Genomic DNA, 125,339 nt, shown 5'->3' on the forward strand with positions numbered 1-125,339 from the left:
GTGCTCTAGTTCAACCCCTGCTGAAGAAACCTGAACTCAGTTCAAATGACTTCAACAATTTTAGACCTATCTCTAAACTTCCATTTTTAGCCAAAGTCCTGGAGAAGATTGTTGCAAATCAATTTACATCCTTTATGAATAACATGTCGATGTTTGAATATTGCCAATCAGGTTTTAGAGCTATCATAGTACAGAAACAGCTCTTTTTAAGATATGAATGACTTGGTTTTAGCTGCTGATGCTGGACGTCCCTCCATTTCAGCACACGTAGATCTTAGTGCAGTGTTTGACACAGCTGATCGCACCATCCTCTTGTCCCGTTTAGAGCAATGGGTGGGAATCAGTGGCACAGCCCTTGAACGGTTTAAGTCATACCTCACAGGTTGGACTTTCTGTGTTATTGCTGAGTCCAGGTCTTCCAACCCAAGGCTGCATTGTTCGGTGCCACTGGGACGTCTCATAAGATCACACATCAGTTTTCATTTTTATGCAGACGATACCCAGGTTTACCTCAGCTGTGACCCCAATTCCAGTGCCACTGTCCTTTCTCCATCGGCAGCAAAAAGTCTCTCTCCTCACTACAATTAGTCCAAAATGCCGCTGCCAGGATTCCAGGTTCCAGAAAATGAGATCACATTACAAATATCCTTTCACCAATCATGCCTGTTAGATTTAGAGTTGATTTAAAAATGTTACTTTTAAAGCCCAGATCGGTTTCTGACCTTTTAGCCCTCCCCATGTGCTGTCAAGGGCCCTGAGATCCTAAAATGCTGCTGGTAGTCCCCTGGTGGTTCCTAAATTCAGATTAAAAAACAAAGATGACAGGGCATTTGCTATCAGGGCCAAAGTCTCTTGTTGAAACACACTTTTTTAGTGTAGCCTTTTATCTTACCTTCCACACCATTCGCTTTACTGTTTCACTGTTTTGTTGTTATGTTATATTTTTATAATTTAATCATGTTCACTGTTTTATTTATGGCACTATCGTTGTCATTGTCTTTATGATTCATTTCATGATTCCTATTGTTTGTTGTTTTTGCCCTGTAAAACACCTTGTAAACCTTGTTTCAGAAAGGTGCTATATAAATAAAGTTTATTATCAATATTATTAGTAGTAGCAGTAGTGATAGTAATAGTAGTTGTAGTAGCTGTAGTGGTAGTAGTAAAAAGAACATTTTCATTTGCCAATGTTTACCACGTATAACAGCCCGTTATGTCACTGTCAAGGGAGAGCAAGCGTCCATACAGATTACCAGTTCAGACGGCAAGAGAATGATGCTCTAACACACACATGGTTACTGAGGAGATCATAAATCTACACAACCTTTAGACAAGGTGAACAATTCAGGGCTCATTCACAGGGTTTATCAGTGTCATCTAACGTCATACCTCACTGTGAATCTCCTCTGCAAGCCAGCGCTTGTGCCACTTTTACAGCCAGATCTTGTCTATGTTCCAGTAAAGCCTCCTGGACCTCAGAGACTCTACGCCTCACAATGTGAACACTTTCCAGCCGGCTCCTCCATCTTGTATCCCTCCACGGCTTCACAGTTTGCTTCAGGGGGTTGCTCAAAACACCCCAATCTTTGTGTGCCAGCTGGAAAGAAGGCAAAGAGCTTTTGCACATGCCTGGAAAAACACAGCAGTGTACTTTGAAGATCTGGCAGCATCTGCAGCGAGATTTAGAGAGCACACCCCAGAAAGGATAAACAGGACTGTGGGATGTTTCAGTGGCAGCTTGTGCCCCTTGGTGCTCACCTGTCATGTTGTAGGTTTGCCCTCTGCTACCTTCAGGATCATGGTTGGAGCTCAGTATCCAAAATGACACTGGTCAGATTCAAGTTGATTGTATGTTCAAACACCCACAAAGCCAAGGAAGTGTCCCTTGATGTAAGGCTTTCCCTGTAAAGCCACACTTGTCAGGGAAATGGACATGGCTGGTGATGTATATTAATCATCATGGGTCACCCAAGTATTTGGTTTATAAGTAATTCATTAACAGTTCCTAATTGTGTCAAAAGATTTTAGAACAGCACTTAACAGAAAAAGTAACAGAAAGCCCAGTGTGTGTCTCTAATTTGTTTGGCTGAAAGGTCTGTGAGATGATCTCAGTTTTTTCTCCATGTAATTTCAGTTCAGTAATCACAATGGACAATATATTTAGACAACTCAAAATGTAAGGATGTTGGCAAGTTAAATAGTTACTAGTTTCCCCTCCTGTGCAGCCTTGACCATAAACAACTAAAGTAAAGCGCAATTGATGGTTGTCATGGAAATGTCACAGTTGCTCAGCTGAAGAGTTAAAAATTATTATAGAATAGGTTCTGAGATTCTATTCATACCTTTTGACCTATATCAATTGAGCAGACTATCACCAACCCTCTAGAGAGTGAATGAAAATAGAGAAAAAAGGAAGCAAGCTTGAAAGGCAGAGTATGGAAATGGCAGCAACACTGAGAAAAAGAGATAAGAGAAGTTTGTTTCTTGCATAAAATCCTTGATGGCTTTAATCTGAATGCCCACGCATTCAGTAGAACCGGGGGGCAAGACGGAGCAAGAAGAGAGAAGACAGTGAAGATGGACATGAACTGGTACCTTGTCACTGAGAAGAAAATGACAACATTGTTGTGTCTCTTAGAAAGAACATAGAGCTATTACAGGGGGAAAAACTGACCTTATCAACAAACAAATAATTAGACAGGGAGAAACAGAGAAGGAAGCTGCATGAGTGTGGTTTGAAAAAATGCAAAAACAACAGAAATGCAAAGTGAAACTCTCCAAAAAGCAATAATGCTACAAAAAAGAGCTGTAGGAATCATCTGAAGGAAAGAATGGATGAAGGAAAAAGAGGAGATAGAGAGGATGACTCACAAGGCAGCAGAGGAGGTGAAGGCCAAATCAAGGAAACAGCCCAAACAGGTTCCCCAGCTGTCTTCCCAGAGGAAGCTGCACGTCTCACACATACAGAAACAGATGAAGTGAGGGGGTGAGAAGCACGTATGCAAAGTTGATGAGGATGTGGATGATGCTCCTGAGCAGCAGGATGAGATGCTCAAGTCAGTTCAGTCAGCCAGTCAACTTGCAGTACTGTAGGTGACATTTACTCAGTGGATTTTCAGAAGCACAATCAGTTTTTTAATTCATTTTTTTCTTTTTTCTTTTTAATGGTCATTCGATTCTTCTCTAGAAATTCAATATGAAATTGATAGACGGGAAAGGGAGTGTAAGTTCATGTTGTGTAACATGGTGGAGCAACCATGTTACTGTTATGAAATATTATTACTGAAAATGACTAACACATAACTGGTTTTGTTGGCTTTTATCAGGCATGATGAGTCTGGTTTAATGTGTGACCATGTTGTGTTTGCTGCAGATTAAAAAAAAATGTTAAGGATTTAGGAGCCTGTTGTTGTTGACTCTTTTGTAAGAAATACATTTTGTGTATCCCACATTATAACCTTTTTTTTTGGGGGGGCGGGGGGGGGGGGGGGGGGGGGGGGGGGTTCGGAAGCACAAAAATTAAGTTGATCTTTACAAATTCAACAGCAATTCTCAGTATCAGTACCATCTCACAATATAACTGAATGAATTGGAAATCTCATTCCCTCACACTGAAAATCAAAGTGTGTGTAGCACACCAACACTGAGATAACACTTTAAAGATACTGTGACATATTTTCATTTGGCAGCCCTTTGTAACTTTGTGGAAAATTGTTATTAAATATATATTTTTGTTATTAGGAATTACAGTCACAGCCACTCTTTCACTTGGTCAGCAATAAAACACAGTCACAAAAATCTGTTTAATATAACCTTTATTTTATTTAACAAAATTTCAGTAAAAACTCTTAAGTAGAAAGACAAATTCCCTGTCAGTAGTTTGCTCTAGTTGTAGGGCTGTCCCCAACTAAATATTTTTTTGACAACTCAAAGTGTTAAGGATGTTGACTAATTACATAGTCAAGTCTGATACACAACTCTGAAAAATTGCTTTACGGTCATTTTAGTTCCCCTGCACACTCATAATCACATAAAATATTTCCTTTAGTTTTAATTTTTGACCCAAAGACCAAGAAATCTTTGTTAATATTCCTGCAATGCCATATATGCAAACCTTTTCCAGTAAATAACTTATAAAATGAGAAACAATTTGTAAGAAATTACTGATCAACTAATAGTCAACTGTACTCTTACAATAACTCATGAGTCAACTGATTACCTAAGAGGGGGCAGCCCTACACAGTTCTTCCAAAGGTCTCTCAAAGACCTCCCATTTCCTTATTTGTTCTCTCTCCTACTGAATTAGCGTCAATAGCCACAAAAGAAATGCGTCTGCATCAACTCATGACCCGACTCCCACTCGCTCACATGGGTCAGAGTGGAAGAGGGCTGACGGCATAGTGTTAAAAGTACAGCGTAGACAGCAGTGTCTGTTACAAAGGCGTTAAGAAAAGACAGAGTGGTGAGCAGGTGCACTGTGCACATTGAGCCACCTCTGGCAGTGTTTTCAACTATTATTCCGTTTTTATTTTGTTTTTATAAAAAAAAGGAAGCTACATGATTATCATCACAAAATAAAATCTCTTTGGCATAGATTACCCACCCAAAAGCATATACACACACACACAAACACGCACACACTCACAAATCCTTTGAATGCTCTCTAACAAAAAAACCTACATGCATCATCACTGTCATCATTACCAGTATCATCAGCATTATTATACTATAAAACAATAATCAGCCCTGTTAAGATTATGAGTCCCATAGTCAGTGATAATTGCATATTTTACATTAGGCTGAGGGGAGAGGGATTCTCTATTGGTGACTATATGATTCTTCTCTTCTTTTTCCCATCTTGTCCCGTTTCAGCTCCTCTGCCTCTTTTTCCATTGTTTTTGCTCTTTTGCATCTGTAATAAAAAAATATTAAGTGTGATAAGATGAGGGGAAAACATCCACATACTGATTTCACAACACTCAAACACTCACTTCAAGCACAGCTTCACTTCAGACTGTGTCATTTATATGTTTTCATGCGTAATCATCAAAAGTATCAACCCAAAAGTATTACAGGCGTATCTTGATTAGCCGCTGGGCTCCAAGATGTCTGCTAATGATAGAGGGTAAAGTAAGCGTTTGAGTGTACTGACCTTTAATAACGATCGGCGAACTCTCGCCTTTCATAGGCCATGCCACCTGGGTACTCATCAGGCATCATATCTCCCTCCATGCCGTCCATGGGCATGGGCATATCTACTGCATATCCGTAACCTAAACCGGCATCCAGCTCTGCAACACACAAACACATGGAAGTGTAGATTAGCATTTCAGTTTGATTCAAGTAACATAAATCCTTGACTTTTGAGTGTTTGGCTCCTGCCTACTAGCTGATAAAATAGTTCAACTGCAGTTTAAAAATATGGCTGGGCTTTGATGCATTGAGGTGGAAGGAAAAACATAAAGAGAGATTCATCCAACAATCAGAATCACCACAGAGATAGATTAGGCAGCAACTTTGAGCAATGCCACATTAAAAAACACTCAACATTTTTCACATTCCAGGAACACCATAAACAAAGAGACGAAAAGCTGCTGTTAGGATTTTCTCCTAGAGAGGCCCACTGTTCCCTGTAGAGACAGAAGCTGCCAAGGCCATAAAAGGAGAAAAGACAGGGGGAGGAAGGAAATTAGGACAAAGACGCAAAACACAGATGAAGAAACTGCAGGAATGAGATCAATAGAGAAAAAAACTTGAGACTGTGCAACACAATCTGAACTCGGGCATAAAGTTGGGGTGACAAAGAGAAGCAAGTGGAGATTAATAATAATAAAGTGACTGAGAAAAACTTTGAAGAGTTTAAAGAGCTGGCAAAGGCCAAAGTGAATATCAAAGATTTGGATTAAGCTTCTACATCTTTACTTGGCCAAATGTGAGGTTTGGAAGGTTATTTGTTTTTAAGGAGTAGAGGATCATTAACGAGAATAATATGACATGCACAATTTAAAACATCCATGTGTGCAGCCTGTGCAAGTGCTGCTTGAGGCTGCATTTTATCTCTATATATTTAGTAAGTGAACATGTTACATTTTTGTTTAAGATAAAACAAGATAAAAATGAGCCCTGTCTCCTGAAGATTATGTTCCCATGCAACTAAATGATGTTTCAAGGGGAATGTATTTTTTTCATGGATTACATTTGTTTGTTAAGGTTAAGTAGTATCAATAGACCATTTGTAATCTCTTCATTTCATGGTTGCGCTTTGGTGGGTGGGGTGCCAGGCTTCGACCAAAGCGACCCAAGTCTGAGTCCAACATGAAGCAACCTTGCCCTTACCTTGCCCTAACCAAGTAGATTTGGTGGCTAAAGGTGGCTAAATGGCTAAAATGATAGCAAACATGATAGGTTGATTAAAGCGTTTTCCGTGACAAAATATGTTTACCCCTAAATGTAATTAAGAATGCAGTGTCGTTATAGGGGAATGTTGTTTTGAATTTTGAGAAGACACGGTTGGGAAAAACACATATCCTATCGCTTCCATAGTCATCCTTTATCTTTGTCCAAAATTATGTTATTCTCTTCTACCTCCAAGCCCATAGATGTGCACAATACTGAAATAATACTGCGACAAATCCATGCAAGCTAACTGCTAACGTTGCCAAAGGCTGGCAAATGGAATTTGCAGGCGACAGGGGAGCAGGCAGGCAACCGGGTTAGCACAATACAGCTCTGCTAGGACTGTGGTTGGATCCTATGGTGGAGTGACCCGGTGTTAGGGTGACAGGAATGTGCTGTATGGGCACATCCCAGCCACAGTTACTCACCATCTGGATAGGGTGCATCCATGGGGACACTGTTGTGGGCCTGCAGAGATGTCACGACAGGGCAAAGGACAAAATAAGGTCAGAACTTCTATAGAGAAAATATGTCAGTGTTGACACTGCCAATTAAAGACAGTCTTACAACAAATTCTTTCACACGATGCATTTTATCACCAAACATTACTAATATTATCAGCAGTGTTATGAGGCACTAACACTGAAATGAGCTGGAAGTAAACAGAAAGAGGTCAAAGTAAAAAATCTCTCCTTTTTTTTTTTTTTTTTTTTTTTTATAATAATGTAATTTAAGGTTATGCTCTGCAGTTGCTGCATTCCTGCAGTGGAGGGTGCCAGACACTCACCATCTCCCAGGCAGCGGGGTCGTGTTTGAAGAGGGAGTGTGTGAGCTCCACAGACACACGCTTCTTGTAATCTGAGTTCTTATCCTCAGAAATGCGGAAGAGGACAGCTGCAGCATAGGTGGCTGGGGGGGAAAAAACAGGAAAAAAACAGTCAGAGCTGCACAAAAATCCTCTGCTTCCATTAAAGAAAATGTTTTACAATGTGGATGTGTGTGTTGGAGGAGAAACAGATTTAGTACAAATTTTGCACTACACTGTACTGACAGCTTTTTTCCCTTCTTGATAATTACAACCTCAACTAATTAGAACTGTTGTTGCCAATTACAACTTCAATGTGTTTATTTTCCCTTCTACAGCTGCGCCCTAGACATGATGAATAGGTGACAGCTACAGAGCCAACGCCAAAGGAAATATGTGAACATAGTGCTGCCATGTGTAACTGTTATATAAGCCACAGAAATTTAGCTGGCTATGCTCAACGACTTTAGCAACGAAAACTAAAAATGTGGACAGGTCATTTTGTAGAGACGTTCCCCTAAATGTGACTGGTGAACGCTCTGGTGAGATAGAGCGAGTTACAGTAAGGTGAGGTAGCAGGACGTTATCTTGGTGCCCTACCGATGCCCTCGTTGTTGGAGTGCAGCAGCTCCATCAGCGGGGCCGAGGCTCCCTCGCTGTCGATTTGCTCGGCTGACTGTTTGTCCAGGGCCAGCTCACACAGGGCGCCCGCCGCCACACGCTTCACGTTGTCCACTGGTGAGTACAGAAGCTAGACAACAGGAGAAAGCAAAGTTAGAATAAAATAAGAAGCTGCTGGAACGGTGATTAAGGATATATCAATACTGTGATACGAAACTTGATAACATCTGGCATTTTGGATGTTCTAATATCATGATACAGTGTAAGTGTTGTCTTACCCTGGTTTTAACGGCTACATTACAGTAAAGAAATACAATTTTCTGAACTTGTCAGACTTCAACATGTTCTATTTGTCTCTACTTGCTTGCTCATCATATCCACATTACAGATGAAAACATCCTAGACTCACTGAGATATCTGATTTTGTCCATGTCACCCAGTCCCTGGTTCTTTCATTACCTGGACAAACAGAGGAATGGTCTGCAGGCTGGCGATCTCGGCTCTGTTGGCAGGATCTCTGGCCATGATATGCAGGGCTCCTGTGCAGCCCTCCACAATCTCCTCCATCCTCACTCCATCCTGAGAATAGACATGAAAAGGATAACAAACAATCATATGCATGTAAATCAATAATCGTGGATTCATAAGTCACTGACAGTTACTCATTTGAATGACACATGACAATTACAAGACAAGCGCTGGCACCTCACGTACCTGGTATGTCTGCTGGGATGATGAGCCGTGTTTCTGGGCATCCTGGTGGGCCTTGAGCAGCAGGTTGACAAGGCGGGGGATAGCGCCTGCATCCCTCAGAGGAGCCTGGTTATCTGGGCACAGTGCCAGGTTACGGATTAGGCCAACCACAGCCTTCAGAGAGACAAAAGAGCCACAGTTAGAGTCATGATATTATTCAGTGATGTTGGTCAGCAAAACATGGGCCACAAACAGCTTCAAGCTCGACTCCACCAGTCTTAAATTTGATTGTGTTTGACTAGTTTCCCCACCTAAAGTCTGGTCTTGTGATGCAAGTGCATTTCATGCTCAGTGCTCTCAGGCTGATTGAGAGACTGGCTTTCTGCCTGATCTTCAATCCCTTCCCTCCATCTGTCTAGTCCTCCCATTTTCATTTTCCTCCTCATACTCCCTCTTTTTCCCATCAAACCCCTATTCTGCTTTCACTCGCTCAAACTCTGCATCACCTTTCTGAGCAAATATCAGGGCAGGTGGAAAGGAAATGATCTGTTTTTCTTCATTTCTTTACTTTTACTTGGGTTAAACTATTCCTTCACTCCTGATTTTCCAGGATGATGAACTGCTTTTGGTGTCCCTCAGCTTTCCTGTCCAGTGTCCTGTTCTGTGACCATCTCTCTTTTCTCAGTAAGGCTGGTTTTTCTTTCTCTCTCTTATATCCCAAACAAACACTGTTTCCATCCATCCATCCATCCATCCTTGTACCTTGATGACGGGCCAGTAGTAGGGCTGGTTGAGCAGCTTGACGATAGCAGGGATGCCATAATGCAGCCGCACGGCATCCTGTGCCGTCTCAGCATGCTGGTGGCGTGAAGTCAGGTGACGCAGAGCACAGACGGCGGGCTCAGTCACATCCTCCTTCTCACCGGCCCGCAAGACGGCATGGATCAGCGCCTCAACACCGTTGCTCTGGGTGACCAGGGTCTTGTTGTGGGCGTTGTTGCATGTGAGGTTGGAGAGGATGCCGGTGGAGCAAGTGAGCATGTTGAGGTCATCTGAACTGAGCAGGCCCACCAGCACCTGGAGCAGGCTGTCCATACCCTCCTGGATACAGAAGATCAGTTTTAGAAACTTCTTCATTTCAAACCTGCAAACTTGTCCATAACATTACAGAGCGACTAAAAATAGAAGTTCGTAGAGCAGAAAAAGAGAGATCCTGTGTTCCAAATCATTCATCACTCACTATAAAGTGGACCGAGTTAAAATAAAATGATAGACTATATAGGAAACAACAAACTACCAAAAGTGCACCTAAAAATGCAGTGTACGATGTACACTACATTACTCACTCTTTTACTGTAGTTGGTGGCTTATATGATTGTTAAAAAATTAACCTTGAATAATAACATTTTAATTTAAGGATTTTTCCTGGTAACAATGTGCCAGGGATCACAATCATTCATCAAACTTTAAATAACAAAACACAATAATACATACAAGACATTTAAATGTTTGCTTGTTGTTAGGTAGCTGTCAAGTTTAAAGAAGTCATTACTTCCAGGTTACGCACTGGGTTACACCTGAGATGGTTCTCTGGTTACACCAAGTGTCCCTGGTAATGCATCCTCTATATGCGTTCCACATATAGAAATTATTGTGCTGACTCATTCCCCACATAGCGGACTGTATAGATTTAGCTATATAATGAGCAGTGAACAGTGAAAGATTTGCAACACAGCGAGAGTGACAGTCGAGCTGGACACCGACCTGCTTGGTGGCAGCATCAGACAGGTTCCTGAGCGTCCACAGACAGTTCTGCATCAGACGCTGGCTGGAGCCTGTAAGGTGTTTACCAAGAGCCTGCATCCCACCTGGAGGGAAACAGAACTGCAATTACTCAGCTGTCACCAAAATCTAATAAGCCATGTCTTTATGTAACTCTCCGGTTGAGGAGATGTCATCTGTTGAGATGCCTAGTTGAGAAATCAACAAGTTGACACGCCTGTATTACTAGCCTGTGGCCATACACACACACACAAACAAACAAAACTACATACCAGCCTCTACGATGGCAGGTTTGTTGCTGGGGCAAACAGAGAGGACTTTGAGCACACGGCTAGTAGTCCACAGCAGCTTCTCATAGTTGTAGTTTCTCATGATGTGGACCAAACCCTCAGGACCTCCGTTGGCAAGGATGATTAGCTGTGAGACGGAGCGATTGTAAGTGTGTGTGAGCAGGTGCAGTGGAAGAGAATGGAAAAGAAAATGTTTTCTATAAAGATGCCCTTTCTTTCCTTGTGGCTTCCAAAGGATAAGCTATAAAAAGCCATAACTTGCCCTGACATATTAAATCAGTTAATCCTAACTCATTTTACTACACTTTACACATAACCACACCCTTCCTATCAATGCACTATCACCTGACAAACTCTTGTCACACGCCACACCCAAACACATTTTCGCACACAACAGTTTAATTATACCTTCAGATAAATACATAGACACAAAAGACACACACACACACACACACACACACACACACACACACACACACACACACACACACACACACACACACACACACACACACCACACACACACACACACACACACACACAGAAACACACACACCTTGCTCTCCTGATTGCCATAGGACAGCAGCTGCAGGCAGTCTGTAGTGATGGCCAGGAACTTAGGGTTGCTCTTCTTCAGAAGGGGCACCATCCTCTGCAGGCCATCGGCCAGACGCACGGCCATCTTGGCTCCCTCCTGGTGCAGCAGCAGGTTGTGGAGCGTGGTGATGGCATAGAACAGCACAGACTCCATGGGTGAACTGAGGGGGAGAAAGAGGCGGATGAAGTCAAGTGTGCATCACAAAACAGATGGCTGCGCCTCCAGTTGCTCCATCTATTTAAAAAAGGAAAATTCCATCCTCAGATCCAATTACATTGTTGTAGATCACCCATCTATGATTTTTAGTTAATTCCAATACTTAGTTGGTAATAATTACCCATTTAAGTGCTGTAATAACCCTTTTGTTGTACCCACTTTTCCTCAACCTGCCTTGCCTACTTCTACTTCAGTTATTAATCTCCTATATTTTCCAGAATGCCTTTTGACAACCTTAAGAGAACATGCTTAACTTGACTGAGTCAGTTGTGGGCCATATGTATAGGTTAAGAAAGCAATAGCAGTAAAATATAGCATGCTGTGCAGCTACATTGCATTCTGGACAATTGCGACTTCCATCAAGGAAAAAACTGGTATCTCTGCTTCCTCTATAATGGAGCATACACCATATAACTGTTGAATTTTGTTGCCAAATAGAAGGAAGGTGACTGACACTGAAGCCTGTTGTTGACTTAGATGAAATATTTTCTACTATCAAACTCCAGTGCAGCAACACTGGAAACATTACATTTTCCAGTAAATGCGAAATTATCAAGTAAATGCAAAGTACATCACCAACAGCTGCATTTTAAATGGTGTCTACTCAATTAACCTGCATAATGGTTTCAAATTTAATTTATAAGCACATTTATAAATAACAGAGACAAGGTTCAAACTGTGATAACCAACAGAAACCAGGATTGCATCTATCCCATCAGTACCTGAGCATGCGAACCAAGGCAGGGATGCCTCCGGACTTGAAGATGGAGAGCAGGCCCTCCCTCTGGTGGGACAGGTTGTGGAGGATGCTGGCTGTGGCGCGGGCTGTCTCCATGTCGCCTGTGTTCTGCATGGCCCGCACCACGGCTGCCACCATCTGAGGGGACTGCATCAGCACACGCCGTGAAGCCTCCTTACGTGTCAGCTGGTTGACAATCAGCGCTGCCTTGTTGACCACAACCTGGTGAGAGACGGAGAGGGGAATTGGACAGCATGAAGTATTAGACTTCAGGGAAATATTACATGTGAAGGTTAGACGTAATGGACAATGAGCAGGATTATTAGATTTTTAAGAAGGCAAGAGGTCAAAGTTAGTTGAATAGTGGCATTTTTAAAATACAACTAAGATGTAATTTTCCATAGTTGAAGTTAGTGAACTGTAGAAACGTAGGCGGATTAGGGAGAATATGAGGAAAAGTTACTTATTGTACACCACATAAAGAGAGGGTGGAAGGAGAGCCTTATTGATTTATCCATCAGAGACAAATTTTTGTGATATTTAGCAACTGGTTGATGTTGCCTGCCAACCCTGTATGTATTCATATACGTGATTTTGCAGTCATCACCTGGTCTTCATCATTGAGCAGTTTAGTGAGCTCTGGAACGGCGCGGGTGGCCAGCTCAGCGTCATCCTGGTAGTTGATCAGATGGATGATTGCCGTCTTGAGCAGCTGGGAGGGCTCAGCCAGCCGCTGGACGTTGGTCATCTGGCCTGGGTCTGTCTGGGTAGACAAAATGGACACACCCTCCCCCAGTGTCTCTGGGAACATGGCTGCCCGCACCCGCTGTGCCCTGGTTAGGGTGTACTGGGAATCCAGGTCTGTTGAGAGGGACAAACAGGGTTGGAGGTGGGGTTTATACATGCTGTCACTGTTTTGATCCTGCCAAGACATTCCCAAGTCATATGTGTTCCTGCTGTGTGCATGTGTGTGCCTTACCAGGCTCTTCGCTTGTGACAGTGGTGGTGGTGACAGTGTACTGTTTAGAGGTGTAATCTGTGCCGTCATCATCTCTGACTGTGGTGGCTCCAGAGTGGATGCCAGAGTCTTGGGCATAGTACGTTTGCTGCCACTCTTGCACCTTCACCATGCCCTCAGGCTCACCCACTAGGAAGCAGGGAGAGGGGCATTGTGAGACATTCCAAGTGTTGGATACAAGTCATTTAATATCAGATTTGAATGCAATTACAAATCTCACTTGATCTCTGGGCAGGATACACCCACATGGTTAGGTTTAGGCTAACAATTGGGTGAGGGGGCTTATATCAAGGCTGTTTTAGGGAATGGGCAACAGGCCAATGACTTTCTGACCAATCACAGCACTTGAAGGCATATCTTGCTCAGAACCCCGGTGGGATTCATAATAATGCAGTTTGAGACCACATGGGCAGGCAGCAAGAGGGATTAAAGCCAGAGTTCTCTGAGCAAATTAATTATGGGTAAGACCTTATGATTTATTTTTACTCCAATGGAATACAAACTCGAAGCCGCAATCCTTTGTTAGCAGGAAGTACAAAAGGCTATGATCAAAGAACAGGCATTTCAACAGACGGTAAGAAAAATACTGTACAATGAGAGCAGATGTAAACACATATAAATGTAACGTACAAGCCAAGTATAAACACAACATAAAATCAGCAGTGTATCATTATAATTTACTGATGGGGGACATAGGATAAGGAAGAAGAAAAATAAAATGGTTTGAGAAGCGGAAGTTTGACAATGAAATGAATGATAATAAAATAATTATACATACTTTGCATTGCCATCCTCGCTTCGCGGGATCAAAACACCAACAACGGAGCAAACCTGAAAAGGACAAAGCAACACAAACACATCAGGAATTCCACCATGATTAATCACAAAATGATTATCCTGCTATTCAGCCATCCCTGGATCCTTGACAATGCCTTTTCATAAATAAACACATTCCACCAAGGTCTGGCAGAGAGTTTTGCTGCGACAGGATTATGCTTCCACTCTTTTCCATCCAGGTGGACGAGATAAACCCCCCCACACACCCAAGCCCCTTTCCCCCGGACCTAAAAATGACAACACATTGGTTAGCTGCAGCTGCGGGAGGGGGAGAGAAGAGCATGAGGTGGGCGGAGAGACAGCTGTAAGACAGGAATGTCAGCCACTCAGCCCATGTGACCTTTCACCCCAGACTCCACCCATACTGCCGTGGGAGTGGGACGCCTGTTGCTGACGCATGGCAACCAGGAACCTGTTCGGCAGGCTTTGACACCAGCGGGTGAATCTGTGTGCTAGAGGCAGTGAGCACAGAAAGCTGCCTCCCTCCCAAAAAAAAAAAAAACAAAAAAACATGACTTCAACTTTTGATTGGTTTATTTTAAAAACACTAAAACTGATGTGTTTACCTGAGCTTTCCTTCTGGGGTTCATGTTGGTGCACATCTGTTCTACTGTCTGCCTCTCGTCTCTTCACCCATTTCTCTCATTTTCTTGCTAAATCCTTCCTCTCTCCACATTCAATCAAGTATTTAATTTTCACAGCACTATCTTATCTCTCTCTAACTGAAATAATTTTTTTTTTTGACACCGGGTTATTCCTACCTCTCCTCCCCTTTGAGTTTATTTTCACAGACCTCAATAATAAATGCATGCACCTCTGTGTGAAAATGTCCACAGCCAGGCTGATTTTGACATAGAGGACCTCTGTGAGTCTTATCATCCACGACTGTTGATCATCTTTTTCCATTACTGAATATTTCTCTGTCTGTAACCAAATGCAATGTTGCTACCATTGCCAGGTTTCCGTCATACAAAAAGATTTGAACACGACTAATCTAGATAAATGAAGACTAAATTAAAAACATAAACATACATTTTCCTTCAAGGGTTCCTTGTAATGAGGGCCCACAGACCCTAAATAACCTCTTGCTGACAGGAGTTGGAGTATGTCCCACATTGCCACATTTCTCCAGCTTGAATGTTATCCATTACAGAAACGCTCTTTCTCCTCATCACAGAAAAATCTGCATAATAACTGTGTGCTACTGCATGTGACACATGACAACAATGTGTCCACTGTACTGGCTAGCAGTGTCTTCAGATGGTTGAAATGTTGGGGAGTGTTGCTCACAGGATTGTTTTCTGGGCACAGTACTGGCACGGTGCTTGCGTGTGTGTGAACCCGAGTGAGAATGTGTGAGTACTACACTTGTTTCTGCAGACAGCGAAGATCTACTGAGGCGACCTCAAACAAACACTGGCACCAAGAGACAAAACAGAGAGAAGTATTTCCCTCCTTCAAGCTATTTCTACGAGGTTGTAGCTTACAAGAGCACATGTAATACAAAATGAAGCAAGTTTATCATCTTGCAGTGAACTCTTGTACCAGTAAAACAAGCTGGGGCCACGATATCTTGCATGCTGGCACAAAGGGCGCTATGCACAATTAAATTACCACCTTCAGCAAGGGGCATGCACAGCCAACTTCACTGAACAAATGCATATTACAACAAGCTCTAATCAAACACTGCATCAAATAATCACAGTTGATCAATGCGTATGCTGAAAAGGAATCTGTACACAGTGGGGCGGCTCGGTTCGCCATGCTGCGTGCAAAGAGTCTGCTAGAGATGAATTAGCCCGGTCAAGGCACCACTGCTTTGTGCTTTTTGCTCTGCTGCTCAGTAGAAGGACATTTCTGCTCTTGTGTTTCACTGACTCAGACAGGACAGCCCATGTTTTTTATTTTATTTTATTTTATTTTATCCAGCATCGTGCTGCATGCATGCTGGTGTGTGTGTGTGTGTGTGTGTGTGTGTGTGTGTGTGTGTGTGTGTGTGTGTACGGCTGCATTCCCTGCAGAGGTCTTTGTTTTCTACTACAACTGATATGGAAAAGGCACTGACTAACAACGGGGTGTGTGTGTATGTCCCAACAATATGTGTGTATTACATGTTCTTAACAGCCAGTGCCTGTTCAAATATGTACTTATCTCTGTAGCAAGTCATTGGCAGGTCCCTGCACATTCCCCTGAGGCTGCATGTGTATGTATATTTACATATGCGTGGGTGTGGGTGTGGGTGTGTTTCAAACACATACATCTCATCTGGAGGCTTTGCTGAGACCCCAATGAGTTTTAAAGCTTACTCTCACTTTCACAGGCAGCAGCAGGGGCAGCTCAGTGAGTCACAGGTTGCAGTCAGTCTGCCTCAGAGTCTCACGGGGCTTGGCCAAAAGGACTGCCTGTGCTTGCAGGTACATGTTGGCTTACAGGTAATGCACTGACTCATCAGGCCACAGAAAAAAAAAACTGTGCTCACTGTCTTAGAAGGAAAGGTGCGTTGGTTTTTTTACCTGCAAGCATTAAGGGCAATGAATTATGGCATGGTGTCAGTCATAATCGACTACTAGCTATCCCGGCATGAACTGGGGGGAAGTAACTAATAACACTAGTGGCACACACTGTCTTTGAGGACTGGGTTGCCAAAAAGTTTAATTGTAAGGCAATGGATTTTTGGAAACTCGAACCTGACATGGATAAAGTGAGCACAAAAGCAATATTCACAAAGGTTTTTGTTTTAAACACGACAACACATAGCGCTCCAGGTCTACACAGCAAAACGTTCCTGTTTTCTGTGTTTGTGTAGTCTTTGTTTTCCTGGGCGAGGCAGCAGGCCCAGGCAACTTGTTGTGCTGCTGTGACACGCCCTGCATATCACCTTGGTTACTGAAACTCTGACACTGTGGAGGTGCAACCTGCTGGCCTATCTGATGTCTGGAACAATACTGATAAATGCTGTTCCATTTTGGTTTCAGCCTCTTGTTTGTCATAAATCTACAGCCTGACATCTCCTCAACCGTCGGCTTGCTCAGCCCATCTTCCAATCTCTCTCTGTCTCTCTTTAACACACACACACATTGCCACACTTGCATTTACGGTCCCTTGCTTGTAAAAGAAAAAAAAAAGAGTGACATGTTTTTTCCAGCACTGCCCGGCTGACTGTGCCCTGATGGTTGTAGTGGTACGGTGCTGGCGATAGTGGACTACAAACAGATAAGAGAGAGGCATGTTGAGGCTGTGGTAAAAGTAGAAAAAAGTGCCAGTCACAGAAAAAAAGAAAATGAGGACTACTTTAACTCAAAATAGTATACAACATAAACCAAAATTGCTATTTGGTACTTTGTTACCAAAAAAAACCCCCACACTATTCTTGTTGAATATTATGTTAAAGTGAATGAAGTGAAAATATATGTTGTATAACGCCTTTCCCAGTCATAAATGAATGAATTTGAAGGCTATGCTGGTGCCTTCCCCATTGTTCTGTGGCGGAGAGAAGCTGGTGGCTTTATCGTGTGCATTTGCGTGGACTTTGCTCTCTTCCAGTTAATGAGTGATGCACCTTTTCACTCACTGTACCTTGCTCTATCATCCCTCTCACCACTTCCATACACTACTTACATGGGAGCCATACTATCCAAAAGAAAAACACAGCCTGGCCAACTAACGCCCACTATCCTGTTGAGCAACTGCTACTGTGGATATGACTGCTGACTTATAGGGGGTTTCAAAAAAAAAAAAAAAAAAAAAGATATGCTCAGTGAAAGCAGGAATGTGTGTCAGTGAAACCTGCCAATGAACGAGTTTGAACAGAGGAGAGAGAGATGAATACTGTTCAGCACCCAAAGCTGTGACGCTGGTGTGACATTCCACACCGACTTGGCACATTATATCTATCCTGTGTCCTGCCATAAATCATTTGCTGAAAAAAATGCACACACTTTCTTCACTCTCCCTTTCTGTCCTCTACTTAACTCACACCATGTAAAACTTTCCAAAACTAAATTCACTGACTGCACTCTGTTTCTGTTTCGTAAGACCTGTGCAGTGTGACAGTGGATAAGTAACTCTCAATGGTGAGAACAAACTGACAAACTATGCGTGTCCCGCCTCCGTGTAGGCCTGTCAGACAGGGAGTGTCTCCATAGCAGTGACAGGACCTCAGCAGGGTGTGGTGGTGTGTGTTTGTGTATGAGCGCACTGGGTGAGGTCCCCTGCTGAAAATGCCTAATGGCCAGAGGGGTTAAACTGCTGTGGGACGACATTTTATCCTCTCCAGAAAGTCCTCCCAGTAACTACTAACAGCAGCTATGCAGCTACATGTTGATCGGGTTTATTCATCAACTACACTCCAGCCGTCCAAATTTTGACTTTGCTAGCCTAAGCCCCTCAATCACAGAAGGAATGAACCAGGTCAGGAAAGAGGCCCAGGGAGCTGGGTGATGAACTGGCTATGTGCCAAAGTGGATCCTAACTCCTCCAATAGCCAAAAGGCATGGGTGTAAATAACAGACAACACCAGGCTTTGACACGTCCTGCCTGAGCAGATGACAGTCATGATAAAAATGAACATCATTTCACACCAGTGATTTTGCATATGTTGTTGTTACTTTGTCCGTTTATTTGTGAATTATGCTTAGTTATTTTTAGTTTATTTTTTTTTTGACAGAGGTAAAAATGTGTAGCAAAATAGCTTTATAAAAAAATATTGTGGCGCTACAAATCAGGTTTTCCACATGTAAAAACAAAAACAAAAACAAAAGTGAAAACAAAACAAACAAAAGTTGTTTGTTTGGTATAGACCCCAGCAAAAATCACATCATCATCATCATCATTTTAATGTGATGCATCAGGGAAAATTATCATTCCTACTAAAATCATGAATCAAAGTAAATAAAAAAAAAGTCAAAATAACTGCACCATGACTTTTTGCCATATTGTTCTGCCCAACTAGTATATCAGAGCAATACTGCTTTGAGCTTAACTTCAAATGTGATTTTTTTTTTGAATAATGGTTTCTATTAGGCTACCTGATGTCGTGTTGAGACAGAGACAGACATGCCCACGCAAATAAAGCAGATTATGTCCCATTACATCTATAAAGCTTCATGAGCTGTCTGCACGGACCCATAACCAATAAACAATTTGACATACAGACAAGCCATATGCCCCTGACATGCAACACAGGCTCCTCTTAATATATACCGTTTTCCCAGATGGCTTTAACACAACACCCTGCACTCACACGGCCCAGCCCTCCTGACACACTAAATGGCTTTGTGAGTGGATGTGCAGCCAGCTGAGCCTCTGCTGTTAAGAGGCTGTGGTTCCCTTGACGTTGCGCTCTCTCCCCATCTCTGTTTCCCTGGCACAGGGTCGGGGTCCCGCTGTCCCATTAGGAGGAGAGATTAAGCCACCCCTTCCTCCTCCCCATCCCCTCCCAAAAATCACTTCCCCTTGTTCATTCCCTGTGCCCCACTCATCCTACACTACATAGCTGTTATGCTACTGTTATGTAGGCAGTGGGGGCTGTTCTTTATAAATCAATATGGGAGGATGTGAAGTGGTGCACAGCTAATGGATCTATTGTGGTGGGTGACAGGAAGTGGTGGTCATCGTGCTCTGACTCACCAACACTATCAGGCTCAGGACAGCTGCAGTCCGGTCTGAAAGAAAAGGTCTGCTGCTGCGTAGGGCTGGGCAATACGGACAAAATCAAATATTATAGTAAATGTGACTGAATACCTCAATGTTGACATTGTGACAATATTGTTGGATTGACTATTGGTGCTTTTATTGGACATTTACACACAAGAGATTTCTGATGAACTATGTGGATGTGATGATCCAGCACATAGATGCAAACAATAGAACAGCAAGGACAGTTTAAAAGAGGGGTGGGACAAAATATCTAAATAATCGTTATACTGCGATACTTCCCCTTGTGATATGTTATCAATAACACTTGTGTCAAGTATCGATATTAGAGTTTTCACCTTAATTTGCACAGATGCACATTTGAGTTCCTATGAGGTGAATCTGTTCCCTGCCTTTAGGTATTTAAGTGGAACTCTTCTGTCACGTTCATGTTACAGTTGCTGTGCTGACTAAAATACTGAAAAACACAACCGATTCCTGCTTATTGAAAATTATTTTGCTTTTTCCAGGGTATTTTTTTCGTCTTCAGCTACAGATGAAGACAATGTATCACAGCTGTTTATCTTAAAATATTATGCATATTGCAGAATTGCCTGTATCGTGATACTATCATTATTGTGGGTAATATATTATGATAGTATCGTATCGCCAATTACCCAGTGATTCCCACTCATAGTTTAAAAAGAAGAATGCATCTCTTTACTGTAATGCAGCCTTTAAAAGCAGGACAAGCCGACAATTGCAGTATTACAAAATCAAAAATTCCAGACAATATCTAGTCTCATATGACAACACTGATACAACATCGATTGATGTTATAATCTTCAAGGGCAATACAACCCTGACAAACTAAGATATGGCAGGTTGAGTGTTCAGAGGACGACATTTAAACACACACACACACACAAACATGGTGTGGTATCTGCATATTGTAAAAGTGCTCATTCTTTGGGAGAACATTCATCAGTTCATTCCAACAGGCATTTGATAAAATCCAGACTATAGCAACGTCAGCATGCCAAGAAACGACAACAGAGCAACACTGTAAAAATAAAGAATAGGATCCTGCTGGTATGCAGCTGAGCAAGACACAAAATGAAATTGCCTTAATGTGACAAATACAATACGTTCCACCTGCCACTCACGCTGATCTGAGTACATTACCAACAACACAGATCATGTCAGCCGCAGTCACTATGCCATTAACTAAAACAAGTGGAATGTATAATGGCACTGCAGTAAATCTGTCTGTTGATTCACTGCAATGACTTTAAAGAGCTGAATTAGGCCAGTAGATACCGAATGCTTGCTGAAAACTGGCGAGTAGTTGTTTACTCCCAGTAGGTTCTCACTGTGAATCAAAGGAAATGTGAGTTGTCTCGGAGGAGGTGCCTAAGTGCAGAACGGGATCAGATTACATGAGGCTGGGAAGCAGATAAAGAAGGAGGGAATGAGTAAAAAGGGGTGTACCCTGTGTAGCAACAAACACTCATTTGCAACTAAGGACTGTACAGCAATGCGGTTCACAAAATGGTCTATCACAGATCAGACATCTAGAGAGGACACAGATGAAGACGCATGTCCACAGTTTGTCTTTCTACGCAATAAAAACCATGTCCAACATGTAAGGCAGAAGCTTTGATCAAGTTCACTGAGGTACAAAATTTGAACAATTGATGCCAAGCTAATCTTTTTTTTTTTTTTTTTTTTGGGCACAGAGGATGTTTTGACGCAATCATTTTGTGTTGGTTCCCAAGTAAGGATGCCCCCCTTCATGTTGTTTGGTTGACGGTAGGAAGGAAGAGGATGAACTAAGTCTCTGACATAGCACAGAGAGCTTCTGTGTCCCAGTTACTTTGTCTGGGTGGAGAGGAAAGAGTAGCAGCATTGTCCCATTGACTGCTGTCACAGTGAAAAGGAAACCGGCTCTCAAGTGTCCCCACTGGATGCAACCAAAAAGCTGCAGCACATCAAGATGGCTTGGCCTGTTTCACTTGCCAAGTTTGGCCGCTGTACCCAAAGCCCCGTTTCAGGCCTAACAAGGGAGTCTTAGCTTGCACTGCTACGCATGGGTGTGCTGCTGAGCACTGAGGCGATGTGACAGATGATGAATTTTTTAGGGAGATTGGAGGCGTAGGGGTTGCCTTAGGAGAGCGGGGCAAAAGTCTGGGGAGCCGCTAAAGAATAGAGCGCACCCTTGGAACAGGTTCAGCTGACAAGTTGAGAGAACGTACCAGACATCTAATAGAAAATAATGGAAAAATACATCCAAAAATAAATTGCTCTTTCATGTCATGAAAACAATGACTACAGCACATGGAAGAAGCAGTGGCAGTCTAATTCACAAAATTTACAAATGAACTGATATTACAAGAAAAGACCAAGAGGTCACACTGAGGTTAGATCTACTAATTCTGATGAATCAGCAGCCGTGTCCCTTGCTTCATAAACGCAATAATCACTTCTTTATGAAATGTTGATAATCTTCTACAAACAGTTGGCATGTTTAACAAGTCAAAACTCCTTGGTGATTATCATTCTATTTCAGCCACACCCTCGCTCTCCTCCCTTTCCTCAATCTCTCATTGGAGTGTAATTAAGGGCTGGTTGAGTAAGAGGTAGAGGAGGAGAAAAACACCACAGGACTCATCAGTCACTATGCTGAGAACTACGACTCAGCCAAATCATCCAACTGTGAAAACTTTGCCTTTTGAGTCAGTGCTGGAATCTAGTTCACTCACTCCCTACTTGGGGGATGCGAAATTGTGTCAGTAATGAAAAAATTATCAATGGTAATATATTCATGAAGAAACAGTAGGATTCAGCTATTTCCAGCATGCTGTTCGCTGATGCGCTGGGTGTTTTGGACAGAGCTTTGATAGGAGCTGACTTGAAAAGAATAATTTGGCACGGATTCCTACATCATGAAAGTGCAAGTGATGGGAAAGAAACACCCATTAGGCCTTTGACATTTTAAGTAAGGGCCAGCTTCATGCCCTCTTTGGATCTCAAACAGAGAACTGTCTAAAGTAAATAATTAATTTCAGTAGCTGTCATGGGTAGAATTCAGATGGGCAGTGCCAACTTAACTTCTTCAGCACTGCACTACTGTGCTTTGGACACGCTAGAGTTAAAAACAAACAAACAAACAAACAAAAAAAAACATGGATCTCTTTCCACAGATTGATTTTTGGACAAATTTGTATAATGAAATATAAAGGCCCCAAATTCTTGGGATGGATTTAAAAAAAAAAAACGCTTTCACTGGATGTCTACTGTTTTGCTACACCTGCAAGACTTATATGGGATAAGCAGGGAGTGGGTTAAGCTGTTCATTTTAAAAAGTCATCTTGTCTGTGGATAACATATTAACCTGTGATTTCTCTCTGAGCTGTTCTTTGCTCAGAGATAATAAAGAACGGTGCACTGCCACTGGGCATCAAGGAAGAAGCGAGGTCAAATAAATCTGCTTTGGGTTGATAGCTGCATTGTCTGATGAAGATCTCTCCTTAAGCCTCTGGAATGCGTACCCTTGGGAGATTATGAAGCCATCAGACAATCTTCCCTTCAACGATAAAGACCCCTATCATGGCTGACCAGAAACCCTATCTTCCTGCGTTCCCATGCAAACACTAAAACACAGAGCCGCGGTCACGGGTCACGCGTGTGCCCCAAGTGGTTGTAACCGAGTCCCTGGAAAGTGTTCAGTCAGGCACCGCTGCACAGAGACAGAGGCACAGCGGAGGTGGAGTCACAGAAAAAGAAACAAAGACGGCAGGAGATACATTATACAGTAATCCCCTTTGCAAAGTGTAGACCTATTTATAAACTGAAGGATCTCCTGGCCCCTTGCTCTGCTAATGTAGGACAATATCAGGGAATTAAGCTGAGGGGTGGAGGATTATCGCCAGTGCCACCACAGCTGTAGCTGCGAATCTACAGTAAGTCACCCCCCTCCCCTCCCAACACCAGCACCACCCCTCCTTCCCCCGGGGCAGACAGGAACAGCTTTCCAACCAGGGTGCTGTCTGCCGCTTCAGTACTTCATGGCGCAGGCCCAGGACCGGCTTGGTGGACGCTGGACTGGCAGAATGTACTGGCACTGTGAGGCAGCCCAGCTCAATTCAACCTGACACACACTCAATAGCCTCAGCTGGAAGCACCGGGCTGGAACACAGTTGGATGCCAAAAACCTGTTCGCTGCCGTTCTTGGTGGTTTGTGATGGAATGACTTGATGGTAATTACAAAAAAAAAAAAAAGCCATTTGATGAGATTTGGTGTTTAATGTGCAGTGCCGTCTGCACAATCACCAAGAAAGAAGCTCAGTTTTGGAAGAAACCATCTGTTTAAACTCTAATTCCATGCTGACCCATGTCAAATTTGACTTTCACAGATATTAAAGTTGGCACAGAGAGCACCGCAAAATGACTTAATCGCGTAAGGAAAGAGGATAAGATAAAAGTCATTTCAGTTGGATGCTGATTTTAGTGGATTTGCTCTTGAAATCAAATGGGAGAAAGTTGTGTTTCGGTGGCCACTAAGCAGGATTGAAAAAATTGCTTCAGTGAAATGAAGTGTGGGTGTTTTTTTTTTTTTTTTTTTTTTTGGGGTGGCGGAAGGGGTGGGGTGGGGGGCAGGCATGTGAAGCCAGAATCCTTTGCAAAGGTAATGACATCATGGAAGATTCAGCAACACCTGGAGACAGCACTTTAATGTGATCGGGAGCTGAGCTGACATGAGGAAGAATGTGGGAGTGGATGGAGTGTAAGGCTCCAGTGATACCGAGAAACGTAGGCATATTATTGCCTCCTGGTTCATTATTACTATTCATTACGCATTGTCATACATTATACATGCGTGAGGAAGAAGTCGGTCCCACCCCACGCACAATGTGTTCACCACTGTTGTCATGGCTGAGCAGCAAGGCGCTGACAAGGGCCATTTGTTGCAATTATACAAACCTATTCCAGTAAAACGCTGGCATGAAAAAACAAAGTAGCCCTCAGGTGCACATAATGTTGCGATTCTGATACACAAAACAGAACACACAAACTTCTCCTTCCTCCCCCTGTTTCTCTCTCTGCATATCCCTGTTTCTCTCACGCGCCCACGCAGGCACGCGCACACGCTTTCTGCCACCAAAGTGTCCGAGGGACTTTGTTGACATCAGTTGACGTCAATTTGATCGATACTTTTGTCAAACCTCATTAACCATTTGGCACAGAGAGTTTTCTGACACCCAGTGCCACAAGAAAGTCATTCTTATCACAAATGGTCATTTTGGCGAAACAAAAGCAAAGGAAAAGTTTTTCGTGGCGCTGGACAGTTGAGTCCCAAACCCCGGGCTGTCCTGGACACTGCTAGCCTACTGTATGGGGCTGGCTCAGCCGTAGGCATCCGGAAATGAATACCATAGACAACACCAAATTTGCATCCAGGTAAGGAGCTACAATTCAAATGTTACCAAACAATAAACACCAAAACATTTAGACAGCCAGGTGAAAACGAATAACAGACGACGCAGGAAAAAAAGGTGCACACACAAAGCTTGAGCTCAAAGTGCGAGGTAAAGTACAATTCGTCAGTAACAGTATGAACACTGACCAGACTGGGGCTAAACTAGACATGCAGTCGGCGGAGCTTACCTGTCGAAACACAAAGCAGCGTTTCAGATTATTCCAGGTTCGTGTTGATTTTCAGTGGGACGCTTCACTTGGTGCCACACTCCGTCCACTGCCGTCCGACGCTCCTCTGAACAAAAAAAATGAGTAAAAGAAGCGTCACCTCAGCGCAGACTCCGCCTTCCTCACCACGACCCCACCCTGTGCGCAGCTCGCCACTTAAGGAACTGATACTAGTTTTTTAAAAAATGATTTATTATAATTATTACCAGAACTCACTCAGTCACACAGAAAAAGAAATATCCGTTTTTTTTGTTAAGTGCACCGCGTTAAGCCACAGAATGAAGCGACTGCTGCATGGAGAAATAGACCCGTGGTAAATATCATAGCAAACTTCGAAATATTATCCTTTCATGGGTAAAACAAGTTATTGTAGGAATAACTGCAGTAACACCAGGATAAAATAGCATGAAGTGCACTAAACCTACTTTTTCTAAATACCACAAACACGCGAGGTTTTCACAGGAACACTATGAATATTACAGTAATCCCTTAAAATATCATAGGGAGCGACATGATGAGTATACTCTCACTGTAGATGACCACAGACAGACTTAAGTATTGAAAACTGTCGTGATTTTTTCCCCCCATTATGTTTGTTTCTCGTTTGAAACATGAACTATGGGGAGGATCGCCTCTGTGCGCACCTGTTGGGGAGCGTGACTGTGGTGAGGGAAGCCGACCACACCTTGATTACATCACGAAACTAGACAGAAATGAGTCACGATCGTGGACGGGAAGTTGTACACCGACAGAGAGACTAATCACAGGTTCACTGGAGTTTACGCACAATGTCTTTCTGTTAAGATGACAAATCAAACATCACCCACAGTAACAAAACAGAAAATCTCAGTGCTTGTCAGACATATTGTGTGACACAGTCCCTACAGTTCTTTGTGTGTGTGTGTGTGTGTGTGTGTGTGTGTGTGTGAAAGAGAGAGATTGTGAAAGAGATTTAAATGATTTAATGTACAAATGCTTTTATCTTTATGCTCTGTCATGCTGTTCTTTTTTGTTCCAGTAAGTCCCAGTTAGTTTAACTGACTTGGAAGGGGGAAACAATCTCAGCTGATTTAAATTAGTAATTAGAAATCAGACTTTAAAAAGTACTGCTAAACAATGTGGGGTTTCATGTTCTGATATTTTAGACCACACACTCTGGAAAATGGGTTCTCCAGATGACAAAATTTAGCTTTAACAATTTTTTTTTTGGTATTTCATGTATTCATATGGTGTTTTAAATAACATGCAGCAAATCAGCACTTCTGTACCATTACCATCTTGTCATGCAAATACCAGTTCTCTGTTTTGCCTGCCCCAGCCATGGCATTTTGAGTTCTTCTTCTGCAAGCTTTTATGTAAAAACGTAACGTAAAAAGATTTACATTTTACTACATTACCTTGAGCGATTTGACAAAACCAGTTGAGTCTAGAGTTTCTTCCTTTTAAGAATTAAGATTTAATCAGTAGAAATATAGCATAAGTGACATGCGATTACTTTACTCTCTCATAATGAAGGCCAAAGGACAAAATGTACTGGTCTAACAATAAAGTTTTTTTTTTTTTTTTTTACTACAAGTATTGCAGGAGCTTTGACCTCTTCAGACTTTCTCCCTTCTCCATGCACCTTAGAAAGAGGTGAAATTGTGCCAGAAACCCCTACTTTGCTTCTACATTACTTTCCTAACTCATAAATATTGACATTTGCTGAAAGTGTCTGTTACACTCCTGGAAGTCAGCCTCAATCCATAAAAAACTATTTGATTTTGAGTAGACAAACAGAGGTGAAGGCAGGTAACCTCAGCAGGAGACACTGATCTCATGTTTATCCTCCAGAGCTGTGGTGAAGCCCAAATGAAAAACGTGAGGATGATGTTTCTCTGGATGCATGATGGAAGTCCAGAGAGGTCCCACAGCTGTGGGTAAAATTGATTTTAAAAGTCATTATTAATCAATCATCTCTGAACAAGGCCAACAGGGCAGGTGCTTGAAGCAAAGAAAGAATTCAGTTCCAAAAATGGCAACAAAGGGCATGTGCGAACTATCTGTAGCTGGCTATATCATACACTCGAACTGGATGACAGACTCAAATAGGTCAGGCTATGTCTTGCCTCGGGGTGTATTGTCATGGCTCTCTCCTGCGTGGCCATTGTGGCAGTCATCATCTGGCCCTCCCACACTGAAAGAGACAGGGACAGAGGGGACAAGGCAAGTGGAGCCAATACATGGTTATATAGGCCATTACATTTGTCTGAGTCAATGACAGGACCCACAGCTCTCTCTCTAAAAATAGCTCCAGGCCCTGTTGACACTTAGGTTTTCATGATTGGCTTGAGAGGCCTGATGCTCATTAGACAACACTGTGATATTTAATTGATAAAACTGTATAGCAGACAAGACACCTCCCCCAACATTTATACATAATATTTTAACAACCCCACTAAAAAGAGCATCTTTACTCTGAAGGTTATTTATCGTGTTAAACATTTTATTTCCAAATATTTTTGGGCTTTATGTGTGCTTAACTCCATGCCAGTGACTTGTTTCATCTCTCCTCAGACATCACTGGATAGTAGACATTTCTCTGCGGTTACATGAATGGTACTATTGTTTTGAACACAGCGGCTTCTTTATTTTGAGTATTAGCCAGGAATTGAAAGAGTGGGATTCATACGGACTGCAGCACATACGCTGTCAATGCCACCTGTCTTTTGGGTTTCAGCACAGAAGAATATTAACCTTTTGACAAGGTGCAGGGCCTATTGATGTCAAATTCCACCTGTTTTAAACCAAGATAAAACCTGTTAATAATATCGTTGTGTAGTTTTCATGTATAGTATAAGCTGCTCTCTCAATAAAACTATGTAAGAGGTCATTTAAATTGTACTTTAATTGTACTAAAATTGTACGTACTTGCCTCTCTCTCTCTCTCTCTCTCTCTCTCTCTCTCTCTCTCTTCATATATAGGCAGTATATCACTGGTGCATTCACTGACATGTAATAGTCTTCTGGATCTTCTGTAAATAGGGGTCAAAAAGGGGAGGCACTTTCGTGTCTGTCAGACTTGCCTCCACTGTTGCCCTGCAACCTCCCAGCAAATAGACCATGAATCTCACTGTACAACCAAGTCAGTCTTTCAGTCCAAGGTCAGGACATGCTGATATGATGTCCCTGCTTCACAATAACCCCCTGTTTCGCTCTTGCTAGTGCTCTTCCTCTGCCTTACACCCCACAGGAAATGGCCCCATTGTCCTTGGGAGAGGAAGTGGCCTGGAGCAGAGCAGACCACTAGCTCACTGGATTGATGCAGACCTTAGTAAATTATTAATGATTGCTTCAAATGGAAGACATGCAGACACTGGAGGGTAGCCTGTCCACTGAAGAACAATGGACAGTACAGCTGCAGCAGGAGCCACCTGCACCAGGAGTATACTGTTACTTTGGATAAGAAAACTGCTTTTTAGGTGACTGTGGGATTCACTGTAGATGTGAGGATTCAATGAACACGTGTAAAAACAATGACAGATAAGCAAGTAACATAAAAGATATTTTGCTGATGTTGGGCAAATTCTCCAAAATGTCATCTCTTCAAGAGCAGCCTAGTGTTTAGCTTGACCACAATGCTTTTGGAGTTTATCCAATGAACTTTAAAAGGTTTTCAAGCCACCAACACAGGAGCACCGAGTACTTTGGCTGAAACAGAAACATGAAATTACCATATTTGTAGTTAGAAAATATTTTCACCTGGAAATATGTAAATTAATGAATCCTTATTGAGAAACTGATCTGCTGACCAAAATAACAGGGGAGCAGTCATTAAAAGCTGAACTTTCAACTGGAATATCAATTTTGAATATCAAATCCGACGCTGCTTTACTCTTTACACTTTAGCATGTGCAAGAAAGCCATAATTTTGCACAATCCTTTGAACAAAGTGATCTGATAAATGTGTCCATGTGTTCAGACTTTTACCACTAGAGGTAGACAGAGACACACAGCAAAACTAGTGGCATTTGTAAGTGGTCAGACCTGTTTGTGTGTGTGTGTGTGTGTGTGTGTGTGTGTGTGTGTGTGTGTGTGTGTGTTGTGTGTATGTTGTGTGTATGTGTGTGCATTAAGGGAGCATGCGTGGGTCTGTTCATGTAAAACAGGCTGTCGGGGTCAGAGAGGCACATTCTCATGCAGGCTTGGTTGTTGGCTCTTGGGATGAAAATAGCTCAGCATTTGTAAGTGTAGTTTGGGAAGAGCTAGATATAGAATGGGAGGGGGCTGACAATCCAACTATAGATGTGCTTTTAATGGCACACTTCACAATCAGGGAGATGTCAATCTTGTAAAGCCTGTTAAATGAGGTTAGTGGTAGTGTGTGTGTGTGTGTGTGTGTGTGTGTGTGTGTGTGTGTGTGTGTGTGTGTTGGGGGAGGCTGTTTCTGCATGAGACTTGTGTGAAAACCATAGCAGCTGCACCCTGAGATCTATACTCCATGCCTTACACCTGCAATGTCTGATCTTTTCTTATTGCATTAACAACACAGCCATCCATGTGCACATCTGTTTTCAGGCTTTCCTCAAATATTTAGGGCTCAAAGTTTGTCCCATTCAAACTCTGCTCAGTTAGAGAGGATAACCATAAATATCCACAGGGTGTGATATGATTTCTCTGGCTTAAAATACATTTCATGTGACTGACTACTTCAGTAGTGTACAGTTTGAACGTGGCTCTCTGACCCTGTCACTTATGTATAATATGGTTGTTTTAGACATGTCCATGTGATATTGGAAAACTGAATACAATACGTAGTATTTTAAAATAGATTTAATTGTGTATTATAACCAATGTCAAAGACCATGCAGACCATGCAAATTATATAAAAATTATATAAATGATCTCCCTTTCAGAAATGCTGGCTAGCAGGCCCACCATGAGTGTATGCCAGTTTTGTTTTGAGAGAAAAATGTGTTAAGATCAAAAGCAAACAGAAAAACTACATGTCCCATAATGCCCCACTCCCAAGATGACCAAATGGAACACAGAGCAGACCAACCGCTCTGACAGATGAGCTCCAAGTTTGCTGAGGGGAACTGCACAGCCGACGACGACCTTAAAAAACTCGAACTACGCTAATATGTAAGTTTCAACTATTTTTCTTTTACTTTTACTTAACTGACATATTTAATAGACAGTGTCACAACTGTAGACTCGTATTGTAGTCTGCTGTTTGACCCGGTTAACTTGGTGAAGGGGATTTTCCATAGACTGCAGGGTGGGATCTCTCTGTGGAGGGAGTCTTGTTGGGATGGATTCAAATTTCCCTGGTTTTAATGTCATCGTTTTAATCTAACGTTACTTACCTTTCCACTAACTTTGAATCGTATTGAATTATCACTGAGCTGACATGGCTCTTGAAACTCGAACGGTCCAAAATAAATGAAGCAGCTGTACTTGATACCGCTTCTGCACCAGTTTTAAGTTATAAGTTAGCTTAAACTGTGGCATGAAGTGACGTGACCTTTATAACATCGTATTGCGAGCTAATCATCAGTTTAGGGGAAGCTACTTTGAAAGCATAGCCTCGCAAGTTACTGATTGCTTCACACTGAAAGAAGTCGAACCACAGCAGAGCAACCACAGGGGGAAATCTAGTTAGGTTAACTAAAGCCACAGTACTTAGAAAAAGTAGTTCAATGTACCAAGCAAAAAATGATTAATTTAAAAATGTACACTTGATGCAAATTTGTAACAAAATATAATACAAAAATGTTCTTCAGGTCATACATAAGCCAAGAAAACCTCTCTGATCATAAGAAAGTGCAAATAATGTCAGGCTTTAGTTTTGTATACAATGTCCATTAGACAGACACCTGCCTTCTAGACACTAGGGGCCAGGTGGGGGTACTGCACCAAGCAGGATTACTCAGGTAGCCAGGTAACGTGCATCATACCATGCAGCAGCCTCTCTTACAACAGTGTAAGTCAAAGTGAGAATCACACAGCAGAGACTCAGAGAAAGTAAGTCTGTAGTTGTCACATGGTGACATTGGTGGTGGGAAAACAAGATTGAATGGCACCTGTGTGTGTGCACCACAGATTATACACAGTTGCAGATTTTGCACACTGGATTTTCATTCATTTCTGTGGAATAGACACTACATTACTCAGTGGAAATCACTGATCACACCCTCTAACTGTAACGTCAAAGGGAAGTCAGGCTCAAATGAAATGAGTGGCAGTTTTTTATCCTTAAGGCAATAAAGCCATAAGGATAAATTTACTGAATTTACACGGAACTGTCTCTTTCTTTCCTGAAAGGAAAAGGATGACAGGAAGTCTTTTGGAAAATCTTACTATAATGTGATAGAGAATGCAACAATTTTACTTATATTTGATATAAAGGTGGGTTAGCTCTCTACAGCCCGATGCTTGAAAGCTACAGATGCAATACAGCACTGAAATAAAGTTCTTTTACAGTTTATTCTAGTATGATGCAGCTCTGTGAGCACCTTTAAGCTCAGTGACAGTGTGATCAGCTGGTTTTAGTTGACACACTTTTTACTATCATGTCATCTGTTTAAAATGTTTTTTTTTTCTCTGTATGCTTAAATCAAATTTTTAACCTCAGAAAACTTCATTTGCTCTTTGTAATTGTTTCGACCAACTTATCTGGCAATATTGTTCAAATCTGCATTGAACTATTTGGCTTTATTTTCATAAAAACTTCAGTCACACACACAGTTACGACTCCTTTAGTCACTCCTCAAAAAACATTTTGTGAAATCATTCCACTTGTTGGTGGAATGCAGAATTGGCACCTTGAAGAGCAGACTAGTCAGAAGAGGAGAGATTTGGCCAAGCTGAGTAATGTAAGCTCCTTGTTTTTTGGACAGCTTCATGTTTTATGTAATGGAACATATTTTAGCTGTTTTATATGATAACATCATGACTGTATCAGGTTTCATGTTAGCTGTTTAAAAACAGCTACATAACAAACTCTATGGCCCTTTTGTGTTATGAAGCCCTCAAAGAAGACCTCATAACATAAAAAAGGCTTTATGAACATGTACTGTTGATGTCTCCATATATATTTTTAACAATCTGTAAATGTCAGTGGTACAACTGATTAAAAAAGGTCCTTACATCACTGGTATGACAGTGTTCATTGCTGAGAGCTGAGAGCTTGTTAGTAAACAAAGTATTCATCTTTTCTTTGTGATCATATGCTGTCTGTATCCTCATTTTCTGCCTGATTCTACCAACACAGTGGGTTATTGTCTCCAGTTTTTAGCTAAGCCAGATTTAACAAGCATATTAGCCCCCAAACAGAAGTGGTTTCTGTGGGCTGCATGTTAAGCTAGTTAGCAGTGCGACTGTGGCACAGAGACTCAAGCCAAATCACTGTTTTTTATCCAGAAAGTAAATACGTGTGTTTTAATTGCTAAGCCGGGGATGCAGTCAAAACTAGTCCTAATCCTAAGGATAAACATGCAAGGTGATCTTTTCCAAATCTTAGTTTTATATAGAAAAATACCAAGAAACATCTAGTAATCCATAATAATGTTAATGAAATAGCAAAAGATAGTTTTGTAAAGTATGAAAAGGCTTTTAATTAATTAATGTTATTTTTCCAGTTTCAGACAAGCACTAATCAATCACTGATTAATGATTAGCTGTCAATCAGTGACGAGCAGTGCTGGAGAGCAGACCTGCCAAAGCCTGAACTACAGTAAAGGCATAGATCTGATTTGACTATTATCTAGAGCTCAGTGCTTCATGGTATTTGACTAATGGAAATGACTGAGGGTCTGCAGGAACAGGGATATCTTTGGAACAGCATTACAATAAGCTATATAAGAGCTGACTCACACACCTCTCTCTCCTTTTCTTGTTTTCTCCTGCTGTCTGTAAGCCTGTCTTCCACTCTTTCTCTCTCTCTCTCTCTCTCTCTCTCTCTCTCTCTCTCTCTCTCTCTCTCTCACACACACACACACACACACATGCTGTATTAAACACACCCTCTCTTCATGTCCCTCCCCCCTCTATTCCTCTCTCCCTCTCTGGCAGGACAAGCTCCACACAGGACAGTGGCTGACAGGAGAAGCAGCACCAGCAACAGAGATCATTAATTTGATAGACTCACAGAAAAGGAGAGAGAGCCCTAACTATACAGAACATCCCATGCTAAGAAAACTACTACAGCAACACAGTAAGTCTTGAGCATATTTAAAGAGCTATTCCACTCTTTTTGTCTGTTAATACCATGGCTGGCAGACCTATGCAGTGTTATTAGCATTTTTTTTTGCATGCTGTTTTTTTTCCTGTGCTTCTGTGCGTCCACTGTACCTGTGTTGATCAGCCTTTTGCCAGCACAGAAGCCGCTTCCTGTTTGCCTTTCTCCCCTCCCTGATATATTTCATATCCTTATGAAGCCCGACTAAACAAAAATGACATTGTGTTTTTGTGACTGTGCCGGTGTGTGCAGAAGTGGAGAGTTTCTGAATGACTGAATACAGAATGCTGTGGAGGTCTGTTGATCATTTTAGCCTTGTAAAGAAGTAAATCAGTCATGGTTATTCATTTTTGTTTGCTGGAGGCCTGTCTCTATGTTGGAAGCAGCTGCTGATTACATGTCCAGAGGCAGTTTCAATATAGATTTTAATCAAACATCTCTTGCCAGACTTGGAGAAGTAATAGAGACTTCTTATTTTTGCGTATTTCAGCTTATTATTTCAGCTTTAAAAGTGCAATTGTATTAGATAGTTTAATATATAAGAGGTTGGCACTCATGATAGAATATGAAATGCAATGTTGACTTCATGCCCATTTAGATTGATTATTTAAAGTACTTGGAATTGTCTTTTGAACTGACAGAAGCACTTGGAAATATGGAGAGCACTTTGTCTAGCTTTCATTTCAAAGCATATTAAAGCCTATGAACCAAGTCAATACCAGCATTTTTGACATGCAAATATCAGTGTTTTCAGTACATACAACTTGATCATTCTGTAACTCAGAGTTTTGATTTCATTGCAGGCCTGTATAGTATATTTAAATACTTGAAATACAAATTTCTGTCTTTGTTTACTTATTAATGTTTGTACTATTTGTTAAATAAAGGCAGTGTCTGCTGATAGGATTTCTGTTTTGCTGGGGTATCAAAACAACTATTGAGAAACAGGTATAAGCTCCCAAAATTCTGGTATGGTGACATCGTTATACAGTACATTGCACTCCTAGGTATGAATTGTAATTTATTAAGGATGCATACAATACAGCTGAGCAACATTTTAGCCTAGTGTCTGCTTTTGTGAGTAAATAGAACATATGGTTCAGCTTGCATTAGTTACAGTAGTTGTTCAAATGTCTTACCTGTGGCTGGTGGCTTTTTTTCTTTTTTTATAATTATTTAATTTTTTTTTTTTTTTCAAGATGATTGGGAGTCACACATCATATGTTGTTTTTGTCAAGTGCTCAGATCCCCCAACTTTTCAGGGAGGGTGTTCAGGTAAAATATGTGTGAATGAATGTCAGGAAACCTAATGTGTAACTAGCCAATCAAGAAGAGTTGAGAATAGTAGTATTGCTGAAGCTGTATCTAGAATAGCCTCGCACTCCAGATTGTCTCAAGTCCTTTGAGCCCCTCTCAAATAACCAGTTTCCTTTACCCTCTTCCTCACAAAAATGCTGTTCTGTGAAGCCTGAAAGGTCCTGCATCCAATCTTACTGGTTAGTTATCCGGCTTTTAGGTTGTAGTGACAGGATTTTAATTTGATGAACAGTGATTACAGCATGGAATATTTAGTTTACCTTGCATCTTGGTCTCAGGGGAATTTCTTTTCAAAAGGTTATTCCAATCAGTAAATCAAGAGACTGATTGTTTCTTGCATAATAGCCTAATTTGTATCTCTGTATCAAACAAGTTTTCAAAACTGCCCAACAAAACTTTATTCAGATCTTGAAGAACCATGACGTGATTAAGTTTGAACATGAGTCAGGTGTTTTGACACTGAGGGTTTGCTTTCCCCTTATAGCTTTGTTGAGCCAGGTTTGGTGACCAGTTTTCTTGACTGAACATAGCAGATTGTGCCTGAGAGAGTGAGTGTATGGTATTTGCAGCCACTTTCTCTTCACATGGAGCTGGTGTCTAGATTTAGCTGCTCCAGTTGTCTGGGTGACAGTGGCTGGCTATAAAGATAACCAGTAGGTTAAAGATCTAGAAGGTCCTCTTGTCTCCCATGCTCTTTTTATTTTTCTTCCCACCCTTGCTGTTTCCCTGGCTTCCTGCTTGTCTCTTTCTCATGTCCACACATGTATACCAGCTTATCCATAACTTAGGTTTGTAATTGTTCCTGTAAATCATTTGGACAGGGCCCATCTGAACACCACACTCTTTTTCTCTGTCTCCAGTTCTTTGTCCAAGCCGCCAGTTTGTCTTCAATATGACTTTCCTTGATTTTCCAAGTGCCTTTCACGTGGCAGTCCTCTGTGAATGCACTGTATTTGTTTTGCATCATATCCTGTCTTCTATTGTTATGGTAGGCTTGATGTTTGCATTGTTTTGACCTTTGCCTTATTTATTAAAATAAATAAATAAATAAATAGAAAATAAGCAATTGCTTCTTGATAATATTATGTTGAAATTATGTCTTTGATTTGAGCAATTTTTAAGGATTGCTGTCTTTCCTTATAACCAGTGATGTTATTAATTCTAATAAATAAGTTATCATTTTAGACTATAATGAAGATACGGTGAAATTTAGAATGATCCTTGTGTGAATTTGTGGCTCCCACTTCTCTGCTGTGCCTCAGTGCCCTTTGTGATTACTACCAGAGATTAATATACCTGTCATTTTATGATATCTTGAGTAGTACCTTCGGTTTGTTAATGGTTAACCCAGCAGTAATCTGAATACAGCTCCATGGCGGAGTTTGATGGTCTGTAACAGTCAGTTGCAGTATAAATGAGTTCATGATGTCATTTATGGGATTATAACTTTAAATCTCATGCAGAGTTTTCACCATAGGGATGGTTTTTGTGGCTGTGCATTATTTGTCCAAGGAGGAATCATACTGTTGGAATAATAATTTCTGTTGCTTAGCCAATAAAATTCTACTAAATATTTGAAAAGTATGATGATGTCTGTCTGACTATGACCATAGTTAGACAGACCATATAGCCTACCTTATGTTGTCATATGTTTACATGCCTTAGTTTGATTAAATAAATAAAATATCAGCCTGAATTAGGGATGCACTGAAACGATACTGGCAGTAATGGTGGCGATCCAGATGTAACCCAGGACCCCGGAAAAAAGACGGGTTGCCCGGGTTGTTTTGACCCCTTAAGGCTTTACGAGGGTTAAAAATTAAAATTAGAAAATGCTATTGTTGTGGATATTACTGGTGGGTAAAGTCTATTTGCTAGTAGTTGATAGTGCATTGCCCAGTTCAAATAAATTGCTTTGGAACAAATTAATGTTTTTTGCATATTTGTACGTTTTGTGTAGTTTACATTTATGTCATGTAAATTTGCACATAATGCGAATAACAGCATTGATTAGAATAAAAATAAATAAATAATAACAATCTACAGAAAAGAGCTCTGGCATTGAATTGGTATTCGGTATTGGCCGACACCAAAGGTCTAAGCATTGGAATCGACTCGGAACTGAAAAAAGTGGATCATGCATCCCTCAGAATGAATGGTGAGTCGTCACTGATATTGTTCCATGAGCAGCATTGGCTGGCAACATGGAAAGTCTTGCCAAACCAATTAAACTTCAAATTGCAATTTGAGTGGAGGTCCTGTAAGTGTAAGTGATGCGGAGTGAGTGTATACGTGTGTGTGAGAGACCTGTAGTGCAGAGGTTCTGGTAAGTATTGCGTATTGTTTGTGCGTGATGAACACTGGCTTATCTCTAGAACATAACAGGAGCACATAGTGATGTCATTTCACCCTGTAAGGCGACTGTGTCCAAATATTTAATCCAGCCTGATCTTTGGATTGTGACTTTTTCCATGTAGCAGTCAGGTGACAAATGCAAGGAGCAATTTGAAAGTTGATGCCATCTTCTTTGTTAAAAAAAAAAAATGGACACAAGGCATGGTGGGCATGCGCTGTGTAGAAAAATCATCTTACTGTCTGTAGGTTTTGTTACATTTTATTTTAATTTGGTTACCTGCTGCTTGCAAATCTAAAAACGATTGGAAGCTGATTTTGTTGCAACGTTTGCAGTATTTCTGCCAGATTGGGTTAATTTGAAAATGGAGTCGCAAGTGAAACAGAAAATTGTGGAGTGTGGTAATTTGAATGTTTACAGCGGCCAATTAAAAATTCTTTATTGTTTTATTACAGTATAACATTAAAATTGAGTGTTTCATGAAACTGTGTTGACCCTGGTAATGAATATCTGGCAACTTGTAAGGCCATGTACAGCGGGAACAGGCAGTGCTTGGACCAGATATCACCAAAGCTGAAGAATCAAGCTATAAAAGCTCTTCAAATTATAATAAATAACAAGTTTGATAAAGTCAAATAAAACAGATAAGTTTAACATTCACCTCCTGCCTATTGTTAAATTGTTGCAGTGTTCTGATATTTTAAGTTTTACTCTCTAGCATGGGCCATTGGGCCATGTTCACACCACTACCACTGTGTGTTGCCTATGTTAAATCCTATGAGAGACTGCCATTAAACACTCAGAAAGCAGTCACTCTTTTAAGGATGGCCCAAAAAAGTGCTGTATTTTTTAGTTTTTAGTCTTCTGTGTTGAAACTAGATCAACTTATTGAAAAAAACCTTGAAACGTCAACTGTTTTTTTTTTTTTTTTTTTTTTTTTTTTAAAATTTGCCAACCAATTGTGATGTCTAGATTGGATACAGAACTTTTTTTTTTTTTTTTTTTTTATAGTTACAGTGTGTCATCAACAACACTGCTGGTTTTATTTATCAGCCTGCAAAGCCTCTTGGCATTTGGCAGATGAGAAAAAACTCCATGTGAGCATAGCTTAAGACTGCCCCTTCTACTCCACCATCCCTCCTGATAAATTAAGAAAAAAATTCAGCACTGTTTGGGTGGAATTCTACTTTGTAACAGTTGGAGCCTTTTAAAATTGATTAAAGTATTAAGTACAGCAATTTATCATCTAATGCCAAATATCTTTTTGTGCTACTGTTTATATATCACACAGTAATGTAAGTTGGCTGCTAACACTACTATTATAGTTTATGCTAAATGATGCTGGATACCCTATAAAACATTGCTCTAATACAGAGTCGCTGAACTCAGTCTTCAGAGCTATCCTGTGGCATCTAATCACTAAATGACCGCTATCATCCAGACCCCATGTGTATTTTATCCTCCAGTCTGCCTTTGTTGTGGTTTCTGTGTGGCACACTGAAGTTTAATGAGTTCAGTCACTCCCTCTTCCACACATTGAGGATCTTGGATGAAAGGCCTTGCCACTGAAAACAAGTTATCATCGCTACTTCATTGTGCCTTTGTGGGATTGCAATACAATATGCTATTTAGGACTGTACTAAGCAATCTTACAGGCATCACTCTGGACCTTTTTAATAAGTAAGAGAGAACATAATCAAAGGTAGCCTCATTATCTTCTCATTATTGTTAACCCTCTCCTGTTTGACAGTTTCATAATCATAGAGAAAAGTTGTAGGCTCCTGTGTGAGGTATGAAGGCAAGTCTTTCCTGTGTGGACTTTTAGTTTCATTTGTGGGAAATGAACAAATAATGTCCTTAAATGTCTTCGTCTTTCCCTTATCTGAACTCTATCTTACATTACCGTAGGCTCTTGTCATAGTTTAGTGCAAGACTTCTTTATTGAAAGGTCATTTGATAGTTGGTCACATGACCTGGTAAGAAGACAGGAAGTGCTGTTAGAGTTGAATGAGTGGAGAATTAATGTTGATAGTTTTCAGTTCCACCCTATAATACAATGTTTCTGCTCTGGCATTGATTCAAATGGAATTACTTGTCAGGTCCTTGTCACATATTAACTATATACTGAAAGGTTCATAGAAGCTATTTTTTAAGCAGACCCTGTTCAGTTTGCATTGATGGGTTGTGGTTTTAACACGCTGTTAAAATAAAATGTTAAAAAAATAAATAAATGTTGAAACAAAGGGAGAGGTTTCATTCAAATTGTGGAGAAAGATGAGAGACTCAGCTCAATAGCATTGATATTTTCCTTTAATCATGACCCACTTTTTCTCTAGTTGGACCTGAATTTGCTAATGTGTTCACATGTAAAGTTAAACTGATTTGCACACATAATAATGATATTTTAATCTTAATTTCACCTCACTTTGCGTCACTGGACATTTCTCTTCACTTCATTTCACATTACTTCATTTCAATTTATTGTCCTTTGAAGGGAAACTTGTTGCCACATCTTTTAGATTACATAATTACATAAAAATAGCATCAGTAACAACAAGGTAAAGACATGATGGTAGGACACTAGTGATCTGATTCTCTATTAGCATCTTTTCAAGATTGATTTTAAAGGTTAAAATTTGTAATGGAATGGAACTACCCTTGCCAAGTTTGTGTACCCATGTTAGAAGTACTAAAGAGGCATTTGTTCAAAAGATATCAAAGAGATTTTTTTTTAAAATCACGAGGTTGTGAAGCTGTAGCAAAATAACTCAAACAAGGGTTTATTTGGAGGTATCAAACTTTGCAAGTTGTGACATGAGACTGACCATAAGTTTTTGTGGTGAGTAACATTTTGCATGTATAGTCAAGGATATATTAACAGACTGTGGTCGCTAAATCATACTAAAATGCACTGATTGAGAAATAAAATGGCTGAATTTTATTCAGTTGGCAACTTTGAATGTCATAAGCTGTGACTTTTTTGACTGAATTAGCCTATGTGTCTCTGTCATCTTGTATACATAGCATTTCACATAATAGCAGTTAAAGAGGAGCAGCCAAGTACACGAGAGGTAGCCTATTTACTCTTGTTTTTTTTTTTTTTTTTTTTTTTTTTTTTTTAAGCGGCATTTGCTAAACAGGACTCCTAATTACTTTAACAGGTTTCCATTTCACTTTATTTCATCCTTATCATTTACTGCCTTTTGTAGTTGGTATTTTGTGATCTCCATATAAAAGATAGGTACCAAGTGTGATACTAGGTCCCAGCTATAGTGTGTTACTTGGCCTTTGCTGCACGCACAAGCTTCTCACAGTTTTACTGTTTCCTCGGCAACGACAAGTTCAGAGTTCTAGATCCCCTTCAACCAATTACGGAACAGATCAGCGTGCCCCTCCTGCGATGCTTGGCAAGCTTGCAGAATGTAATGTATTCAGTCTGGGAGTGACAGGGTGGATGGAAAGTGTAACCAAACAGTGTCTTTTTCTTGCCCTTCGTCCTAGACACCCATTGCTTAAATGTAGCCCTCTTCACCAAACCACCTCTTTATCACCACCAATCACACTCTCGCTGTCTTTCTCTCTGTCTCTCTCTTGTCCCTCCTTCTCCGTCTCTGTCTCTCTCTCACCCTATTATCCCGTCCCTCACGCTCCCTCTCTGTCCTGTGTGACTTCACTCACGTACACACCTCCTGGAAGGGCATTGTTTGCACAGAGCACCAACATACGGGCTCTTCGGTCACCCTTGACTTCAGCGGGTTCAGTCCAGTTCATACTCCAAGGTCAAAGGCAGAATTGTCTGTTTGGGTTACACAGTTACAGTTTGAACGCCACTTCAAGTTAGACAGAAGCAGTAGCCTTCTTGGTTCATTTGAGTAATTTTATTAATTTATGTGCTTAATGTCTCGTTGATTTCAGTTGCAGTGCACCTTCAAAACTCTTGTGATGATGTTTTAATCCATGATGGTATTTTAATTCTGTTTTGGCCATTTTTTTTCCATGGGTGGGCTAATCTTCTCCGTGGCACAGCTTTGCTCTGGAGGAATGATGCAGCCGCCAATTACACAGCTGACAGTTTGGGAATGTTCCCTGGCATTCTGCCTAGCACAGCAGAAAGAAAGAGTACAAAGAGGGAGAGATGGCTAATAATTATGTCCTCTAGTGCCACCCCAAAAGTGGTTGACATGGTCCCGCTTGGCTGGACAGTTAACAAACCCAACAGTGCACTTTACATGCTGCCAAATTGGAACTGACAGAATGTTAATGTGACAAGTAAAGGGGTGAGTGTGTGTGTTTGTGTGTGTGTTTATGTGTGTATGTATGTGTGCATGCATAACTTTTGTTTTGTGTGTTGTGTGTGGGTGTGCTTAAAATAAATGATTATTTTTTAAATTATGTATCTTAGCTGTATTTCTTTACAGTATATATGTGTACATGTCATTATTATTTCTCTTTTTATCATTTTTATCATTTATCTATCTGTCTATCTATCTGTCTATCTATCTATCTATCTATCTGTATATCTATCTGTCTGTCTGTCTGTCTGTCTGTCTAGTTTTAAAGGCTTCATTACAGTTAAGGGATGCAATTTCTCTGAACTTATTAGACTCTTCTAGGTGCTCTGTTATTTGTCTCTACCTGTTTGTTCACCTTATTCACATCACTAATGATTGTTTATGAAAAATATCTTATATAAACATTTTGTGAAAGCACCAACTGTCACCCCAACAATATCGTTCCAGTATTGATTTCAAGGTATTCAGTCAAAAATATTGTGATATTTGATTTTGTCCATATTGTCCAGTCCTGGAATATTCTTTTATTGTTATCAAAGAAATTGCTGACATCTGAATATAGGCTAGTATTGTTTTATTGTGGGTAGCTGTAAATGATACCCTCCCTGTGCTCTGTCCTAGACTCCACACATAAACTGATCTGTTGCCAGTTATTGTCAGTCTGATAGGGTTGAGTATAAAAGCTGTATGCATGTCACCTGACCCCTCTGACAGCTGTAATATAAGAGAGAGTGGATAGATGGGGAAAGGTTGGCCACAAACCAGCACACTCAGCTGATTGAAGGAGCTGCACAGTGGAGTGGAGAGCAGGGTAGACTGACTTGATAAAAGGGAATGAAAAGGGGTGGTGGTGGTGGTGGGGGGTCTACAGTGGCTTTCTTCTACTGTACAGATGTGTGTTCATGTGTGTTGGTGCTCATGTGTTGCACTTGCCATGCCAGTTCAGCATTGTATTATATGGGCCTAACCCTTTGTCCTCTGACCAACATGTGTTATGGACAGCCGAAATTCAGCCACGGTGTGGAGTGTCCTTTTGTTATCCTTTGTTTAGCGTGAATTCATCTGCAAGACAGCATAATACGTGGTTATTTGAACTCTGTGAGAATATTATTGAGTGCTGGCCTGGACAGTAGGCCTTCATTGAATGAGTGGCATCATTTGTATAAATGTCATCAACATGTCTTTGTGTATTCATGTGTACGTGCATGTGTGCATGCATGTTCTGACCCTGCTATTTAATATGCTGTCATCCCTCCGCAGCCATTTTCTCTGCAGCAGTACACCAGAGGGTGTACAGAATCGGTTACACATTGACTCTGCATATTGTGGCTGACATGTTACTTTATAGATTAGCCTATAAATTTACAGACACTCTGCTGCTGGCTTTGAAACAGCATGATTTGCAAACAGCAACCAGCTTCAGTTGGCCTCTTACAGTTTGCAAATACAGCCGGTTGCATTCATAATTAATGGATTATTGAAACTGTACCTTTTTAACTAGTTATTATGACTTTTAAACATGCATGCATCCTTTTAAAATTTCTTTCTGGTATTGATGATTATATTTTTATAATTTTGCATGTTTGGATGTTTTATATCCTGTCAGCTGCTCTTTGTATTGCTGTTAAATGAAAATTCTCTGCATCTGCATGGAAAAGGAAGATCTATCTATCTAATGGTGCCAGGTTTACTGCACAGTTCCGTGCTGCCTCTTGCTTTAATTCAGTCTAGTTCAATTCAAACTTTATTTCAGACTCAGAGTCCGGATAAAATAAAAAAATAAATAGGATAAATAAATAAAATGAATAGAATAAATTACATACAAAAGCACAATAAAAAAAGAACATCTATTTATCTTGAGCCAGTAAATAAATTTATACATGAGGTTTCTTATAACAGATGGGAAAGTGAGACTCCTGCAGTCACAGGCTTTGACTTGCACACTACTACAGGTCTCTTAGGTAATAGTCTCATGGCATCATTTATGTTACCTGAAGACCCTGTAAGCTTGCATTTCTGTGGTTTGATCACAAGTGGGCAGTATATGATGGTGTACAATATGCTCTGAACAGGGACTTCTTCACTCCTCATGCATATATCATACGGGGTTGCCTATAAATATCATCATTATCTGTCATTTGTTCTTTTATAGAAATTTCCAATATATTTTACCGTGATACTGACACCAAGATTATTATCAGACAATTTAAAGTCATTAAATTTTACACATTTGTCCTCTTTGGTTCTACAGATCATGACAACACTTTGCAATGTATATGATATCATGTTGCACACCAGAGTATTATCAATCATGCACCAGGTATCACAGGCTTTCAGTTGCTTTGATAGATCATCGGTATATGGATTAAAAAGAACCAGGGACAAAATTCCCTCTTGCTTGAAAGCATTCCTAACTTCAGTTGGGGTTGAGAAACAATTTCCCCATTTTACTGGTATAGTCTGGTGGACATACCAATAAGCCATAATTCTTATAATGTATTAGGACACCCCTCTTTGAATAAATTTAACAAACAACTTTCTCTGATCAAAAGCTTTGGAAGCATCAATAAAAATAAAATACATCGGAGATGATGAGTTTTGACCTCTGTATTTGTGTGTTCATGATTTTCTTTAAGACCTACCATATATACACAAGTCTGTGTATATATGTTAGTTTTAAAACCAAACTTGTTATCAGTGGAGTTAATACATTTATTTAATTTATCCAGGGTCCTTTGTAAGACCTTTGCTGGCTAAAGCTATGGGCCTGTAGTTATCTAGGTTACATACTTTACCAGCTTTCTCCTTAATGCCTGGCACCATCAGAACAGAGCACTGTGTCTGGTAAAAAGCCATGAATCATAACACCAGTAACACTAATAACATATGGCATATTTTAGGTGATCAGCAGTAACATGGTCAAACCACTTGCTTTGTTATCAGACAGCTAGTTTATAGCTTGGTATAATTCATGGTGACATAATCACCATGAATCATTTCTCTAAATAACTGTGTTTTTAGTGTTATACATACTGCAGTATTTTGAGGAACTTGATCTGTGTGTAGCCTCAGGCTGCTGTAACTCTAGCTTCTTGACCCTACAAATACAGGCTTGAGGCCAAGCCTTGTTTTGTTTGTAGTGAAAGGCTCTTTCATCAAACAAATGGTGTAATGTTGAAAGGGTTCAGATCTTTTACAAAATGCATGCCTTCATTTCGATTACATTACCTTTTAAATGAATTATTGGTCAATTCTGGAAAATATATTTTTGTTCTTGGATTTCTTTGAAAGATATGTTATTTTACTCCAGGGCAGTTTGACTTTAATGTTGGATTTTCATTAAATTACATTCAAATGAAGTGGGATAGTCCTGAACAACTGCAGGTCATGGGGCCTGTGTGAGGGGTTTAGTATTGTTCAATATCTTTTCTTTTTTTTTTTTTTTTTTTCCTTTTGAAGAGGCTTTTGTGTGTGTTGTGGGCTACAGAAGTTTTTGTCACAAGTGGGACTGAAAAACTTCTCAAATAAAACAAAGTATATCAAAGTACAGCAAGTATATAATTTCAGTTGTTTTATAACTTTTTTTGATAGTTTGTCTGTTATCACAGAGATTGTACATGTATTTCTGTAAAATACTAAACTGTCTTTCTTTCTTTTGTTTGTTTCTTTCTTTCTAGCTTGGTCCATCTCTTGCACCATCACACTATCATCACCTGATGCCGTGGAATCCTGTGTTGTCTCCCTGAGCCACTGGGGACCCTCAGTCCCAGAGCGGGACATCCAGCCCTGAATTCAGCTTCACACTGAACCCTCTAACCCCAGTCAAGCTGTCCCACCGTGCTTCATCTCCCTGCTTCTCGCCTCCTCCTCCCTTTTCTCCTTTCTCCAGGCCCCCACAGGCCCACCTGGACTCCCAGACAGCCTTCTCCCTCCATGAGGGGCAGAGGGAGGCATCAGGGGCCCTGGATGTGGACCCCCTGCCTCTTCATGTTGCTTCACCGGGGAACCTCAGGGGTCCAGGACAAAGAAGCCGAGATGTGTCCACGATCACTGGTAGGTAAAACAAAACAAAACAAAACCCTCACTCATCTCTCAACAATGCACTTATGTGATTACACCAAGCTTCAGAGGTTCATAAGATTTTATCTCCGATGGCCTCACAATGGTGGTGTGCACTGGTTAAAGTGTTGCAGAAAAGTTGTGTAGATTTGTACAGTCAGCAGAGGGCAGCATAACATTTAGAAGACATATCATCTTACATCTCATGTCTTTCCTTTCTCTTTCTTCCAGACTTGTGCACTTATTAAACTCTGTGACTCTCCCTCTTTGTCCCTTTACTCAGACCTTTGTTCCGACCTGCCAGAGTTGGAGATAGTGAGCCTCTTATCAGAGGGCAAGCCCAATTACACTCTTCGGGCAGATTGTGTGTTTGGATACGACCATGACGACTGGCTGCACACCCCTCTGCTGCCCCCAGAGGCTGCGCTGGGCATCACAAATGAGCAGATTGAAGAGACGTTTAAATACTTCTGTGAGTCTTGTTTTTTTTTTTACATTTAGAATGTTGCATGTAATATATTATGATGGACTTTCCAATATCGGCGTCTGTGTTTTTTTGTTGAATTGAGGCTCCACACCATGTTCCTCACATGGCTTTTTGAGATTTCAGGGATTGGGTGACTCAGTCGGCATGAGGTGCTTAAGCAAAAGTGGGCACTACAGTTTGATCCCTATTTTATAATGAATATTTGTCACACCTTTTCCTCTCTTGGCTATGCTTGGTCACCTATATATTTTTTCTTAGTTTAGATTAAATGTCAAAACTATCCAGAAAAATTCTTAAACAGATATTCTAGGCACCAAGAGGTTTCACAGTTTTTGGGGGATTTAATTTTGTTTAGATTAAATGCCAAAACTCCAACAAAGTGCTCATAAGAGATGTTTTAGAGCTGAGCAATATCAAAATCCACACTTTGTCTTATGACTCAAGTAGCCCAAGCAAACCCTAACAGGCATTGTCTGGTAGCTTATTGTAATCAATTTAGTATAATCTAATGAGTTTAAAGATGTTCCTTGTGTCTCTCAAAGGGAAGTAAATGGGAAGATAAAGTAGGTGTCAGACCAGTTTACCATGTTTCTGTTTATGTTATTATGAGCTTTCTTTTTGTTATTCATCTGGCACAAGTTCACATAGCACACATGGTAGAAAATTAATCTGTCTACTTTGCTTGTGGGCCAAGAGGTGTGTCACAGCAACTTAGTGTCTGAAACTGGCTAAGCATATGTAATTAAGCTTTGTTTTCTGTTGTTAGTACAACAGGAAACATTCAGAGTCCTAAAATTACACCTCTGAAGCACCAAGTGTTTGGACATTTCCACAGTCCTACAGTGGCATTTCTAAAGGATAATAATAATAATAATAATAATAATAATAATAAAAAAACGATCTCACCCTATTTCCAGAGCAAGGAAAATTGAATTGCCCAGTAGCTTGGATATCTAGAGATAGAGATCAATGTGTTATTTTGACCAACATAAGATAGTGCCAATACAAAATAGCGATCACATAACTTTAACTGGAACTGTTGTAGTGGAAGACAAGAAGGTGATAATATGGATACATTTTCTAGGTGTCATTTTACCGACTGAAGAGAAAAGTATTGTAAGTCAGACTGTGCTAACATTAAAACAGCCAAGACTGCTCACACTTGGAAGAGGTTTAGCGAGAGTTGACTGGTAGGTGATGACAGAGATGACATTGCTGGTGCCAGATGTTGGCTGTAGTTTGATGCTGTTGAGGGCATCATGTTCTGCATATTGTGTTTAAGACTTTAATTAATTAGTCTTTGCATGAATTGTTTCTGGTTTGCTCCTTCAATACCTCCTATGAAATTATAATATGCCGTAGTTTCTATGTGGAATCGTTTGTGAAAAAGTTTCATATTTGGCTGGTAAAAATATGTCTGGCAGGCAAATTTTGTCGGTTGATTGTGGAACCAGGGTGATGGTCCCTATATCAAAGCTGTGCTAGTGTCCAGATGGCCTGTGTAACAATGTGCACCTCTGCTAATGTCATTTGGTAACATCCTTCATAGATTTTGGTGTGGCCTTGTCTCAGGCAATAAGCTTGTTTTGAAACGGAGAGTTGAACATCTCAATCTTACAGACTGTGCCCTACTCTTGGCTTAAATGCATTATTTATGGTGTGTCCATAAAGTACTTATTCTTACATAAAGTACCACAATGACTATGCTCTATAGTGATGGATTATATATACTTTGAGCCTCAGGAGTCACAGTTGGGATGCAATCCATCCCTTGTCTTAGGCTAATTTGCTGCTGTGCTCAAGCCATGGAGGTACACAGCACCACACTTGTAGGGAATGATTGTATTAATTTAAACCTCAGCTGCAGCATTAGGATTTCCCTTATGTTCTGTGTGTGAGCTTGTTTTAAACACTTATGTGCTAACTGAGGTTAAAGAGAGCTTGGACAATTTTATAAACTGTACATTATATTACTTTTGATTTGAAACACATGCGCAGCATATTGAGCATACTAAAACATTTCAGTGAAATTGTTAGAATACTGACCTTCTACGATGTTTATGCAATTACATTGCCTGTGCCCATGCCCGACTGTGGAGCTTAACCTTCCCCACATTCCGTCACACCCATGAGCCACAGGTGCCAAATATCACCAAGCTGATTACCCGGCTGCAACTTAGCTTCTTTGCTCTCAAGCTCCACAACCAGCAGATCCTAAGAGCTTGGTTGTTTATATGACCTCATCCATGAGGACCACCAGTTGCCACAGCAACCTCATGGCTTTATAATTAGGTGCACAAGTTGTCTAGACTTACAGGGTGATTGGAAGTTCCCTATATCAAAGCTGTGCTCGTGTCCAAATGGCCTGTGTAACAATGTGTACCTCTGCTAATGTCATTTGGTAACAACCTTCATAGATTTTTGTGTGGTGCCTCAGGCAAAAGCTGAGTTTGAAAATGGAGAGTTAAACATCTGAATCTTACAGACTGTGCCCTACCCTTGGCTGAAATGCATTTTTTATGGTATTTACATAAAGTACTTGTTCTTACATAAAGGATCACAATGACTATGCTCTATAGTGATGGATTATATATACTTTGAGCCTGTTACAATACTGACCTTCTATGATGTTTATGTAATTGCATTGCCTGTGCCCATGCCCGAGTGTGGGGCTTAACCTTCCCCACAATCCATCATACCCACGAGCCACAGGTGCCAAATATCACCAAGCCGATTACTCGGCTGCAACTTAGCTCATTTGCTCTGGGGCTCCACAACCAGCAGATCCTAAGAGCTTTGTTGTTCATATGACCTCAGCCATGAGGACCACCAGTTGCCACAGCAACCTGTAATGGGTTTATAATTAGGTGCACAAGTTGTCTAGACTTACAGGGTGATTGGAAGTTCCCTATATCAAAGCTGTGCTAGTGTCCAGATGGCCTGTGTAACAATGTGTACCTCTGCTAATGTCATTTGGTAACAACCTTCATAGATTTTGGTGTGGCCTTGTCTCAGGCAATAAGCTTAGTTCTGAAACGGAGAGTTGAACATCTGAATCTTACAGACTGTGCCCTACTCTTGGCTTAAATGCATTATTTATGGTGTTTCCATAAAGCACTTGTTCTTACATAAAGGACCACAATGACTATGCTCTATAGTGATGGATTATATATACTTTGAGACTCAGGAGTGTCCCTATTTAAGGGTGTTTTAATAGTGATAATACAAAGTTAATGCAGTGAGTCAGTCAGCGATTGCGCACAGTGTCCACTAGTGAGTCAGTATCTGTCTGGTTCAATCTGGAATGATATCTCAAGATGGTAAGGATCCTAGCTCTGCGGTGCTGTATGATGCAGGTTTGGCTAGCATGTGTTACCTTTTAGCCTACATGGTGTTTGTCAGTGCTTAATATTCTACAAAGGTGCAAGTTGAAAGTAAAAAATAAGGGACACTGTATGAGCATGTGTGTATCAACCAATCAATTTCACTTTGTTATGCTTTGGGTTATAGTGATAGGATTTCATGAGACTGTATGGCTACCCCTGTATGATGGCACAGTAGCTGTTAGACTACACTCAACCAGTGCTTAAGCCATATGTTCTTATCCAGGAACAGGACAGACCAACCTGGCCGGTGCAGATTGTGCCATATTGTGCTATGCTGCACTGTTTTACTTTGAATTGTGCCATATGGTGTTGTTTGTTTTCTTCTTTTCTGTACTCTGCTTATCCCTTCCTTCTCTCTCTCTTCCATCTGTTATTTTTTTCTTGTAATCTTTGAGTTTCACTCAGGTCTCCTGTAATTGTAATATTATCTCAGTTTTGGTTTTAGGTATCTTCATTTGGGCATCCTTTCTACTGGTTTCTGTTATCTTAAATATCAGTTTTACACAGCTGCTGTATACCGTTATGTTCCTAGTAATAGTTGCTGACTTAAAAAAAATCCAGCTTATTTCTGTATCAGGCAAGATCTAGTAATTGCAAATGGGCAAAATTGTTTTTTTGCAAAGTGTCTGGGAACAGAATAAGATAATATTGTCTGCATCTACATTATTATTTGCTAACAATTGGTAATAGGCCTAGTTAATTATTATTAGATTTTTAAAACCAAAGTGAGTTAGTGCTGTTGTCTATAGAGGCCAACCGTAAGTGGTAGAAATGTTATGCCAAATTCAAGAGAAACATTGCTTTACAGCCTCAAGTAGTTATAGGTAAGGCTGGCTGGTAAGTGACATTGACTTGAGTAAACGTTTGAGACAAATTCAAGGTACATCTGATTGAAGTCTGTGTCATGCAAAACCACTGTTTTGCAGCACACAGTACATGACAAAATATCCATAAGTTAACACAAACTCAGATGTAGCTCATTTCTGTGGTTATAGGCTATGGGTGAAATATGTTTGATCCTTACTTATTATTAGCTAATAGATAAGTATTAACAATATGTCATTGTTGTGCTTCATGTCCTTAGATGTTGTGTATCAAATTCGAGATTGCCATTGGCCTGTCAGGGTGTGTGCTTAGTCAAATATTGACCAGTGATATCAGCTCTCAGTGAGCACAGGCAAGACTCATGTTAATGAAATGGCATCTCATGTTGATACCAACCATATCTCCAAAAATAAATTTTGCTCTTACATTCAATGATAAAATTGATGTAGTTTATATTAACAAGCGTTTGATAAAATGAAACTTTTTTCCATAAAATATATATATGCTTTTTTTATGCATGCCATGCTTATAGTCCAGATTTTTCTTGATGCAATGAATGGCAAATGCCAAATCACTGCTAAAAACTGCATTGTGATTCTGGGCGGAGGGCTGTGCTTCAGTTGTATAAAATGCACATATTTAGGTGTGGTGACTTGAATTTAATGTATTTTTGTGTTTTGTTTAATCAATAAAAAAAAAAAAACACAGAAGGACAACTGAGTGATGGTGACAGTTATGTTGCCACTGCGTCTTGCGTGCAGTACTTGACCTGGAAGAGGCTGTCTGAGAGTAAAAAATTGATGAGGAGGTTAATATTTGATTGAACACTTATGTGCCTGGGTAGCAAGAGGAAGGGCATGAAACAGATGAAAACACGATAATGAAGAAGGTAATGACTCACAGTTCACTGGAAATTGATTGATTGGAATTGGATTAGTTGTCTTAACAATATAACATTTTAGTCCATAAGCTTTCTGTTCACAAAGCCTCATGATGCTCAAACCAAATGAATTAAATTACTTTACTTTGATTTTACAGTTGTTGAGAAATTAGATCCAATCAATCAAGTATTTTAGAATAATAATTGAAATTGGCAGTGGTTAATCTTTTCATAGGAATTACATAAGAATTACATAAAATGAATAGCTTGAATCAAAAGTCTGATGTGACCTTTTCAAGGTTTGTACCAAAGACAAAACCTTCAGATAAATTTACTGCATATCTCATTCTCTCTCTTTAACCCCAGTCAAAACATATACAATCTCAGTCTGTGTATGCTTCCATCTGCCTCTGTAAAGGGAGTGTGGCTCAGTCTGCACCAGTATTACGTATGGACAGCAACAGCAGTCTTTAGCACGGCAGGATCATACCACCTCACTGGATTTCACGGGGGGTGGCCTCGCTTAATGCAGTCTTCTGTTAAAACAGATTAGCTTTCCTAAACTGAATTGTGATTACAGTCACGTCCATTTGATACTTAACTTGACCTTTTTGGACAAGGTCATTATTATCAATATTGTCTTTGTTGCCTCTTGGCATATCTTTTTCTTCCTCCTCCACCCCTCCTCTTTCTCTCCTCTTTTTCCCCCTCAGTAGTCCAGCGTGGCCAGGTGAAAGGAGGCAGGCATGACGACAGCTGCCCTCCTGGTCAGAGGGATTACATATTAACGTCAAGGCGCTCAGATTCTCTCAGTAATAGAAACACAGCTGTAGGTACCTACTAACATAGGCTAGTGGATACTGTTTTGCCTGCATACAGATCACAGGCTCTTTGTAGAATGGTTTCAGAGAAAACCCTCATGTATCACAGTCCAGTTTGCAGAGAATAGAGGCAAGGACGCAGGGAATTTAGAGGATGGACAGAGGGACAGAGAGCGATTTCTCCCTGATCACCATGGAGGTGTGGAGTTCCTCAGCATCTGAAGAAGAAGATGAAGAGAAGAGCAACTTCAGTGGTGTAGAGGAAGTGATAGAGGTGGTGGAGAAGAAGCAGCACAACAGCAATAACAATAACAACAACAGCAATGACATCCTGTGCAAGGAGGTGACCCAAGGTGAGACAGTGAGTGATGAGCCTGAGGATGAATATGAGCAAGGCAGGCGGGGTGCAAAGGCAAAAGGGAAAAAAAATCTGTGATTTGGACATGCCTTGCTTGAAAGAGTAAGATGAAGTAGCAAGTAAAGAAAAAATAAGATGGAAAAGGTTGTGGTAAATATTGTGCTCCTTCCGATTCTGTGCCTATTCTGTCCTTTGGTACATTTAATTTTACTGTCAGTTATGCACCAAGGGCTTTATTGCAGCATTATGTCATTGACAACGTGGCTATACAATTGCATGATCTTTGTTATCTGACTACTAACTTTGATACTTTATGATGCAGTCCATGTACTGCCGAATGCACTGGTGTCATGCTTACATCACAGAAAATATGATTAAGTATTTTTGGTCTGTGCCTCTATCTGTATGAAATTTCTTATATTATGTGAATAGTTTATCATCAAAGTGCTCCAAAACATACAGACATTTCCTAATAGCACCTGGCTTGTATGTCTGCTTAGTGTGGTGAAGGTCACTGAGGCTGTATGTGTTTTCATACACTCTGCAGCAGTGGCTTCAAGCACTGCACACATGTCCTCAGTTGTTAATGACTGCATTTTTACTGTATTTTGTCTGTCTGTACAGATCTACTGTATTGACGTCAGCACAACAGAATTGCGGAGTAGTAGTTGGAAATACTATATCTCCATTGTTTGATTTTTCCCCTGGTATGGCATACTTACAGACACATGCTTGGTGTGCTGTTTTTTAAATATTCAATAGGTCAGCTGTAGTTTTGTTCTCAGTGTCAGTTGAAAAACCGAATTATTATTAATAATGACCTTATTGTCTTCCTGCAAAATAACTGGTATCAAATACCCCCAACCCCATTTCAAATGACAAAATTTCAGTGACAGATTAATCATGTTACAGTGTTTCAAATTTAATCACTTGATTATAATTAAAAGCTTGTGCATTTAGGATTTCTAAGGATATTACCACACTTTTAACAATGTGGTTAAGGTGAACCAGGAGTCTCCTCTTGTCCCACTGAACATGTGGCGATCTGTGCCTAAATCGGCTGTTGGCTCGCATCCGTTTGGCAACTGGTATGACACAGGCATCTCTCCAGAGAAGGATGGGACGTCCTGGAAAATATGCTAGCCTCTGTGTTATACAACAAAATAAATAAATTGGATTTTTTTTTTTTTTCAGTGCACGCGCAGTACAGCTGTGTACTGTATGGATATGACTTCATTCCTAAAATTGTATCTGAAAGTGTGATATGCAGTGGAGTTGATTGATGATGTGTTTAGGCTGTAGCTTTTCACTTTGCAGTGATTTATCGAACAATAACAGTGTTGGTTTTTGCTTTGTATGTAAAGTATTCTTATGTGGAATTAATATTCCAGTTACCAAATGTTTTAGTGCTGTGAGGTATTCATATTGGGGTATAGAATATGCAAAGGGTATGGGTATCACATACCTGACCCAGTTCCCTGATGGAGGTGGGGATGAACGAATGTCTGTACCTGTTCTTTTTCACCTGAGGGGCACATAAACGCACACCGGATGGTAACCATTCTAAAGATACACCAGACAGCATCAGGGAGATCAGTGAGACAGGTTTTAGCTCCAGTCAATCTTGTAAAGCAGGCACCTTAAGAACAATAGAAATCCATATAGGATCAGCCTGACTCCAGTTCTTGGAGCTCACCTTTGCCTTTTCTGATCCTCAAATTCTATCAGACGTCACGAGTTTGCCCGCGTCACCAAGGTTCAGCCATAGGTATTAGGCCAGCAGTTCATGGTACCATTATAGCTCGGCCAAACCTTAACACCTCCACCTGGCACAGCCGATTGTCTTTCCCTGATCTGCTCAACAGTGTGGCGCTCGGGTCAGAAGTTAATAAATTGGGCATTTTGAGAGGCTTGCCAGTTGCATAGATATTCAACTAAAATGCAAATTTGTTAGAATTGCTTGATTCTGGAAGTAAAGAATGTCCAATAATTTGACAATTAATTGACTTACAACAGTTGAATTACAATAGTGTGATATGCCTTGTCAATAACATGCAGCAGTGTTACTGTGCTGTCACATCCATCATTGGACTCACACCAGTCAGCCCACAGACCCTCTACATCCAAGACTTTCTCTTGAGCCTCCAAACCACACTGATCCTGACATTGCATCGGAAATGGAACTGTTATCTAAAAGATGTTCAGGAAGATAAACTTGATTGTGTTTCATTCGGTGGACTAAGCCTCAGTTTGCCTCTGGTAATATGATTTTTTTGCGTCTCCTTTGACCCAAAATCTGTCAGTCATTACAGTTCACTAGCTAGAACGAGCTTGTATTTTTATTCACTGATGTTTTGAGGATATAGAGGCCAAGCCATATTTCTAGGGCCTTCATCTTTATTTAAATTGATAGTTTATAGCATTTTTTAACATTGAAATACACAACATGAGACTCGACTCACCAATCTTGTCAAAGGCACTTCAAATCTCAGGGGAGTTTCATGTGGTTCAAAACACATTTTTGTATGTGCAGTCACTGTAAAACATAAGCTGCACATCATGCATAAACTGGAGAGACAGCATGGCCCTGCAACTAGAAGACAAAGGCTCAAGCCCCTGTGCTGGGAGGCATTTAGCTTGCTGAAATGCCTTTGAGCAAGACACCAAGTCTTATCATTGGAGCCTTTGTGTAGCTCTGATCTCTCTGGAATGGGTTTTTTCATTGTGTAATTTTGGCTCAGGTGTCATCTGTCTTGTGATGTCTTGTGTTTAAACATAATGCGTGTTGAAATATTCTAACCAGTAACAGTCCTGAAACCTCTTATCTCTGTCTTTTCTCCAACCTGCTTTATTTACATCTTTGTATTGGTCTTAAATCCATTTCATGAAGATGAATACACAACATACATCACTTCAGACCAAAGATGTGTAGACATTATTAATGTTGCGTAATTCATGGCCAGCTATATTTTTCAGTGCAATAGTTCAGCCCCATGTTAGGCTCGACTGCATCATTCCATTAAGTTGATTAGATACTGATACAGCTGCCCAGTTACCATGTTTCCAGGCCAGATTCAGTGCCCACTCTAATTACTTAGCTATGCAGCAGGTCCCCATCCTTTTAGTTCTCAAGACAAGCTTTCTACTAAAGTGCAATAGGACAGCTGATCTTGATGTGGGGGTATGTGGTGTCAGAGATGCATGCTAGTCAGCAAATACTAACACCGTACGTTAAACAAAGATGAATTGGGTCTGAGAAGTTAGGGTTATGCATCTTAAGTCCAAGGGTTATGTTTCAAAAGAAATACATCCTCTGCAGAAGGTGAGACCTGTTCTTACAAAAATGTACAAAATTAAAACAGACTACTTCTTGACTCCGAACGCATAGAAGAGACACTAAGGCACACTGATTAAATAAATTCAAGGAAAGTCAATACACACAGTAATCCACACAAATCACGTGTAGCAGATAAAGAGAAGCAGTTTAGAGAAGAACGTTTGAACTTTGAGACATCTGAAAAGTGGATTATGCAAAAGGGTCCCAACCTAATACCAGGAAGATGCTCTTAATATTTTGTACATATACTGTGTACAGCAAGTCTATGGTTGACAAAATAATAACACTTTTACTGTGGCAAATTTTAGAATGTTTGAATGTTGAACTTGAGGTAATTACTGGATACAGAGTGAATATAAGTGTTTTGTAATACACTTTAGTTTTGTATAACACTGGAAAAATTGTAGATGATAGTTAAGACAACTGTTTTTCAAGGTTTTGCTTTGAATGCAAAACACCGTAAAAATGAGCAGTTGACTCTCTCACCCTTATTGACGCTAAAGAGGACATAAACAGATAACTGTGCAGATTGTAAACAAAGTTGCGGTTCAGTAGTCCACTGTATTATCCCATCCATGCTGAACAGTACATCTTTCCATACTTGTTCTGCTGGTGTGAACAGTTTTTAGTTTAGTCTTCTCAATCCCCCTCCCGTTGAGCTATATTGGTGTCTAAGAGAATGAGGTCCTTATTGGTGTCTTATCTGGGCTAATAAGGCTCAAGCTAAGAGGATGAGTATCTGGCTGACCACATGGAGATGTTGTGGTATGTGCCAGTGGAAACTTCCCTGTGAACAGAGAGGCGCTGTGCGCATGTCACTAATTCATTGAGAGAATACTGTTTCTGAGTCAGGTGGTATTGTTGTGTTACAAGTTTGAAATGAAGAACATGCAGTGAGTGAATGATTATCCAGGCAGGTGCTCTTTTTTTTTTTTTTTTTTTTTTTTTTTACTTTATCACATGATTATATTACATAACCTATAAGTCATAATTAATTTTTAATACTAATTTATTTTTTTAAAAATACTAATTTTGCACACAGCTACTTAAAAGGCTTGGGCAGATGTTTTTTCATCAGGATAATTTATTATAGGTGTCCAAGTAGAGAGGCACATGTGTAATATGATATATAGAGAACCCAAATTTAGCCTAATAAAGTCTTCTTAGAAACAAAGATGTCATTAAAAACAAATGCATGGATATCACACTTTACTATTTTAAAGACTAGGTGTAAGAAGACTATTTTCTTCTTGAGCTTTACATATGTACATTAACTCTTCTGAACATTTGATATTGTAGTGGCTTCTTGAAATGAAGGGGGAGGGGGGGTCAGTTAAAAAAACAAACCAAAAAACTACTGATATAGTATTCTTTATATGCTGTCTACAGAGATTAAATAAAGTAAATGATTGAACTGCTGTCTTGAATACATCTTGCAACTCTCTCCATTCATGAATTCCCTACTTGTGTCTGTCTGTCCCACCTTGTCCTTTAGTGTTGTGTGCAGACAGAGTGGGCCAGGTCACCAAGACATATCATGACATTAAGGCCGTCACCCACCTGCTGGAGGAGGTAAGAGACTCACAGAGGAGATCATCAGGATTAATGGGGATTAAACTTAAATGCCTCACTGGCCATCATTATTTGTCCCCTATTTTGTACTCTTGTTTCTGCCAGAAAAATGGATGCAAAGTGAACACATACTGGTCAAATTATAACTTCCTTACTACATGACTATAGTCATGTATGTGCATGACGATAGACATTATTTAGTTACAGACATCACTCTAGTAATGTATGTAACTACAAATGTTAAAAAAATATATAAATACATAAATGAATTTGGTGTATCATTATACATAAAATAATTACATTTACAGTAAATTGATCATTTTAATTACCCTTGCCTTGCAGAAAGAGCGAGACCTTGAGTTAGCAGCCCGGATTGGTCAGTCCCTCTTGAAGCAGAACCAAGACCTAACAGCACGAAATGAAATGTTGGACGAACAGCTTGAAATGGCGAAAGAGGAGGTATAAATATAATGCACGAGACACATTTAAATGCATTATCATTATTGTGCTTTTATAGTCTGTTGAGCTCATGTGACCTCACTCTTAATCTCCAGATTGCACAGCTTCGTCATGAACTCTCTATGCGAGATGACCTCCTCCAGTTTTATGCCAGCAACGAGGAAATAGAAAATGCTGAATCTCACTCACCGTGAGTACACCCCCCCCCACATACACTCACAAACACGTACACTCTCTCTCTCTCTCTCTCACTCTCTCTCTCTCTCTCTCTCTCTCTCTCTCTCTCTTTCTCTCCCTCTTAAGTTGCGGTTCTTCAGCTCCAGAAAAAAAATCTGGATATTCATTCATTCATTTTCCAAACCACTGATCCATTAGGGCTGTGGGGGGTGCTGGAGCCTGTCCCAGCGCTCGTTGGTCGGAAGGCAGGGAAACACCCTGGACAGGTTGCCAGTCCACCCAGCAAAAGTGGATATGATATATTGAAGTCATTTTTGTAGATCACTTAAAGAAATTGAGATTTTACTATTGAAAGATATTGCGCAAAACCACAAATTTTTGCTGCTACCCTCAGTAATTTAAAGGACTGAGCAGTTTGACGTACTACGATACTTGAGAAACAACAAAAATGACACACACATCCTATTATAAATTTATTTCGGTCAAATATATGTCAAAACATTCTCCACGTTCATCAACAACCCCTCACCCTTCATGAATAAGCAGTTTTTACTGTTCAACTTAAGTTTAATAAAAAGCTCTTTCAGCATTCAAAACATTGTAACTATGGCATTTAAGTAACACTTGTTACGATGTTATTGTTATAAAAAGCCTATTCTAAATAGTGTAACTCAATACTGGTACGCTAAGTCTGTATAAGTAAATTTTACTGCCAGAACATCTCTACTGGACTCTAACGTATTACTGTATCTACGTTTGCATTACTGCAGACCATTAACAGAGTGAGATCGTCGAGGTTGAGTGTATTGTGTGTATAGCTACGTGGGTTTTCAAGAGAGATGAAAAAGAGAAGCCACATTGACCTTTACTTTCTGTCCTGGCTATAGAATTAAAAGGAATGAATCAAGCAGTTCCCTCAGCAACTACGTCCACTATGACTTCCTGCAGCAGAAACTCAAGGGTCTAGAGGAGGAAAACCGCAAACTACGTTCAGAGGTACACTTTGCTACAGGCTCCTGCTGCAAACACAAATTTAGTTCAAGTTGCTAATTTAGTGAACCAACATTGCGTTATATAGGTTTCTTAATTTAAGCATTGTTGCTGATGCTGATGCTAATGCTAATTCTTTAGGCCAACGAGTTGACGTCTGAAACGACAAACTATGAGGAACAGGAGCAGGAGCTGATGATGGTGTGTGTCGAGGAGCTCTGTGAGTATTGCTTAACAAACATGCTGTCTTGTTTTTGTAAGATTATGTTAAAGTAATACATACACCAGCAGTTACTGATGCATTTATGGGACTTTTGTGTTACAGCATCTGTCAATAAGCAGGTCGTGGAACTGTCGGAGGAGCTTGCAAGAAAAGTGGAGGACACCGTCAGACAGCAGGAAGAGATCAGCAACCTGCTCGCCCAGATAGTCGACCTGCAGGCCCGCTGCAAAGGGGTGAGGAAGACACACACACACACACACACACATACACACACTCGCTCTCAAGTCAAGGTGCCCTCAGGGAGGTTACATAAAACACTAACTCCCTACATAAAGACTTATGTAATGAAACACATCAAATATTTACCTCTGCTTTTCCATGGTATTTATCTTCAGATAGACTTAGGCTAAAGATAACAACACAGTATAACACTTTACTCCTTCCTCTCTGTCCATGTAGCTCACCAATGAGAATGAGGAGCTGAACCAGCACCTGAATGCCTCCCGTGAGAGCCAGCTACAGCTTAAATCAGAGGCAAGACACTTTCTCAAACACGCACAATCATTTCTATCATAAACACTCAGTTAAAGTTGGATTTGTGTCTCTTAAGATGTTTACTTGAGCTCAGTTTTGTGTTCCCTTCTAAATGTATGAAATTAGATTTAGAGATGTTCAAGTGATCTCAGTTTAGTCGTATCATCTACATTGTGCCTTGTGCATGGCAAACTGATCTTTCCCAGCTCCAATACAGTTTGACTGACCGATGTCTCCCCCTGCCTGCAGCTGAGAGACCTACAAGACAAGTATTCTGAATGTGAGGACATGCTCCGGGAGGCCAGAGAGGACATCAAGAACCTGCGGAACAAGAGTCTGCCCAACAGCACGGTGCAGCGGTACAGTTCGCTGGCTTCTGTGTTCCCCATGGACTCTCTGGCAGCCGAAATAGAAGGCACCTTCCGCAAAGGCCTGGACAGCCCTGCACCCTCAGAGTACAAGTGAGTCACTAGTTTTAGTTATTTCACAGTTACAAAATAGTGATTCCAGCAAGCTGTTATGTACATGAATACATTTGCAGTGTAGCCTCATATTACATAAATGAAAAAATAAGCTTATTCACAAATGCTGTATTTGCATTTGGGATGATCTGAATGAAAAATCAAACTTCAATACTTATGATCTAAGACTCTGCATTCTTCTGTGTGATGGCGTCTCACGCTCTCATTGCTGTGTCAGGAACCACCCGTGGCGTGTGTTTGAGACTGTGAAGGTAGCAAACAAGGCTGCTAGGCTGCGGTCTTGGTGCCACTCCCCAGGGCTGCCAGGCTCCAGCCCGGTCTCTGCCCGCTCCAGTTGTACCAGCACCCCCCGTACCAGCTACTATGGCTCAGATAATGCTAGCCTTAGCCTGGAGGACAGGCCCTCATCCAGCAATACTAACAAAGAAGACATCAGGTCAGTGTGCATGCCCCACCAGGAAGAGCTTGTGTTTACAGTGCATGTGATGATATTGACAGTGCATGTGCTATCTAGTGCTATTTGGAATTGTGTAAAAGGTAATTTATAGAAACACAAATACAGCAATCCTTGACTGCTGTCATGTGCAACAGTAATTGTAATCATTGTAATTTCTGTCTATTATTGTCCCTTTCAGTATGAACGGGCCCAAGCGTCTGGGCCAGCCAGGCACACCAGGAGGCCAGGACCTGGAAGCTGCCCTGCGCTGCCTGTCAGCCCGCCAGCAAAATCACTCCTCTGAACGGCCTTTCTTTGACGTGGAGCGTGAGCGTAAACTCCGTGCCTTGGCAGCGAACTGTGAGGAAGGCGAGGGCTCCAGTGGCTTCCTGACACCAAACGACAGCCTCGCCTCCGGCTCGGCAGCGTCCACGGGCACCAACTACTCGAACGGGAGCTCACAGCACTCCTGCTGCTCCTCAGGGGGGTCCAGGTCCTACCTGCCTGACCGTCTGCAGATCGTCAAACCTCTGGAAGGTGAGTTAAGGGAGCTTGTCAACATCTCTGATTTCATTCATATAATTTCTTTTCCTGACCCACTTTATTTGTATCAGAATCACAAGGGACTTGAGTAAAGTGCAGGGCACAAAGGATAGAGGATGAATTTTTGTTGGTGAAAGCCAAGAAAGGCATTCTTATGTTTTTAGGTAGATGGCAAAAACCACAAGTGCAAAGTTGCTCTACTTTTGTAAATAAAGAAATACTCCATACATACAATATACTAAATATTCACACAGGAATCAGGGTGAGATTTTGCCTTGCTTTATGTAGGATTCTGATTCTATTCAATCATGTTTGCATTCTCCACCAAAAATATGTAGGTTTACTCGCTTGTGATAGGCTTTCATAAATGTAGGGGAAATTATTGAAAACTATTATTGATCATCATAAGAGTGATTATTAGTTAAGAATAGGCATAATAATTACCGATCAAAACTACGTCTCTTGGTGATCAGGCAAGAGAGCAGTTTACACCAGGAATATTACCGCAAGTACTGATAGCCTAAGCACACAAGTACACTAATAAATTGAAAGGCAGACAGGTCTTTTCCTGAATAGGGCTCGAGATTTCCATTCATAAAAAAATCAAACAACTGATGTGAATTAAACACATTTTATTAGTTACAACTACTATTTACAAATTACGAAATATATGGAATACTAGACAAACTATATACAGCTCGATGAACAAGTTGATGCATAGATGGAATGAAATGGTAAAGACAAACTAGACTTGGTAAAGTTTCTGAAGAAACTTTAAATGTGCTTGCCACCCTTATGATCACGTGGCCATGTGGTAAACCGCCAGCCCTGTGCTGTTTGTAGGTTGTGTAGTGTTGTCAATCTTGCCCAGGTGGGGAGTTGAACCCTGGTGTCCTTTATGGCAGGCAGAGAAACTAACCACTGTGCCATTAGGGTTTGTGTGGCCTGAAGCACACAGCATGAGTGACAGTGACAGTATCATGAGAAAGGTAAGGTTTTGGGCTTTCAAACTGTGTGAAAATTATGTTCCAGCTCCCAAAAATGCCCGTCCTAGACCGAGTTAAAAAAGTGTGTGTTTCTCCTTCTTTCCAAAGATTTTGGGTTCAAGATATAATGGAAGTCTATGAGGGAGAGAGCTGGCACACTGTTAAGTGTCAGCGTTTAAAAAGTTTAAGGTGCATTGCTTTTGTAGTTCGATTTTTCAAAGCAAAACTATTTTTCCTACTACTTTCCAAGAAATTATGCATGTGGAGTGAAAATTGTGGCCAGGAGAGCAAGTTAAAGACAAAATTTTTAGACGATTTTTCAGGGCTGCTACACTCTAGCTGTGATGTCACTCACTCTAGCTCACGCAATACACACTCATTCAAAAGTCAGAGTTGGCCCAAAAATAACTCCAAACCTAAACTGTGTTTTCTACCAAACTAAAACATACATGAAAAATTTAAGATGACACATATAAAGCTGAACTTGTTCTGACCTGTTTAAGCTTTGAAAGGAGTCTGTCGGCCAAAGAATGAGGGAGCTGTGAAGCTTTGAAAATGCATGAGTGTTGGCCGCATTATTTTCCAATGAGGGCAAAATCGCGATTTAAAACGTGAATTATGAAAAATCGCAAAGTCCCATCGGTTTGAAAATCGACACACCACTTCTTCTCCACAAGACGCACGTTTTTCGTGTTTGGTGCGTGGATGCAGGTCAAAAGCTCTGCGCCCAGGAGACTTGGGAACTTTTGGCCATTCATTTCGGATGGCCGAAATTTTCCGTAAAATCAGAATTGCGAAAATTCGGTAAGACGGATTGTTTATAAAAGTCATAGCACTCTTCTCCCATTCGGGCCGCACATTGTTCCAATTCATTGTGTGGGCCTAAAATGAAAGGTCTAGGAGGAGTAGCGCGCCGAAAAATTTGCAGAATAATAAAATAGAATAATAAAAAAATTAAATATGCAAGAAAATAAGATGTGTTGCCTTTTCAAGGCAAGCACATAATAAACAAACTATGACAGGAATAAATATACAGATGGAAAGATTATGACCCTATACACTGAAGTTATACCATGGACTAATCAACCACCATGTACCTGGAGCATCGGTACATATTACATGTCGCTACATATTACAGTCATATTGCATACGCTTCCACGCGCCTTCACATTACACAGGTTCTGTTACGCGCGCTCTATACGCACTATTCGCACATTTTGATTCTCTATTCTTCTTGGGTTGCTCTCAGCCAATTTTGAGTATTCTAAGCCTGCGATTGCTCTAAGTTGCTCTAAGTGCTCTAAGATTCCATTTTTAGTACTGTTCTTCTTGCTCTAAGTGCTCCATTTGGCTTGCTTTGCTCTAGATGCTCCTAAGTTCATTTTGCCTGCTCCATTTTACTTGCTCCCTGATTCTCAGGTGCATGGTGGTTTTAACCTGTTTTGGGGGACCCTCCTGGATGGGACTGTTTGGCCAATGAGATACGTTTCCATTATCTGCTAACTTGGGGGCCATCCCCTCGGTGTTAAATTTTATGGCCAAAAGGGCGACCATAAGGGCGGTCTCCTTTTAAGGTGCAATGCAGTGTCTATTAAACATTGCCAAACCTAAATAACTGGAATTAAGTTGGTCTAATGGTCAACAATACATTACATTCAATTTCTTCTTACCTTAAGGAGCAGAAAGACATCTGGCATGACACATTAACCAGTATCCTGAGTAAGACACATTTATTATCTATTTTAACAATCCCACACAGTGCCCCAGATTAGATGGCTGCATAGCTTTCCTAACTACTACAACATCTACATAACCTTTGCTGGTCTTTACACAGAGCATTTACATTGGGTTTGTTACATTTTATATGGAATAAGGTCCATTTGTGATCAACAGTCATTTTCTCCACTGATTGTGTACGGGAACTAGGAGAGCACCATCCAGTGGTTTCCTGTGACTGTGTGTGTGTGTGTGTGTGTGTGTGTGTAACTGTGTGACTGGAGGCACAGTGTCTTACTTTGCAGTCATGTATCTCTTTGGTTATTTTCATTAACCAAAGAAAGCAAGGTTGTTAATTTAGTGACACATAATGGCCTTGCCCGATGTGTTATCTGTGTCCATCTGGTTAGAACGTCTTTGAACCCAGCTAGCAATCTTACTGAAGCTCAACACTGATGGATAGGTGGAATCCAAAGTTCTGGAGAATGTTTACCCAAAGATGTCTCACAGACTGTAACTGACGAATGCCAGTCCAACTCTACGTGGGAAGTGACGATGTTGGAGACCTTTTGGGCTCCAAAAAGGTGATAAGGACACTTTGGCTGCTAGGGAGGAATTGGTTTGATGGGGGAAGTTCTGTGCCTGCTTCCTCCAAGATAAGTTGTTAATACAATGTTCAAGTTTGATTTGCCTTTGCTTCCTGTCTTTCTTGATTCATTTTTTCAAAGGTAAAGTTAAGGTGGTAGTAGTAGTGGTAGTAGTAGTGGTAGTAGTGGTGGTAGTAGTAGTTGTAGTAGAAGTAGTAGTAGAAGTAGTAGTAATAATGATAAACTTTGTTTGAATAACAATTTATGAATAAAATGCTACATAAAGTGCTTAACATAAAAGCAGGTAATCATAGCATTTATGATCAAATAAAATTGAATTACAAACAACAGCATAAAACAAGATAAAACCATCAAGTAAAAACACTTCAGGAGAAAGCTGTTGTAAAAATATGTGTCTCATGATTTTGTTTGAAAGTTTTGAAAGATTTAGAGCCCCTGAGGCCCTCAGGCAGACTGTTCCACAGTTTTGGGGCGTAATAAAGAATGGCTACTTCTCTGTGTCTTTTAGTTCTGACCTCAAGGTTTCGGTAAGGGGCACAGAACGAGCAGTCTTAACCTCGTCAGACAGATAAGATATGGCAAGGCCAATCAATGATTTGAAAAACAAAAAAGAATTTTAAAATTAATTCTGTGACAGACAGGTAATCAGTGTAAAGATTTTCAGAATGGAGTTTCTGATTGTTGCATTGTATTCCGCTTAGAATTTGTTTACGATAAATGGGGCAATATGGTCCAATATGGTCGGATTCAAACCCAGGATGCAGTGAGCAGGATGCATTTGTGCTGTGTAAAATATTTTTTTATGCATGTTGTCTAAACGTTGGGTCATAATTTGGCTTGTTTCAGGAGAACAGAAAAAATGTAACAAATAATTCGACAGCACAAATCCATGATCTGCACCATTATTCAGCCACGTCCCCTCTGACTTTCTGCACACCAGGCTCAGTGACCCTGCACCAGTGGCAGCAGCTGGCCAAGCCAAACCTGGGAGGCATCCTGCATCCACGGCCAGGGGTCCTGACCAAAGACTTCAAGGAGCTGGAGGTCGACATGCAGCACGTCTACAGCCTCAATGACCTGGAGGAGGATGAACCTGACCTGTCACAGTTTCCTGGAGCACATGGCACCATGGGTAAGAAATCAGAGGATGGGGCACCTTATAGGGATGTACACACACAAACACACACAGATACACACTGCCATTATTGTGGTACATGACATTTGTTGTTTCTCTAACTCCATTATTCTTACTCATTTCATTTATTTTGTGCTTCATTTCCAAGTATCTCCAAATGATCCCATGCAGAGCAATGTGTTTTAGATGTGATTTGGCTTTGTGTTAGTCATTAACTGTGTTGCTTCTCATTTGATGTGTGTATTTGATTTGATGTGTAGTTAAGTGTGACTTTTCCATGATCTCACAGTCTCGTCATCCGGCCCCAACCTCCCTCAGACCTCTCCCACACATACCATTACCACCTGTCAAGTCTTCCAACCCTCCCTTCTCATCCCCTCTTTCTCCACTAGGTAAGAATATACACACATTTTAGTTTATTTTTTTGGTTTGTTTGTTAGATGTGCAACCTGGCTACCATTGTTGTGATGAACCAATTTTCAGTTACATTAAACTCTGAGTTTATTATGTAAAAAGTTGAATATTGTTTTTCTCAACCCTCAGCTTTATTTTGCGGTTTGACTTTCATTCCACGAGTATAGTGTGACTATTGCAGATGTCCTCTCCTACAACCTGTCGCTCTGCCTCTCCTCTTACCAAACTTTCTTCTCTACCCTCTCAGTGGCAAAAAGAGTCTGTCCAGGCTCTTTCTCCAACTCTAAAAGAAACCGTCAGGGCAAAGTAAGAGACAGGTGTTATGGATAAAGGCAGAATGCTGGAAATATGTCTTTATTTTTCAAGGATGGAGGCACACTGCCATGTTTCTTGAACTAATTAAACATTAAGGTTCTTTCATTTTAGTGTTATTAGAAAAAGCCTGTGTGGAAATTCATAAAATGCCATTATTTTCCCACAGCAGTTAAATCTGTCAGGTTTAGGGCTAAATTTGGTGTAACTCCCTGTTGTGTGCTTCCATCCCGACCTTCCTCACCTAAATTATATCTCAACAAATACATAGACTTTGGCCACCTACTAAAACCTACTGAGCATCACTGAGATATTAAACCCACTCTAACTTCTACTTGACTCTACCTCACCCCTTCTTGCCTTGTTTGCATTGTACAGATGCACATGTTCCAATAGCTTTTATGTTTCTAGGTTTTCAGCATGACCTGCTCGTGCTCTGTCAGTGTTGCCACACTAACGTCATGTTTATCCATCACTTACAGCAGTGTTAATATCACTAACAGCTGAGCCAACCACAGCAGCCTGTTTTTGTGTTATGTTGTCTTTTTCTTTTATTTTTATCCTGTTGCGAGTTTTTTCTAACTGCTTTTTTTCTGTTGGCAGCCTTTACGCTCTCAGCCTGCCATCTTGTGGGAACTGTGAGCACCTGAGCACTTCCTCCGCATCGCAGCAGCACTTTGGCTTCCGCTGTAACTCGCGCCTGGGAGGCCCGACTGCTACCACCAACACCTCGACCTTCACCACGTCATCCATGGGACTCGTGCAGCTGGTGCAGGAGCGCGGCATCTCAGCCTCCCCAAATCCCCAGCAAAACCCCTACACCTCTCACAACACAGAGCTTTCACACTCCACAGCAAAAGAGAAAGATGCAGACTCGCCCCGGAAGGAAGAGGAAGGAAGGAACATTTTCAGCTTCAACCTGGTAGAGAAGTTACAAAGCCTCGGGTTGCACAAAGTGGTAGCCCGAGGGATGATGGGCCGCAAAAGCAAAGAAACTGTAACAATCAGACACCCTCCTAAAGTATGATGTGGACTAATTCACCACTTCCTCCTTTTTCATTCACCTGAGTGACTTCAGATCAACTCATGCTGCTAGTTATGTGATCTTCATTGTGCATTTTGGGACCATCAGCGATGTTGTCTTGAAAACAAAGCCACAGGATATTCTAGAGCCATACTTAAATTTTGTTTGGTATCAGTGGTGTACAATACTGTTCTTTTCTATGAACTTGTGTACAGTAGATTGTACAGTAGATTCATTACAGAGTATGTGTGTGCGTGCGTGCGTGTGTGTGTGTGTGTGTGTGTGTGTGTGTGTATGTATGAGACACCTTCATCTCAGGAAAATCACCTGATCACCTATCTGCTGACTGCAGCACGCAGAAGCCTCTTTTTGGTACACACAAAAAAAAAAGACACACGACAAAAAAAAAAAAAAGAAAAAAAATTTATACTGTGTTTTGTGGATGCCATTTCACACGGTATGAAAGGGAACAGTAGTTTTCCCTGACGCTAGTTTTTAAAAACCTCATCACCTGTAATTATCATAGCTTTCAAAATGTTAACTTCATTGTCACAACATTGTCATGTGGACAGGTTCCAATGAATGTAGGCTCAATTATAATTTGGGAGCAGTGGTGTCTGCAGTAGGCTTGGGTGGTATCTTTTTTTTCATGCCTTCCTGACATCTCAGAAGGGTGTATGGTATATGAGGGTAACAAACATAAAAAAACCCCCATAAAATCTGAGCTGCTGGTGATAGCATGTAGCACGTATGGCATTATCTAGCCCATAATGCCGTGTGTCTAATATACAATTAACCTACTTAGACAAGCCCTGCTGGGTTTTGATATTTATGGCCCATGGGATAATGAATAGAGAGGAAATTAGCGCCCTTCTCCTATTGATACCATACCTTACTGGAGGGCCCAACACATCAGTAGGCTGAACGGAGATGATGTGCGGGTGGTGGTGGCAGCTGAATAAAATCATGTGGCTAATAAACTGCTTTTTTGGGACTAAATCCAAAACACTCCCAAACACGGGCAGAGGCATTTTTCTTGTTTACTAGTCCTGTAACATTATCCCCACTACTCGCAGTCACCATCTTTCTCAGCTCAGCTGCCTGTTCCACCAGTAGAGACTGGCCTCTGTTGTGCACTACAAAACATCACCTTAATACAGCGTCTCCATATCAGTTTAAAAGAAAGAGGAGCTTCTGTTTTGTTGACGACGTCAATAATCATAGCATAAAGATTTTTAAATACCCAGGTATACTGTAATACCTTGATACCGCCCAAGCTTAGTCTACATCACTTGAAGAACTTTCAAATGCACTGAAATACAGTCCTGTCTTTCTGCTTATCACCTGCTTTAATGAATAAAGCATGTTGTATGTAAGTTTGTTAAACACTTGAGATATATAAATCAACAAGCACTACAATGACTGTCTGCCCCTGACTGGGAGAGGTAACACACTGAATACTGAATAATAGTGACACAATTCATCATTTGCTCTCACATAATCCATCCATTCATTTTACTGTAAGGCGACAGTGCTTAACACCGAGCCACTGCGCCACCCCTCGCATAGTCGACATACTGTAATTATGGCTGCATGACATAGATCAGCTGAGAGCTTTTGTACTGTGCTTACCTTTAAAATGTCTGCCATTGTGATCTTGTTCTTAACCAAATTTCAACAAGATGATTCAGGTAGTCTGCTGCGAGGCATCAAAGACAATGAACGGGACAGCAGCAAGTGATAAATCCACTTACTCACTTCCTGAAAATCTTGCTTGTCCAAATCTGTTGTATGTCATGTCATGTCGAAGTTCAAAACTGCTGGGACAGAAATGAAATCTAAATCACGATGCAGGGCATACAAAGTGAACTGTCTCAATGCTTTGAGGGGGTTACCTTATGTAAAGAAATGCAAGTAAAATCCTGGTAGCAAAGTGGTCGATTGTGTGAACTGCATGTTTCTATAGATTCACTCTGGACAATCACCTGTAGGCAAAAGGCATAGGATACAGTGGATTAAAAAGGGAAGAACACAAACGCAGGTTATGATAATTTGTATTCTGACAATAATCAACCAAACCGCTGTCTCTCCAATGCTGAAAATGCACTGTCTGCTGTTAGAATCACAGATATGTACTGTACATCAGTGTGTAAATAAACTGTACCACCTGTGAATGAAACTCTGCTCAGTGTCATGCAATACAGGTCTTGTATGTTTGTATTGTTACAGTTGGATGAACACACTTAGCCCAAAAACGCAACCACAACTCGTACAGAAACAACACACTCAACTTTTGTAATGCCAAAGTGTTTATTTATAAAGTTTCAGGGAAAGTACATGTACAAGGGAAAGTGCAAGAACATCGATTGGGGGACTGTAAAAAATCTACTCAACATACAGCATGCTCTGAAGCTCTAAAATGTTATCTGTGTCACAGTTGTTGGCATTGTGTCTACTCTGTGCTCCGCCGTCCAAAATCCACCCAGCCCTTGTAGTCCCGGTCTGACATGCACTCAGAGTTCATTATCTCTGCAAAACAAAACAAAAATTCCTTCGTTAACCACACAAGCTTATTTGCATGCAAGACTTAATAGAGAAGGCAGTTTGGGTACCTCTTTGATCTCTGCCACGCTCAATCACACCCTGTCACAACTCCCAGCAATAATAAAACACCTTTTACACCTACACTGCATACCTGAAATGGCTTGCATAATTTGTTTGGTCATAAGTTCGCGTTCATCCTCCGACAGTTGTGTCAGTCTCTCCGTCCGGGCTGCGTGTGTCTGAGCGGCCTGCTCCTGTTGGCCAGCTGAGTCCTTGGTGCTCCTCTCCAGGAGCTGCTGCAGTGTCCCACTCTCTTTAGCGTCTCTGGCTGAGGGAGATTTGCGGGGGGAAGCCATACCACATACTAGGAGTGCAGCCACAAACGCACACACCATAATTCTGTGCCCAGCCATGGCCTGCGTACAGAAGATAAATCAAATGGCTTTAGTTAAAAAGCACATTTAAATTCACATGATTACCAAACCAAAGTTCCTGTCCAAATTCTTTTCCACTCACCTGTGAAGTTACTGTGACTGTGAGGATGAGGATCGTGTGTGTTCCCAATGAAGAACTCCAAGAGAAGTGTGACACAGGTTAAGGTTAGTCTCTCTTTTATACACCAACAGTGGTGCAAGCAAAATGGGCAAAAATCAAAGGCTGATAACACTAAAGAACTTGAAATTGATTGGGAGACGAGCGGATGGACGGATGTGCGTAAAAGGAAACGATGGGCCGCTCTGCTTTCGTGGATCCATCATAGTGCTTTTCACTCACCTAGAAAGGCCTTTTTGTGCAACAATAAAATGAGTCAATTTATTTACTCAAGAAATTCAATACTGTTTTACTGTTCGTTTTTTTTTTTTTTTTTTACAATACGCAAAACTTGATGTAACCAGGGTTCCAATGTAGCAAGCAAGTGTATCATCAAACTGTCAGTAGGCTTTTTTTCCAATCTGATTACTTGTAACACTCACTGTTACCAAAAATTTCTTATTTGTGGGGCAGGGCATGGACAAATGATCCACCTCTATTAGTTTACTTTGATAACAGTGAGCCCACAATCAAATACTGCATGGGCTCTGGAGGACAGTTTCTAATTTGACCATTTTCAAATGTCATGCTGGATAGATAATACACACACATGCAGTTTGGTCAGTGGGTGAAGATGATGATTGCTCTTACCATATCATGCTCTGGATTGACCGGACTTTCCACATGACGTAAATACAGCCTCTTAGTGAGCATTAGAATGAACTCACCTGGTAGTAGGATTGTTTACATATAGATTTTCTGCAACACCAAGCGAAACGTGAAAAAAATATCTACACGCTGGAGCTTTTACTGTTACCACCATTTGTGACGTTTCAGGTGGAGGCCCTTCCTCAGGTATCTAAGGGCTTGCCCCCAAAATGTGGCTGAGCTGGCTGGGGTGCAACTGCTGTGTGTGAGAGATTAAGGTTACTGTGGAATCCCCTCTCCACAGTGTTTTGTGTCAGTGTGCTCTGTGTACAGCACAGAGAGGATATGAAGGCAGTCTTTACCGGTTCTCCTCAGGGTAAAGGAAGCATGCTCTGTGAACTGTCGCCTCCTGTGTAGTGATCAGCGAGGACTTACATGTATGCAGATTAAATGATGAGTGATGGAAACAGAATAACACAAAGGAGAAATAGGAGGACGTGTGAGCATCTGAGTATGTACAGCGCATGCATAGACATACCGTGCACCTCTGGCTGCTCTACTTAATGATCGAGATGATGGATGCGATAAACTGAACTGTGTATCCATCTGATTTCTCTGGCCGGTGGAATGTTGCTTTGGAAATTTGTTTGACTTCATTCCTGGTAGACGGAAAGTCAAAAGTCTAGCCAACAACATCATTAATCCGCTTGTTAGACTGGCAAATGGGCCAATCTCTCTCTCTCTCACACACACACACACACACACACACACACACACGAGACAAACACACAGACACTTTATCGAGCAGCGCTGCCTGGGAAAACATACTCCTCTGATCTCTTATGAACCTCCCTTCCTCACCAAACTCTGGCCCTCCAGTAGAGGTAAAAGCTGGTAATCAGTCAGTGTTGAACTACTAAACTGTGTTGATTTGTTTTTCATCTGTGAAAACCACAGTTTAACTGGAACTGTTTGCTTGTGATCTTAGCAGCTCCGACATGCCCTTACCCATCAGTCAGCGCTGCCAATCAAGATGCCTATCTCTCAGCCTCCCCTTTCATTCGTTATGTAATGTGATGTTGTGTTACTAGACATTGGCACTGCGTTGACATACTTATCTGGTTCAGTACTACTCATGATACTTGGGTGCATTCTCTGTGTACTGCGATTCTCAAGTATTATGATTAGATATAACAATTTTTATGTGCTTTTTTTTTTTTTTTTTTTTTACCACAAGACGATTAAAAAAGCTGAAGCATTCACTTCGAGAGACTGAATATCATGAGTCATATTTCCAAAAACAATGCACATCAAGTATATAAGTATTTAAGCACTTAAGTATTGTGATTCCACAAGTGTTATGATTTAATATTATGATTTACCGCAATTTTTGTTTTTTGAATTATATTGATTCAGGAATTTTTTAAAAAACAATTAAAAAATCATAAAAAAACACATGAAACTTAAATGAATCAATCCCCACTACTATTAGAAATGCATGGCTACAACAAAATACTGACACTTTTTAATAGAAGACAATAGACTGATGCATGGTTTTACTGACTGATACTTTATTAACCCACTTTATTAACTCTTCATAAAAGTCTACCTATGGGCTCCTGGGTTTCAAAGGGTTAATGCCCACTGGGGAAACGGCACAAGCATTTATGTTTCATAACAAACATATACAAGGTTTAAAACACAGAACTAAATGTATCCTCTGGCACATGAGCTGAGTACAAACCTAATTACATGACAGGCAGAGAAACAGGTGCTGCCCTGGGGTGAGCAGCGACAGAGTGAGACATCACAGGCAGCCTGACATGACTCTTTATAATACTTTATAACACTAATACTGCAAAGATGTGAACATACAATCATCTGAATCTTTTAGTGCTGATTATGTGGGGGATTAAACGGGCACTAAAACCACTCAAGCTCTCACATTACCTCTGCAAATGACCCCTGCTAGAGCATTGTTGACAACTAAAAGCCATTATCTGGAGATTATGTTGTAAACATTATTTCACACAACAAAACATTAATAATAATCTTTGGAAAGGACAGCAATAACCATTAAACAGCAGTCTGGAAAATGGAACAATGTCACCTTCTCACATTACTGGTGGCAAAGTAATACAACACTGACACAACAAACAAACAAACAATTACATTACTCGGTTTATGACTAATCCTGCATCATGTTAATGAGTTTGGTTTGTTTAGCAAATGCCAGTAAATCTGTAACCGATTACATTTTGAAAGTGAAGTTCTCAACGTTGGAGATGACTGAGTATGGCACACAAGGTGTCACTTGTCACTGATGGGTGTGTTTGCTGGCAGTTTGAGATAGCATTTAGTTGACATTTAGTGTCGATCACTTCAGGAAGTTTGATTCTAATATCATGTTAGATGAGTCCCCTGTGAGATATGTGTGTATGGGAGGGGTGTCATTAGGAATTTGGTGTTTGTGGTCTGGCATAAGATTATGAAATGGAGTGTGACAGCGTTCTTCAGAAGTGGGTGTGTGGGACAAAGTAAAAGATTAACACACATTCAAACTCACACGCACACACACTCACAGTCGGAGAGACTAATACCTTACTAATGATTATGTACAAACACAACCATAAAATCTTTTGCCTTACTCTTTAAAATTAGCAAGACAGAAATGAAAAAGTGAATTATGGGCAGGGACTCAGCTCCTTTAAGGCTGTCCTCAGTGTCAAAGCAAGTTAAAAGGCCTGCCTTGCCCTGCAGTGTAGCTTCTGACCTACATTTGAAAATTACAGAAAGATCAGAAATGACACTTATTTTAATTTGTCAGAATAATCTTGAAGGCAGACTATGTAGTTTCAAATGGGAGATGACACCACTTTGCTGATGTCAAGGATGAGGCTAAGGAGGGATAAGACCCCTTCAGGTTCATGCAAGGACAAATAACCCATACAGTTAAGGAAACACTTCTAAATGCCTTGAATCTAAAGTTTTGACAAAGAGTTGAACTCCTGGAGTTATATTCATTTGACTGATTGATCATCATTCTTTCCCAGATAGCAAAATGTGATTGAAACAATGTTGAAATGTGGACAGGCAGAAATATTGAATCCATGTTGAAGCAAGACACTGAAATTATACTGAAAGTGTCCTCTCAGTTTTACAATGAATCAATGTTGGATTTTCAACCACAGCTGACACTGAATCAGTGTTGCTTCAACCATCACCTAAATGGGAATCTACATTAAAATTTTAGTTGATAATACATTGAAACAATGTTACTCAATCAATATGGATTCGACCATCACCTGATAGCAATCTACATGTACATTTTAGCTGATCAAAATGTAAATGGACTGCATTTTTATTGTGCTTTTCTAGTCTACTGACCACTCAAAGCGCTTTAGGCCTACAACGTTTGCCTCAAATTCACAAATTTACAAACACAGATGGCCGAGGCTGCCATGCAAGGTGCCTAGCTGTCCATCAGGAGTGGTGAGGGGTTCAGTATTTTGCTCAAGGACACTTAGACACACTCTGGAGGAACTGGGGATAGAACCAGCTACCTTCTACTTTGAAACTGCACAGTCTGTCCTCTCCTGTACTAAAAACAGGCCACTACCAGGTAATCTCACTGACAAAGAAAGAATCAATTCAGGTCAATTTAGTGAGCTCTGATAAATACATGTAACTGAATTCTTCTGACAGTATGGAAAGTGAATTGAAGCTGTGCTTGTTTCTCAACTTGACTTCAGCATTAAGGTCATGACCAAGCAGGCTCTAATTCCTAAGAACCACAAGATCCTCGCTCTTCTACTGTAAAAGAAGAAAACAATTACGCTCATACCTCTGGCACATTATCCGTCTGGTTATCTGGTTTGATGCTTGTCTAACTAGTCAATCAACTTGTCAAAACAAAACAAAACAAAACAAAACGAAAAAAAATGATGATGATCTTCAGAACATCTATTAGTGGACACACCCATGAGGGAAAACCGATTATCTCCATACCAAACATTATCAGCGCTGACGTGACCAGTGTCTTTCACCCTCCAACTCCTATAAATTGCCACACTGAGGCATCAGGTCTACACAGCGACTCCTGCATCCTCCAGGCAACCGCTCTACCAGTCAGTCTCTGAGACCCACCAGTCCTCCTCTCATCTCTCCACCATGTCTGTCGTAGTGGCTCGAAGCCGGCGCAGCGTCAGCGCCAGCAGCACCAGCGGCTACAGCGCCAAGAGCCTGTCCTCCGGCATGCAGCTGGGCTCCCGCATGTCCTCCGCCTTCTCCTCCCAGCGTGCGCTCAGTATGTACGGGGGCGCGGAGGGCTTCGGGACCCGCATGTCCCAGTCCATCTTCTCCTCCGGAGGCGCGTCCTCCTTGGGCGAGACGGTGCTGTACAACAACGAGAAAGTGACCATGCAGAACCTGAACGACCGCCTGGCCTCATACCTGGACAAGGTACCCCCCACATGCTGGTGGTGATGATGGTGATGCTGAGGATGGTGATGGGAGTTGTGAAAAGTGTTACTTCAACATGAATTAGCTGTTTAATTTTGACAAGTGAGCTGATATGGCTCTGTGGCAGCTGCTCAAAAGTGTTAATGTAAGTCTAAGTGTTAATACAACAGTAGGGCACATAGCTACTTCTACCTGCTTTTGAGTTTTGCTATGCAGTGTTTACAGGGATACTAAATTAGGCTACATTTATAAAGTAATTGTTAAGTGTGTCAAATATCCATCATGTTGAAAGTAATTCTGAGTCTCCTAACCTCCACCTCTGGATATGCTGCCTACATCACACTCACGGGTGCAAAGCTTTCATCTGTATTCCATATTGATGATAACAGGTTGTTGGCACCTCTGATCATTTCTGATTATAGATCAGTGGTTTAGACTCCTGCACCTTAAACAGCCTGTTGATTCAACTGTGTACAGTAAAGCAGTTTCCTCTGCAGTGGCATATGAAACTGGTCGTTCTTACTACACCACTTATTTTTCTTCAGACATTATAATCTACATTTCAAGTCACTGGGACAAAGCTAGAAAATATGAATGACAGGTAAATGACAGTTTAATGTGTTAGTGACAGTCTTAGCATCTTTCTGGTCTGATGTCATTCTCAGTTGTGGATGGCTGGAATTTACTGTGCTTGTGTGTGTAGGTGCGCTCCCTGGAGACAGCTAACAGGAAGCTGGAGCTGCAGATCAAAGAGTACTTGGACAAGAAAGGTCTCATTCACACCAGGGACTTCACTGGCTACTTCGCCACCATCACTGACCTCCGAGCTCAGGTACTGCTCTCGTAAGGTTCATAGTCGAGTGTAGAATTCTGAGCCAAACAGCACGTTTTTTTTTTTTTTTTTGTGCCCAGACTGATTAATTTGGTTTTATGATGCTCCAAGAAAAATGTGTCTTTTGTAGGCTAATATAAGCCAAACGGTGTTAACTGTCACAGTAATTGCAAAATAACACAACGAAGGAAAAAGACGATTACGTAGTAATGAAGAATAAAAACTAAATGTTGTTAGATTAGATTAAATTAGATTCAACTTAATTGTTATTGTGTAGAGTACAAAGCCAATGAAATGCAATTAGCACATAACCAGAAGTGCAGATCCTTTATTTAGGCTGTAAGTGTGCACAATGTTATTATGCAAATATTGAAAAAACAAAAAACAAACAAACAAAAACAAACAAAAAAACAGTAAATTATGGGTAGAATCATAGCAAAACCATGCCCCAGCACAAAAAATGAACAAACAATAACTCAAACTAATTTTGGTGATGTGTTGCACCCAGGGCCGGAGTGGGGTTCATTTTCAACCCTGGAGTTTCATGCCTCAGACCGGCCCACTTTAGATCACGACCTATTATTATTAAAATCAAAAAATATAACGAGTCACTGCTATCGTTTGAGCACAGAAAGTGGTTGTATTGGAACTAATGCTTGCTTGTTCACACCCTCTGTTACAACAGCTCACCTGCTCCTTCCATACTGACAGGAGCAATCTTTCATTTCATTTCATTTCATTTCATATACTTTATTGTCCCCGCAGGGAAATTTGTCGTGGACTCTCTGATGTTCCTGCAGTTAACAGTACAAAGGACAGCAGCCTTGTGTGGTCGCACCAGGCAACACACAACACACATAAAAAATCAGTAAACAAAACAAAAACAACGTAATAGTCACTGCAATGCCGTGCAATGCAGACAACATCAGTCCATATCAATACAGTGCGCAGCAACAATAAATAGCAATCATTCGCACCAGCAGCAACGATAATTGTCCATCCATCAGTTACCCGTGCCATTACAGCACACGGCGGCAATGAGTGTTAATCAATCAATTACCCGTACTGTTACAGCACACAGCAGCAATATATAATAAATCAACCTGCACACAGCAGCAATATATAAATAAATCAAATACCCGCACCGTTACAGCACACAGCAGCAATATATAAATAAATCAGATACCCGCACCGTTACAGCACACAGCAGCAATATATAAATAAATCAGATACCCGCACCGTTACAGCACACAGCAGCAATAAAAAAAAAAAAAAAAATCAGATACCCGCACCATTACAGCACACAGTGGTCAGTAGGACAGATAACAATCAATCTCCCACACCCCCCCGGCACACAGCAACAGTAATGTCAATTACCCGAGCCATTACAATACACAGTGTATCTGACAATACACACTAAACTACATATGAGTGTTAAGGATCCTAATCGATGTTGGGATAAAAGAATGCTTATAGCGGTTCAGCCTGCTCCTAGGGACTCTAAATCTCCTCCCAGAGGGAAGCAGCTGGTACTCTGCATGGAGAATATGAGATTGATCAGACAGAATTTTCTGTGCGTGTCTCATAATGGATTGCTCATAAATGGATTGAAGAGAAACATGATGTTTAACATTCATAGTTTTCATGGCATGTTGTACCAGACGGTTAATCTGTGTCTTCAGCTGTACAGACAAGTTCCCGTACCAGGCCGTAATTCCGTACCTTATAGTACTCTCCAGTACGGCATGATAAAACAACAACATGAATTTCTGCTCAACACCAAAAACTCTCAGTCTGCGCAGAAAGTACAATCTCTGTTGCAGTCTGGAGCAGAGACTCTCCACATGGGCCCTCCAGCTGAGTGTGTCATCGATATAAACTCCCAAATACTTATAAGAAGAGACCTGAGTGATGGGTTCATTGTGGATGACCACCGGCCTCAGATCATCCACAGCTTTAAGGTTGAACACCATCTCTTCAGTTTTCTTTACATTAAGCAACAGATAGTTAGAGTCACACCACTGAACAAACTTACAGATCTCAGAATGGTAAGCTGCTGGACTGCCATCTTTATGCAGTAAACCCAAGATCGCAGTATCATCTGAGAATTTGATGATGTAATTATCAGGATGGACTTTTGTGCAATCATTTGTATACAATGTAAAGAGCACAGGGGAGCTCACGCATCCCTGAGGGGCACCGGTGCTGGAGAGTCTGGGCTCAGAAAGGGCATTGTTGACTCTGACATGCTGTATACGTTTAGTTAGGAAAGACATATACCATTTCAGTATGAAGGGATTAACATTCATGTTCTTCAGTTTCTCAATCAGTAGATGTGGCTGCAGCGTGTTAAACGCTGAACTAAAATCGACAAACAACAACCGAACATAAGCTTTGGGGTCTTCCAGATGTTTAGTGACCAGATGAGTAATGCTGTTAATTGCGTCATCTGTGCCACGCCCCTGCTTATATGCAAACTGAAAAGGATCAAGCAGTGAATTAACCTCCTTCTTGAGTGATGACACCATGATTCTCTCAAAGCATTTAAATACATTTGATGTTAGTGCAACAGGACGAAAATCATTATTTTCCTTTGGACAGGGCTTTTTTGGTATAGGTGTTATAACTGATTTCTTCCAGAGGGTGGGAACAGTGTGCTGTTCCCACCATCACTCCTGCCTCCTGGCTCTGCTTCTGACACCAAATCACATTTTAAAAATTGTAATAATTCTCAGCACAAATCTCCCCTTTTTACAAAGCCTTCTGATCAATTCAGGTCAGTTTCATTAATGTAGTGCTGAATCATCTAGCATCTCAGGACACTTTTCATATAGAGCAGGTCTACACCATACTCTTCATTATATTAATTCTCATAATAGCCTATTCACTCAATGAGCAACCCTACCTGCCCACTCTGGACTTGTGGGCTCATGGCTGGTGCTTGGTGCTGGATCTTGCTTCTGACTTTGAGGGGCTACAGGACAAAGTTTCCCAGTTACGTGGCGTCGCATCATACTATTATTTAAATTATATAACGTTATGTTATATGCCACAACGCCACACAGTTTATTGACTTGATAATTAATTAACTTGAACTGTGGTTTGCAGGAAAAGTTCAGCATCTTGCCATACCCGTTTCATCGTCCTCATTTGTCGTTTCAAACGGCGAGCTCGTTTTAGTGAAAAAGTTGCCAGTTTTAGCACATTTGGCTGCGTCTGTTTCCAGAGCTTTCCTCTTTTGAATTCTTGCCTTCTCCGCGCCACCCTTGCTCTTTCTATTTTCCATCTTTCAAAGACCACTGACCGAGTGCAAGGACGTGTTACGTCAGGGTGCGTCTGCAAAAAAAAAAAAAAAAAAAAAAAAATAGAGCTTCCAGTGGAGGCGGAGGCGGCCCAGGGACAGCGGTAAGCAGCATACATGATCAGCCCACTGCCATGACTGAACACCCCCAAAAAAATAAAAAATAAAAAAAAGTGAACACAGGCCCTCGCAGCCCAAACATCAGACCGGCCCACCCGGAATTGGTTGCACGCTTAGGCAGCAATCATGTAGATATTTACTGTGGATTATATTGTAGAGACTGTGGTTTCAGATTTCAAATAAAACTTTACATTACTTTAATGAGATTACTTAATCAAACTCAAGAGGATCTTTTCAACTGAACGAGCACCTGGTGATGATTTTTCATTTTGTCCCTCTTTTAGATCCTGAGGAGATTCTCAGAGCATCAGCAGCTGACCCTGCAGGTGGACAACGCCAGACTGGCCGCTGATGACTTCAAGATGAAGTAGGCTTGCAAACTTTTGTTGTTTCATGCATTTAATTCCATATTGATACCAAAACGCCATAATTTACTGTACGCTTGCGACAGCCCTCATCATGTCATTATAAATCTTGCCAAAATTTGTAATTTGGACTTACTTTGAAAATTAGACTAACAGTAGGCCTATATATGAATCACTTTTCATTCCAAACAATACAAATGAAACAAAGTCAGGAATACTTAAAGGTTAACTCAACAGTAAATCACAAATTCCTGAAAACATGTGTTGCACTGCCATCTAGAGCTTGAAACAATTCTTGCACTTGCACTTCTGGACACACCCAGTCAGTGATGTGGCAGCAGGTATTTTTTTTTTTTTTAATCACCTGTCAACAGCAAAATACCTGCTGCCACATTACTGACTGGGTGTGGCCAGAAGTGCAACATGCTTGAAGTTTCCACCCCAAGATGTCAGTGTAGCAGAGGTTGTCTGCTGGTGTTGAGTCACTCTTTATAGAGTAACTAGACCACAAACCCAAATCTCTGTGCAGTGTGATCTTACATGGTGAAACGTTGGGTGCCTGGTCTTTGGTTTCGCCTATAGGACAACAGGTGGTGACATCATCTGCCACCAAAGACCAGGCACCCCATGAATCACCGTCAGAGGTCAAGCTTCGCAGATATTTGGGTTTGGGGTTTAGTCACGCTTCAAGAGCAGGCTGTATAACTCCACCTGGCCGCCTACTTTAGATATGAGGCAGAACTGAACATCCGTTTGATGGTGGAGGCCGACATGGCTCGTCTCCGAGGGGTCCTGGACAGCCTGACTCTTGCTCGCAGTGACCTGGAATCCCAAATAGAGGGTCTGAAGGAGGAGCTGGTGTACATCAGGAGGACCCATGAGGAGGTGATAACCGTGTTTAATTCTAGAGAAATTTCTCTGGTGGCATATTTGAAAAGAATTGTTATAATAGGGGTTGAAAGAGGAGCAAGAACGTAATGGTGACTTTTTACTTGACCAGTGCAATGGTGTGATCTTTTGGCATCCCTTTTCCCTGCGGCAGGACATGCAGCACTTGAGGGTCCAGCAGTCTGGCTCTGTGAACGTGGAGGTAGACTGCACCGAGTCCTCTGACCTGACAAAGGTACTGACCGAGGTCAGGGAGCAGTATGAGGCGTTGATGCTGAAGAACCAGAAAGAGGTTGAGAAATGGTTCCAGAGTAAGGTGAGATGGTAGGGCCCCCCATCCCCCACCCCCAAAGTCAATAAATATATAAATACAATTCACAGGTGATTTGTGGATTTATATTTGTACTGAATGTGTTTGTATGTGTATTAAAGGTGCAGCATTTTCAGACCGAGATGTCCTCCTGCACTGTAGAGGTGAAGACTTTCCAGTCAGAGCTTTCTGAGCTTAAGAAGACCTACCAGAGTACGGAGATAAATCTCCAAGCCATATTGTCCCAGGTAGGCCATATTCTGTCCTATAAACCAGTTTCAAATGAATGAACTATGACATAAATATTTTCTGTATATCAGGGTCCAATGCTGGCTTTATTATCAATTAAAAAGTAACTAAACACCAATGAGCCTGATGTCTAATGGTGAGAAGTTGGGTGGTCTATGGTAGCAGATAAAGTCGCCACCTGCTGTATTCTATGGGTGATGACACCCATGACCCAACTTTGCCATGAGAGGTCAGGCTTCAAAAGGATTTCTGTTTGGGGTTTAGTTAGTATTTAAAGGTTAACTCAACACTAAACCACACAAAGCAAAAAAGGTTTCCTGCACTGCCCTCTAGGGGCTGACACTTTATGACACCTTGTGCTTCTTGACACACCCAATCAGTGATGTGGCAGCAGGGACTTTTTGAAGTTGTCAGTGGCAAAGTACCTTCATCATCCCTGAAAGTTTCAACCCCTAGAGGGCAGTGCAGCAGAAATGTAATGCTGGAGTTAAGTCACTCTTTAACATTGACCAAGAACCAAGTATAGTGTGTAAAAGCTTAGTCAAAAGGATACAGCGGCTGCAGTGATGCTTCTGTAGAGTCTTTAGGACAGTTTGTGAGGTGTAGATGCTCTTCATGCTTAGAATTAACTATTATTGTGGGAGTACAGAATTTCACTCATTCTCAATATTTCCCATTGTGCAAAACAAAAACAAAAAAAAAAACCCAAAAAACAAAAAAACAAAAAAAAACACATTTAATTTCCCTCATCAAATACAGCGCACTGTATGTTTACATTCATTGGACTTTGCCTGCAGAAACAATGCTTGGAGCAGAATTTGGCAGAGATCGGGGTGCGATACAGCGGCCAGCTCAGCCAGCTGCAGGTGCAAATCAATTCGTTGGAGACAGAGCTGCAGCAGCTAACAGCGAGCATCCAGCAGCAGGTCATAGAGTATAAGGCACTCCTGGACATCAAGATGAGGCTGGAGCTGGAAATCGCTGAGTACAGAAGACTGCTGGATGGAGAGGGACGGATGAGGTGAGAGCGAAACTGGGAAAAGCTGGGAAATGAAGAGGGGAGGGAGAGAGAAGATGGGAAGCTGTGACAGAAGATCTGTGTTACACATTACTTCTACTGCTACTACTACTACTAATATTTTCTTTGCTCTTTCCAAAGGCCTGTGATCGTCACTGAGGTGAAGGTGGAAGGTGAGAAAATAGAGCAATATCTTGTAACTCCCAAATATTGTTTGATGAAGATATTGATATTTACTTTATTGATCTTGATATTTACTACAACTAATCTCCATCCATCCATCAAAAACAAAACATAGCTTCTAATGTTAATAACAACAACTTCTTACTTATAAAGTCTTGATATTCACATAATGATTCACCCATGATGTGTGCACCTCCACAGAGGTTAAGCCCCACATCGAGAGACGGGTGAAGACCATCGTGGAGGAGATTGTCGATGGAAAGGTGGTGGCCACGAGTGTTGATACCCAGGTGCAGGACATCCAGTAACACTCAAGTTAACCTGTGACTTGTGCTGCAATTCAACTTAGCTTTTAATGTGATTTGGCAACTGAGTAGTTCATAATTGACTTTACTTTGAAATAACTTTGTAATTGACCACGGTCAACTGTTATCTACAGCTACTGACTTCTCAATTTAACTTGGCAGTATACAAGGCACATGTCAGTGTTCAAAAAAATAAAAATATTTTATCAAAGGTATAACTTGGCTTTTTTTTGTTTCAGTTATCTACCTTGCATGGTAATCCATTATTAATCAATATAGTTGCTTTGGAAAGTATGACACAAAAATCTAATCAGAAACAGCAGAGCGAAGAAGTTGCACATGTTTATAGTATTTATAAAACCTGTAAGTTGCAAATTCAAAAGTATTCAGCATCTCCATTTTTTAGATAGAGATTTTTAGATGGTGGCTCGGCACCAGTTTCAGGAATACTGAAAGAAAAATGCTGAGACTTTTTTTCCCCCATAATTTGGCATGTGTCCTGTGGACAAAAATTCTAATTCATACCTTTATCTCTGCCCCCTTTTTTGTTTCTTGGGCCTAAATTAGGCTGGTGTTTACTATATTTTTCCAACCAAAATGGACATTCTGGCAAAAAAAGTTAAGAGATAATTAACTACGATAAGCAAAACACTGACTCTGAGAGCCCTGTGTTCTTTCATATGTATTACCAATCAAAACCACTAGGTGTCACTAATCTCCTTTCATCAGCCTCCAAAAGTATTGCCCTGCTCCATCTTTGTGGGATAGTATGACCTCATTTTACCTAAGTGGAAACAGACTGTTGTTGCATAAGTGGCATTAAGAAACTTGGCTATTCTGACTTGATTGTGCACTCACAGGACCACAAGCAATGCCTTGCAAACCCCATGAAATCCAAACAGACTTTCACACAGATTTTTGGCGTTGCTAAAAAAAAAAGAAAAAGATCCCATTAAAAGTCACTGTAACGTGTGATCCTGATTATACTTGTATTGCTGTGCCCTAAACATTACACAACAGATCCATTGTATGGATTGGACTGAATAAGTTTCCTGTGCTCACTGAAGCGTTGAATGTTTATAATGTGCAGATTTGCTTTTGTCAAGTCTGGAGTTCACAAACGGCCTCTTCACTTGGGTGAAGCCAAATCAAGTGGAGGCTTGAAATCTGAGTGAAACATGCCTCTGGAATTCATATCCGAAAGACCTGTCAAATGTCTTCCCTTGGGCAAAACAGATACAGTGAGTCAGCAGAAAAAAAGCAGACAGGTTTCCACCCCATTTTATTTATACTTTACCAAATTAATTATTGCTGCGAACAGTACTTGTCAATATTGCATTTTATGTAATTATTTACACTGAATTATGGTTCAGCCTGTGTGAGCAAGTTGGTCATGCCTGCAAACCTCAGCAATATCAGGTTTAGTCATTCATCAGCGTCCCCTGCCAGCGTCCCTCTTAGAACATTTTACTGCTCAGTTTGAGCAACACTCATGCATGGGTGTGGCTCGAGCACTACACATGTCCAATGAGTTGGGCACTCTAGACAGAACTGAAATACAGTATGCCTTTGTATTTGACCTTACATATTAATTTCTCCAATACCTAATTTCTCACTTGATCACTTGTGCCGTTAAAATGCCATTTGAAACTGAACTCACATCATATTCCCCCTCTTAGTGTCAAAATTCACAGTTTTGAGGGGTAAGCAAACTCCTGGGACAGTGTGCACTTTGACCCATGCATATCTGCTACACTAACTAAAGACAGAACAGAGGTGTGTTAGACCACATTACATTATGCGTTCATGTACCAACTGAGGAAATTTAATCTTACACTTAAAAATAATTCAACTAACAACAATAATCACTATTATCGACATTGCATGAAGACACAAAGTGCCATTCATCAAGAGTGTGCGACTTTACTCCTCTGTTGTGTTATCAAATGCTATTAAATTTAGTGTGACTCATACTGGCCATTGTAATGGCTCTCAAGTGCAATGAGGAGACAGTGCATCCATTTGAGTTTTACAAATTAAAAAGAAAATCCAACATGGGATCACACAGCTCTGAATCCAGGATTCTCCCATGGAAATTTCCAGACCTCTCCATGCAGCCGAAGATGAGAGAAAGTCAGGAATTACTTGTGACTACAGTAGCAAGGGTGTGGCCACTAGCTGCAGGGTATGAGCAGATGCAGCAGAAACTAGTCTGGACATGGGATAGAAAAAAACATGAAGGCAGAGTGATGTTTGAAAACCTGATGCTGGTAGTGACTCACTGTAGCTCACAGTCCTTCTGCTTGGTGTGTAATATCCTGGGTGCGAGTGAGAGGGAGAGAGAGAGGGCCACTGTTTCATGTTGCCTTACTCTCCTAAATGAGCGGATCCACACCCAGTTTAACCCAGGTAAAACCACAGGCTATTTTTCCTGTCACAGCAGTAACCACATTTCTACCATAGTGTGTTCTTAAACTTGTTTTCTCTGCAATCTGCCATTATTTATGTCTGCAAGGCTCATCAAACTTTGACTGGAATGTGCCTCATTTTGGCAGGAGCCATCTCTCACTCAAATGAGAGCTGGATGTGGTATGTGAGACAGCTTAAGTGTCATAAAAGATAATTTGGACAAAGATGATCATCTTGCACTGCATGTACATACTGTGCAACTCCCACTGTGCTTAACATATGATGCACTATATCCTGCACATAAATAAGAGTCTTGACAGTAAAGTGCAGAGCTCACCTGGGGCTTGAATGTAATGAATTTGCTCAGCAATACTAAGCTAAAGGTATGTAAATATTAATACTCTTCTTTGCACATGGGAACAAGAGTTGAACCTTATCCAACAAGACAGTGTGTTGTTGTCTTAGAGGACAAAACCCATTCCACCCGTGTCAATCAATCATCTCAGTCGAAACCTGGGCTCTCTTGGTTTTGCAAAACTGGTTTTCTTTTATTGTCACAGTAGAAGAGTCTGCATAAGGAGCGTGCATTGGATCTCTCTTTATCTTTTTACTTAAAGAGAAAAAAAAAGATTCCCTCATATTGTCTTACCACTTGCAATAAACTTCATGCCCAAATAAATGAAGGTCATCAGGTGATGAAGGTCTAAGGACTGAAACTACAAGAAGCTGAAGGTGTGCATGAGCCTTCCTAGTCAAGTTTTTACCTAACAATGAAAAAATTAGTTTATCACCTGATAAAAAAACTACTTATGAAATGTACACTAACTACATAAGAATCAGCACACTGACTGTGAGACACTGTTCACGAGGCTGACTCGTACAAAAACCACCTGCCATCTATCCACGGTTTTGATGTCATTGAGAAAAAAATGATTGTAAAGGTATGAACTGAAATCACAAGGAAATATAGACACAGAACAGCTAATGCAGTAATTACTATCTCTGTTTTTTTTTTTTTTTTTTTTTTTTTTTTTAATTATTATTATGTTGTCTCTGGTTTAGCCTGTCAGCACAAAATGCTGAATGTAAACGGAGAGCCAGTAAATTAAATCAGTTTATGTAAGACTGAACGCTGAAGTATGAGGAAGCTGTTACGAATGAAAGGACCAACATTTTTCTGTGACATCTTTTTTTTTCAGAATTCCATAAATCCAGTTTCAGTGTCAAAGGCTTTGCACTCTCCCCATTTTAAAGTTGTCAAACGTTCACACGCAAAACTTGATCAATTTCTCCATGCTATAGTGAAAGGTATTAAAAATATTTCTGTGCTTTCACAGTGAGTCTCACATGGTTGCCATGTCTTCTCAAAGAAGCACCCTTTAGCATTTTGGTGCATTTGTACATGGTATTTTGGATGGGGTAGACACTTGAATGTTTTTCTGCAAGATTTTTTAAAAAAAAAATCTTGCAGAGAGTAAAATATGCTGTGCAAAACAGCACTTTTTTTTTGGTGATTCGTTGTTAGGTCATTAGATCACATTTTGTGCTCTATTCAGAAAAGCCTGTGTGTCGGGAAGTTTTTTTTTTTTTTTTTTTTTTCTAAGATTATTTTTTAGGCATTTGTGCTTTATACAGCGATTAGGCTGGCTAATGAACAATGCTGATCCAGTGTTTCCTCCAAAAAGTAATTCATTGTATTTGGCAATTATGTATGCTGTTGTTATTGCTTAACTTATTGATGGCAGAGCTTTTTTTAATGTCTCTTGTATTAGTGTTCAGTGGAATAATGTGCTTTCCTTCAGTGATTGTGCCTGGTGCTATCTTCTGTGTGGATGACATATAGTGCATCTGTGTCTATGTCTTTGTTATGCATGTCTTTTGTTTTTTGTTTATAGTGGCAAACAGGTTTCCCTTGTGGGGATCATTAAAGTTCATCCTATCCTAACTTCATCCATAGATATGAACAAAGGTCATAGATATGAAGTGTTGGAGTTATTTTCTTTTCTTTTTTTTTATTTTACTCATTGAAATCCAATTTTTATTTGGCATTACTGCTGCAGGAATTCAATGCCAAAGAAACTGGGATTATTTCTTGTTTTATGGCCAGTAATTAATACCTACAGTAGTTGTTTTGACAAGTTAGATTTTGACTAGGTTAGATTCCACAGTTTTGAACCTCCCTGTAGTGTGAAATCTCCTCCGCCCCTCTGGCTGCTCTGTCATGCAGTGTTTGAGCATGCAGTATGTTCTAATTTATTGAAATGATATCCATTTGTTTTATGTCTTGGTTTGTTGTTTTTTTCTAAGCTTTTTGTGAGGTCTGCAGCAAGTCTACAAAAAATCTCATAAAAATCTCAAAAAATCCTCATTATTCCAATTATAATTCCTCTTCATATAGGAGTTTTACCTATATCAAATAGAAGAATTTCAAAATCAGCTTACATGTATATATAATACAGGTACACTTAGATCCAAATGGTCCCAGCTGTATGTTTGGTGTAATCTGCAGGACACAAAATGTGAGCTTTTATTTTTTCACTTTGTGTAAGCTCAGCTATATGGGTGTGGCATGTTCAGCTTTCCAGCTGCAGTGAAAGTGTTTCAAACCTTTGTCAGTCTATTGAAAACAGATGAATTCCCCCTGAGACTTATGCAACTCTTTACCACACTTAGGAAGTAAAACCTTTTTCTCAGTTCTCACATAGGTGTCTGAAATCTTCCACATATTCATGTAATCACCAACTGAACTTTTTGAATTCTTAAATTAAACATAAACTAACATTTGCATAAACTAACTCAACCAGAGTTATATAGGGCCATTCTACCAAAACCTGCACACCGGGATCCACACCCTTTCATTATTCTATCACACAGATATTTTTATTGTCACTCTCATTGCAAAAATAATAACATTTGTTGCATGCTCTATCATGCACATACCATACATGAGTGCAGACAGTTGGTTCTGCTGGTGCTGTCAGGCGTGCGTGTTTTAAAGTGAATGGATTGGAATGAGATTCCTGCAGGTAAATGTTTGACGTGTGCAAAGACATGAAGCCTCTCATATCTGGAGGCGAGAAGTGCCTCTCTCCTTACTTTGCTCATCCTGTTTTTTGTAATTCAAGTGTTATACAATTGTTTAAAAAAACAGGGCTTTTTTTTTTTTTTTTTTTTTTACCTTTTTTACCTTTTGTACCTTTAATGGAAAACTAACACTGTGAATAAGCTGATCATGTATGTTACATGAGGTTGGAATAATGGTTGGGTGTGAAAATGTGATCTCCATCGGGACAAAAATAAGTCCACTAATTCAGTATTGGAATTTAAACTAATCAGTATCTTGGACATAATTTATAGCCATTTAACAAATGCATGAGAAGCGTTTGCATCCTCAAAATGAGAACGAGCAGTATGTAGATAGTGCACCACACAATTCAATTCAATTTCAATTTTATTTATTTGTATAGCCCAGAATCACAAATACAAATTTGTCTCAAAGGGCTTTACAGAAAAATACAACATCCTCTGTCCTTAGACCCTCACATCGGATGAGGAACAACTCCCTAAAAAACCCCTTTAACAGGGAGAAAAATAGGAAGAAACCTCAGGGGAGCAACAGAGGAGGGATCCCTCCCCAGGACGGACAGACGTGCAATAGATGTTGTAAACACAGATAACAAACAATAAATGTATGGGAATAGATAGGTGGTGGATGAGGGATGATGACGCCAAGGCAAGCTGGATGCACCAGAGCAGCCAGGGACCCGGGCCACACAGCCACCTACACCACGACGACCTGGATCTAAAATAGACAGCACGCACTCGGACAAACACACATCAACCATTCACACACACTCACACAGAGACAAAGGTGGAACATTAATTATCTGGAGAAGACTAATTGATAATTAGCTCCGTGAGAGCAATAATTTCATAATCTCGTCGGCAGGTGAGTGCTTGGGTTACTTCACTGAGACAGAGAACCAGCCCACCGTACCACTAACTGTCAGCCATAAGTTAGGCCGAAGAGATGAGTTTTTAATCTAGATTTGAAAGAATCAACAGATTCAGATTGCCTGACGTCAGCAGGGAGGTTATTCCACAGCAGCGGGGCACGATAGGAAAAGGCCCGGCCACCTGCTGACTTCTTCTTAATCCTAGGTAAGCAAAGCAGCCCCGCATTTTGAGAGCGGAGAGCCCGCGATGGAATGTAGGGTTTAAGGAGATCCGAAAGGTAAGATGGGGCAAACCCATTTAAGATTTTGTAGGTTAACAGAAGCACCTTAAAGTCAGATCTAATATGCACAGGAAGCCAATGAAGGGAGGCCAGAATTGGAGTAATATGATCAAATTTTCTAGTTCTAGTTAAGACCCTAGCTGCAGCATTTTGAACCATCTGGAGACTTTTGGTGCTGGCCTGTGGGAGACCTGAAAACAGGACATTGCAGTAATCAAGTCTGGCTGAAACAAATGCATGAATTAAGGTCTCTGCGTCAGCCATGGACAGGGAAGACCGAATTTGTGCTATATTACGTAAATGAAAATAGGCAGTCTTGGTGATATCCTTAATGTGCCTGTCAAAGGATAAGCAGGGATCAAAAGTAACACCGAGATTTTTGGCTGCCACACTTTGTGAAATCACACAGTTGTCAAGTAGAACTGTTAACTGTTCAAAACAGTGTCTATGTCTGGGAGGGCCGACTACTAACATCTCAGTTTTATCTGAGTTTAATAGCAGGAAATTTAGTGACATCCAATTCTTTACCGCAGCCAGACAGACCTCTAATCTATTGATCTCTGTGGGATCATCAGCCTTTATGGGCAAATATAGCTGAGTATCATCAGCATAACAATGGAAATTAATACCATGGCTACGTATAATTTGTCCAAGTGGCGAGATGTACAGGGAAAAGAGAAGAGGACCCAGGACTGAGCCCTGAGGTACCCCGCATTTAACATTGGAGAATTTGGATCTAGTATTATTGTACATGACAGACTGTGTTCTTTCAGATAAGTATGAGTTAAGCCATGCACGAGCCAGGCCCGTGACACCAAAATTCTCAGTTAGTCTCTCTAATAAAATGGAATGATCAACAGTATCAAAGGCTGCACTGAGGTCCAGTAATAAAAGCACAGAGGTAGAGTCTGCATCAATAGCCAACAGAAGATCGTTGGCAACTCTAGTAAGTGCTGTCTCAGTGGAGTGACAGGCCCTGAAAGCTGATTGGAAAGGCTCATACAGCTGATTCACTGCCAAATGGGTGGAGAGTTGTTGAAAGACAACTCTCTCGAGCACTTTAGACATGAACGGGAGATTGGAAACTGGGCGATAGCTATTTAAAGAACTAGAATCAAGATGTGGTTTCTTTAAAAGCGGTCTGACCACAGCTGTCTTAAAGCTGCTGGGCACAATGCCAGTACTAAGAGATAAATTAACAATATCTAGCATTGTAGAGCCCAGTAAAGGCCAGGATTCTTTATAAAGCTTGGCAGGTAGCGGATCAAGAAAGCAGGTTGTCGGTTTAGAGGCTATCACAAGCTTAGATAAGGTATCAAGTGAGACAGCCTCAAAAACCGAGATAGTAGGGACTATTGGTGAGCTAGCGACTGCCAATGAGTCCGCAGGAGCTGCAGCGGATTCAGAATTAATTTTTTGCCTGATTTCCTCAACCTTGTTGCCAAAAAAGTCCAGAAAATCATCTGCTGTAAGTGATAAGCTAGTAGCAGATGGCTGTTTTTTCGTGAGCTTTGCTACTGTCTCAAAGAGAAATCTAGGATTATGTTTATTAATGGCGATTAAGCGGGAGAAATAGGCTGCTTTAGCCACACCTAGGGCGCGCTTATATTTCAATAAGCTATCATGCCAGGATAGGTAAAAAACAACTAACTTCGATTTTCGCCATTGTCGTTCCAATCTCCTGCAGGCCTGCTTCAAAGCTCGTATCTCTTCATTAAACCAGGGTGTGGATCTCTTCAGTCGCCTCGGTCTGGTAGAGAGCGGGGCAACTGTATCAAGGAGACTGGAGAGGGCCACGTTGAGGGAACTAGTAAGGTTTTCAACAGAGCCTGTCTCTACAGTGAGAGGAGCCAAAACTCCAGGCAACTGCTGGCTAAACGCAGCAACAGCAGAGGGACCAATATGGCGACTAGTAATTACATCTGTGCCACCACTAACAGGACAGGCCAGCGATGCCTCAAATTTAATAAGAAAATGATCTGACACAGCAGAGGTGGCTGATAAGACAGTCAGATCAGAAACAACAATCCCTTTAGACAAGACCAGATCAAGGATATTACCATTGCAATGAGTTGCCTCTTGAACAGACTGAGTAAATCCAAATGTATCAATAAGATTTGAAAATGCTTTATTCAGTGGATCATCAGCCTTATTTATACGGATATTAAAATCTCCAAAAACCAAGATCTGTTCAGAATGGGTAACTAAGCCTGACAAAAATTCACCAAACTCATCTAAAAACTGAGAGTAAGGACCAGGCGGTCGATAGATCACCACCATATAAAATGGAGAAAGGCTATGCATGGCTGAGGAAGATGAACTCAAGACAAGAGCCTCAAAGGATTTAAATTTATTTTCCAGATTAGATGTAAATTTAAATATATCTTTGTAAATTAAGGCAACACCACCGCCTTGTTTATGAGCCCGGGCTACATGGGCATAGGAGTAATTAGGTGGAGTAGCCTCATTTAGGGGCAGGAAAACATTTGGTTTCAACCATGTCTCACACAGACCAATCATGTCCAATCCATGATCAAGAATTAGATCATTTATAAGTAAAGCTTTGGTAGCCAGAGATCTAATATTTATAAAACCAAATTTTAGGTTCTTGCTGCCACGACCAGTGGTGAGCAGATCTGAAGACCCACCACTGGCTGAGGTATTAATAGGGACCAAACATCTAGTGTGATTAGCTGACCGTCCCAAACCTTTAGGCTTAGGACGATGAGTAAGCACAGGCTTAATAGCTTGAGGAGTATGGTTTTGTAGTCTATAAGGTGCTTTGTTACAGGGATGTACTACAACAGTAGAAGGGGTAGTTTGTAGATTCATATACTGGCCAACCAGGAGACTGTGAGTGGGCCAGTGGGGTAGGGAGACTGTCTCCATGTCGTAAGCCAAGCCAGTAGTCTGATTATCTATACTATGAGAGATATCCTGACCAATCACCTTAGCTACACTAGATGACTCCACACCCACACTAATTCTATACCTAGCAGGCTCTCTAATCACCTGCCACCTGCCGAGTATTAAATCCCTAGTGTCAAACAGAAGCTAAAGCTCTATCTATATTGCTAGACAAAAGAGTGGCGCCTTCCCCAGTAGGATGAAGGCCGTCCGCTTTCAGCAGGTGAGGGCGGCCCCAGAAGGAAGGCCAGTTATCCACAAAGCTAAAACCGTGCTCAGCACAGTGACGGGCCAGCCAGCGGTTCAACGAGGTTAACCTACTGTACATCTCATCATTACCCCTCACTGGTAAGGGACCAGAGACAACTAATCGATGCCGACACATCTTTCTAGCTAGCTCAAGTGTCCTGACTAAGCTAGCTTTTGTGATCTCTGACTGCTTCATCCTAGCATTATTGGTGCCGACATGAATAACAATGTTCTTATAGCTACTGGTGTAGTGTGCCTGGGTCCCCTGTTTCTTCCTCGATGCTGCCAGCACCCTAAGATTATCCTCTATGTCGGAGACTCTGGCCCCAGGTAAGCAATGAACCACAGCTGGCGAAGCTAGTCTAACATTGCGGGTGATGGAGTCTCCTATCACTAGCGTGCGTTGCTCTACTCTGTCAACAGGAGTGGGAGAGACACGCTGGCCCACGGGGTTACCAACGGGGCTGGAGAGGGGCGAGAACCGGTTTGCAGTCGGGAGGGGCGACCGCAAACCAGGCCACACAACCGGTGACTTGCTCTTGCGAGCCTTCCCACGCCGGCTAACAGAGACAAACCCCGCCGCCTCTGCCGACGAGGCTAACAATCTGCATGACTCTAAGTTGTATATGTGCATGCCTGAGTGGAGGGTCTGCAAGAGTAGTTTTTTAAATCAGATATAATTAATAATTATGCCTGTTAAAATAAGGGTCAGATAAAAAAATAAAAACAAAATAAAAAAATATGAGCCAATTAGAGGTTAAACAATTTCATGTTATATTAACCACCTGAAAGACATCCAAATAATGTATTCACTATTTATGGCTTTGTCAATATATGAAAAGGAATAAGTAGCCCAACTTTTCCGTGTCAAAAATGTGAAATTGTTCTGTAAAGAGTTTAAGAAATACTCCAGTGAAATGGAAAGAAGCAAACAAGCAGGAGTTTTTTCGTGTTTGGGCACGACGTGAATGCCAAGGGATGATGCCAAGAGAAAAGTAACAGTGAGAGCGATCACATCTGCAGTGAGCTTTCCAACACTGCATTGCCCAGTCTTGAATGATGTTCCCAACTGATAAATTTCTCAGCAATAAAAGTTACTTGAAACATGCAATCCAACTAGCAACATGTACACTATAACCTAATACAGAGCCAAAATAAGACCGTGTTTAACATGCGTTATTGGAGATGTAGAAAATAACACTAACCACATCATAACAGAAGCAACACTTAAGGGATGAGAGATTTTAACAAAAGATAGTGTGTGTGTGTGTGTGTGTGTGTGTGTGGGTGGCGGGGGTGCGGGGAGGGGGGTAGGGGGGTGGGGTGGGGCGGGGGGTGGGTGGTGGAGGGAGGGAGCAGGGTGTCCAGGTATGGAAGAATGTTGGCTGAGAGTCAAATGAGACATTATACCATCTCACAATGACTCATTTTACTGGATCTTTAAAGCCTGTTGTCCTGGTAACATAACAGACACGTATCAGTTTCTGCATGTCAGCATCATTCAAGAATTGTGGCATGAATTCAACACAAATATACCTGACCTGTCAGCCAAGTGACATATCAGGTCAGGTTCTAAGGCTGTTGGATTTGACTGACTAACTAACCTCTGGCTAACAGTAAAAGGTGTGGCTCTTTATGATGGCCAAGTTCAAAAGCTCATATGAATGCACTATTTTCATGCTTATTAATATGGAGCATGCCAATTGTATGGGATAACAAAAGAGAGTGTCATGAAGTTTGCATGCATTTAAAAGGTTTGAATGATATTCAGTAAAATAATCTTGCCCTGAGCACAAACTAGCATTGGATGTATTGTGCAATGGTATCACACACTGTTTCTCTTTTTTTCCCGACTGCATCTCTGAACAGAATCAGCCTCAAGGGTGTATAATGGGTGGAGGCCCCATTTTAGTTAATGCTCCTCCCTCTGGCCTCTCCCTCTCTGTCCAGCCCCTCCACCTGCCTTGTGCAGGATAAATACGGGACAGAGGCAGAGCTGTGCACCACAGTCTCCTTTTCTCCAAGGCAGGCAGATCTCCCCTCTAACTCAGAAGCCGAAACAATGTCTGTGAGAACCTACAGCGTGACGAACTCCGTCAGGGCTGCCCCTGTGACCTTCGGTTCCATGCAATATAGTGGCCCTTCCTTTACTCGGCGGGCTGTTAGTTTGCATGGGGTTCAAAGTGGACCGCGTGTCTCCATGGCATCCCACAACATGGCTTTGAGGGGAGGTGCTGGTGCTGGTGGCTATAGTTTTGGCATGGCCGGAGGTGCAGGTGGAGGTGCAGGCGGAGGTGCAAGCTTTGGCATGGGCGACATGGACCTCCATGTGGGAGCCAATGAAAAAGCCACCATGCAGAACCTGAATGACCGCCTGGGCAACTACCTGGAAAAGGTGCGCTCTTTGGAGAAGGCCAACGCTGAGCTGGAGCTGAAGATCCGCCAGTTCATGGAGAGCAAGACCTCCCCCGCTGCCCGTGACTACTCAGCTTTCCAGGCCACCATTGCTGACCTGCAGGGAAAGGTATGTCCCATGATGTTTGAATCCTGACTAATGCTTTCATGTTATAACATGTAATTTCTCAATCATCCATGCATTGATGTTTAAAATTACACAATACACCGCATATTTTTTTCGGTTTAATAAAAAATTTATTATGTTGGCTAATATGTTTGGCACCTTTATGCACGGTTTTTACCACTTGCAGCTATTTGCAGCTCTTCCAGTCTTAGACATTTTGTATTGCAGTTACAGTGCATTCACTGCATACTTGACAGCATTTTAGTAACAGTGGGAGGTTACACCAGTGTCCTTGTGCTAGACTCTTGCGTGCAGCTGACACTTGCCATAATGATAACAGTCAGTTTGCAGCTGGAGACTATTTGTGGCATAAAAATGTTTTATTTGTTTTGTCACATGAAACACTGTCTTCATCTTACAGATCCAGGATGCCACCCGCGACAATGGAGGCATCTACCTGGCCATTGACAATGCAAAACTCGCTGCAGATGACTTCAGAACCAAGTAAGCATCAGCATCAGAGAGAAAAAGATGGCTAAAGCTGGGTGAAATGGAAAACTGGGAATTTGTTCCTTTCAAAGGAGTCCTGAAGATCAATTTGAACGTAGCTACGAGAGATTCATACACTGCAGATGCATATGCTGATGTTCAGCTGCAAACGTCTGATCTGTCGCTCTCTCAAAGGTATGAAAATGAGCTGGCCATGCGACAGTCAGTGGAGGCAGACATCGCCGGTCTGAAGAGGCTGTTGGATGAGCTGACACTGGCCAGGTCAGACCTGGAGATGCAGATTGAGGGTCTCAAGGAGGAGCTGATCTACCTGAAAAAGAACCACGAGGAGGTGGGTGACCAAGTGCAATTAAGTTTGTGATGTTAGGAGACACTACTAACTTTAACTTGTTACTCCAACTGTCAAAGCAAATGTCCACCTCTTACCATTCTGTCAACATCTCATCAGGAATTGGCAGCGCTGAGGAGCCAGATGAGTGGCCAGATCAATGTGGAGGTGGATGCAGCACCACAGCAGGACCTGAACAGAGTTCTTGCTGAAATCCGTGAACAGTATGAGGCTTTGGCCAACAAGAACCAGCGTGAGGTTGAGAACTGGTTCCAGACAAAGGTAGGACAGGATCAAGGGCCGAGCAAAAAAAATGAAAATTTTCACATGCACTGTAAAATGTAGCATCAGCTGTATTGTACATAACTTATACCAATTCAGCTCTCTTATGTGCTTGGGTATATTTTACACTGATGTTCTCTGATGTTCTTTGCAGTCAGAGACACTGAGCAAGGAGGTGGCTGCCAGCACAGAAGGTATCCAGACCTCTAAGTCAGAGATCACTGAAATCCGTCGCACCTTGCAAGGCCTGGAGATCGAACTGCAGTCTCAGCTTAGCATGGTAAGTGTTCAGTGATCATGTTTTTGGTGAAGCAAAAGCCCCACCTCTTGTCCCAGTGTCCGCTTTTCACCCAAATATTTTTTATATCAAAACTCATGATTTATTCCTCCTGGGAATGGGCTGGAGTGCACAAAAACTTCAACCAGCTTAAACGTCACATTTTTGTACTATCACACCCATCCCATCAAATTAACCTGCTTTAGTTCTGTTTCAACAAGAAATAAATCAATTTAACGAAGCATGATGCTATCAAAATGCTGTTTCATTGTGACTTTAACTATCACACTTTAGCCAGATACAATGAATCAGCACTTTGCTCACACCAGCATAATGAAGTAAAACTCCAAATGTGACATCAAGCTTAATATACCTTTTTGACACACATTTATATTTTTTTTGTTATCCATTCTTTCCCTTCTCTCCTTCTCTCCTTTGTCCTTCTGGATCACTAGAAAGCCTCCTTAGAAGGCACCTTGGCCGACACAGAGGCGCGGTACTCAATGCAACTCCAAGGTCTCCAGATGCAGGTAACCAACCTGGAGGAACAGCTGGTGCAGCTTCGCGCTGACATGGAACGCCAGGGCCAGGAGTACAAGATGCTGCTGGACATCAAGACCCGGCTGGAGATGGAAATTGCTGAGTACAGGAGGCTGCTGGATGGAGAAGCTAGGTAAGGGAAGGAGGAAGTGAAGAGTTGGAGGGATGAAGTTACGACAACAGTTAATTCCATCACATATTCCAAATGGATTGTGAGAACTATCCTAGAAATGCATCATATTGCAGCAATAATCGCATTTTTGAAAAAGGCTTTTACAGCCTCCATCATGTCTCTGCTCAAATACTGAAAATACAACTTTTATCAACAATCCACACCAGTCAAAATAAAAAATGCATGTTCACATACATGAAAAGCTGCTCCTATGCTCCAAATCATCTTAGTACTTTATGATTCAAACACTGTGATTTGTCCCCTCCCTCCTCCAGCAGCCTCAGCAGCGGCAGCACCAGGAGCTCCAAGGTGGTCGTGGTCACAGAGGAAGTGGTGGATGGCCAAGTGGTGTCCTCCACCACCGCCACCACCTAATCATCTATCAAGCAGCAAACGGAACACAAGGGTGCGACACAATCCTGTGGAACGCCGAAACAACATCTGGATCCAATACTGTCAACACATACACATGTGAATGCAATAAAAAAGCACCCAATTTGCTGAATGCCATGTTGTCCCAAATGTCTTTTTTTGTCTCTAGTCTGCTCAATTCCAAATAACAGGATGATTCCTATATGTGCGATGCTTTGGCATGAGGCCAATGGAAGCACCTTATGAGACTGTGCTGACATATAATTATCCTGGCAGAGTTACAGATTCATCGTGCCAGGAATAAATTTCTCACTTACTATAAATTGATAGCTTAAGGCTGCGCTGTTTCACATGTGCTAGTGACATTTCATCATTCATGAGATTCAGTCTGAAGGATAAAGAAGTGCAAATTTGGAAGGTCTGGGGTCAGGTGGGGAAAATGGGTCGGAGAATAATTTCATAAATACAATATTGCTCTCCCCTCTGTCAAAACCTTCCATGTGCATACCACCGAGTAAAGCAGATAACCCCCAGCTGTAGTGTGTGTAAAGTAAGTGTAAAGGAATATAGCGACACAGATCAAAATGAAAGTGCCATCGTGTTGAAAAAGAGTATGCATGTTTGGCAAAAGTCTTTCTCTGATAAAGGAAGGTTTAAAAATGATTTATGGATATATGACATAAAAACAAATCCTTATGCCTGCAAAATAAAAAAGCATAATCAGCATATATCAGGAATTTACTTGCTCTGACATCCATAGCTTAAGTTGGTGAAGTAAAATCTGACACATTACATGTTGATGGTGAAAACGAGGGACTAGCCATTTCATCAGTGCTACTACAGATCGATTATACAATACACTCAAAGAGAAATTACACCACACAAGAAAATCTGCTCTCACTGCATAATCTTTATTGGTTTTTGAAGGAGGTGGCAAATTATGACTCGATCTCATCCACATCCACATCAACTGTCTTTGTGCTCTCAACCACCTTTCCATCCACGACTGTCTCCACCACAGTGATGACCTTGGTGACCACTGGAAAAGACAAAAACAACCTGTCAGCCATGAGGACACCTCATCATATTTCTTAAAATACGACTGTCATGATATGTCACCTATGTCATTCTAAATGAAATATTCAGTGATGAAAAATTGCTTACCTTGTTTTGAGCTGTGAATGGAAAGGAAGAAAAGAAAATTAGTCTTGGAGTATGTCTGTCTATCATTTACAGTGGAAACTTTCATGGTTAATTTTTCTACTGAATGGTTATTCTTGCATTCCTTCTTCCTTCTTTCTCTTTCTAATCTGTCCTCTTCCTCCTTCCACATTCCCAAACATACATCTCCACCACCACTCATATCTTTCTCCTGTTCCCTCGCTCTCCTCCCATCACTTCTCACCTGTCATCCTCCCCGTCCAGCAGCCTTCTGTACTCTGCAATCTCCAGCTCCAGCCGGGTCTTCAGGTCCAGCAGCATGTCGTAATCCTGCTTGTTGCTGGCGATGTTGGCATGGATCTGGGACAGCTGGGCCTCCAGGCTGGTCACCATGTTCTGGAGGCCTGCAAGCTGGGCGGCGTAGCGTGCCTGGGTCTCTGCCAGGGTGCCCTCCAGAGACGCTTTCTGGTGGGGCGGAGGGAGAGCAGAAGAAGTTGTGAGAAGTGGGTGAGCTTTGGTTTATTAAAGTGCATGTTTATTGCTTGTATCACTGCAGGTGCTAGGAAGTCCATTGTATATGTTGAAACCTGCTGTATACACAAGGCCCGTCAGGTGTGATTTTGTGTGTTTGTCCATGCCTGAAGCACTACACTTGCAACACCAAGAGACAACAAATCTTTGATATTGTGCAGGTTATTATTACAAAAAACTGCTTGAGCTGATTTTCTTTGACAAACACATGTTCAAGCAGAGAGGGGGAAGGAAAATGTGCATCACTTGACACCACTGGTGCACGTTGGCGTACCATGCTCAAATGGGACTGCAGTTCGATCTGTAGTCTCTGGAGGGTGCTCTTCAGCTCCTTGATCTCTGAGCGAGTTGTCACTAGGATCTCTGTGTTTGTGATCACGTCCTGCTCCACTGCTGCGATCTAGGTGGATAAAGAAAACACAGCGTGACATGTGTTACCACACGGCTCTGTAGGATGATAATACATCACTGACATGCAGTCAAGAAAACCCCGATGTCCTCTGTTCCCAGTACTTCAGCTTTTGTGAGTTTTGAATTACATATTTTGAACAAGAAATAGGCTATCTGACATAATATCTGGCAAGTTCAAGTTCAAGTTTAGTTAGAGACATTAATCACTGTTCTTGTTTACAAGAAAAAACACCCTTTGACCAAACCCTCATAGCACAAAAGAAAAAAGCTAGCTGCCAAAAAGGGGAAAAAGAAAGAAACCTGGGGAAAGACTACAAAGTAAAAATACTAATAAGAATTATAATTAAATTAAATTCAAAAGTGAGATAGAGCCTCCAAACTCCAAGTGCACAATGTATGGCTCACTAATGATTTATTTCATAGTCGTACTTTACTCTGTGTAACTTATAGTTGTGGCCTACATGGCGCTGCAGCCTTGATAAAACATCTAAGTGACTGTATTTTAAGATGGCAACAGCAAGGCGAGCTATGCTACCTTGTTCTGGTACCACGCCTCCAGCTCCTTGCGGTTCTTGGCGATCACGCTCTCGTAGTGTTCCCTGATATCCGTCATAGCCTGGTTGAGGTCTGGGGATGGACTGGCATCCACTGCCACGTTGACCTGGCCACCCATCTGGCTCCTCAGCAGAGCCATCTCCTACAGAGAGAAACAGCACTGTCAGACACTGCAGCAAACTCAAACCAACACAGTATTATTATTTTGTTCATTTTGAGCAATGCTTGCTGAATTTTAAGCTAAATATTACCTACAGTTCACCCTTGTTAACATGAATATCCAGTAAATTCTGCATAGTACTGGTTCTTAGGTCTCTGTAAGCTGTGGGTATGTGTGTGTGTTTGTGTTTGTGTGTGTGTGTGTGTGTGTGTGTGTGTGTGTGTGTGCGTGCTTGTGACCCCAAAACAGTAGCAATGAGCTAATGGAAGGAGAGAAGAATGCAAGGAAGTGTGCTGGTTGAAAAGGGAAGAGCTGAGACGAGGAAGAACAGGGCAGAAAGGTTTATAACAACATCAACTTGAAAGGGAATTTCCGCACTTCTATCAGAGGTAAGGCAGGGGTTACGTGCACACAATGTTTGCTGTTTCCACACTGAGCGGCCACAACACAAGACCATGACAAATGGTGACATCTTTTCCATCCGCTGAATAGCTCCCGGCTATTGAAAAGAAGGGCAATGTTGTACCGGTGAGCATTTAATCACCTTTCAAATACTCAACTGTTTTAGAGCCGTGTGTGGGTGTGATTTAGAGGATTTTCTGTGTGTGGGAAATATAGTATAGTGTAGGATATCTGCAATGCTGTGAACTCATCAGTTTTGGTTGGTGCTTGTACACGGCAACCCAGAAGAATTTGGATTGACTGATGCACCATGAATATCTGTCCCTCATGCCTATACTGCACCTCTTCATGGTTCCTCTTGAGCATGATGAGCTCGTCCTTCAGGCCCTCATACTGATTCTCCAGGTCCATCCTGCTCAGGTTCATCTCATCCAACACCCTCCTCAGGCCGGCGATGTCGGCCTCCACAGCCAGCCTCATGGCCAGCTCGTTCTCATACCTGAGGGTCACACAGGGAGGACAGACAGAGGCCGGGGGGGGCGGGTGGTTAACATTAGAAGTTCTCGGCTACACACGAGTTCACACGCTACTGGAGATGCAAGGTTTCACTTATGTGGTAAATGAGAGAGGAACTCCTGCAGATGTAAATTGTACACATTTTTACTTTTACTTCTACTGATTGTTTTTAAAAAAAATTATTATTATTTCACCTGTTTTATTGCATTGTATCTTATGCATTCCATTTACACCTGAATATGAGAAGTACTTTAGCATTGTACAAAGGTGACTCGTCATTGTTATATTTTCCCTTGTCTTATATGCTGTGACCCATGTCAAAGTGTTTTTTTTTCATTGTATCTTTGTTTTAACTTTGTGTGTATGTTCTACATGCACATTGTATTTGTTTATTTTGTTGAAGGGGATCCAAGGAAGCTACCTAACACATTAATGCAGAGCTAACTGAGACCCTTATAAATAAAGCAATAAGTTAAACACACACAGACACACACACACACACACACACACACACACACACACACACACACACACACACACACACACAGACATATGTAGACACAGTATAGACTTGCATCACTCACTTCATTTTGAAATCATCAGCTGCCAGTTTGGCATTGTCAATGTCCAGGATTATCTTGGCATTGATCCTGGAGGCAAAACGAATCTGAGAAGAAAAAAAGAGAAAAAATAAGTCAATAAAACATAAAGCTTCATGCTCTATGCATACATTGTTCTTGAATTAGCACTGTGAGCCTGAATGCTGTTGGATGTGATGCTGTAGATATAATGCACCTGTTAGGACAGTAATGGGAAATATGATAAGACAGAAATGTGCCACTGGCAGCGCGTTGAGGAAAATATCAGATTGCGAAGACTTCTCCGCTTTTGTCTTTGTACCACTGCTATTGTGAAAACTGGTCAGACCACCTTTTACCAGCCCCTTGTTCTCTGTTCACACAGATTAACTGGCGTTCTTCACCAGTGACAGTGACTGAGTTATTGCCCCTTGATGATAAATGTCAGGCGTACCTCCAGTCCACCAACCCAACCACATACCTGCTGATCTACTTAGACACACCTGCCCACACCCATCTACCCACCCACCTACCCACACACACACACACACAGACACACATGCAGAGTACTCAGGAGAGATAGGTGCCAGAGTGTTTTGAGACACACACCTTGTCCTTCAGGTCATCGATGGTGGCGAAGTAGCCGGAGTAGTCGTGACTGATGATGGTTCTCTTCTGGTACCACTCTCTGATCTGCCTGTCCAGCCGGTCGTTCTCCTTCTCCAAAGAGCGCACCTTCTCCAGGTAGGAGGCCAGACGGTCGTTCAGGTTCTGCAAGGTGGCCTTCTCATTGGCTCCCACGTGGAGGTCCAGGCCCGGCAGGCCGTCGGCCAGGTTGAAGCCTCCGGAGGATGGTGCATAGCTCATCTGGGCTGAGGAGATGCGGGTGCCACGCCCACCTGCTCCACCATAGACGCTCAGGGTCTTGCCTGCGTATGATCTGATAGACATGGCGGAGGATCTTCTGGATCGGGCTCAGGAAGGACAGCTGGAGTTTCACAGAGTGACCTGGTGAGTTGATCTGCAGTACGGAGCATCACCCTGGTCACCTTTCTTATATAGCTGGCATACACAACAGAGTGGGAGTGGCGAGAGAGGGCCCTTTGAAGTGGAAGAATGTGTTTGACAGTTTCCCCCCTACCCCTCCATGCAGCCTCTCTATCAGCATGTGGGTGTGGTGGGCAGCAGGTAGGGGTTCATCCGCTTTTCTGGTTGAACCACATTTTACTCTTTCGGAAAGAAAGGACATTCCAGAAATGTTTTTCTGACTCTTTCTTTAAAGATTCCTGACATGTAATTATGTGTAACTACAGGATGTCTTGTTGTGTTGCTTGGTGGCATGTTCAATGTTACAAAAATAATTAAGCTGATACACAAACACTTTGCACACTTGCAGTAATAAAACAGCAAAGCTCAGCTATTTCATAAAACACTGACCCAGCCTATTTGCTCATACCAGTGGCAGAAATGGCACATCCCAGTGACAATTTCACTTCAGTGAAACTTAAGGCGCAAAGGTTAAGGGCAAGTTATTTCTAAATATAGCCAAGGTTATTGGTATTTTCATTAGAGCAGGTCCACACTCTGTCACAGAAACTTGTAACCATGACATTTAAGAGTGTGTTTAGTAATCTATCAAAATGATGTATGGACAGTCAGTGAATATAACGCCTTTCCCTGCACTTCAATGTTTCTTTGTACTGTAGGCATAAAAACCACACTCACGTTACAGAAACATACCATTGTTTTAGCAGAAAATGTCTGCATCAGAATGTTTTTTAGTAGTATATACAATGGACTTTTTTTGAATGTGGGTTGGTGTATGTCAGGTTAAGATGTTCAGGAAAGGGACACAGAAAAAGGATTTACCATTTGGCGTAGTTATTTATCAACACATGGCACGAACTGATGCTACCACTACTGTAACTTGAAAACCTGCCATTAGGCTAACAATTGAGTCTTATAATATTATAATAATATATATAAGCTTGTAATCCAAAATCTTTACATCTTAAAAATCTTAAAAATCAGCTGCCCTCCCACAGCTGCACAACCCCTGACACTGACATTCTTGTTTTTCGGTTCCCTTCAATCAGACCCTGTCTGGCAGCCGTCCTCTGTAATCATTTTCACAAAACCCTCAGTCGTCACTCACACTGATAAGCAGGGTGAGGTCTGCAACAAGAATGACTGGCGGAGAGATTAGATCTAGAGAATGTCAGTTGGTCAACATCATCTGTTGTTTTACACATCCCAAGAGCAAGGTCTAGATGACAGCCTACACTTAATGTCACATTTCTTTCCATCACTGAGAAAATGTATTTATAATGATGATGACAGGGATGGTGCTAATTTAAAGTGCAAAGCCAAAGCGTGGCAACATCTGAGGTATCACAGATTATGTTGTAATTTTAAAATGATAATCAGATATATGGATTAGTCGGGTGGTATATATTTAATACTGTTCTCTGCTGCAAGAAGTAGAATTCCCCTTTGAGAAGAATTTTATAGAGATAATAAAACCTTAAGAAAATGTGTGTTCTCGCTACTTCTGCTCTCTCTCTTCATTCACTGTGCAGCTTGCTCACCCACCAGTGCACTGTCTCTCTCTCTCTCTCTCTCTCTCTCTCCTTGTATATTACCGGGTACATCACATTCCACTGCTTCCGTTGTAAAAGCCCTGGATATGTACGCTGCGTAACTGTGTGCACGAAGGATGTTGATGAACTGTCAACCACTGCTGCTCTCTTCCTCTCTCTCTTCCTGTACCACTGCGTCACTATGCTGTTCCCTCACTTCATTCACTGTTTAGCTCACTCGATTCTTTCATCTTTTTGTGCCTGTCTAAGGGTGGAAAAAATCCAGGATGTGCATTTCATTTTTTGGGCAAGTTTACACACTGCTAACAACAAAGTCAGCAGAACACAAAGCAGACACACAGGAAAAAAAAAAAGAAACATTACAAAAACTGTTAAAAGGTGGGTGTTAATATAGGTTACATAGCCTGGTGCTTCACCACTGTAAAAAATGACGAGTAAAACCGCCGTTGCTGCATGTTGCTTAGTTTTTGCTCTTATTTTCTGGTGAAAGCCATATGACTTCTGGCAAAGAGCCAAAAATGGCTTGCGAGCCATAGATTCCTGACCACTGGTATAATGTGTAATAAAGTGAAAAACATATAGAGAGAACAAGACAAAGCTTAACTTCATAGACTTTGGGAGATTTAGGGTATATCTTCTAAACTGTGCAGCACAATACAATGTTTATATCTTCACCCCTAGCAGTTGTAGACTGCTCTTCTATTTTGACCTATCTCTTGCACGAACTCCAGCCAAAGTGAAGTGATGACTTGTGAGAGCTGTGCAAGCATGTATGAAGACACATTAGACTAGTTTTTCCTATCCATCCATATAATTGATGAGCTTATGTAATGCAGGTAATGCCACAATTGTTTAATTTGTAACTGTAATGTGATGACTGAATTTAGGAAGAGTAATGTGTTGCATTACTGTATTTCAGGTGAATGTGATGTAATGCAAAAATTGTAAAAATTTAAAAAGCTGAGGAACAAGATTTGCTTGCAAAATACCTTGCGTGTTTACCTTAATCCTTGCATGAATGCTCCTCTGCACGCAACTCGCAGCACAAAAGGAGGGTGCTGCGAGTTGTCTGTGTTTGCAAAAACAGCATATGAAGGATTACAGATTTGCACTCATAAACATGAAGGTATGCACTCGTGTCATTTTTTTTTATTCAATGGCATTGTCGCTTGAATAAATAAATACTGAGTAACCATGTTCACTGACTCATAATAAACATCTAAGGCTGAGCTGAGCTCTTGTAGGCACTGAATTACGGTGAAGCACAGAATCTACACAAAGTGGTGGAGGAGAGAACAATTCATTGGATAAACATAATTTAATGTCACCACACATTTCCATCTACTCTGAGTAAAATCAGTCTGTACTGATTATGTTACTTGAACTTGATTTGTTAGTTTGAGAAAATCTAATTATTAGAATACAGTTGATTTGGTATTTAAATGTTCAAATGTTCCCCTTTCATTAGTACTACTAACTGGTTTAAAGTTTACTGGTTCATTTCAACACAACTCAAACTTGTTGAACAGACTAGTAAACTTTCTTTTTAGTGTTGCTAATATCAGCATTGTCGCATGAACGAATATAAGTTTTGTTTGTTTTACTAATATCATCCTTGTTGTGTTGACACATACTGATACATACTGTAATGATTTGTTTGAGACAGATTAAGGCAGTATAATCTTATGTCCACTCTGAACATCTGGTGCATGACTTCTGGCTTCGCTTCAAATTCAAATTGTAACCAAACAGCCTTTTCAGGTCTCATAGATTTTAAGGTAGCAACTTTTCTTAAAAACTTAACATTAAATGTCAAACAACAACAACAACAAAAAGACTGATCTCTCACAGAAATGGATGCCAGATTTTCAAGTCTACAGTACAACCCCCAGTCTACCAGCTTAGAGCCATAGTCCTGTGCATGACTTCTGTTAGTCCTTTCTACCATTTGGAGTGCACCATACAGCTCCTCAGCTCAAGAAGTTCAGGGCAAATGGTCTGTTACTCCAACATCACTTTCATGCATCTCATCTTTCATGACACACAAATGGTTGAGGCAGACCTTAGGACCTACATGATCTTTGTTCCAATAAGCAAACTGAGTTTATAAGTTGTACTTCAAAGTGTAATGATATAGCCTATTCAAGTCTTTCGATATTCAAAGAAAATAAAAAAGACTTTAAAAACACCAATCACCTACATGTTAAAAGTTTAGAACACAATCCTCAATCTATTCAGCAAATTATTTTGATCCTTTCAAACCTTAACCATTCCAAGTGGAACTATTCTCACTTTTTAAAGGACTTCAGAGTTCAAAGTTGAACAGCACAAGGAGCAAATATCAGATTTAGACGTAGCTCTCGAGGGCATGTGCATGAACTTCAGTCTTTTAAATGAGCCCTCAGGACAGCAGCTTGTTTTTCAGGAATTGCACCTTTCTTGACAACCTCCGTCCATCCAGACTGAGAAAGATCCTCTGCAGGATTTCAAAAATGTCACTAAGCTCTAGTGGGTAGCTCAGGTTCAGACAGTTCAAATAACAAGGCCCAAGCAAGAGGAATGCTCTCTGAACCACTGAGCACCTCCACACCTTCAGTCAGGACACCAGCGTCTTCTGGAGCGCTGCATCTCAGAGTCAGTGTCTGTGCCCTGCAGGGTAAAATGAACACGACCACGGGGCAATTATGACCGAGCAGCCAACACAAAGTACAGCAAGAGACAGGAAGAGCAAGAAAACGAGGAACAATGACCAACATAGCTTAACAGTGAAGGTCCAGTTCATTGTCATGGTCACTTTGGCAGGGATGGGGTACACTGACAGGAAGATAGAGAGAGACAGACAGCAGAGAGACAAAAACAGAGACAGACAAACCAGAGGCAGACACGTTAGGCTTGCCATAAGATTATAATTATACATACAAAAACAATTTTACTCCTGTAGCAAAATACATATCTGGGGGATTGCAGCAAACTCAGGCAGACCAAATTGATACCTGTGGACGACAATCATTCCTTTGTTGAATTTCATACCACTGTATGTCACACATTTTGCAACAGTCACATCTGGTACTCTCTGTATAATAGCACATGCAATGTTATGATTCAAAAATTAATTGCAGTGCTGACACATTTGTCACCACCAAACTAGTTCTGTGGTCAGAGGAGTGCAATCATTACTGGCAAGTGTGAGACGGATGTTCCTAAAACAGTTGGTGCAGTGAGCAACCTGTTTATGCCTCAAATATTTTTATTAGTTTATGAACAAGAGACCCAAACAGGTGAATATGTGCTAGAGTAAGGACAAGGACAAAGGACAAAACACAAACACAAGACATTTATTAAACTAAACAAACTATTAAACTGTAAACACATTTCTATAAATCAAACAATCCCCTTTGGTTCATTTTTTGAGTGTACAGAGTTCCCAGTGAGGCAGAGTTCAAAACAAAAAGTGGGGAGGGAAAACCTATCTTCTGCTTGAGGAAAAGTGCTTTGCTCAAAACGAGTTTCTACAGAGCCCTGCTTACAATAGCCCTTTGTGTTCGCCTTAACTGCAAAGCTGGATATATGCAATGGAAGCAAGAAAAAATCCTGCGCCATCCAGTGGTTCCTGTCTTCTCCCTTACTTTTGAAACACAGAATTTCCAGGGACTAAAATCCCTCAGGTGTCATGTATAAAACCTATACAGGAGTTAGTGACAGGGGACTGACATATTGACAGTTTGACAGTATACAGACACACCAGGACACATTGAGCCTTCAGCTCAAGAGTGTGTGTTTATGTAGTGTGGTGTCATGATAGAGTTGGCAGCTGTACAGGGAGGTTTAGTGAATATCCAGTAATAAACTGGTCCAGATTTATTCACTTGAATTAGATGAATAAAATAAATAAGAAATCCCAGTGTCATTTGAATGAATGACTCAGCCGGAGTTATATTTCACATAGGCATCTCACGTTAGCTGATGAGATGGAATCTAATGAGATGGAGGGAGGCGAGCCAACTGGCCACGTGGTGCAAAGATAACGAACTTTCTCTCAATGTAGGGAAAAACAAAGGAGATTGTGATCGAATTCCTTAAAGCCCACACTCAGCACCCCCCGCTGACCATCAACAGTACTGCTGTGGAGCGGATCAGCAGCACCGAATTTCTGGGTGTGCACATCACCGAGGACCTCTGCTGGATTAATAACACTGTATCACTGGCCAACAAAGTGTCTTCATTTACTCTGCGAACCAAATAGAGCCGAAGTCCCATCATGTGCTTCTACCGAGGCATCACTGACCGGCTGCATCGCTGTGTGGTTTGGGAGCGACACTGCCTCCAGATGCAAGACCCTGCAGTGGCTGGGAAGATCGCTGGGGGCCCACTCCCCTCCCTCCTGGATATCTACAACACCCGCCTCACCCACAATGCAACCCGCATTGTGAGCGACACCACCCATCCCTTACAAGCCCCCTTAGTCTCTTTTCATCTGTCAGTAGCTCACAGCACAGATCCTCCATCTACCTCCAGCAAGACTGGCCTGTAACTCACCCATCACACCCACTGCACGTCCAGCATCAGCCATAAGAAGCTTTACACAACATACATTAACACTTACACTGAGCACCAGCCACTTTGCTCAGAAGATGACATACCACTTGCACATCTTTTCACCACTTGCACTATATTGTTGTCATCATTGCTACCTGATCTGTGCCCTGTTTTGTCCCACAACCCCCAGCTTAACTGGAAGTATTCTTTGAGCCCTTGTTATTAGCATTTTTTTTAACCCTTCTTCTTTTATTAATTGTACATGCCCACACCAGGATCTTAGAGAATTTCAACCCTCTATATGTCCTGTACATGTGGTGGAACTGACAATAAAGTTGACTTTGACTTTTTGATTTTGAGTCATTCACACAGACACATATCACAGCTGTATGAAATGTGCAATGTGTGTGTGTATGCGTTGGTAATGTGTATTGTATGTGGCTATGTACCTCTGGGAGGGGCAGTGAAGGAAACTATGCGCCTGCCTGCATGTGAGGGAGAGTCTAATCACGTTTACAGTGTCACTTATGTGTCAGTTTACATGTACATGTCATTGTTTATAACAGTTTGGCACCTATTGCAAAATGAAAAACAAGACATTCTCATAGAATTATTGTATTATTATATATTCTGGTATTATATAATGTACTAGACAGAGTCTGGGCAGATCAAGTTGGTTTGAAACTGGTGCTGTGTTGTCACATTTCTCTCTACCCTCTACCTTCTGGACAGCTAATTCTTGTTTCAAGATGTTTGACAACACCAGCAATTTTTAATCTCATGTTTAAGGGCTGTCTGATTTGGACTGAGCCACAAAGACATGGCTCCAATGTTGCCTACATTTCTTTTATCTCAAACTACTACGCAACAATCTTGCAGGCACCTTTTAGCACCGGCCCTTTTTGAAAACGCTAGAGGGTGCACTCCCACTGTTTATCTTACCTCTCCAAATCCAAAGTGTGTACTGTGAGGGTGTGGCTGTGTGGTTGTGACATACAATTTCAGTGCCAAGCATTTGTCAAGGCAGCTAAGAGACACAAATTATTAACCCCTGAAAAGCTTGCTGCACTGTCTTTGAGTGTTATCTGCTTATTTATGGGCTCAGAAATACACAAATACAGATGTGTTTCCAATATGGCTAACATTATTTTTGTCAGCCTCTACATATTTAAGAAGCATTTCTGAAGCACGATCACAGCTGCCTCATGTGTCACATCAGATATAACAGTGCAGCCACACTTACTGAGTCAATACAGAGAAAATGAAGCTTAAAATCTATAGGTAATTTAGAAATACTTTAATCATCAAATGAAATGCCATAATTACACAGGAGGGAGGGAAAGCTGAACTTGCAATGAGGTCATTCTGAAAATTGTATTTGCATGAGAAACTATTATTTGACAAAGGGTGAAATTCAATTATTTATTTATAATTATTCAATTATTCACTTGTCAAACAGTGATTTCAGCAGCCATTTATAAACTGTAAACCCCTTGTTTAGGTTCCCTGGTTTTGTCCATGCTGTCTTTTTCACAATACATGAGTGCATGTTATCTTTTTTTCTCACAGTCTTCTGCCAAAGGCAACAGTGTGTGTTGTTACATGCAGCAGTCATCACAATGCCCGCAAGGCACGAGTCACTATTGAACAAAGGAGCACAATTGTCCAGTTGTAAGCTTTACTCTAAGACATCTCCAATGACTGCACCCATTGAAATTAGCCTACTCGACTGACACAGCACACAACAGATAAGCAGATATCAGAACGTTCAGATTAAATTTCCTTTATCAACAGCTACAAATTCAATTTTCAATGAAATGCAAACAATGTCTGTAATGTAGGTGAATGTTTAACTCTCTCTGCAGACACCAGTCCCATACAGAATGAACGAAATTTAACCTCTTGGCTGTTATTATGAGAATGTTTGTCATTGAGTCGGGGAGGTAGATTATTGCCCATACATACAGTGGTGGAAAAAAGTTTTCGGACACCCCATGCATTTTTGAAATATTGCATTAAGAATCACTCTTAGGTGTTCAAGTGCAATTTCTTTTAGTACAGTCACAGCCAAAATACTAAACAAATCCTAAAAAAAACATTAAAAACTTAAATTGATTGGTTCCATAAAAATACATAAGACATTTTGAGTATTGGGTCATTTTGGTACCAGTGATGAAGGTCGTTGTTTTTATTAAAAGACACAATTTTTGTTGCCAAGCTTCGTGTCTATATAAAGCCAGCACATTTGAAAGTTCTTCAGACACAAAAATGGCTAAAACAAGGAACCTAACGCAGGAAACACGCCTGAAGATAAAGATTCTTAGCCAGGAAGGGTACAGCTGCCGCCAGATAGCCAGGAAGTGCAGATGCAGTCCTTCAGCAGTTGGATACACTCTGCAGAAATACAGACAAACCAACAGCTTGGAAGACAAACCAAGATCTGGGTGTCCAAGGGTTTCTTCAGCAAGAAATTACCGCATCCTGATCCACATGTGCAGGCAAAACCACTGAATGACATCACAGGAGCTTCAGCAGCAGTGGTCAAACCAAACTGGTGTCCAGTGTTCCACCCACACTGTATGTGGCCGACTTTAGATCATGGCTTAAGGCCCTACAAGGCTATCAAGAAGCCCCTGATCAATGAGAGACAGAGGTTAGCCCGGCGTCGTTGGGCCCAGGCACACAAGAACTGGACAGCCAGGAACTGGAAGAAGATTCGGTGGTCAGATGAGTCCAGTTTCCAGCTTCAGTTTTGTTAGTTTTTCTTGTAAACAATAAACAAAAAAAAAAATATTTGTATTTGTTTGTATCTGTCTAATCCAGCCACACCTTTTGAAACACAAAAAAGATTTTTCCACAAATATTTCATGATAATATTTGAGATTGTGTAAAATTTTAAGGGTGTCCGAAAACTTTTTTCCACCACTAAGCTTTAAGAGTTCAGGATATGACAATGCCTGTGGAGTGGTGTGGTGAGGCTTTATGGGCCATTTTGCCCCATGCAGGCTTACAGATACTGCTTGTGATTCATATTCAGTGACACATTCCCCTCAACCAGTGTCAAGACATGCGATCCATGGCACAGCCAGCAGTGACAAACATGCAGGTACTAGAACAATAGGTGCTCTGACGTGCCATGCTCATTGTGTAAACTTACTTCTCAAAATTTTGATCTATAAGACTGTAGCGAAAGGGAAAGGGCCGGTGAAAGACATGGGAACGGCAAGCAGCCCTCACTCTCAGTGAGGCCCATGGCAAGGACACTGTTTTTCTCTGAGCACAGGTGTAGGAATCCAGACCAGCCAGAATCTAAACAATAGACAAGGCTCATGCTCGAGACGTTACACATGACCAATTCCCGGTTCCTTCTCATGGTTGCTATGTATCATGTAAACAAATATTGGGCTATTTTGATGATGTTCGAATCTATGGCACCTTAAAAGTGAAAAGTGTAGAAATAGAACAGCAGACTTCCCTTTGTACCTCCATTAATTTAATCCCCTTTCTTAATTCTCACGCCTCTCTTTGTCTGGCAGTGAAAAGAAACCACCCCCTCCTTCTTCAAAGTTAGAACAAGGAAACTCAAAACATAACGTCACAGTGGAAGTATCTGACAATTATCACCTGAGATCATCTCCCCGATACAGGCAGGCAACCAAGTGTTTTGCTTTGTTTTGATTTTGTTTCGCTTTGCTCACAGCTCAGAGAAGCTCAGAGAAACAATACTGAAATATTTAATAATGATGATAGTAATAATGATAATAATAATGAATGTTGTAATAAAACTAATAATTGTCAGGGAGGGCGGGGTGGAGAGCTGGCCAGAGAACAGAGGCTTCAGCGGCTTGATCACAGAATCTCAGATGCTTTCTGACCTGTGGGCCTGAAGCCAAGCCCTACAGTTGAAAGACAGTTTCTCTGCTCAACATGACACCCTGCCACCCATAATTACTCAGACCTATGCATTGGTGAATTTGTGTGGATTTATAACTTTGCCATAGTGGCACATTAACACACAATAAAAACCAAACCAGCACCAAATAAAAGACAGCAAACGTAAGCAAAACTGCTTACTTGAAACAAATCAGTGGGACAGCAAGCACATCAGCTGGTCAAGCCTGAATAACAGAAGATATGTTGTTTTTTGTATATCCATAACCTACGGTGTTCACTTACAAACCCAAATTATACTAAGATGGTGGCCCAAATTATTGTGTAAATGATTCATCGAAGCAGTTGCATGAAAGTTTCCAGGAAAAAATGGTTACTTTTGATGGATTGTAAAGACTTGGACTCTCCCCTCGCTGGCAAAGTTACCAGAAGTCTTGTGATTGCAACAGTGCACTGTACTCAATACTTTATCTCTTTGTAAAATACAAAAACATGATAACATTACAGCTTAGAAGGCCTGAACTAAGTGACAAATATCAGAAATGAGAACTTTCACTCTTCATAAATCACTCTCTAAAAAGTTATTCCAAAGATTAAAGTCCATTTCTACATGGAGCTTGTCTTCCTTTTTTACTCCAGATCTTTTAGGAATGAGATGGTTGTGGAGAAAAAGGGTGGAGCAGTATTTCTTAAGTCACACCTAAACCAGTGTAAAACCCACATAAAGTCAGAGCGGAGACACCTTAGACAAAGTTAGAGGTAGAGCTTTCAGAGGCTTAGATTCATTGTTTTACCTTCAGATTTATTTTAGGTAAATGCACATGATCCATGGGAGGATCTGCACACTTGCAGACTGCAGGTGAATAATGCCCTCGGGCTCGGGTGCAAATAGAAGCAAGAGGACACATGGCAGACCACAGACCTTCGCCAAGGTCAGACCACAGACCTTCGCCAAGGTCACAGCTGGAAGTTGTGCTAAGCCCCTTTAAGCAGTACTACTGTCATACAACAGGGCACTTTTCAGCCAGTGAACATGGAAAGTTGGTCAGTGCTGCTTTGACCCCATGACCATTCTCCCTGCTGGGTTATGTGATGCTTCATGGATGCATTTGGAAACTAAGACCCTGTTTGTGCTGCCCATTGCCATGACCCCTCGATGCCATTTGGTCTGAAATGTTCATCACTGCTTTGCTGTCCCATGACCAACTTTCCCACCAACTTTCATGCAAATCTGTTTAATATCTTCCGAGTCATCCTGCCGACAGACTGAAAGACAGATTAAGGACAGGGCCGATCACATGAACCCCTGCTGGAGGTTTCACCCTCTTGGCCGATGAAGGAATTCACTGCAACAAAGCCACTTGAAAACCCTTTATTTATTGACATTTGAGTCAAGCGGACCTTCCTCAGAATCTCATTAGGAGGACAGTCCGCCTGACTGAAATATCAATAATAAAGAGTTTTCCTGTGGTTGGATTATCTCTATTTGAAGTATGCATGTGAAACAAGGTTTGGTGATGTTTAATCTGTTGCAAGGCTGTGTTTTTTTCTGAATGAACATTCAATATGATAGCTTTGTTTTTTTTTCCTTAACTCTGCTTACCTCGGTACTGATAATCTAACCTCTGTGTTCTGTGGATAAAGTACTCAATATCTGAAGCCCTTTTGAAAGCTCTAACTGCACACTCAGCTGTGTACTATATGACAAAAAAAAAAAAAAAAAAAAAAAAAAAAAAAAAAAAATCAATTTGAGACATCACAGCTTAAAAAATGAATAAAATATGTTTGCTTGATCATTAAGACTGTTGCATATTCATTTGTTGAAATTCCTATAATATGCTAAAGGAGACAGAATGTTTTCAATCAGCCTTGCAAACATGACTCTTAAAGTTGGTCCAAGGGAAAATGAGCACCTGGAGCCAGACTAGACATAAACTCACCCGCCCTGTTTTGACAAGTTCAGAAATATGACACAGTCACTGTATCATTTTTCACCGTCCCAATGTACACAAAGTCACACAGGACAACCCAACCGGTAAGGTATTTGCCCATCCCTGAGTACCTGTGCCAAGATTAACATGAGTCCTGTTGCAATGACTAGGGCATATTGAGGTGAAAAGTAAAATTGTAACAAATATAATTTAATTTGATGTTGTGGATGCAGGATAAACACTCAATTTGTGGACACTCTGCCCCAGAGCTTGCCTGACCATCCTGGTGGTGTGATCCCTCATCATGTAGCCCCTGCTAAGGTTTCTTCCATTTTTTTTGTCCTAATAAGGTTTTCATAGGAGCTTTTCTGTGTCCTCAGCTCAGTCTAAGGCTGGGGGAGTGTCGTTTTTCATTTATTGTTTTCATAATGCAGGCCTCGTTAAGCCCTTTGAGACTATAACAGTGATTAAAGGCTGTACAAATAAACTTGACTTGGCTTGACTTTAGTTCCCTTCAAGGCAGGGGTAATTTAGGATAGCCCAAAATGTTGGTGATATCTTTAACTCAAGTAACGTTATAAATATACTGCTAAATAGACAAAAAAACATCTAAAAAAAAGGCTAGAACAATTTATGTATTTATTACAAGTGTTATTTCCCGTTTGAAAGAAATACTGATGGTTGGTAAGTGTGTTTACAACAAGACTTTCAGACTTTCAGACTATGAAGTCTTTGAGGTAGACTGGCACCACTCAAACAAGACGAAATGAAAATAACAAAGTTCAGTAAAGTAATTTCAAGTCTGCATACAAATTATTGTTTTCTTCAGAGACAGATTTTACAAACACAAAGTGCACATTCTACTGTTTAATAGCCTTTTTGAGTTTTTCATTCTCATAGAAGTAACACTCTAAACTTTCATAAGCATGTGCGATTCGGTAGATTATTTTTTAGACTACAAAACAGTTCAGTTTGCTTTTGTGTTAAAGGATAATAACAGTATTTTTCAACCTTTTAGGGCCTAAATGACTGACAGGGACAAACAGGGTCAAACTTCCACCTCTAAAATCATTATGGAAAGGGTCCCTACAGAGATAGACGTGTGCACCTCCCATAACACAAGCCTGGCTCAAGGAGAGGTTTCGCTCTGAAATCTCGTGTGAAGTGAGTTGTTACAGGAAGCCAACAGCGGAAATGTGAGAGCTGTTGGAGAGATTAGTGCCGGTTGGGAATTTTTCACATTTTCACATTTTGGGTGGTCATTTTGGCTCATTGGTTGAGGTTAGAGTTAAGGTTAGGGTTAGGCGTTCCTTGGTTCAGGCTAACATTAGGGAAAGGCTGTAGAGAATGAATGTAACTCGATGAAAACTCCCCTTGCTTTGCTGGAAAAAGAAAATTTGAAGAGTTTGTTGTGGGGGAGTACAGAAAGCATAGGTTAGTGTTACCTAAAATATATTAAAAAATTAAGAAGAATGGTTGGTGTTTACAAAGAAAGAGACACCACACTTCACGCAGCTTTCACAGACTACCTTTGTTGGACAGGGACACACTGAAGTTGCAGCCAGTTTACAGCTGCCAGCCAAAGAAAAGAGACCTGCTGTCAACAGAGTAGAGGATATGTTATTAGACATAAAGAAAAATGGCTCTCTTATTAGGAATAGTTTCCATCATACTGTCAGACACTAACAATATGAGCCTGTCAGTGGCAAAAACAAGCACTTTTAGTGGATGTCATTTGACTAGTGAACTTGATTACATTGCCACCTGTTTCACTGCAGCCAGTTGAAGCAATATAGCTCAGTACTGGACCAATGCCGAAAATGTTTGTCCCTGTCAGGCATCTGTGCCCCAAAAGGTGGGAAAAAAGGGCCCAGGATGAAATACACCAGAGCTGGCCTTTAAAGGTACACTAATGGCTAATGGCTGATTTAGAGTCAGCTTAACAGCTGAGTCTATATGGTTCTCATCATCGCCCTGACTTGCTGATAAAGTACGTCTGTGTAAAGTCTAAAGGTTCTGGCTTAAAACAAACCCATCATGGCAATTGCGTAGTGCAGCTTTAAGAACATAACACACTAAGTATTCTGTTGCTACCCAATACACACTCAAAATGTGAGTCACACAGAAAATCTTCAAGTTTCACTGCCGACCTCAGTGAGTCACTTCTCTCTGACTGAGAGATGACCCGATCCCCCTCCCCCACCCACACCCTGCCAACCCCCACTGCTGATACCAGATGTTACCCTATGAGAGCGAGATGCTGGCCTGGGTCCAAGACTGAGATAAGGGTTGCACACGCATACACGCATGTACGCACACACATGCACACACACACACACACACACACACACACACACACACACACACACACACAGGCTCACACACCCCTTTTCCCACCCGCATACAAATACACACACACACACACACACACACAGACACAAACACACACACAGACAATCCCTTGAGGCTCACTCCCATCATTCACATAGTCCATGACAGCGGCCAAAATCAACAAAATGAACAGTCCATGTACATGGATACACCTACACACACACACAGATGCACACACGCACACACACATACACACACAAACACACACACACAGACACACACACACACACACACACACACACACACACACACACGGACACACACACTCACACACATACACACACACACACACAGGATATAGGGCTAGTGAGGATGTTTTGTGTGATATATGAACAATGGGCCACTGACATTTTCCCTTACATGGGTTAGACTGAAAGTATGAAAAACAATGCTGGTTTGAAGTCCAGTACTACAGGAACTTAATGCAACTGGTTATGTGCTCTGTGGTAATTACATGCTCGGTTTATCTGGATGACTACAATGTCTCGTGAAATACTATCCAAAGTACTAATTATTATCTTTTTCATTATCTATTTTCATCCTTGTATGTAGCTGTTAAAAATAACAAAACAGAGTGCTGCTGTCAGTTGATACAGTGTGTTGTTGTGAGTTCATGTTGATAGAACTAATATTGGAGACAGGTAATAATTTCAGCAATAATTAGTTAATTAATTTCCACAACAATGATGTATACAGCCATCATTCATGCCGGTTTCAACAAGTGATTCCCTCAACCGGCTCAGCCACATGGCTTGAATATGATAGCTGATGAATGTGAGATAAAACAGTTCATTTAGATTAACTTAACTTTAACTTAATCTTATCATCAAGCACAGTTTACGAGGAACACTGATGATAGATACTGCTTTCAACGTGCTCGATGTGAATGTTGACTAATGGTGGGACACTAAAGCAATAATTCCACACCTTTTGTATTTGCATTAGAAGGAAAACAAAATGACCTACTTTTCTTTCCCTTTCGTACACATTCCTTAACAGTTTCCTCACAGGAGTGGAAAGAAACTGAGCCTTCGTCCTTAAAGGCAAACAGACGGTGGCTGTGCCAAGACTGTTGCTAAACTGTAACGGCAAACTCCCTCTTTTCCCTTCACCAGTCTCCTCCCCGCTCCACCTCCCTCCAGCTGCCCAGGTCCGCCCCAGGCCCAGCAGTATATCAGGGGCCAGCCTCCCTCTATCAAACTCCACACTCCCAGAGTCTGAAGCTGTATAACGGTCCTCTCTCCTCGTCTCCTCTACTGACCAGCAGCCAGCAAGCCAACATGTATTCACAGTACCGTTACAGCACTGGCCCTTCCAGCACCAGTGGCTCAATCATCACCAAGCGCCATGTGGGCTACACCTCCAGTGCCCCCAAGGCTTTCAGCGTGGCAGGCAGCTCAGGCCCCCGCATCGCCTCGGCCACCTCCATTCGCACCTACTCCTCTGGTTATGGTGGCGGCTATGGGGCAGGCAGTGGTGGTTTTGATCTGTCCAGTGCCCTGGATCAGAACACCATGCACCTGAATGAGAAGGCCACCATGCAGAACCTGAATGACCGTCTGGCCTCCTACCTGGAGAAAGTTCGCTCCCTGGAGGCGGCCAACTCCAAGCTGGAGCTGCAGATCAGAGAGTACTACGAGAAGAAGGGCCCTGCAGCAGAGAGGGACTACAGCAACTACTGGGCCATTATCAACGACCTGAAGGACAAGGTAAAGTCTACTACAGCCACAACCACAAGCACTACAGGTGCATGAAGACAAATGTTTGCAGAACAGTTAATGATTATCAAAGGTTGGCTTTTTTGAAGGGCAGAGACATTCTTAGGCACGTAAAGCAAAACTGGGGTCTGCATTATGTAATATATTGAACTGCTGTTGTCAATAAGATGACCCATTATTACCCTGTTACACTAAAGATACAGCTGTGGGTCCTCACTGTGTGATGATTTTGACACACTGTAGCAGAATGTTAAAAAAGTCAGTTTGCAATTGTAGTACGTAGAAAAGCAGTAAAAGTTTATAAAGTATGGCAGAGATGGATTATCAAAATCAAAACCAATCTTGGCCCAAAATAAAAATTGTTATGCATGTTGCTGCACCATCAAGTGTTTCCAACTGACCAACTCCAAATGGTGTGCTTCTTTTAAGATCAACGCTGCCACCATCAACAACGCCAACATCCTGCTCCAGATTGACAACTCCAAATTGGCCGCTGACGACTTCAAAACCAAGTAAGCATGAACGCTCAAGTGATCTGCAGACTTGTCATCGCCTTGTCTTTGGCAGACAAGAAAGAAACAAGCGTGACCGTGTCACTGTCTCATGCCGGTGTCCTCCACTCTCCTAACCAATTAGATTTGAGCATGAGCTGATGATGCGCCAGTCAGTGGAGGCCGACATCGCCAACCTGCGCCGCCTTCTGGACCAGACCACTCTGACCAAGGCCGACCTGGAGATGCAGATTGAGGGCCTGCAGGATGAGCTGGCCTACCTCAAGAAGAATCACGCAGAGGTGGGTGCTGCAGGGCTCATAGTTATATATGTTATTCCTTAATGGTTCTCCATTTCATGGGAATAGGAGAGCAGTGACATTGCCTGATCATAAGCTGTAGAGCTGTGCTCAAAGGTGGAGTGTTATGCCATCTTTATGCTGACGTTTATTTCCTGTGGTTCCTCAGGAACTTGCAGCCTTGCGTTCTCAGCTCACCGGCACAGTCAATGTGGAGGTGGACGCCGCGCCACAACAGGACCTCAACAAGGTCCTGGAGGAGATCCGCAGCCAGTACGAATCTATCACAGACAAACACCGTCGTGACCAGGAGGCATGGTTTAATGACAAGGTAAAAAAAAAAAAAAAACAGAACAGCCTCACATAAGCAAAGCAAGACCACACATGAAAATGCATGTTTACTGAGTAAATCCTCAGTAGCTCTATAACTGTAATTATCTTCAATCTGTGAGAAATTAGTAAGAAGGAAAGTATTCCCCAGGATTTCTAATTGTGTCTGTATTTCTTTCTGCAGTCAGCAACACTGTCCAAGGAAGTGGCCATCAGCACAGAGACAATCCAGACGTCCAAGACAGAGATCAACGACCTGCGGCGCACAATGCAAGGCCTAGAAATCGAGCTCCAGTCTCAGCTCAGTATGGTGAGACACGCACCCTGAAAACAGACCGTGTTCACAATTCAAGATCTTTGCCTTATATGAGCAAAAATCCAGTTTCCATGCCTTGTCAGGGGAGATAGAGAAACAGACTGTGATAGATGGTAAAGAGGAGAGGGGAGGGAACAAGAAGAAAGGCTTTATTTGAAGGAGGAGGGAGAGACATGAGTGATGGGAGCTGTGGAGATGGGAAGGGCTTTTCCTGAGCCAAACATTTCACAGACATCTGCTCAGATTCTGGAAGACAGAAAAGGGCTTTAACAAAGCTGAAGGAATGCAGATCTGGATGGGCTAAAACCTTTCTCTCATGGATTATCAGCGCCCAGCTGCAGTTAATCATTCAACACTCTCTGCTAGAATGGTACATGGCTCCTGTGCTGCCTAATAATAGTGGTGGAGGAGCAAAGTAAACCGAGGCTTAAGAGACACAGTCAGCATAGCAAGTCGTACTCATAGTTCTCCTTCATAATAGGTACAAAAAAGATTATCACATGAATAAGCTGCAAATATAACTGGGCTTTTGTGTCTGGCATACACGTGAACATAGCCAAGCTATTGTATCTCACTTGCATAATCCAGGGTGTGGTTTGTGTGTATAGACTAAATCTTTCAATGTGCAGTGCTATTACAATTTAACTTTTTTAAAACTGGTTTACAAGTAACCATGGCAGTATTTGCCTGTGGCAATACATCACTTCAGCTCTTCCACAGTACTTTAAAGAGCCATTTTTGTCCTCTCTGCTGCCTGACAGAAAGGGGCTCTGGAGAACACGTTGGCGGAGACAGAGGCCCGGTATAGTGCCATGCTCGCTGGCTTCCAGAACCAGATCAACATGCTAGAGGGCGAGCTGGCCAATGTGCGCGCCAGCATCGAGCAGCAGGGCCAGGACTACAGGATGCTGCTGGACATCAAGACCAGACTGGAGCAGGAGATTGCAACCTACAGGAGCCTTCTGGAGACAGAGGAATCCAGGTAATCCCAGTGACACAGGGCTATGGGAATTGTTATCCAGTGAACTAGGAGCACAAAGACAGTGCACTTCAAATATAAAGCCCTTACACACTTCACAATGCAAAGCATCTTTATAAGGACCTTAAACCATGGTCTTATCACGCATGTGCCAAACCACATTGTGAATACACATAGTTCAGATGACCAAAAGAAGTGCTATAGTCAAATTGACTCATAAAACAATGATGCCAAAAATGCAACTCATTTTGTTCCTCTCTACTTTTCTTTCCCTTTCTTCCCTGTTATTTTAGGCCCATTGGTTCAGGTAAGTGACCTCTGTTTTGGACAAACATTATAAAACAACTCTCTATACAGTGCAATTTGTGTAATGACAACGTACAGGATGGCCATAATGACTTTATGTTCTTTCGACAGGGGGCTCCAAGACCACAATCACAACCACCACCGTGCGCAGCTCCAGCTAGGAGTGCAACTGGCAGGACACGCTGTTCTCAGACACACGAACACACACTCACACACACACACACAGCCTTACACCAGCCCATAAACATTTGAAGCTGTTGCACAAAATGACGAAAACTGCTCTTGAAATACCTGTGAAGATACGTGTGTGGAGATATGTGCAAAATTTATGAAGCAGAAAATGTGCAACTCATCGGAAAATGCTTGTCTCAGTGTGTATGTGTGTGTGACTTGTCTGTGAAAAATAAATCTGCCGGTCAAACTACGACTGCTTGTTTTGTGACTTAACTGTAACGAAAACACCTTTTCAGACATCCTGCAGCTCATTAACAGATACAACACATGCCTGTATCTTTTTCCATCACAACGGTGTGTTTAGGCAGTTGTCATGACAACTGTATTATATTATGGGAGGTGGGTGACGAGGGTGCGGAAACCTACATTACATAACGGTTCCTGTTGTCAGGAAGGGGTGAACAATGACTAATAACTCCAGAGTGGAAAAGAAAGCACTGGGGCATTAGAGAGAAGAGAGCTCAAAATCCATGTTTGACTTGATGCTTTCTAACTCAAACAGAGCCAGAAAACACCACGAAAAGTGCAAGTTCGGTGACCACACGGCAAATGACCCTGGGTGTGGTGAAAAGGCTTTTTAAATACGACACACCCAATGGTTGACTAATCTTTGCCCTGGAGGCTTTCGACACAACATTACAGGGACTATATCTAACTCGGAGTGTTCCTGTCACCTAGAAACAGGAACAATACACACATCACTTAGTAGGGGAACATTCAGTGGGAAAGCAAATACTGACTGCCTGAACAAAGAGAGACATTGTTGATGGAGCTGCTATCAGTGCTGCACTTTGCTCCCTCTTATGAGCCCTGATTGAGTGCAGACGACCAGTGTGGTGTCATGATACGGGATCATGAAGGGTGTGGCTCTTTCACCGCTTGTGCCTTAATGTGTGTCTGTGTAAAAGAGAGGGAGGAAAACTATTTGCTCATGTGGTGTGTGTGTGTATATATGTGTAAGAGAGAGTGAGTGAGAGAGAAGAGAGAGACAAAAACAAGAGAAACATAGTTTCATCTGTACCTTAGTCTGTATGTAATTTAAAGGTCACAGCAACTGCAATCCCTCCAGATCAGATGTGCAAGAAGTTGTGAGGGTGCAAAATTCTGAGATGATGGTGTAATATTGGTTTTGGAGAAGAATGAGCAGTTCATATTGCAAAACGCAATCCCTCGGATTTTCAAAATCCATACTCCTCTGAGGATTTTCACAAACCCACACATTGACCTATTTGTACCACATTCTGGTCTTCATTTGGATCTTCTGCAGATCAAGACCACATGCACCCATGAAAGCAAAACTTGCTATTTTGACTTGATGCTTGCTTTGATGCTTAAGGATATCATGGTACATCCCAGGACTCAGCAACCTTAGGCACAGGCAGCCTAACGTAGCTTAACAAGTGGCACATTAACAGTAAATGTACAAAAGGGGATTTTTTTTTCTATTTTTAAAGACTTTTAAAGACTTTAACACTGGCACTCAAAACCGTTGCCAGCCACTGGCACATACTGTATAATGATTAGTGAGGGCTCCTTGGGTTGGTTTTTAAAAGCTTTGGCAGACATAGCTGTGCATTAGTTTGCATGATGACTGGAAAAACTGTTAATGCTGTTTATTGAACAAACAGGACTTATGTCCAGTTTTGTGATCAGGCGTGAATGGTGATCATTTGTTGGAAGCCATATTATTTATCCAGTTTGGCTCATTAACGATTATTTATATGCTCATCCAAAAATGCTTTGTGACAAGTTAGGAGTAAATATGTCAAAAGCTAAAAAAACAATGGTGGAAAGTGGAGATGATATATTGAAAATGAAAATGAAATCTTGATGAAAATCTCTCACAGCTGCCTTTGACAAACCGGTATTACAAGGTCAACTGTATTTGAGTATCAAACTTTATAACCAAGACCTAGATTGTTGGAGTTATAACCTTTTAAACCTCCTCAATATAATCTGAAAATGTTTGCATCAAATCCAAACTCCTAACTGAATTCATGTTTTTATTGATTTATTGCTTTTGGTAATGAAAGAGATATTTCAAATAAATTAAGGGAAATGAGATAAATCTTTTTTTATTTAACTTGTCCTAAACAATATTTGAATAATAAACATTCAACTACAATTGTCTGCATGTAAGTGACGCTAAAAAGACTGTAATGAGGAGTTTAACGATAACAATAATTCAAGAGCTCAAGGGCTGCTTTGCCGTTCCTTCCCAGGGAAATTCCTTTTGCTGCCACATTTATACAAAAACATAAAAACTAAAACAATACTTGAAACAGTAAAAACAGTGAAAATTGGTACAATGGGAGAATACAAATACACCATGGTCTTTTTTTATCCTCACACAATAGAACTGTCTTCATGTGTGACCATCAAATCAGGCCTCTGATTCACAGAATTGAACATTATCGAGGCACTTTAGACAAAAGGACCGCCTGTGTTTGGTTTGGCTGCTGGACATTTGAATCTCCACCCTGAGGGCACAGCAAGCGCCAGCTCCTTTTTCAAAGGATGTTCAGGGCATTGTAGTACAGCCTTGGCTTTCCTCATCGTTCCTCTTATTATAAATTTCAGATAACAGAGGCAGCTGGACCCTGATAACCTTCCCTTGAGACTTAACAATATGCAACTGATTTAAGATAAGATTAACAAACCAGAAAAGCTCTGCAATGTGATAACAGAGTCAAGCGGGACACACTAGAGCAGAGCTGTCAGCTTCCTACACCCAAAAAGGGTTCAGTTTCCTCAAAAACAGTTTTTACTGACCTTTTGATATAGACTGCAGCAGTGTTATCTCTGAGTGTCATCTATGATAAGGCTTAATCCAATTATTATTATTATTGCTGTTGTTGTTGTTGTTGTTATCATTGTTATTTCTACAAGGGAGCCCGAGTTCCATAATTAAGATCTGTATATTATATTGCAAACAGTTTCCTGAATGAGCAACTGAACAAACAGCAATAATAATAATAATGATGATGAAAAAAAATAAAACAAAACACACACACAGACACACACACACACACACACACACACACATACATAAATTGAGCTCTTGCACCTCTGGGGTTCCAAAGAAAACATAAGAAGAGGAATAACACAGGAAATTATGTAACATAGTCGATTGGTTGCCAAGTATGTTAATAGAAACTGGAG

General features: G+C 41.2%; 7 protein-coding genes and 2 long non-coding RNA genes across 11 annotated transcripts; 5 read left to right on the top strand and 4 right to left on the bottom strand.

The window, feature by feature from the left end:
• Nucleotides 1-3,798: 3,798 nt before the first annotated feature.
• Nucleotides 3,799-25,408, bottom strand: jupa (junction plakoglobin a). Its single transcript, XM_030057392.1, has 16 exons — nt 25,297-25,408; nt 13,937-13,989; nt 13,120-13,287; nt 12,748-13,001; nt 12,124-12,362; nt 11,144-11,345; nt 10,570-10,714; nt 10,280-10,383; nt 9,278-9,616; nt 8,537-8,689; nt 8,282-8,401; nt 7,802-7,952; nt 7,184-7,305; nt 6,825-6,864; nt 5,153-5,291; nt 3,799-4,912 (listed from the first exon to the last, which is right to left on the bottom strand). Exons 2-15 carry the CDS (start codon nt 13,947-13,949, stop codon nt 5,155-5,157), a joined length of 2,187 nt encoding a protein of 728 aa, XP_029913252.1. The 5' UTR covers nt 13,950-13,989; nt 25,297-25,408; the 3' UTR covers nt 3,799-4,912; nt 5,153-5,154.
• Nucleotides 25,409-30,367: 4,959 nt separating this feature from the next.
• Nucleotides 30,368-45,411, top strand: LOC115359614 (uncharacterized). The gene is made up of 3 exons (XR_003928259.1): nt 30,368-30,459; nt 33,391-33,532; nt 45,196-45,411. It is a non-coding gene; the product is annotated as an uncharacterized LOC115359614 (long non-coding RNA).
• On the bottom strand, nt 45,397-48,179 carry LOC115359621 (uncharacterized). The gene is made up of 3 exons (XR_003928261.1): nt 48,111-48,179; nt 46,971-47,017; nt 45,397-45,568 (listed from the first exon to the last, which is right to left on the bottom strand). It is a non-coding gene; the product is annotated as an uncharacterized LOC115359621 (long non-coding RNA).
• hap1 (huntingtin associated protein 1) lies at nt 45,977-69,461 on the top strand. 2 transcript variants are annotated; one of them, XM_030052097.1, is made up of 15 exons: nt 45,977-46,049; nt 51,869-52,329; nt 57,167-57,243; nt 57,586-57,702; nt 57,798-57,892; nt 58,767-58,875; nt 59,011-59,089; nt 59,195-59,325; nt 59,552-59,626; nt 59,876-60,087; nt 60,326-60,544; nt 60,744-61,081; nt 65,338-65,529; nt 65,822-65,924; nt 66,194-66,850. In XM_030052097.1, exons 2-15 carry the CDS (start codon nt 52,131-52,133, stop codon nt 66,231-66,233), a joined length of 1,986 nt encoding a protein of 661 aa, XP_029907957.1. In that variant the 5' UTR covers nt 45,977-46,049; nt 51,869-52,130; the 3' UTR covers nt 66,234-66,850. The 2 variants fall into 2 exon arrangements, with proteins under 2 accessions (XP_029907957.1, XP_029907949.1); XM_030052089.1 differs by lacking the exon at nt 66,194-66,850 and adding an exon at nt 66,862-69,461 and having other exon boundaries at nt 45,981-46,049.
• A 273-nt stretch (nt 69,462-69,734) lies between these two features.
• On the bottom strand, nt 69,735-70,239 carry LOC115359603 (gastrin/cholecystokinin-like peptide). The gene is made up of 2 exons (XM_030052161.1): nt 69,978-70,239; nt 69,735-69,811 (listed from the first exon to the last, which is right to left on the bottom strand). The coding sequence occupies exons 1-2, from the start codon at nt 70,237-70,239 to the stop codon at nt 69,735-69,737; spliced, it is 339 nt and encodes a 112-aa protein (XP_029908021.1).
• Nucleotides 70,240-75,066: 4,827 nt separating this feature from the next.
• On the top strand, nt 75,067-83,252 carry krt99 (keratin 99). Its single transcript, XM_030052127.1, has 9 exons — nt 75,067-75,466; nt 76,170-76,298; nt 80,004-80,086; nt 80,813-80,969; nt 81,127-81,288; nt 81,405-81,530; nt 82,329-82,552; nt 82,691-82,722; nt 82,934-83,252. The coding sequence occupies exons 1-9, from the start codon at nt 75,176-75,178 to the stop codon at nt 83,038-83,040; spliced, it is 1,311 nt and encodes a 436-aa protein (XP_029907987.1). The 5' UTR covers nt 75,067-75,175; the 3' UTR covers nt 83,041-83,252.
• An 11,549-nt stretch (nt 83,253-94,801) lies between these two features.
• krt15 (keratin 15) lies at nt 94,802-97,979 on the top strand. Of its 2 annotated transcripts, none has more exons than XM_030052117.1 (7): nt 94,802-95,363; nt 95,782-95,864; nt 96,045-96,201; nt 96,319-96,480; nt 96,635-96,760; nt 97,213-97,430; nt 97,748-97,979. In XM_030052117.1, exons 1-7 carry the CDS (start codon nt 94,902-94,904, stop codon nt 97,842-97,844), a joined length of 1,305 nt encoding a protein of 434 aa, XP_029907977.1. In that variant the 5' UTR covers nt 94,802-94,901; the 3' UTR covers nt 97,845-97,979. The 2 variants fall into 2 exon arrangements, with proteins under 2 accessions (XP_029907977.1, XP_029907969.1); XM_030052109.1 differs by having other exon boundaries at nt 94,803-95,363; nt 97,745-97,979.
• A 791-nt stretch (nt 97,980-98,770) lies between these two features.
• Nucleotides 98,771-103,192, bottom strand: krt98 (keratin 98). The gene is made up of 8 exons (XM_030052150.1): nt 102,765-103,192; nt 102,162-102,244; nt 101,404-101,560; nt 100,480-100,641; nt 99,808-99,933; nt 99,247-99,467; nt 99,006-99,016; nt 98,771-98,880 (listed from the first exon to the last, which is right to left on the bottom strand). Exons 1-8 carry the CDS (start codon nt 103,104-103,106, stop codon nt 98,780-98,782), a joined length of 1,203 nt encoding a protein of 400 aa, XP_029908010.1. The 5' UTR covers nt 103,107-103,192; the 3' UTR covers nt 98,771-98,779.
• A 15,513-nt stretch (nt 103,193-118,705) lies between these two features.
• Nucleotides 118,706-122,367, top strand: LOC115359583 (keratin, type I cytoskeletal 13-like). The gene is made up of 8 exons (XM_030052139.1): nt 118,706-119,213; nt 119,652-119,734; nt 119,859-120,015; nt 120,182-120,343; nt 120,527-120,652; nt 121,420-121,640; nt 121,931-121,944; nt 122,055-122,367. The coding sequence occupies exons 1-8, from the start codon at nt 118,785-118,787 to the stop codon at nt 122,102-122,104; spliced, it is 1,242 nt and encodes a 413-aa protein (XP_029907999.1). The 5' UTR covers nt 118,706-118,784; the 3' UTR covers nt 122,105-122,367.
• Nucleotides 122,368-125,339: the final 2,972 nt, after the last annotated feature.

This window comes from Myripristis murdjan, chromosome 1 (genome assembly GCF_902150065.1).
Source record: "Myripristis murdjan chromosome 1, fMyrMur1.1, whole genome shotgun sequence".
NCBI classification, from domain to species: domain Eukaryota; kingdom Metazoa; phylum Chordata; class Actinopteri; order Holocentriformes; family Holocentridae; genus Myripristis; species Myripristis murdjan.

Excerpts from the sequence above, each read along its gene's own strand:
- jupa (XM_030057392.1), bottom strand. Across the intron at positions 8,690-9,277 it reads ACTACTGGCCCGTCATCAAG|GCTGTGGTTGGCCTAATCCG; the intron begins GTACAAGGATGG and ends GTCTCTCTGAAG. Across the intron at positions 8,402-8,536 it reads CATCCCAGCAGACATACCAG|GATGGAGTGAGGATGGAGGA; the intron begins GTACGTGAGGTG and ends GTCTATTCTCAG.
- hap1 (XM_030052089.1), top strand. The coding sequence starts at position 52,131 with ATGGACAGAGGGACAGAGAGCGATTTCTCCCTGATCACCATGGAGGTG. Across the intron at positions 57,703-57,797 it reads TTGAAATGGCGAAAGAGGAG|ATTGCACAGCTTCGTCATGA; the intron begins GTATAAATATAA and ends CTTAATCTCCAG. Across the intron at positions 57,893-58,766 it reads AATGCTGAATCTCACTCACC|AATTAAAAGGAATGAATCAA; the intron begins GTGAGTACACCC and ends TCCTGGCTATAG.
- LOC115359603 (XM_030052161.1), bottom strand. The coding sequence starts at position 70,239 with ATGGCTGGGCACAGAATTATGGTGTGTGCGTTTGTGGCTGCACTCCTA. Across the intron at positions 69,812-69,977 it reads AATTATGCAAGCCATTTCAG|AGATAATGAACTCTGAGTGC; the intron begins GTATGCAGTGTA and ends TTTGTTTTGCAG.
- krt99 (XM_030052127.1), top strand. The coding sequence starts at position 75,176 with ATGTCTGTCGTAGTGGCTCGAAGCCGGCGCAGCGTCAGCGCCAGCAGC. Across the intron at positions 76,299-80,003 it reads TCACTGACCTCCGAGCTCAG|ATCCTGAGGAGATTCTCAGA; the intron begins GTACTGCTCTCG and ends TCCCTCTTTTAG. Across the intron at positions 81,531-82,328 it reads TCCAAGCCATATTGTCCCAG|AAACAATGCTTGGAGCAGAA; the intron begins GTAGGCCATATT and ends CTTTGCCTGCAG.
- krt15 (XM_030052109.1), top strand. The coding sequence starts at position 94,902 with ATGTCTGTGAGAACCTACAGCGTGACGAACTCCGTCAGGGCTGCCCCT. Across the intron at positions 95,364-95,781 it reads TTGCTGACCTGCAGGGAAAG|ATCCAGGATGCCACCCGCGA; the intron begins GTATGTCCCATG and ends TTCATCTTACAG. Across the intron at positions 95,865-96,044 it reads GCAGATGACTTCAGAACCAA|GTATGAAAATGAGCTGGCCA; the intron begins GTAAGCATCAGC and ends GCTCTCTCAAAG.
- krt98 (XM_030052150.1), bottom strand. The coding sequence starts at position 103,106 with ATGTCTATCAGATCATACGCAGGCAAGACCCTGAGCGTCTATGGTGGA. Across the intron at positions 101,561-102,161 it reads GCTGATGATTTCAAAATGAA|GTATGAGAACGAGCTGGCCA; the intron begins GTGAGTGATGCA and ends TGTGACCCTCAG. Across the intron at positions 100,642-101,403 it reads TCAAGAGGAACCATGAAGAG|GAGATGGCTCTGCTGAGGAG; the intron begins GTGCAGTATAGG and ends TTCTCTCTGTAG.
- LOC115359583 (XM_030052139.1), top strand. The coding sequence starts at position 118,785 with ATGTATTCACAGTACCGTTACAGCACTGGCCCTTCCAGCACCAGTGGC. Across the intron at positions 120,016-120,181 it reads TCAAGAAGAATCACGCAGAG|GAACTTGCAGCCTTGCGTTC; the intron begins GTGGGTGCTGCA and ends GTGGTTCCTCAG. Across the intron at positions 120,344-120,526 it reads AGGCATGGTTTAATGACAAG|TCAGCAACACTGTCCAAGGA; the intron begins GTAAAAAAAAAA and ends TTCTTTCTGCAG.